General features: G+C 41.3%; 10 protein-coding genes across 17 annotated transcripts; 5 read left to right on the top strand and 5 right to left on the bottom strand.

Moving 5' to 3' along the window:
* The first annotated feature begins 19,773 nt into the window (after positions 1-19,773).
* sphkap (SPHK1 interactor, AKAP domain containing) lies at positions 19,774-40,720 on the top strand. The gene is made up of 11 exons (XM_028420019.1): positions 19,774-19,926; positions 20,946-21,056; positions 30,486-30,545; positions 30,954-31,094; positions 31,979-32,258; positions 33,130-36,460; positions 37,634-37,795; positions 38,600-38,683; positions 39,054-39,097; positions 39,566-39,768; positions 39,843-40,720. The coding sequence occupies exons 1-11, from the start codon at positions 19,774-19,776 to the stop codon at positions 39,996-39,998; spliced, it is 4,725 nt and encodes a 1,574-aa protein (XP_028275820.1). The 3' UTR covers positions 39,999-40,720.
* Positions 40,721-43,881: 3,161 nt separating this feature from the next.
* On the bottom strand, positions 43,882-50,641 carry daw1 (dynein assembly factor with WDR repeat domains 1). Its single transcript, XM_028419261.1, has 13 exons — positions 50,589-50,641; positions 50,317-50,389; positions 49,852-49,996; positions 49,433-49,491; positions 49,227-49,349; positions 49,028-49,127; positions 48,780-48,887; positions 48,166-48,272; positions 47,940-48,042; positions 46,999-47,113; positions 46,790-46,866; positions 44,211-44,373; positions 43,882-44,020 (listed from the first exon to the last, which is right to left on the bottom strand). Exons 1-13 carry the CDS (start codon positions 50,626-50,628, stop codon positions 43,986-43,988), a joined length of 1,248 nt encoding a protein of 415 aa, XP_028275062.1. The 5' UTR covers positions 50,629-50,641; the 3' UTR covers positions 43,882-43,985.
* Positions 50,642-51,016: 375 nt separating this feature from the next.
* slc19a3b (solute carrier family 19 member 3b) lies at positions 51,017-54,073 on the top strand. The gene is made up of 8 exons (XM_028420018.1): positions 51,017-51,275; positions 51,411-51,590; positions 51,688-51,853; positions 52,015-52,330; positions 52,485-52,636; positions 53,364-53,556; positions 53,692-53,833; positions 53,942-54,073. Exons 1-8 carry the CDS (start codon positions 51,126-51,128, stop codon positions 54,071-54,073), a joined length of 1,431 nt encoding a protein of 476 aa, XP_028275819.1. The 5' UTR covers positions 51,017-51,125.
* Positions 54,074-54,293: 220 nt separating this feature from the next.
* Positions 54,294-56,769, top strand: slc19a3a (solute carrier family 19 member 3a). The gene is made up of 7 exons (XM_028420373.1): positions 54,294-54,619; positions 54,781-55,016; positions 55,103-55,628; positions 55,931-56,009; positions 56,098-56,290; positions 56,371-56,512; positions 56,592-56,769. Exons 1-7 carry the CDS (start codon positions 54,473-54,475, stop codon positions 56,739-56,741), a joined length of 1,473 nt encoding a protein of 490 aa, XP_028276174.1. The 5' UTR covers positions 54,294-54,472; the 3' UTR covers positions 56,742-56,769.
* On the bottom strand, positions 56,763-73,517 carry agfg1a (ArfGAP with FG repeats 1a). 5 transcript variants are annotated; one of them, XM_028420366.1, is made up of 15 exons: positions 73,149-73,517; positions 67,910-68,003; positions 66,606-66,721; positions 65,541-65,706; positions 64,988-65,150; positions 64,066-64,179; positions 63,096-63,167; positions 61,379-61,594; positions 60,580-60,760; positions 60,163-60,239; positions 59,874-59,981; positions 59,567-59,611; positions 58,547-58,699; positions 58,262-58,356; positions 56,763-57,745 (listed from the first exon to the last, which is right to left on the bottom strand). In XM_028420366.1, exons 1-15 carry the CDS (start codon positions 73,313-73,315, stop codon positions 57,686-57,688), a joined length of 1,827 nt encoding a protein of 608 aa, XP_028276167.1. In that variant the 5' UTR covers positions 73,316-73,517; the 3' UTR covers positions 56,763-57,685. The 5 variants fall into 5 exon arrangements, with proteins under 5 accessions (XP_028276167.1, XP_028276168.1, XP_028276169.1 ...); XM_028420367.1 differs by having other exon boundaries at positions 59,874-59,978; XM_028420368.1 differs by lacking the exon at positions 59,567-59,611 and having other exon boundaries at positions 59,874-59,978.
* Positions 73,518-74,076: 559 nt separating this feature from the next.
* Positions 74,077-76,316, bottom strand: mrpl44 (mitochondrial ribosomal protein L44). Its single transcript, XM_028420375.1, has 4 exons — positions 76,124-76,316; positions 75,050-75,518; positions 74,746-74,924; positions 74,077-74,585 (listed from the first exon to the last, which is right to left on the bottom strand). Exons 1-4 carry the CDS (start codon positions 76,297-76,299, stop codon positions 74,411-74,413), a joined length of 999 nt encoding a protein of 332 aa, XP_028276176.1. The 5' UTR covers positions 76,300-76,316; the 3' UTR covers positions 74,077-74,410.
* A 137-nt stretch (positions 76,317-76,453) lies between these two features.
* On the top strand, positions 76,454-78,450 carry LOC114445373 (dynein assembly factor 1, axonemal-like). The gene is made up of 2 exons (XM_028420371.1): positions 76,454-77,522; positions 77,606-78,450. The coding sequence occupies exons 1-2, from the start codon at positions 76,568-76,570 to the stop codon at positions 78,448-78,450; spliced, it is 1,800 nt and encodes a 599-aa protein (XP_028276172.1). The 5' UTR covers positions 76,454-76,567.
* A 358-nt stretch (positions 78,451-78,808) lies between these two features.
* Positions 78,809-82,799, bottom strand: mffa (mitochondrial fission factor a). Of its 3 annotated transcripts, XM_028420376.1 has the most exons (8): positions 82,608-82,799; positions 81,752-81,969; positions 81,221-81,390; positions 80,997-81,088; positions 80,429-80,590; positions 79,749-79,805; positions 79,463-79,547; positions 78,809-79,390 (listed from the first exon to the last, which is right to left on the bottom strand). In XM_028420376.1, exons 2-8 carry the CDS (start codon positions 81,963-81,965, stop codon positions 79,259-79,261), a joined length of 912 nt encoding a protein of 303 aa, XP_028276177.1. In that variant the 5' UTR covers positions 81,966-81,969; positions 82,608-82,799; the 3' UTR covers positions 78,809-79,258. The 3 variants fall into 3 exon arrangements, with proteins under 3 accessions (XP_028276177.1, XP_028276178.1, XP_028276179.1); XM_028420377.1 differs by lacking the exon at positions 80,429-80,590; XM_028420378.1 differs by lacking the exons at positions 79,749-79,805; positions 80,429-80,590.
* A 729-nt stretch (positions 82,800-83,528) lies between these two features.
* Positions 83,529-125,638, top strand: egfem1 (EGF-like and EMI domain containing 1). Of its 2 annotated transcripts, XM_028420364.1 has the most exons (38): positions 83,529-83,611; positions 84,469-84,603; positions 84,767-84,876; positions 84,956-85,060; positions 95,401-95,523; positions 98,585-98,707; positions 99,604-99,729; positions 100,037-100,159; positions 100,813-100,935; positions 101,098-101,235; positions 101,336-101,458; positions 101,738-101,860; positions 101,954-102,199; positions 102,335-102,463; positions 104,213-104,341; positions 104,551-104,679; positions 108,596-108,730; positions 109,434-109,568; positions 110,533-110,658; positions 110,953-111,084; positions 111,647-111,775; positions 111,879-112,010; positions 112,261-112,389; positions 115,686-115,814; positions 116,531-116,659; positions 117,787-117,915; positions 118,056-118,184; positions 118,280-118,408; positions 118,523-118,651; positions 119,834-119,965; positions 120,202-120,330; positions 120,462-120,590; positions 121,593-121,721; positions 122,287-122,415; positions 122,597-122,725; positions 123,530-123,658; positions 123,735-123,863; positions 124,209-125,638. In XM_028420364.1, the coding sequence occupies exons 1-38, from the start codon at positions 83,529-83,531 to the stop codon at positions 124,286-124,288; spliced, it is 4,875 nt and encodes a 1,624-aa protein (XP_028276165.1). In that variant the 3' UTR covers positions 124,289-125,638. The 2 variants fall into 2 exon arrangements, with proteins under 2 accessions (XP_028276165.1, XP_028276164.1); XM_028420363.1 differs by lacking the exons at positions 83,529-83,611; positions 84,469-84,603; positions 84,767-84,876; ... (4 more) ...; positions 100,037-100,159; positions 124,209-125,638 and adding an exon at positions 100,707-100,722 and having other exon boundaries at positions 123,735-124,093.
* On the bottom strand, positions 104,634-108,031 carry LOC114445374 (EH domain-containing protein 2-like). The gene is made up of 6 exons (XM_028420372.1): positions 107,627-108,031; positions 107,354-107,530; positions 107,168-107,265; positions 106,371-106,783; positions 106,101-106,265; positions 104,634-106,013 (listed from the first exon to the last, which is right to left on the bottom strand). Exons 1-6 carry the CDS (start codon positions 107,845-107,847, stop codon positions 105,450-105,452), a joined length of 1,638 nt encoding a protein of 545 aa, XP_028276173.1. The 5' UTR covers positions 107,848-108,031; the 3' UTR covers positions 104,634-105,449.
* Positions 125,639-126,043: the final 405 nt, after the last annotated feature.

Below are 126,043 nucleotides of genomic sequence, written 5' to 3'. Positions count from 1 at the left end.
GGCTTCAGTGCTTGTTTGAACAGTAGACAATGACAGTGCATTTAAATTTATGTCAGACATACTCAGCCACCCCCTCCAGCCTCCCCTGCAGAGCCACAGTCTTAAAACAATTCAGCCATCATGTTGCATTTGCTGACTAATTGCACAGTGACCTTCATCTACTTTTTATAGCCTGTTAACATCTTTTAAACAACACAATATTTCACAACTAAAAACATATCCAATATGATGCCACCGGCTATACTGGAGCTGAATCACACGCAGCTTCAAATCTTGACTCAACTATTTGGCACACAATCTTTGTAGCAATCCGCGCAGTCTAGCTCCAAGCCGAACAGAAAGCGCTCAGCTGTGATCCCATATTGCATGACACTCCAGCTCGGTGTTCTGGTATAGCTGTCCAAATTGTTTGGGGAAATGACTAGCAGTATTAAAGACAGTGTGTTCGCTCTGCCTTGCTGGAAACACAAGATAGTCTAAAAATCAAGAGCTCTTTATGCAAGCATGGTGAGCAGGGCTGTAGTTGTTGCTCGGCGCGCAGGTGTGTGGTGCTGTAAGCATGTAATCAGTTCAGGAGGGGGGGGGGGCATCTGAAGTATACTAATCAGAGAGAAGATGGGACTTCTAACAGCAGGTGTAAATCGGCAATGATTTCCTCTTTGTCTATTTTTCCATCTCTCTCCCAGCCTCTCTCTGTTCTCTCTGTGCATGAACGAGCTCACCATTAGGCGAAACAATGTTAATGGGCCTGTGCTCCTTCTTTATAGCTTTTACCTTCTGCATTATATTTCTTTATGTCTTCATCATTCATTCATATTTCACTTCAACTTTCACAAACATCAGGATCTAATAGAAGCACCATATCAAGCAGTATAGGATCAGTCCAACGCTGCTGGACACCCTGTTTTTCTCTGTGGGTACTTTTCTTTCTGCTTTCAGTTTTACAGGCTGCACTTGTGAACAATCTACTGCAAAATGTTTTCTTCTGTAAAGGAAAAAGAAAACATTGATTTTTCCAGCAGAAGGACATAAAGTGACTTTTCAAGCCAATGGTGGGAGGTGAGAAAGGCTCAGTTATGAGTGTTGTGCCAACATCACACCTCTCATTCTGCCACAAGGGTCAAGGAAAATGTTTGGAAACTGGAGCAGCATATTAGATGCTACTGACCATGATTTGTTGCTTGTAGAAAAGCTGCCTTGAGTTGAAAGAGGGTGAGAAGTGTAATGTTGTGTAATACTGTAGCTGTCACCTGTGATCCTGAAAGGCCGGTGGGGCAGCTGTGGCAGGTGTTCTCTTGCCACCTTTTCTCATCTAATAACAAACTGTTTGCTGTTGTTACCGTCCAGATCTTGTCACGTTCTTTCAGCCCAACTGTATTTGCACGCAGACATCTGATTGTTCATGTCTGTTGATGACAGACGCTTTTACAGCACAGACAACCATCCTGCATGATGTTCTGCTGAATTAGCCACACACTGTCAGTTTACTAAGGGGAGCAGACAGAAGGATCCTGTCTGTTTCCTGATGCTAGTGGCTAGTATGTAGAGCAGTGTGTAAAGTGGAACACATTCCTTCTATCCTAAAAACAAACTCTAGCCAGGTGACTCTTTTCTTGCTTTAATGACTGCTAATCAATGCTAATTTTGTATAAAAGAATACACTATTCTTGATGCTTTGTGAGCATCAAGGGCATGCCCACACAGATTTATCTGACAAGAAAGTTTGACTCATCTGGCTAAATCATCTGTTAACCTTAAAGCTCTTAGAGAGTGAATAAATATTACAAACCCCAATAACTTTGCATTATTGCATATTTGTGACCATCATGAAAGTCCATTTATTAGATTAGGCTGTAGAATATTTATTAATAATGGCATCTAAAACAAGCAACCTGCCAGTCTTGTGTGCTGGGTAAATAAGAAATTAATATATGAGTTAGTAAAATGACTAAGAAAAGAGCATATTATCCTGCAGCAGCAACATTGTAATGCAACTCTACAGGCTCTACAGTGCTATGTTTACTGCAGGCAGAGAGCAATCATGAATAGTGATCTACAGTGTCAGATATAGATGGACCCATGCTGCAATAGCATATGAGGGACTGTCTGCTGTCTGCTGAGCTGCAGGCTAAGCTTGGTTTGCCACATGGAGGAAGAGGAATAATGAGAAGCGATAGGCTACTGAAGGTCATTAGAGGCACACAGGGTCCTTTTTCACACAGGCAGCTGCCACCAATGTTTGCTTAAAATGAGGTAAATGGGATGTTTATGGTTTCTATTTTTAGGTCATATATACTTAAATATACTATATATACTTTGTTGAAGTTTATCTTAATTTCATCCCCTGCAGGTTACTCAAAAAGGTTATTTAAAATACTGCTGGCTTTAACATACTACACTCTCATGTACAACTCATACATGAATACATGTATACGCTACATGAATATGAGGCCATGCTGAATAAGTATAAACATGGAGTCCCACACACAGCATCACACAGACCAGAATGCCTCAGCAGATGCTCTGTGGTTGTAGGGATCAGATGGACACTGTTGTATCTGCACTAGAGACAGCATTGTGGTTGTAGGACGCCTCAGTAAATCTGGCTTCAGCCATCTGTCTCAGCACCTCTCTGTACACAGCCTGGATCTGACTCTTATGGAGGCACTTTGATTACACAAGTTTACAGCACCATGAAAAACCAACAAAGTCTGATGACTGTTTAAAAGTGGTCAAACAAGCAGCTGTGTGGATGCTGATGTCTGAGACATGAAGCTGATTGAACAGAATGGTTTGTCTCCTAATAGATATATATACAATAACAACATAAAGTACGGTCATTTTATTTACAGAAAACCTGAGCGGTGAGCTAGATTTTTCAAGGAAAGTCCCATGATGTCCCTAATTCCGTTCAGCATATCAAAAGTGAAAGAATATATTTATTTTGTGTAAATTTGTGTAAATATACACAAAAGTGTAAAGCTATGGTGTATAAAAGGTTTTCAAAATCTGGCGTGACCCGGATTCAAACCAGGAATGCTGCGAAGCAGGAATGCACAAAGCAGAGTACTAACCCCTATACGATCACAGCGAGCTGCCCTGCAAGACAAAGAGAAGGTCCTGCTGTGACAACCAGGTGGAAAAATTACAAGACGCTCCCATTCCAAAATGGTCTTTGTGACATAATTCATCCATACTAAACCATTTAGTAATAAGTCTGTGGATGCTCCCATAAGTCCAGGTTAATAAAAATCAGTCCAGTTGGCTCAACTTTAAACTCTTGGACAAAGATACTAAGTGTCTAAGTAAATGTATGATCTACTCTGTGTGATCAGTGACTCAGAGATTGCAGCTGCTTAGGCCCTGTTCACACTGGAGAAAGTCAATCCAGCTGGAGTGGAATTGAATCTGGACAGGTTTTAAGCTGGATAAGTTCAGACCTATTTTCAAACCTGGCTATGACACACGTGTGTCCGCGCTCAACCCAGCTGAACCCGGTTTCTTTGTTGTCCTCCAAACTGCAAGTGGAACATTGTAAAATTCAGACTGTTCAGGCCACGGTAGGAGAGCAAGCGTGCATGCATCATGCATTTTTTTCTCTATACTGACAGTGCTGTGAAAAACACTTAAGGCAGGAAAGGTGTGAACGTGTGGGACAGCACATTTTATTTTTGATTTTATCGATTAAACCAAACATTGCTGCAACATGTTAATTGCATTTTAATGATGACTGTCATGATTCCCAGTTTGGTTTCCTTTGCATCCTGCCCTGATTCTCCTCACCCTTATGTTGACCTTTGTGTATTTAAGTCTTGTGCTCCCCTTTGTCACTTCGTCGTCTTGTCCTGTGTCTCTAGTGTCTTCAGCATGAACTTTGTCCAGGTTTTGTTCCTTTGACCTTTTCTTAAATACTTTGTTAGTTTCCTTTCATTCCTTGAATGAAATCCATCTGAATTTGGCTCTTTCTTTGAACTCAAACCTAACACCTAATATTTGAAGTTCACCTGTTATTTTCTCATTGCTTTCATTATGAGTTCAGAGTTCAAGGTCCATTAAACTTACAGTGAATGACCAAATGTTATAGTAAAGCCTTTCCTTTTTATGCCTCCCTTACACCTCACCCATTAAACATTATTGTAGTAAAAGTTGATTGAACCACAGTTCAATGTTGTTTATTTATCAATTCTATTTCATTTTGTTTCTATGGTAAAACCCTTTTTTGCCTGACCCCCGAGCAAGCACTGTAGGCGCTGAAAGCTGTAAAACTTGGAATGAACGTTGTAGCTCTCTGCAGCTCTATGTGTCTGTGTGACACACAGGCTTTGATGTGTCACAATACAACACCAACATTCTAATTCTGTTGCTACTAATTCACAAATCAATATTATCTAAACTGACTACTAACTACTAACTGTCTAACTGATCGATATTCAGCCCTGGGCCTGTTTGTGCAAATGTGTAAAAGTTGCTTTAATGAACCAAACATTTCACTGAACACTTGAAATATGACAGCAAAGCTACTTGGTTAGATTTAAGAAATGATCCTGGTTTATGTTATGTTATGTTATGTTATGTTATGTGGTTGCAGACCTCAGTGGGTGGGTCTGGGTAAAACTTACAAACAATAGCACTAACTGTTTCCATAATTACCTGCGTTGGTCTGGCTGACTGTGTGGGGTGTCTCTAACGACTAGCTAATGACTACGAGACTGCCAGAGGGGGACTGGTGACAGCCCTTTGTTCTTACTGTGAGTATGTGCAAACTTCCTGGGAATGGATGGAATCACTGCATTGTATGTGGTAGAAAGATGATGTCTGAGGCCACCACCTCTGTTAAGGGAAGGTTTTTCCAGCTTAACATAGATGGCTTCCTTGACTCCTCTTTCATACCACCTTTCCTCCCTGTCTAAAATGTGAACATTGTTGTCCTCAAAGGAGTGTCCTTTGTCTTTGAGGTGGAGGTGAACAGCTGAGTCTTGTCCTGAAGAGGTGGCTCTCCTGTGCTGAGCCATTCTTCTGTGGAGTGGTTGTTTAGTTTCTCCAATGTACAGATCAGAGCATTCCTCACTGCACTGGACTGCATACATCACATTGCTGTGTTTCTCCCTGGGAGTTTTATGTCATGGTTGTTAAAGATCCTACAGAGTTTCTCTGATACTCCTGACACATATGGAATGGAGATGTCTTTTCTCTGTGAATTATGTCACAAAGACCATTTTGGAATGCCAGCATCTTGTCATCTCTCCTTCTGATGGTTACACTTGAACTTACTCCCTGTCCCACAGGACAGCTTGCCGTGATCGTATGGTGGTTAGTACTCTGCGTTGTGGCTGCAGCAACCCCAGTTCAAATCCGGGTCATGGCAGATTTTGAAAACCTTTCTTAGTGAAAATAGACTTTCGTAAACTGTGTGGCACTGTATGTCTTTAAAGTTACAGTGCTGCACAATTTCCCACGAAAGCCAAAGTAAACAAAACCATTAAAGCTGCTCTTGTTTAAAAAAACTCTAATGTGTACACAGCACACACACAACAGCTAAGTGGCTACAATCTCTGAGACACTGATCACACATAGTAGGTTGTAGATTTACTCAGTGACTTTCTCTGTTACTTTGTCTTGTGCACATTTTGTCTCATGAGCTAAAGTTCTGATTGTTACACCAAGACTCATTCACTGTCCCACAGGGCAGCTCGCTGTGATCGTATAGTACCCTGCGTTGTGGTCGCACCAACCGCGGTTCGAATCCGGGTCACAGCAGATTTTGAAAACCTTTCTTAGGTCAAGTCAATTTCATTTCTTTTTAATTTCTATATAGCACCAGATCATAACAGAAGCCATTTAACATAACCTTTCCTATGGAACAGGTCTACACCTTGTTCTTTTTTTAAACAAACTAAACAGCTCATGTCATGTCATTTTGTCTAACTTCCACGGTTCTTTTAAACCACATTCTACCCATTTAAAATTTTTATGACAATGGTTGATCATAATCCTTGATAGACATCACAAAGTCTAGATCAGTTCTAAATGAACCAGTGTCTTGTTTTATTCTCCTGGATGTTTAACATTTTCACAGTTCTCTCGTTTTAATTATGCAGAGGTTTTTTTTCCCCTTTACTAATGCATGGTGTAAGTCTCTGAAATTTCCTTGGCATTGCTTTTTATCACACAATCCTATGTATTAGTCTGTACACCATGGATAGGTTGGAAAGTTCATCACAGGGCCAAATATGTCAATAAAATATTTAAAAAGATCTACTTTTTGCCCCTCTTAGACTATGTTTTACCTCCCTGCTGTATATTTCTGTGCAATCTATGAAGATTAAGATTAAGATTAAAAAACCTTTATTAGTCCCACAATGGGGAAATTGCATTGCTGGCATACAGACAGCAAGGGATAAGTTAAGAAAAAGATATATACATTATAAAATATACTACCAATAAAAAGATATATACATTATAAAATAGACAGTTTACATATTAACAGTTGTTGCACAGGTGAGTGGAGGTAGAAGTGGTTTATAAAGACTATATATATATATATATATATATATATATATATATATAGATAGAGAGAGAGAGAGAGAGCGAGAGAGAGAGCGAGAGAGAGAGAGAGAGAGAGAGAGAGAGAGAGAGAGACTATATAAGACTAATACACATATGTTTTCCTCCTGAAAGGAAGACAGGAGAAGCATCATTTATTTTTAGCTTTCACTAGGCTGAAAGGTTGAAGCTGGAAATGACTAAGTCAAATTCACTTAGCATCCAATCCCATACTTTTTCCAGGATGTCACACTTACCTGGCTGGCAGGCCACAGAGTGAGGAGATGTAGACACTGTTTTTTGGACCTATTTTAGTCAAGGGATGATCAAATTTAGCTCAGTGTAAAAAATGTATTGTTAAAGAAAAGCTGTGAAATGCTGGTGAATGCTGTGTATCTGTCTCAGAGAGTGTGTGGTTGATATTAGGCTGGATTGGAGAACGCAGAGCATACAGTGACATAGCTAGGGTTCAGAGCGCAGAATGGCAACATATGTCTAATATCTCTAGTAATTTAAAAGCACACTTTGGCTTTATTACTATTTTATAGTTATCAATTGGAATCAATGATATGATGACTGACGTTTGCATCATCCCAGTTAATTTTTGGTGATAGAATGAACTTGAATCTTCTTTAAATCTTTTTATAGGATTTACTGCAACAGATCCCTGAAGTTAAAGTAGATAAATGGAAATTTAGCCATCATGAATTTTACTGAATACTACAGAACAAAATGCTTGTTTTATCCAGGGAATAACATAATGGCTCCTTATCTTTATTTATTTTTTTAATAACCTAAGTGCTTCTGACAAAGTCACAGGGATAGAACCATACAGTGAAGGGGGTCTCGAGCCAATTTGCTAAACTACAACTCAGCCTGGTGCAGCAGTTGACTGAGACAAACTGTTAGCTCACAGCCCGCAGCCTCTCCCACAGGCTTCTCGTTCATGACCTTTCAAATGATTGCTGATTAGGAGCACTCAGCTGCCTCCAGCAGGAGGAGAGCAGAGGACAGGGAGAGGAGGGCCATCCTATCTAAACAACATTGCGTGTGTGTGTGTGTGTATATACTGTTAGTATTTTCATTCCGTGTCTTTCCAAAAGGCTGAGCACACACTCTGCTGATAGAAAAGCATCAGTCGCTCAGTTAAAGTGTTTCTTCAGCAAACATGGACGCTGTCAGGGTTTTCTTTAAGTTAAAAATAAGACTAAAAAATGGATGAGGCTTTGGAAAGAGGGATGAGTTTGGACAGCTGTATGTGTATTATTAGTTTGTGATTTTGTAGTCTCCTAAAGGCTGTTAAACACCTCCATCCAGAGGACATGAGGGGGGACTAATACAGCAAGGTGTTACCAAATACATTTGCGCATTAAACCAACAGCATGGCTCTGTACTGAGTCCAAACTTGCTCGCCTGTGGTCCAGACCAGTGTAGTTCGAACCCATGGAACATGACACAAAGTGTTGAAAATCTGTTAAATTACTCTGACTATTTATGAGTTGAATGAAAATGTGAGGTTGAAAAATTAAATTTCACAAAATCTGTGCCATAGATTAGACAATATATTTGCCCCACTGTGTGTTTGATGCTTTTAGGGACATAAATCTAGCTTAAAGGCAAATTAGGAAGGCCCGAGGTGACCTTTTCATCCCCGTAATTTGTTCTGTCTTTAAGGTATCAGCTGTTAGACACACAAGTCTTAACATTTGTATCTGTTAAGAAATTCTAATGTGAGAATAAAATAGTTGTTGTTATGTCTGAGTAAAAATAATGTTCACATAAAAATGACACAAATGTCTCCAAGGTTTACTCCAATTTCCCTTCCGTGGCAGGTATGAAAAATACTGTGCACCCAAGTGTTTACTGAAACACGAAAGCACATTACCCAGCCAGTATCAGGTGGGAGCAAAAACATAAAACAGGGACAAAAACAAATGGAGCTGGGGTAAGAGACTGTATGTTTGATGAAGCAAGTGAGGAAAGGGACACAGAGACAGAATGAGTCAGCAGCAGTTTTTGCATTCTCCCTCTCTAAGGACAGATGTTTCCATAAGATTAATATTACCTCTCAGAGTTTTTTCTTCTGTTATCCCCACCCTCACCAGGTGATTTCATGCCTCCTGAGCAGCCAGAAAGAAACCTTTTTTTCCTATACCTATGATGTCCAACCTGTCACCGGCTTTAATAGATGACACTGATAAAGAATGTCTGTGGGATTGAAAGTGAGGCGGAGCTAAATTTAGCCGATCACAGAGCAAGCATTGATTGGTCTGTTTACGCACAGCGCGCTCCATTCATACTGTTTCCATTTCTTCATGAATTTTTAAATTGTGGAAGTATTTACCACTAACACTTCATCCAAACAAATCATCAATTCACCCGTAACCAACCATAGTCCCCTTATTGTGTAGTCATTACAGCTAACCTCCATTCACTGTGGTCCTAATTGATCACAGATTTGAAAGGTGGCAATGAATTATAAATCACTTCACTGATGGTGTGGTGTCCTTCCTTCTCCGCAGGTAATTGAGTGGGCTTCAGTAATAAGGTATGAGGCCATGATATTGATCTGCAGGAGGTTAGTTCTTTGCATAAGAATGGTTGATGAAATTTCAGACATGTGACCGAGTGCTCACCTTCTCTGTGTTTACGCATGTGAAGCGTAAATGACAGTAAAATATTCACAGTGTCAAGCGTCGTCCTTTGAGGCTGGACCATGAAATCCTTTAGACATAAATAGATCACCTTGTGTCTGGTAATTATGGTGTAAGTCCAGATCAAGTTCTTACTCTCACCTTCACCTCAACCTTAGTAAACCAACAAATTTTTTGTTCTATGCCATCTGCTGCATCCAGATATGTTCTCTACTTTGTCAACTTTTTTAAATTGTTTGACTTGCCTATGTGAGTTTTGAAATGCTCAGTGGTACCTCTATGGTGACCACCAACAAAACTTGAAAATCCATCCAAGGAAGCTGAACACAGATAAACACATACACCTCAATTCCAGGAAGCCTACGTTTTTGTTGTTAAATTGTCACATTTTTCCATCACACATGCATGAATTGGCTATTTTTCACAAACCACACATCTACACAAACCAAGCTAACAGTAGGATTATTGGGGTTGGGTAGAAGTCTTTTAACCTATATTTAAAGGTAGGGTAGGAGATTTTAAATACTCAGTGAGATCAGCCAGATTTCAAAAGTAATCACACACCCCTTTCTCTCTGAGCTCACCCCAAAGCCACGCCTCCCAAACACATGGACGCACATTACCTGAAGATGAGCATGACATGAAGTCTTGGACTTCGGCCATCATGCACGTACCTCTCTGGTGCCCGCAGAGCAGGAAGACAGTGACAACCAGCCAATACTCCGCGCAGGGTCCACCCGGAGGATTGGCTGATGTTTTTAGCGTTTTATAGTTTCCACAGATGATTAATATTCTTCATTTAATGCCAAACTGCCAAACTAATTGGTTGCTATCGGATTGTAAAGAGAAGTTACAGTACCTTTAAGGCCTCAGTTTTAGCATGTCAGCATCCAAACTACTAATGTATCCTGTTTGTTTAAATATTCTTAATCTTAAAACACTGTGCCAGTGAGTAACACATTATATATGTTATTATAGTCTACAAAGGTCAGTGCATCATTAAGACTGGATCACCATGACATATTGTTAGCTCATTGAAGCCCAGCACTCAACACTAATTATCTCCATCAGTGCCACATTTCCCTCATATGCAGCAGCTGATGTTTTACAGTCCCTAATTAGACAAACTCTGCCTTCTTTTACTGTGCTTATTATTAAACCCTACATGCGCCACAGACGGCATAGCTAACCTTTTAAAGAGGGCCCTTTGTCTGTCAGTAATCCTTGGTGCTGCTGTAGTGCATAGTGCTTTGTAATTATGGCACAGCCTTGACCTTCATTGAGTCTGTTGACGGTAAGAAGCAATAATTGAATTGTGGCGTCAAAGCACCTGGTAGTTCATTTGTTCTCTATGTTAATTGTAAATGTTAATTAAGTTCTCTCTTGATCTTGGCAATGTTTTCCTCCTTTGCCAGTATGCATGCATCAAATAGCTGCTGACGCAAGTGCCTTACAGCAAAGTCAGACCAATAATGACGGAACAGGTTTGGAGTACATCTATAGAACTGCCCAGGTATTATTTCAGCCTTTAGGAAACTGATTGTATTTATAGTTATCATGATTATCTAATTGGACTAACAGATCCAGCTGATTTGTCATAATGTGAAGTAATTGTATGTGTGTTCTTCTTTAGAATTATTTAATTCAGTGAGAGATTAAAGGGTCTGAAAGACTGAGACCGCCACTTCTCTGCCATGTGAGGAAGATTAGGGTGGACAGACGCTAATCAGCTGTCAAGGGGAGACCTCAGTGATGGATGGTGAGAATGAGAGGGTTAGATTCAGAGTAGGAGAAAGAAGGAAGAGTGGAACCATGATGAAGATAGGCAGGGGGAATACAGATTTCCGTATAGGGGATAGGGTGATTATACAAAGTCTTTGAATGGAAGCTCCTTTGGTTTACAATGATTAGTGCAGCCACCAGATAAAAGACCCTGAAGGAGTTTTCTGTGTGGTTCTGCATGTATTGATATTCCTGTCTGCTTTAAATATGATATATATTATATTATAACCCAGCAGGCTTGTCACTGACTTGGCTCAAACAAGTCCACTGGCTGCTCCTTGCCCAAACCTGCAGGCATCCTCCCAGCAGCAGACCAGGACCACAATCTGTCACCAGTAGCCACAACTACAGTAGTACAGTACAGCTCTGTGCAGTTAGCAACTCTCCTGCTAGCCTCCATCTTTCACTAGTCTTCATCAATCCCTCCTGTATTACAACCTTTAGTCCATCTACTAGTCTTGCCGAGATATACTAATGAGTATTTTTTCTGTTTGATTTGATTTTGGAAAAGTGTTAATGTAACACGTTCGCACAGCAAAGCATTTGGCTAAAGTGTTAACAGATATTTGTTATGCTGATGTAAACCGTGAAAAAGTGTCCAGTGTGAGACAGCAGATTTTCAGATGGTCTTTGTGATGTAGTTTTTACCCAAAATGTATAAACATATAAAGAAAAAAAGGAAAATACATATTTGCCAAAACTCTCAGTGAATCTTTATTACTTTGTTCTGAATGTACACAGAAATGAGCAGCAGTGCTGATGGGAATCCAGCAACTCAGCCCATCATTAACCTTTTCATGTGGTTATAACGATCAGGTTTCATAATCATAATTTTCTATTATGATGAGGACACAGGTGGAAAAGAAAGATAGATGGAAAGGTTAAACAAATATAAATCCTGAATAAGTGAAGTGGGTGCAGCCTGTGAATACGCTGATTAACAAGGCCATTAGCTTCATGCTTCCAATAACTGAATGTCAGCTTGTAAATACTGCAAGAGCACTAGGCCTGCATGAACCCAGAACCTTTGAGTCATTGTGAGAAGTGTTGTGACTTGGCCCAGCTAGAATGGGTGTTTCTCAATGTTACCACCCTGATTCAGGCATGAGCCCACATTTCCTGACTTTATTTACCACTTGAAGTACTGATATTGCAAGTAGGGATGTCCAGATCTGATCACGTGATTGGAAATCGGGCCTGATTACATGGTTTCAGACTCGATCGGAATGGGACGTTACCTCCTGATCAGGACTCTGATATATATTTTTTTAGGGCTGTCAAGGTTAGTATGTGATGACTCTCTGGCTTGTAGGCTAGGGGTTTGATTGTTGCTTTGGGAAGTTTGGGTTAAAGTGGATGAAATATTTATAGGCTAATCTGTGGCAATGCATTTTGGGCAGTTTGTTGAAGTATTGTGCATGTGTAAATGGGCAGTTGATGCGGCAGCGATGACAGCGACACTCACAGAGTTTTGATTAAAAATTGTAAATGTTTGACAGCCCTACTATGCCCCGTGACAGCGCAAAGGTGCAGGACATCACAGCCAAGATAGCACAAATGATCACAATGAGTGACCTGCCTTTGTAGAGAACCCTAAAAGTATCGGACCAGGACTCGATATCAGCAGATACTTAAAATCAAATGACTTGGTCTCGGACTCGAGGGCAAAAAAACCTGATCGGGATATCCCTAATTGTAAGTGATGATTCGATTTGATTACAAACACATATCATATTCAGGTACTATAACTCAAAAGGTCTATTATATTTGAACTTCACATTTAGTTTGACTGGAGGATTTAAAGGTACTTATCTTAAAAATGGTGCACTTATTCACATTTTTACATAAATGTGAGTAGGATCATCTCCTTTACTTCCACACCCTTCCTGACTGAGGCAAATTGTGGCTTAACATAAAGCCAGCAGAGGCTTTACTTAATGCCAGCCAGAAGACAGGATTGTCTACTCTAACTTCTGATATAATGGTTTTTATTCTCATCCACAGAACTTTTTTGTGTTTGAATGTAACTTTTGCAAAACTTGAGTCCTATGGAGGATTGCTTTGAGAGATGCAGACATTAATGTGTAAAATACACAGTGCAGGGTCTGTTTATGTTTCTTTTTTTGCATATACAGTAAGGCATGCAGACATCAAGGTGCATCACATGTGAACTACAGCTGATTTTCAGATTGATAAAACTTGACTTATTCATTGCCTGATCTTTCACCAGCAGGCCCCTTCAGTGCAGGGTTTACAGTTCTATAAATATCTTTTCACGTCTGAACTGCTCAGATTCATCATCACATCCTCTCTTCTCACTTCTCTCCTCCTCTCACGTGACCTATTTTCAGTTTTGTAGTCTGTCACTAAATTAAAAATGCCCCCCACTGTGAGGGGTTTTTGACCGTGAGAGAGAGAGAGAGAGCCTGTACTCCAAGTGATTCTCCCTTCACCAGCCCCCTCAGATGTCTCCTCTCTGCTGATGAGAGCAGTCTGCGCTTTGATCTCCACTTTAGTTGTTCTTCCATCTTTTATTTTAAGAAAGTGTGCCCTGGATTAGTTCACCCCCCGAAAAGCCTTTGGATTAAGATGTGTGGAGCGAGGCAGAGGGGATGATGAAAAAAGGAGGAGGTGTAGAGTAAAAGAGAAAGAAGAAGAAAGGGGTTATACAGGAAGAAGAAAGTAAGAGGAAGTGGGGTAAAGAGTAAAAGGCGAAAATAACGGGGAGATTTGACTCCTGTTGGTGTTTACAATTCAACATCTGTGCAGTTTATGTGCAACAGTTTGTTTTTTATTCTGTCACAGCAGTTACTAGTTGTGTATTATCTGTCTGTCAGCTCCTTTTAAAACATAAAAACTTGATGATTCACTGTTGCTATGCGACTGTTAAAAACCAAAATGAACCCCTGCGATCTTTTGCTGGAATGATTCAGTGTTAAAATCTTCAAGCCTGAATGCTAAATGTGTGGATACGTCGCTATGGTAAGGCATCTAGATAAGGATGCATTACACTTGAGTTATTGTTCAGGCGACGGCTAGGATTTCAGAAAGAGCTTTTCCAATGGTGGTAGAGTTGAAAGGACTGAAAATGGAGGCAAAGGTTGTTCTCTTTCTGTAGTATCAAGAGAGTTTCTAAAGGCGCACTGAGGAGGGGGTGCCCTGCATGTTTTGCTGTTGAGTTCAAACATCAACCGTCTTTCTGGCTTTACTCCACCATCAGGGAAGAGGGCTCTATTTTGAAAAGTCACACAAACTGTCAAAAAGAGTCTTGTCTGATTTGTAAAGAGTGCTTCAGGTTATGTTAGACAGCCCAACAACACATACAACACACAACACTCATCTTGAAGCATATGGTTTGTGCTAGGATGTGTGTTTGTGTCAGTCACTCTTTTGGTTAGAGTTATTCTGAAAACACATGCACAAAAAGTCATTGATAATAATAAATACAGATCAGTGCTGCTGCATAATATCCAACACATCCTCCACTGAAAACTTCTGACCTCGTGATGCTGACTTACCCTTATGCTCTTAAATCTGATTCTACATCTATATTTAGATGGTGCAGGTGATGGAAGGGATTGTGGTGGTATTTAGGTCACCATGCACCAAACCAGTTGTTTCTGCTCTGCCAAACACCAAAACACTTTCCAGCTCCACATCCTTCATACTTTGTGCACAGTATGCATGTTATTATTGACGCTACTGGATTATGATCATTAAGGTAATGGATTAATTGACCTGCCAGCTACACTCAGATTACTGTGCCCTTTTGGAAATACAGTGTCTCTCTGTATGTAATTGTACATAGTTTTTTGTTTTCAATACATTATGTATGGCATTTCACATGCTTTCGTGTCATAAATGTTTAATCGCTGGCCAGTAGTACAGTGTACACATTTGTGTAACTTGCAAACACATGAGTTGTTAGCAAGAAACATCCCATCAGTGTTTTTGCTTTTAAAGCTACTTTTCTATTTAAATTTACATGTCAATTATTATTAGAGTATATATATCTACTATTACTATTAAGTTTTAAATCTAATGCCCCTTTGGAGACAGTGATGACCATAGTGACAGTGACAGCATGCATGGTCTCTAGTGGGAAAACTTAAAAGGAATTCATGGAAAGTTTTCAGACTTCACATAAAAAGAACCTTTTGTGATCAGTGGAAATATAGTGGCCTAAAAAACGCAGCGAGGATGCCATACTCAGAGAGTATGTATCAGAAATGGTTACAAAATGTTCCCACAGATCCATTATTCTAAGAGTAAATGTGAGGTAAGCCTACATCAGATTAACAAACTCTCCAAAAGCAATACAGCATTTTCTGTGTCTGACCTCAGTTACTACCAGCCTCTACTAACACATCAACAGTAATCTATTACTGAGCAAAGTATGGTTGTTTATACCATTTAATGGACATTATCAGCTGGTATCACTCACATACATGATAAGAAGATGCCTCCTTTATCTTCCACTGGTGACCACCCACACCATCATTAATTCCTGCTTTGGACATGTTTGGTGTTTTCCATCTTCCAGTGGAGATGCCAGACCACATTTATTCACAGGAGGTCAACCACCTTCTGCCCTTCTAGTTTTTAGGTGAGGGTCTTTCAACTGATAACAGCCATTCAAGGGGACAACTTCAACTGCCTATGGCGAGTACTGTTGTGCAGACTGTGTCAAGGGCAATGGAATTCTGTTCAAATTGTGTAAAAGAGGTTCTCAGACACACATTAGCTAAAGAGCAACAGAAAATCTTGATTCAGCTTTAAGATCTTTCCCTTAGCTAAGAGGCATGAAATTAGCTGGTGTAGCACTGCTGTGCAGAACCAAGGGGGTCATTAACAGTTAGTGAGGATATTTCATCAAGCAAAGCCTACTGTAGTGACACATGTGCTCCTTGTTTGCTACATTGGTACATTATGATTGCCGTCAGAGAAATTGGGTTTCGATATTGTTAGTATAAAAGGAAATGGCATCTAGAGGGAGACAAATCACATGGTGCCTGATAGCAGCATGAAGAAATCTATTTGTGTTTCTTGCATGAGAAACATTCTCTTTGGCAGAAAGAATCCTTTCAGCAGAGCGAAGACTTACACTTCGATAACCATACAAAAGCATCATGTTCCTCTCCCCTTCACACACACATGATAACACACACACAGATATCTGATCAGGACTCCTGCCTTCTCAGGGCTCTCTGTAATATCCACAATTTTCTTTGTTCTCTTCGCCTCATTTTATTCTCCTGACATTATTCTCAGTGGGATATCAGAGAACTGAAGGTCACTGCTTCTTTTACCCCCCTGACTGATTTTTGGTGGCCTCTATAATAGACCAAGGAGCAAAATGTTACCCTAACCATCAGATACAGAGAATATAGATATTACTCTCAAGTGTCTCTTATTGCTGCTACGAAGATGGAGATGATGGCTATCTCAGCTGGCAATTGGATATTGTGTGTGTGTGTGTGTGAGAGAGAGAGAGAGAGAGTGTTTGTGTATTTAGACCAATTTTCAATTATAACAATATATAAAACATGTGGAAGATTGTTTTTAAAACTGACTAACTTTAAACCTAAAAATTCTGATTTCTAAAACTTCAGTCAGCATCACTTTACAATCAGCATATAGTAGAGCCTTGAGCAGCTAAAGAGTCACAATTTCTCTTGATGGAGGCAGAATTGAGGTAGACTGGAACCATGGCTCTTTAACTAAGTTGATGATGGATAAGGTCAAGTACAGAAACAAAGATGTAGCCTGAGTAAATCTAACACTGGCTTTTATTCATTAGTGACAGCTTTTCAAAATAAAAGCTAAGTTGTGGTAGTTGTTGGAGTACTTTTTTTTTTTTATTAGGTTAGCTCCTAGTTGGTTTTATCATATTGCCTTTGCAATGACTGTAACTTTAAACCTAAAAATTCTGATTTCTAACCCTTCAGTCAGGGTCACTTTACAGGACACTCATAGAATATATTTCAAGGAGGATATTTCATTTAGACCACTTGTGATTATCCTTTCTAGAGTCTATGGTCACACTTATTATAGCTGCAGTTACAGGTTGTTCTTTCTTTGTTGAAAAATATGCATGTTCCTGAATGTTTGTCTGTGCGATCATTGAGGAGAAAATGGCAAAAGGCAGGTCAGCTGTAAAATCTCATTGGCCTCCTGTGTGTCTCCAGAGGTACAGTACAGGACGCCTGACTGAACAACAAGAGATAAAATACAAAAAAAAGACATGAAGGTTTCAGTTCTGCAAGAGCAGGATTAGAAGGTATGAAACTGTTTCATAATTATTAGGAAGTCTAGTTGATGAAGATATTAATTTCTTTGTTGCTCTCTATAGGGCTGCTCTATAGCACGTGACTTTTCCAGTTTCCCATATTCAGTCATAATTTGTGGCTCTGTCTTCTTGGTGCTGGTAGCAACAGACGTAGTCTATTTGTACACGTGCGCGTGCGTCACTATGCGCGCGCACTGCTCATGTTCATGTTCTTTCCTGCCTCGTGCGGCTCTTTGCGTTTGCTCCGTGTTGGGCTCCTGCGCTTTCACTCGGCACTTGGCGGACTGACGCGCAGGGCAAGCAGTGGAGTGCTGCTGCTGCCCGCCGCTGCTGCTGCTGCTGTTGATACCGCGGAGCTCGATTCATCACAGTCTTTCTTCAGCCAGGGTGAAAGCAGTCTGGGATTCCTTCAGTGATCGGTCGGGGATGCGCATCTGGACCGAAGAGTGTCCCGGGGACAATTACGCGTCGAGGCGTTCCGCTGTACCTCTCCCTGTCCTCTTGCTCTCACAGTGGAAATAATCACTCTGGTTAAGGACAATTTGACTGCTTTTTGTTTGTTTGTTTGTTTTTTGACAGAATGGCAGGCGCAAAGTGCCTTCTGAAAACGCCGAGGTAAGACACTGTTATTATTCCAGAATTAAAAACAAATGTCGATGAGCACAGGCGCGTATTCCCAAACAAGAGCGTCCAGTTTCTGCGGGATCTGAAATTGTATGTTTGATATTCTGATGACTTTTCAGTTGAAACTTTAATATGTTTCTTACAGTATTCTGTTCTACATGCATCTGCTTTGGTTTGTTGTGCCATTTAGGATATTTGCTTTACTAAAGCACAGGAATAAACTGGAGTCAAATGTGCCAATGCGCCATATCATTTTTTGTTGCATTGATTTTAGTCTGTGCTGAGCGTCAGTTTGTGTTTAGTGTTGGAAAAGCACATTAATCCATGCAGTGGAGCAGTAAAGCCGCTTTCATAGCATAGACTACTGTCAGCGCAGTAAATAAGATGTTAGAGCCTGGGCTGATGACAGAGATGCGTGGCTGTGACAGCAGTCACGTTCCCCCAAAAACAGAAATGATCATTTTCAGACTTTTTTTTAAATTAAGCATTATTCCTCTATATTTGTAGGCAAATGTTAGACAAAATGTAAGTATTACTGATTTTTATTTGACCACTAAAGCAGGGAAATCTGAAGGAGAGCATCGAAAGTTGCCTGTTTACGCATCAGTGAACTGGGTGCTCGCCCCGAAGCCTAGAATCCTTTCAAAGTAAATTACAACAGCGCACTCGTGACGTGAAACGTCTAAAAGGCAGACATTTCAGGGGTTAATTGTGTCCTCACATCAGGTCGATGTCTGCTAGGGATCAGGGGCGCCGGGAGCACCAGTGCTCACCAACCTGTCAATCATCACCGAGTCGTGATGGAAAGGTCGTTATAAGCGCAAAGATTAAAAAGGAGGTCGCGCGTGACGAATTAATTCTGCTGCTCCTCCTCAGTGTTTTGACACGTCACACAGAAAGTATGCTTTTTATTTTTATTATTATTAGGTTTGGTTAAGTTCTCTTTTAACACTGCGCTCATTTTGTTTTATAATTGCCTGCATATTTACTGCAGCAACCTTGCCCCTGTGTGTGTGTGTGTGTGTGTGTGTGTGTGTGTTTTGATGTGTGCCTTGCAGATAGCAGCAGACTATTAAACGCGCATCATATCCACTTATCTCCAGTACATCGTATTTTTTTCCCTTTCCTCCTCACTGTGACCGACCATTAGCAGCAAACTCACTTTTCCTGTGACACAATTATTCAAATCAAGCATGTTTATTAACCACAAACCATGAACAGATACGGTTGTGTGATCCCTGGGTGCTTTAAAAAAAAACAGTATGCTTTTAATTTCCTTTGAAATATGTGGATTATAGGGGAAAAAACAGCTGTTCCATTTAAATATGCATCCCCAGCCTCTTCATTTTCCAAATTGATCCTCATTAATGCCATTGCAGATAAGCTTCGATTTGGCTTATCTCAGTAAAAGCATGCACAGAGGATAATGACGCCTTCCCAGGATTTTTCTTTTTTTTTGAGTTTGCAGTGATGTTTGCAGGCTCGTTCTAGTCTGACAGACTTCCTCATCCCTACAGTATGTTGAATATTTCTGTCTTATACACCCAGTGAAGGTCACATGACATATTTTCGTTACAGCTCTTGAGTCAAAGTCAAATTTCAGGAGGCGTGGTGTGGTTCACTCTTGTGTCCAGCCTGCAGTTGGCTGTGTCTCCATGCACAGGGAAGATAATCCAAAGACGTAAAATCTTGATTGAAAATTGGTTTCCGCTGTATGATTTCTGCTGATTTTCCTCTTTCACAATATGTTATTTGCCTGGTTAATTTGCTGGAAGAGTGCCACCACTCTGCGTTATGAACAAATGTGACAGCCACAATGGGTTGCTCCACTCAGAGCGAGGTCCTTGCTGAGTTTTTAGAAAAGCATGTGTGGAGTGCTTGATGAGAACCTGCTCTGACAAAGTCAACTCTGTGCCCTTTTCGCCTCGCAGTAACTTCCAGTCGTCTGCCATGTTTGAAGGCTCAGAGTCTGTGGAGGTGGAGGGAGGCAGCACAGACAGCACGGTGGCGTCGTCCATCAGCGCCTGCAAGAAGGTAAAGAAAAAAAAAGTTTGCTTTGTAACAGAGGAGTCATCTACCTACCTGTGTGTCCCTCTGTGTTGTTCTTTTCTCTGTCAGTCATATTTGTCCTCCCATCCATTCATCAATTTCCAGCAGTGCAAGAAATTTTCATTTCCTCCTCCTGGGTGCCAGTGACACTCAGGGGTTGTGTAATAAGAGGAACTGCCAGGCCCCCAGGTCAGCCCAGTAGATTTATCATCTCCTAGTGCCAAAGAGACAGGAGTGGAAATAGTGCAGATCAGTGGGCTGAGGTGGAGGCTAGATTGAATTTCCTTTCAAAGTGTATTTGTGTGTGTGTCTGACCATACACCATATATGTGTGCGCATGGTCCTAATTAGCCTACCTCTCATGATCTTAACTGACTTCCACTTGAGTGTCCTGTAGAGATATGAGATATCTTCCTCATAATTGGGCCTTGGGCTCCACTGACCTGTGCCAGCAGCCCTTTGATATGATCGTTCTCAGTGAGCTGAGCCTACGTCACCTTTACCTGGCCACAGGCCTGCGCAGATGGCCCATTCCAGAGGGTGCAAACAACAGGGGCCATCATTTATTACTAAAAATACACAGTGAGAATGTGTCATAGAGAAATGACATCATGATTTTATTTATAACGTGTGTGTATGACTATCAAACCACATTATTCTGATTCACATCAAGTTTAAATGATGGTTATCAGCGATCAATAGTCTATGACACATGACTGATTTGTCCGCCATCCAGAATGCAGGTTTCATCCTAAAGGCTTCATTAAAATATCTATCCAGGGAGGAGACAATAACTGTCGCATGTATAATGCACGGTGTCTGGTTAGGTGACAGATTATTGATCGTGTGCTGCGGACACTTATCTTGAAATAAAGGTCCTGCAGAAAGGTCAATTTATCCCGTCATTCGGAAAAGGGAAACACAGAGACTAGCCGATGAAAGTGAATGGGTGACTCACAAGGTGTGTGCTCTGCATCTGAGCTGAGTTTATCTGTGTGCCGCAGGTGCTGTGCAGTAACAGCGTGCTGGACTCGTCGGAGTACTGGCTGAAGAATGAGAAAGCTCTGTGCAGACTGGGCCTGCTGGATGACGACACAGAGGGCAGCTGCACCATGGTGAGTGAATGCTGCGAATGATGAAAGACACACACACCGGTTTGGCAACAAAGTTGGACCAAGTCAGTTCTAGTGTGGAGTCTTTAAGCTGCAGGAGGCAAGCTTGTAACCTGAAATGACAGAACGGAAACAGTTTGAAATCTAAGGCAGAAATGATGTGATATGACATTTAAAAACTGCACTTGCTTCAATCTGTTTCCGCTGAGAGGCTTTTAGGCATGAAGGTAAAAAATGTCGCTGCTTTCTTGCTGGTATTTAGATGACAGCTTTTGTTCTGATGTTTGCTGTGCAGCGTGTTGACAAAATGACCAAAACAAATATATTTAGTCACTTTGATTACATAAGTGGAACCATGTTCTTTGTCTGATCAGAACTGTGTTAGTGAAGAAGATAAAGTTAGGGTTTGGTATAAATATACCTGATCACCAGTGAGAGTAACCACACAGTGTTCTACAGAGGGGCACTCTGGAGCTCTACTGGAGTGTGTTTAAAGAGCCACCAGCATGGGTGGCACGGGATGTTCTGTTTTTGTTTTGTTGGCTTCTTTTTTTTCTTAGTAGGGGATTTTTGTCGATTAAAATGGTGGAGCACTGTATAGTATGTCATGAGAATAAATGTCTCATTTGGAGTTTTTGGCTCAGGTTATCCTTGTAAAAAGTATGTAAGGCTGAGACAGATAAGTGAGACCAAAAGAAAAGCCTATTGCACTTTTTAACAAATGTTTTGCCATCTGTTTGGTGTTGTGCTTATGTTGAATTTATTGGATTAAGTGACCTGTAGCGAGCATCCTGCTTATATGGTATAGTTGATAGAAGGGATCACCTTACATAATTCATTTTTTCTGTTGTGCTGAAGTGACATTTTCTGTTCTCCCGTCAGCATTGTTGCCAGTTCAGTAATAGGAAAAGCATTTGTTACGGTGGTCTATACCTTCTACTTCTGCATATGGATTATTACTGAATCTTTGCTGCTTGAAATCTGCCAGCTGGCTACCTCTGACTTAATTTAATAAATTAGTCTGAGTTGGTTCTTGATAATCCAAGGCTGTCCTTGGATTAGGAGAACTACACCTTTAATTGACAGCACTAGTCAGGCAACACAATCATTGTATGCACTGTAAGTGTTCTGAGCACAGTATGTGTTTGAATTAGACAGTGTGGACTTCATAAAAGACAAAGCTATTAAGTGTTAGGGACACACATGCTTAATCCTCGCTGTTGTGGCCCAATTCTGATGTGTCTCCTTTGATCAGTCACTCATTTTTTTTTAAATGCATGCTGAGCATAAATTGCATTATCAGAAGCTAAAGGGAACAAGAGGCATCTGATCCTTGTGTGTCTGTGATATTTTACAGAATTAACAGTGGACCCACAATCTGAATAAAATCGCTCAGTACTGTAGTTTTATGATGTCCTCAGTAGGTGGGTCTCATTAAAGAAACTAGCTGAAGTACATGATCTGTTCCCTCTAATAACCTCAGCGGTTTCTCAGTTAGAGTGACATATTCACCCACACTGTGGGGATAGCCTAAGAATAAGACTGGATTTCAGGCCCTCAGGGGAACAAATAATTTTATCTATATATCTATATCTATAGATATATAGATATATATATATACCTTTGGATTCTGAACAGCACTGTCACTGTTCTCAATCTATTGATTGGGTGAATCTAGGTTTAATCAGAAACGAAGAATCAGCCTCACAGTTATGGATTAAGTTCGGTCCTGAGGAAATGCCCTACACTTGGAGATGCTGTAACTTGATATGTGTACAAATCTTAAAAGCTGTTTTCTGTGTGTTGTGATGCCAACATTTGTGTAAAGGGATTGCACTGTTTGTGCAATGTTAATGTTTTTCTCACCATTGACTGTAGCAGTTAGTGAAAAATAAGCAAGTAGTATACATAATATAACATTTGTTACATAGCTGCAGGTCCCTTTTGTTAATTTAACAGGGTGAGGAGTGTTTTTCATGATGGTTCTGATTAGGTGCAATTATTAGCTCACTCAGTTAATGTTTTAATAGGAGGTTGAAAAGCAAACTCTTTAGTCTTATCTAAACGATGCCATTAAATCCTTCTGCAGTTTGTTCGCACCCTAAAATCTTTACTTAAGCACTTGTTTGGCTACTTTTAATTTGGTATTCCCTTTGATACTGACTGGTACACTTTGAATAAATGCCAGTAACATAACAAAAGTGTTTTGACATTTTTTATTCTGTTGAAAAGATACCTTAGATGTTTGGTAATCATTACCAAGGTAACAGGAATAGCAGTAATTTAGCAAAGAGCTGCTTTCTTACACACTCCTGTGACACCTTGTAAGTGTAAGCAGCTGCATACTGATTTGAATGTTCCTGAAACCCCCAGATGCAAGCCTGAGACGAGATATAGCCCACACAACACAAGACCTAAACATCTGTGTCTGACTTTCATCTTTTTAGGGTTTTTTTTCAGAAGCATCCTCCTTTCATCAGGGAAGCTCAGGAGTGTATGTATGGCAAGTTTGGCAGCTGATCTAGGCTTTATGTGAAATGCCCCACTGACCATTAGGCGGAGTTTAGTGAAGGCAAGTGAAGTGCTTGTTGTGACAAGTGCATGCTTGAAACAGACATGAGATATCACTCATGGCATCCTTGTCTGTGAAGAAGAAGTCATTTTTCAAACTCCTAACTGAGTCTGGCATGAGGCAGACATGTAGAGTTTTCATTTTTTATGTGAAATGTAAAAATCCAAGCAGCTTAATCTTCAGTTTTTGTTTAAACTAGACAGTGGTTGTTTGTTTTCTTCTTTCTGTGTGTGTTTTCTATGAATCAGAGGGAACTTTGCAGTGAGTGCCAACAGATGTGGCCCATGCTCCCGCAGCATCACTCCCAGACTTTGACATGACAAATTGCTCTGACTCCCAATTCACCGTTCAGCTTTTCAGCGGGTTACGCAGCCAATCAGTCACCGGGCAGCTCGCAACTGATGACACTCTGAGAGAAATACATTTGTCTTTTCTAGCCTGGGCTGTGCGATGAACACTGATGCAAAGAGGATGAGAGGAATCTACAGAAAGACATGCATGGACATAATGGAAAGATCAGGAGCAGAATGCTTTGTTTGTTAGCGAGTTTATCTAGATTTGATGAACAAAAATAGATCCAACTGAGTCAATTGAGTGCTCAAGTTTTCTAAGAAATATTTTCATGAGACAGGAAAAAAAATGTTTATATATTCAGGAATAGTCCAAAATAGTGAGCAATAAAACTGTGAGCTAAATAAAAGATTAAAGTTTCCGATCTGATGCTTTTCGCTCCATCACCCACCTCTGGCTGCATCATGTTGTCACCTTTGATCATTCACTCATGTTTAAATGCATGAAGTCACAGAGAAGTGTCGTGTTACTGTGATAGTCACACTGAATTTTATCACACCCCTGAGTGGTTTGACAGGGTGAACATTTTTGAAGAGGAAGACAGCATCCTTTTTTATTTATTTATTTGTTTTAAATTTGCGTAATCTCTCGTTACCTCTGTGAACCGGATTTGCATTACCAATGATTTTGCTTGAAATTATATGTGTGTAATTTTAATTTTTATCAAAAAGATGAGAAGAGAGCATGATATTGCTACTATGCCTCATTTTGTGCAGGTACTTGTTACAGAAAATCTGTTTTCTGACCAAATGTAAGAAGAAGTACAAGTAGGCCTGCAGAGCATCTCCTGAAAACTGTCCATTCCTCTCCCCCTATTGAGCTGTCTTCCTGCTTTGAACTGTAGTGCCTGTAGGAGAGTGATCCATTTATCACAGGATTCAAACACTTCACACTCGGGTAGTGTGTTGTGTCCTGACCTGTCCCTTCTTGGCCTAGAGAGAGGGGGAACAGAATAAATATGCCATCAGCCAGGGCAGCAGCGCTGACTTACAGCAGGAGCAGAGCAGGAAGAGAGACAGCCTCCTTCCTTCTTAACCTCACTTAAACAACGTTTCAGTTTTTACCAGCAGGTTATGACAGCAGTCTTGGTATGAATACAGTCTGTGGTATAAGGCTGTGGTCTAAAGGGAGAACTCCTCTGAAAAATAGAGGCCCTCTTCTAATCTCTTTTAGATTACCGGTACCGCTTTCCTAATTGGTTTAACATATAATATAATATATATATAATATATATATAATATAATATGCACCATGTGACATTAAAATCAACAGATACATTTATAGACAGTATATCGTATATACACAGCTAGCAGTGTTGGAATGGCAGCACAGTGAGATTGTGGTCTTTGAGGCCCCTGATGGTCTGGGTATCAGGGTTGTTTCCCAATTTGTCAAAGTTAATATTATAAATATAAGACTTAGCTAGAGACAAATCATTAATTCATTTTATTCTGGCAGAATATAACGTTCCACATGTTTCAGACAAAAAGTTTGGGTTTGCTATGATGAGGCTGCGACACACGTTTCTTTGCTCTGATTTGTTGTAGGTCTAACTGTGTGTGTGTTTCACTGTGTGAGCTGAAGATGAACTGAGAGTTTCACATTTGTGTGGTTTTACTACTGCACACTACATGTATATATACAAATATATATATTAACAGAATCATATCACAACACGTCTGTTGTAGTGCACATTATACAGCAAGCAAAGGAGTGTTTTTTTATATTATGCACTCCCTTCAGAATGTAAAGCATTAAAACACTGTGATGAAAACACATCTCAGCACCTTTTCCAAATCTGTAAATAACACATTAAAATTTATGCATTTCAAAAACACAGAAACTTCCCACATCCTGTTCAGAGCCAGCTGTTCCAGTAGCCGTTTCCACATAGTCCTTGTATAAACGTGTTTCTGTCCGTGTGTACTGAGAAATGTATGATCCTCTGGTGAATGTATACCTTAGCTGACCCACACGCTGGGTGGGGTATGGAAGAACTCCACAGAGATATTACAGCGTATATGTCTTTTAACATTTCCATAACATTTCATATTGCTCATGCAGTGGGAAGAGCAGCATGTACTTCTTAGTGTTCTCTTTAGCCTGCGGCTTCAAGCTGAGCAGCTCTCAGCCAAACAATAATTGTATGAGTCTGTGTGCTTGATTCAACAGTAGACAGCACAGCTGTTGGTGAAGTGCTCACAGTACGTCCTACTTTTTTCCCTTTTCCTTTCAGAAGTAAAGTTCTTAAAGAAAATACCAAATAAATAGGAAGCAGCCCAGTCAGAGTGTAAAGTGCCTGGACGACCTGAATGCGCAGCGTGTATAATTTCATCATTTATGCTGCGAGGACAGCTGATGTTGTGCATTCTATCAGCACGTACGTAAACGCATGAACACAAAATAAGGCTGTGTGTAGTCACCAGTCTGTGCGATTAGCATGCCTGTCTGCTCTCTGCTCCAGCAACAATGTAGCTTGTGGGTTGAATCTCTAAAATGAATATGGCAGAGTCACTGAGCCAAACTTCATTTGAATTAACTTAAACTTAAAATAAATCACAATTAACTCTGCCAGCTGTTGAGATAAGTCAAAACATGTTACAACATAAGGAGCTATGTTTAGTTTCCTGACCTCAGAGTGAGAATGAACTTGTTTTTTAGGGAGCACAGACATGTTATTTTAGGACAGCGGCACAAGACCATAGCAGGTAAAGAGGTAAAAAATGTCAGCAACCTACAGCTCTGTCATCAGTACCGCAAATATAACTTTCCTGTTTTAGATACATTTATGTTATTGCTCTAATTGAAGAAATCAACCTAATAAAAGCAAAGATAAAAAGACTAAATATTCAGTATAACATAAAGAGCAACCATTAAAGAAAAGGAGACAGAAGGACCAAGAGCAGCAGCTGTGTGTGGGAGGATCAGAGTAGTGAGCAGAGAGGGGGGCTGCTAAAAGGAATGAAGCTTTAATGGACGAAAGGAGACTTAATATTCCTTATATTGACCACATCTGTGCATATAATGTCTTACTGGAACCATGGCGATGTATCTGCATAAGCTGTGTGTTAGTAGGAAGAAAGAACTCTGCCTGCCTGACAGGACAGATAGGATTTTATGCATAAATAAGTTGGGACAATTGAACCCTTGTGCAAAGTGAGTGTGTGTGTGTGTGTATGACAGACACACTGTACCTCTAATAATAACACACTGTAGCTGAAGTTGTGGGGACTGTGGATTAAGCCCAACTGAACACAGAAGTGACATATTTTTCTAAAACTGTACTGGAGCCTTAAAATACATTTGAGGTTATTAAATCATTAATACTGATTTTGAAGAGTAACTGGATGACATACATGGGCTGTATCTACGCATACCTACTGCTTTGTGCAGTTTTGTTTTGTCGAAAATTATGTTTCCTAATCCTACCAGGTTCATAAGGTGACAACAAATCAATATGTCAGTGTCACTCAGCTCTATTTGTTGTATAAAAAGCTTAAATTTGTTATTAGGGGATCACACATAAACACACAGGCTATACAGACAGATCTGTGGTCGACTAAGTATTAACTATTTGTTAGTTGCATTTTTTCTTTAATTTAAATAGAAAACAGGCCTTAATAAGCTTAAAATTGACTTTATTACTTTGCAGAAGCATTGATTCAATCAATTTTGCTAATGCTGAAACACGTGTTGTTTCTCTTCTTGCTCTCTGTAGCCTTCAAAGCTTCCAGGTTTTCCTCAGTAGAGTCATTTCGGTTCAGTCTGGTCTCAGCACAGGTGGTCAGAGTCACCCTGAGTTTCACTTCGCCGGTCTGAGCCAGCGCTGAGCACAGCTGTACATTTGCATGGGTTGAGCACCTAGTGAAGCGCAAAAACGCGGAGAGACACTGAGAGATGTGCCGCAGCCAGGGTTTTGGCAGAAGGGGATCTGAGTGTGTATGCACAGGTTACTGTTCTAACAGTCTGTGTTTAAGATGAGTAGTAAAATTTGAAGTTTTATGATCTTGTACCACTGAAGAAAAAAAAAAGTGAGGATCGTTGGTTTGATGGATGTCAGTGTATGTTGTGATGTTGCCAAAAACAGAGAAAACACCATCCCCTTGCTTCCTTTCTTTCTCTGTCAATCAAATAGAGTGGGTTTGAGTCTCTCTTTGCTATCATAGGAGCACTTAGCAGATGAAAATTGACACATTTGCAAAATGCAAATTCAAAATTGTGGTTTTAGTGACCAGTTTACACAAGTTATTGGTAGCCATATTAATGTTATTTAGCTAAACAGAAAAATAGAAAACAAATCATCAGTGATATTGCCAACAGGATTCCTCATAGCCTCCTGACTGGCTATTACTCCATCTGGAGCAATGATCAACTCATTGAGTGTGTCACTACTCCTCCATGGCATTAATTTATCACATCTGACTCCTGCTGTCATCACCCTCGTCCCTCTCTGTATTTGCATTCCTTTGTATCTTGCCCAGCTGATGTTTACGTGGTCACTCCTTCAGAGACAAGCTGGTGCCAGTGTGTGTGTGCAAATCTGATAGAATCAGAGCATGTCCCCAGGCTTGTGTCACCATCAGATGACTAGATGGCTCTTTGCTTCCCCAAATTTAGAACAACTGCCTCTCGGCACTTACCGTCTGATGGGGTTAAATTGCTTCCACCCCTCTCAAGGTCAAATTCGTGTATCACTTACTTCATCTTGCCTTTGTGTTATGAGTGGACGATGCGTTGGCACCTGCAGGCAGGGGAAAGTGGTTGTTGCTGTTGCTGCTGTTGCTGCTGTTGCTTTATCAGCAAAGCACATGCTGCTGAGGTGCTCCTGAGCAAGGGTGCTAAATCTCAGGTTCATATGTTGAGGTAGAGATAAAAATAGAATGTGCCAACTTGACTAAAATGCAATGAAAAAGGTGTAGAACACGCTCTGCAGCGGGACTAAAATATCATTTAAATGCCTTTTTATATCAAAGTAGGGGTCAGCTGGCAGCAATATGCCACTGTCTTTGTTTTCAGTAAATGGGGTAGATTAATCTCAGCCTCTGTGCGGATGTTGTTGGCATTTAACAGCTATTCTCACTAGAAAGGTCCTCATCACACTCAGTAAACTGATCTGAACCTTAGACAAGCAAATGAGCGACCTGTTCGTACTCCTCAGTGAGTAGCAGCCGTACAATGCTCTTGTCTGACTGGAGGATACAGATTGTAGCTTGAAGGAGAGGGAAATCGATTTAAATGTGCTGCATTATCGCTTCAGCTGAAGGACATTTCAGCCAATCTGACTTCTGCAGACAGTATTGTTACTCCCTCCTATTGTCCCTTTCGTGTTAACTTTAGTGTTTTCTTTAACGGAGCAAAAATGGAAGGAAAAATGTGCACAGAAAAGCAGAATGACAGCTTTACTTTAAAATATAATCTCACAGTTACATTGACCTATTTAATGCAGTGTGTTGCTTCTCTACTATGCATATACCTTGATGCTAAATCTGTAGTGGTTTCAATACCATGACATTTATTTGTGGAGTTTGATTTTGTTTAATCCATGTGGATAAATGAAGAAAAAAGGAAAATGCACGCATCTCACAACTGCTGTTTAGAAGCCTGGCGAGGTGAATCAAGCACTCCTCGGGTTCTTGACGGAAAATGACTGTGATGCGTGTCAAGATATGATTACTCGCAACTAAATATATATTTTTTTTGACATCTAGAAAGGAGTGAAGGGAAGACAGCAGCAGGTAGAGCGGATATAGAGATGGTGGAGGTAAAGACAGGCAGCAGGATCCCACCTGTGTGTGATTTCAGAGAGTCTGCCTCACCGACTCACGATGTGACTACGTTTGATTAGTGAAGACAAGCATGCCAGCATTTAGACATATATAGAAATGTATGTGTTCATGACTGCTGAAATGCAAATACCTTGTTTTCCCCAAAGCACTTCACAGAACCGTGCACACACACACAAGACGAGCGCTGCTGCTCAGGTGGGAGCTGTGTATCCACCCCCCACCCCCACTCCCTTCACCTCAAAAGCAGTCGAAGCTGTGCTTTATTCATTTTGGCCACATAGGACTAACTTGGCTATGCCAGCTTACATCAGAGGTTGTGTGTGTCACAGAAACTAGCAGCAGCCATTGGATGGTCCCAAACTCCCTGCACTGACATGAGGACTCCATCACAGACCATTAAACCTGCAGCCACAGGCTTAGCGTGTGAGACACAGGCACTATGGGGAGAAGGAGACGGTGGAAGACAGTGAAAGAAAAGCTTTTCTGGTGTACACCTGCTGCTCGCAGCCCCTGAGAGACAAGAAGGTCGTTATTAGGGTCTCTGCCATTGAGAGACACATGCATACAGTCACTGGGAGGCAAGCTTCTGTTGAGTTTGTAGGATTATTACAAAAACAATGCAGTACCTTTACTATTACAGCACTGTCACTGGTGTCTTTTTACTCTGCTCCTACTTTTTTGTTGTTATAAACTCTCTTGTCTCTTCCCTTTTCTCTCCCACAGATCTGTTTTGTAAATCTGGACCCTCAGAAAACAGACTGCCGTGATGACAAGAGCATCAAGGTGAGCAGATTTCCTCATCCACACTCATTCCCTCGCCCCCTTAACTCCCCCCTGCTTGTTGCTCTTTTCTTTCCTGCCCACTTTTCATCTCCCAGGAACTCCGTTCATTGTATTTCATGTATACACATTGGCTCGGTTGCCATGGATTCAAGATCATTACCCAGAACTAGAGGGCTGATTTGTTTAGCTAATATGCAGATTTTGCAGTCTTTTGCAGCTGGTGGTGACAGTGGTGGGCGATCAATAATCACTCCACATGGTTCAAGACTTTCACAGGAAAGATTTCATAATTATGTGTCTCTGCCTTGGAACCACAGAGGAACACATTATGTTCAGTTTTGAACTCAGAATAGCTTATTTCTTTTAAATCATTTAGCATTGTCTTTGTGCTCGGCGTGTATCTTGCAGAAATTGGCATCAGTGTCTCCAGACCTGCCAAAGCTTGTTGAATTACTGACTGTCCACCAGCCGAAAGAAAATGAGATCCTACTGCTCGGTGGCCTAGAAGCTTCAGACACTTGCCAAACACACCCACACTACCCCCCTCAGGTGAGTCTGCATTGATCTTTAGTATTTTCAGCCTTTGAATTAACTGGCCTGGAGTGTGAGGCAGGGAACGCGAGCTGTTCTATTGTCCGTGGCTTTTGTGCGATTGGAATCAAACCTTTTGTGTTTGGAAGAATCCACATAAAGTGCATTTATTTTATGGAGCGATTCTCCCCAGTTTGCTTCTGTAAAAGCTTCTCCTCATTTTTACCAGGTAAACAGCAGACACCCGACTTTTATGTGTAAAATAAGGCTGGCCTGCCATTCTGTGCTTTAAATAGCTGATGATTCTTTCCTGAAAACTTGGACAATAACAAAGTGGGTGGAAGACTGAATGCCAAACAAACAGAAAGTATAAAAGCTGCTTATATTCTATATAAATATATACGCAGCTTAAGCACATTTTTATTCATGTATGCACACAACCATTCTTTCACTTTCAACTCATCATCACCAGATGTCGGACAGATGTGTGTCAGTGAAACACACCTGCAGGTACAGAACAATGAATGACTTAATGAGAAATATTTGACAGTTTAATATGTGTATACACAGACATAAAATATACAGGCGCACAAATGTCTAATACACTTCTTAGATTTGAACCATTTTTTGAGCCTTACCAAATACATCACTGTATAAAACTCCAGTTCCAATCAATACACAGCCGGAGGAGCCTGTGCTGACAATTAAACTTGCATGAGCAGAGTTAATAGCCTTAAATAAAAGGAAGACAAAGCTGCATGAGTGCTGCATGAGCTTCAAGATGTTTATAATATGATGATGATGATAATAATTTGTGTTTATGAATGCTTGGTGTGTAGCTTTGTGTGATGTATATGCATTTGTGTGTGTGCATAACAGGTATGTGTACTTATTCTATTCAGGGCGGGCTGCAGCAGCAGCAGCAGCAGAGAAGTACAGGTGTGTGCCTGGTTCAGTGTTCAGGAAAGAGGCTCTCTGCATCACCTGGCAACATCATCTATGAGATCAACAAGTTCCTGATTGGTCTGCAGTGGGGAAAAGAGCGACAGTTCCAGCAGGGGCGAGGACCTGGGCAACGAGTTGATGATGACACCAATCGTTCCATCTCATCCATAGAGGAAGACTTCCTGACTGCGTCGGAACACTTTGGAGATGACAGTGAGGATGATGGATTCAGAAATGGTGAGCCATGTAATTCTTTTTTTCCTTTGGGTCTCTCTCTCTCTGCAGAATAAATCAGACTAATGGCCCAATCTTTTCATTAGATCCAAACTGGCTTTGTATGTATTTTGACAATCTGTATTGTTGAATATGTTGACAGCTTTCTCTGCCTGGATGAAAAAAAAATGACAGCTGTGTCACAGAATTGTCTATCGTCATCATGTTTTTTGATACAAATTAAGATTCAGTTACAAGTTTAAAAAATGTAATATTTCTTATCTGGATGTCTTTCAGTGCAGTGCGAATATGTTAACGCAGATGAAGGTGGATTTAATCTGTCCTTCTTGTGACCCAGTGTACAACATGGGATAAAAAAAAAAATAATATTCATCCTACATCTGCTCATGTAAACATGACACTATGCCTTGCAGTCATGTGACACATTTACATTAAACAGCTTGAGTCAGCCTACTGTCCTTTCAACAGAAAATCTGTTCTCAGAAATAGCTCGACACAGTCAGCTCTATATTGTGGTAATGCTCAAGTGCTGGACTTCTATATAAACTGTGTCAATGCAGCTGAATCCCTTTGAATTTTACAGTACAGTGCATTGAAAAATAAAAATAAATAGCACTGAGAGATCTTAAAGAAGATATACCACAAGAGAGAGATGTATATTTATTTCCTCTGTGTTACCCCAGTAATAAATATAAAATGTTTTAGGTGGACATAATTCTCAGAGAGGGAAATTGAATGGTACAAATCCAATCCAGTGTTCCACCCAATGTTCCACTTCAGCTGTGACATTTTGGGAACTGATGGAGCTGCTTTGTAATCAGTGTTGACATTTTTCATTCCCTGTCTTTCCTTGTTTTTCCCTGTCTCTTCACAGAGTCAGAGAGTGGTGACCCGGGAGAGAGCTTGGTAGAGGTTGCACAAAAACACTGTCTCAGACTTGCATGTACCAGGGGACAGCTGGTCCATCACAAGAGCAGAGAGGACGCTGAGGTCAAAAATGAAGGGCATCAACGAGCAAGTCCCCACACTAAGGAATCAGCTGGTCACTACGCCACCAATCTGGCTGAGTCAGTGCTTCAAGATGCCTTCATACGTCTCTCGCAAGATGAAACCTCCTTTATGTCTGAGGCAGCTGTCAGTGTGTCCCTTGCTAGCCGTCCTTCTAACGCCAACAGACCTTCAAAGACCAAAGAGCCTTCGCAACAGCGCACCTGCTCTTTTGAACTCCCTAAAATCGTCATAGTTCAGAGCCCAGACAGTTCTGATGGGGCTGCAGAATGGCCAGAGACACAGGTGTCTCATGTGCCTGACCACAATATTGTTGCCAAAGCCAGAGAAATGCCACAAAATAAGACACAAGCTCACGTTCCCCACCACAGTGGAGGACATACATCCAAACATGTTGAAATGGCTTTGGCCTGCGCTGCCAATGTTATTGGCACCATCACTACTCCGCAACTCACAGAGCAGCTCGCCATGGAATCTGCTTCAGAAGAGGACACAGAGGAGGAGCTGCAAGAAATAGAGGAGAGAGGTGACTACTCTTTTTCCTCAGCTATGTGCGGCATGGCTCAGGTAGCTGGTGCAGTAGCAGCTGTGGAGCTAACAGAGGATTCAGGAGAGGGTGGTGATTCTGATGCAGATTCCACCGAAGGCTACACGGCATCGCAAGGTCTTATGTCTGCAGCAGAGGCTTCTGCAGCCTTCACACTGCACTGCAGTGTGGCAGAGGGAACCAGTGTTGAAGCATTTCGTGCCAACATTGCTGAAGTCCTGCACAGGGAAGCAGCTGAGGTGCTGACTCAACCACAAGGCTACAGGAGTGTAGCCCACCTCCTGGAGACCACACATAACAAGATAGTTGATGGCATTACTTGTCCAAAAAAATGTTGCATGGATGAAAGAGAGGTGGATGACTTAATAAATGAGGTAGCAGATAGCCTATTCAAGCATGCGTTAGAGAAAGCAAAAAAGAAAAAGGAACTGGAGGGTGCTGGAAAAGAGGCACCAAGCCTTCAGGTGTTTCTGCAGGACAGTGTAAACAATTTGCTGTTTGATATTCTCTGCCTGACACAGAAAAAAATCAGCCACATCTCTACATGTGAGCAAGGCACATGTGAAACACAAGATCATGATGTCAATGAGCCTGCTACTGCAAAGAAAAGCAAAGATCCATTAAATCAGTTACAGTGCTCAGCTGGCCACACTGACAACCAAAGCGGCATGCTACACTGCACGGATAAGTTCACCATAGTTCCTGGGCTTAAGGAAAGTGATCTCCCTGCATCCTCCTTTACAGCACACAGCAAAGAACAACAGCTATCATTAGGCAGACAAAGTCAGTACAAGCCACCCAAAGACTTGTCTGACCAGCAACAGACTCTGTCGGGCAATGGTGCCATCAGAGAACCTTTAAGTGAAATTCCAGTTCACAGCACAGAGAGGAGAGGTCGCCTAGTGACAGGCAGTGACAGCAGACAGGCCTCCCTCACACCCCAGTCCTCACTCAACTCCTGCAGTTCTCTGCTTTCTCTGAGGATGGACTCTGAGTCCAGGACGCCTATTACTTGCTACGCCGATGATTTGGCTGCTACAGTGGTCTCTATGGCCACAGAATTAGCAGCCATCTGTCTGGAGAACTCCACTGGAAAACAGCCCTGGTTCTGTGCCCTAAAAGGGGCATCTTCCGAAGGGCCTGAAGCGTATTTGATCCCTGCTTGTCGGTCAGTGCTCAGGAGGAAAGAGGGTCAGAGCTGTAATTCAGGCTCCAGAAAGCATCGGGCACCACGCCTCAGTGAGATTAAGAGGAAAACAGAAGAGCAACCAGAGTTAATGGAGCGGCTGGTCAACCGGGTGGTGGATGAATCTGTAAACCTAGACGAACCACAGGACCCATTTGCCCTCTTTGCCTCTGAAGTCACAGCCAGGATCATGAACTGCCCTGAATTGAATGTGGTGGATACCTCCAAAACAGGCCAGCAGCGCAGCAGGCTGCAGTGTGAGAGGTGGAGCCGCGGAAAGGCAGCTAGCTACGAGAGCATTCCAGAAGAAGACGCAGACCCTTCAGGCACACCAAACACCCTGGGCCCTGGCAGCCGGTTAGGTCAGAATCTGAGTCGTGGTAGTTCAATCTCTAAGCAGTCCAGCTGTGAGAGCATCACAGATGAGTTCTCACGGTTCATGGTAAACCAGATGGAGACTGAAGGCAGAGGGTTTGACCTTCTGCTGGACTACTACGCAGGGAAGAATGCCAGTAGCATCCTGGCTGCGGCTGTTCAACAGGCTGCATCAAAAAAAAATGGTCATCTTAATGTCAGGGCCTCATCCTGCCTGTCTAAACAGTCCAGCACAGAGAGCATCACAGAGGAGTTCTATAGGTTTATGCTTCGGGACATGGATAAGGAAAACAAAGAATATGGCCTCGCCAAGACTAAAGAGTGGAGCAACAGCCTATTTCCTCCTTCACCTAGAACACCTTTCTGTATACGACAGTCCTCTGTCCCAGACCGGCGCTCCTCAGACTCACGGCTGACTGTCAACTCGCCCATCAAAGCCAACTCTTTTGACGGGTTTGCCCGTAACGTGCATGGAGACACTCTGAATATCTATCCCACCAACTCAGTGTCAGCTACAGGACTATGCAAGTCAGACTCCTGCCTCTATCAAAGAGTTAAGACTGACCAGATTACAGATATGTTGATTCATGAGACCTGGTCGAGCTCCATTGAATCCTTGATGAGAAAGAACAAGATCATAGCTGATCCAGAGGACAGTATTGAGCTGGAGGCTGCAGGAGACTACCAGCCTCATGTGCAGCAATTTGCCAATCGCCTGGCAGCTGATATTGTAGATATTGGCAAGTCAGCACTAGGGGGACAGCAAGAGGTAAATCCACCTGGGTCCCATTCACAGCGGCATGTGCCTGTTGGTGAAAGAAGGAGGGGGTTCAAGCAGTCTCATCTTAGTTGTAGCCGCAGTAGGTCCAGCCAGGAGCAAGCTGGCACTGGAGTGGGGTCTGGGTTGAGTGACAGCAGCACACTCTGCATGAGGGGCCCCAGAGATGTGCCACTCATCCACATTGAGGGAGATCAGAGGGATGAAGAGACTCCTTTAAACACTGAAAGGACAGGAGGAGTACTTCAGGAAACATCCCCTGACATGACAGCAGCCAAGCGTACAGAGAAAACTACTGCCAGCATTAGCAGGTATTACATCACTCACAGTTCTTCTGTATGAGAGTCAGACTGAAACATTTTCTAACCTAGCAGCACAGTCTGAAAAGATGGGAAAAACAGAGATCAATCTGTCCCAGAAGACAAATAAAGAAACAGTTATTTTTAAAATAAACATTAAAGTTGTAGGAATCAGCAGTGAACAAAATAAAATCCAGGTTTACAGCGTACTGAAGCTATTCTTAGAGCTTAATCAAAGTGTGGCAGGCACACCGGATCTATTTACTAGGAAGACTAATCTGTTTTATCAGTGTGTGAGGTTTGAAAAACCTTTGGCTCGGCTGTGACTCACACTGACTGGGTGATGTACTGTGTGTGCAGGAAGCTTTTAGTGGCTTCATCTTTTATCCTCCAAGGGGCTGTTGAACTCCTTTTAATCAGTTGCACTCACACTTGGCTAAAACCACTAGACACTCAGAGGTACTTAGATAACACTGATAGAAATAAAACAAAGAATATCGGTGCTGCATTGTCAAACATCATGTCTTATTCTAATCAGACTGACATTTTAGGAGCAAGATTCACATTAAGGCAGTGGAAAGGAGGACGGTAAAGCAAGTTTCATAGATTCTCTGGGGTAGTGAAGAGTGTGTCTCACTATAGAATCCAACGTGTCTTCTGAAAATGCATAATTGGTACAATGCACCCTCACAATTAGCCATGTTAAACAGTGAATGGGAGGAAGGGAGGGGCACGAGACATGCTTCTATTCACTTGACAATACTCCAGTAATCCAGAAACAAGTGGAGTGCATCTGTTTGTCCCTTGTATAGAGTGGAACTCAATCACTCACCTAATCAATGAAACCTGATTTCCCCCTAGAATTGTCAAGGATGGCAACCCTCCATCATTTGATTATGACTTAATTTAATCAGTTTCCTGAAAACCTGTGAAAATCTAGCAGCACCCTTGGGAAATGCAGTTTGCTGAGGCATTAAAGATATTGAAATGAATTAGCTTTCTGCATTTTTTTAATTCCAAAGGCTTGTATTTCCAAGATGTTACTGTTGAGCAGAAATTGTTCTAATGCCGCTTTTATTAAAATGCAATTTAATGGCCAAAGTTAACATTAAATTGTAACACTGCAACACTGTGCACCACCAGTTGATGGTCACTCCCACCATCTTGCGGTTTGCTCTCCCCCAGCAGTGAGAGGGACAGGCCAGCTGTGGCGGTGGCTGCAGTAGTGAAGAGGGACAAGCGTTCTATGAGTGCTAGCAGTGAGGAGAGCATGGGGAGCTGGTCTCATATAACCCCCGAAGATGACCCCCACGAGGAGACCAGTAGTTTTATCCAGCTGAGCGAGGGGTCAGTAACCGTTGCTCCTTGATGCTGCTCCAAACGCTGCTGCTCCCACCCTCACCCCACTCTCATTGGCCCATTGCTGCTGACACTTGTGTTCTCTTGTGCCAATGCCAATTTACTCCCTGCTACTGCAATATCCACAGCAGCTAAAGCAGTGTATGGCAGAGAGCTCGCACCAAAAAGCCATACATGGCTCAATCCTGTTGCAGTGGTAAAGGGCTGTGATATCGCAGAAGGCTAGTTCAGAACATTCACTGCACCATTCTCTGCTTCATCAGTTCTCATTTGTTTATCTAACTAAGTAGGTAACCTAAGATGTCCTAAAATATGACACCTGCCACAATAATGGGCAAAAGTATTTTAGTCTGCATGCATTAATGATGGTGACAGGTTAACTGTGTGGCAACCAAACCAGCGTAAGTAGTTGTCTGCACCACCATAACACTTGCGACCTCTCCACCTACCTGCTTATATAAACTCCACCTCATCCCTACTCCATGTTGTGACACAAGGGCATGGCTGCCTGCCTTGCCTTTTCACCCTACCCACCTAAACTTCCTCCAGAGCTCCTCATCCATATATTCAGGCAGGCACACTGCCAGTAAAAAAAAAAAAAACAGCTCTTCCAGCTTGAGCGTCCAGTTCCTGCTGCAGCTATGCTATTTATATGCTAATCACCAACTAACGAACAACATGACCTGCATCGCTGCGCTTGGTTATTGTCCTCTTCACAACTCAGCGATCATGTTGAATGTCTTTAGACAACATACAAATGACACTATCACTTGTTACGTTATTGGTTTACAGGAACGGGACCAGCAGCACATCCAGCCTAGGCCTGACAGACCTGGATGCTTTTTCTGATGTGCCCACTCAGAGCACAGTAATCAGGTATATTTCACTGTCGCTGCCTGCCGCTGAAATATTTCTCATTAATGTGTCACTCTCATGTCTGTGATGATGTTTTTTAATATAGCAGAAAATGAGCAGATAGCATACTGCTTTTTCTTTCCTCGCCCTGCTGGGTTGGCAGATCTCGTGTCATTCTAGCACAGATAATTATGTTGCATGAAAAAGACACAGACCTGTCCTGTCTGCTACATTCTGTCTCCTCCTTACATAATTATAAAGGTGGATTACTTATCAGAAAAATGCTTTCTTTCTGCAAATTAGATGAAATGTGCTAGTGTGTCAACCAGCTTTAGTGATAGACAGAAGAAAGTGAATAAACCACCACAACAATTGTATTCTTTCTTTGCAGTGAGGAGAAAGGCCACCTGACAGGAACCAAGGAGAATGCCTTTGGTAAGTCCTTGTCGTGGATTCTCATGTCCTTGCTTCTTCATTTGAACATCATACTTCTCACCATGGGCCCCTGAGTGACTTAATCAGGCACACAGTGTGCTGTTCTCTGTGATTAAATCCTTAATTCAATGAACGTGATTCTCTTTTCTGTATGCAGGATGGTGATAAATAATTCAAAAGGGTCCACAGTTCCAAAAGTGTCTCAACATAAAGTTCATCTTTGTTTAATGGCTTACACTACAACTGAGATTATCCCAAAGCGAAACTGAGCCCAGAACATTATTATTGTATGAAGCAGAACATGCTGTGTGACTGCATGCCAAGGCTTTGCACACTGGCTTTTGATCCCACAGCAAGTTTAGAACAGAATTTCTGATCTGTGCAGTGCTGCAGTGTTTTGATGTTGAGGACAGTTAAATATGGGGTGTGATGTGATCCCCACTTCAGTGTGTACCTTGTGTCTTTTAGAGAGCAGCTCAGTGAGGGCGGCAGGAGGCAGCAGCAGCATCAGCAGCAGCAGCAACCTCAGGGAGCTGCTGGTGGTGAACTGCGACCTGGAGCCGGAGTGCGTGGACTCAGAGCTCACAGTGGCCCTGCAGTGGATCGCTGCGTCTGAGCTTGGACTTCCTGCTCTGTACTTCAGGAAGTCCAAAGAGAAAAGGGTTGCAAAGGTGGGCACAGTATGAGCATTTTTTTTAAACCTGCATGTACTGTTACTCTTAGATTTATTGTTGGATTCTCTCAGTTCCAGAGGGTGGTCCACCTGATGTCTCAGAAGGCGTGGCGGATTGCAGACTTGTTTAGCGCTGTGGTACAGTTCTGTACACAGCATGAAAAGGAGGAGGAGGCGGGCCGGTCTCTCCAGTCCAGCCTGTTTGATTGGTTGTTGGAGAATTTTTAGGGTGGAATAGCTCTCTTCAACACATCACACCCACACATTTCTTCACACTGTAACACATCTCTGTTTCCTGTCTCATCACACCAAGTGTCTCCTACTGCAACCTGAAAGCTGTCAGCATACTTGAGGAATCCATATCATTCAACTTGTCCACAAAGGTTGTGTTTTTATTAATTTTTTCTTCTTGCAGCTATGAATGGACCAATCTCCCTTTAAGAACAGCATACTTCTCTTTTCTCTGGTGAGATACATGCAGAGCATACTGCAGGCATATGGGTTGGTTCCTGATAGGAATGAACTAACCCTCAAGTGATTATAGTCAGCAGGTTTTAACTGCTTCAGATTATATATATAAATATATATATTTACAGGTTATCACAACCAGATATTTATTTATTCCAAATGAACAAACATTAGATTCATATCACATCAGTTACATCCAATTAAATTCAACATGTCAACATCATGCACAAACCTTTTGTATTAAGACCCCTTTGTAGAAGAGGCTGTTGGCGTGTAAGCCCAGACAAAGCTCTGTCACATTCTTCTGATAGCCACTGAGAAGTTTGCATTTGCTTCATGTAAGAGAAGCCTCCATGTCTCTGTTGTGTTCGTTGGCCATCATTCCACCTCTGTTGTGACTTTGAAATTCAGTTCTGAGTATGTTTTGTCCATGGTACTTGAGAACTGATTATTTTGGATAGCTGTACTGTATATATTGTAGATTTGGGACTGCTCTCTTTAGCTTTTACTATGTCCGAACGACAGAGTGAGGTTTGTAATGTTGAATTTGTATGTGGATTTGGTCTGTTTATTTCTCTACTTAGTTGTAATCTAGTGTTACATCAGCATTGGAAAAAAAGCACACAATTCAGCTGTAAACTCTGTCACAGTAGAACTGAATGTATTTATCTTTTGACATCAATAAATTTCTGTGATGTGAAATACAGGCAGACTGTTCAGTCGAACGTGTATCCGTGTTAGTATTACGCTGTGACTGTCACAGGCGCAGTGAGTCTTTGGGGCAGATTATCACAGCTTAATAACAGCTTCTGAGTGAATTACTTCAGAAAATACTGCTCAAGTACAGCACAAGTACAGATGTGTACCTACACATCTGTACTTGTGCTGATATTGGGTCATTGACAAATCAAGCTTCTAAAAGGCTATTTTTAAAAAGTATTTTTTTAAATAACGTAATGCATATTTTTGAGTCCAGAATAATGTGTTTAAACAAATCTCATTTATTAAATAACATTTCTATCTGTTTTAACTCATATTTTAACAGTTTTTTTCAACGTCACAAGCAAGAAATGTCAGGTGGCGCAACCAAATATTTATAAATATATATATATATTCCTAATATTTATTTCAAGATAAATCTTTGGCAAGTATCCATTAGGGTGTGTACACTAGGTAACACATTATTATTTGGTAGTTTTGTTTTGTTTATGCAATAATTTAAGATTTTTCCCTTTTGTAGGTCAGGTTTTAACTATCGTTAGCATCCAATTTTGTATTTAAAGACAGAAAAAATATTTAAAAAAATACACAAATTCATATATTCAGTAAAATAAGTACACAGATTACATTTAGAAACCATTTGGTCACTTTAAGCTATTATTTATTAGTTTAAATTGGTTGCACCACCTGACGGTTATTAGTTGTACCACCTGACAACATTAGTAATGACATGAAATATGCTCAAAAAATGCATTTCATTTCAAATATTTACATGTGTTTTAGTAAATAGTCTGTATTTAAATTTTTTTAAGTAAAATAAATCTTTTTTTTCAAGAATGCGAGTAGTAAACATCTCATCAAAACCACTTAATACAACATTACATTTGATACAACCCTATACTAAATGATAATTTAAAAAAGGGCATTTCATGAAGAAAATGCAAGTTTGATTGCTGCAGCTGAAGCATTGCTTTGAAGGCTGATGTGAAGGATTGCTCTGAATTGCTGGAGAATCAGAGCAATTCAGAGCTTTGTATGCCTCTGTGTGTCAGCCTGTCACCATGGTAACAGCAGAGTACTCCAACTTTGAGAGCCTGGTGTGCAGAAACAATTCAGAATTAGAAAATGCTGAATACAAGTTTGATAGAGCAGCATCTAATGAGCGTTTTAAGACTAAAATGGAGTCTGTAGCTTGAAATTTGTAGGAGGAGAAGCATTTGGCAGATGACCCTCGTTGAAGGGCTCTCTCATAGACTCCCACGTTAAAAATGACATCGAAATTGCTTAATATTTAAAAAATTATCTTTTTTTTTGAGAAAAACTTAAAGTTGACCCGGAATGTCCTCTGTGAGATGAACATTTTTATAGTTGAATAGCTGAAATCGGTCAATGTATGCTGAAGATACGCTGCACCAAATAATGTACGGAAGAATAAGAAAGAAAGAAAGAAAGAGGGTGAAGAACACGAGTTTGATTGCCTAGCAGCAATCAAACTAACACTAAAGGGAAGTTTTAACAAAATTAAACCATTTTCAAATATGGAGTAATATTTGTACAGACCTACGGAGCCCCACTGATGACATGGTAAAAAAAAAAAAAATTTGTAGGCCACGAAATATGTATAATGCGCGCACGAAATACTAATTCATGGCCACTTAGTATTTCGTAGGAACTAATTAGTATTTCGTGGCCACGAATTAGTATTTCGTGCGCGCATTATACATATTTCGTGGCCTACAAATTATTTTTTTTTTTACCATGTCATCAGAGGGGCTCCGTACAGACCTTCTCAGGTCTGTGTAATAAAGAATTCCCAGTGTGAATGCATTAGCCATGTGTGCCATGAATTGAGAGGCTCTGGTTCTGATATCACTCTGAGAACTTCAGCTGAGTAGAAAAAAATGACGTCAGCACGGTGGGGCCAAGTGAAAGCATTTTTTCCTCCCAGTTACTTTATGCAGCTCACCTGAATCTCTTCACCAACTACTTGAAGAACTTGCCCTACAAAGCGGCATCTAAAATGTACATATTATTATGTAAAAATGTGTAATATCTTTGATTAAAACTAGTAAACATTTTAAACATGTCACAGATATATTTAGAGCTTTTAATAACATTATATAGTGATATTCCTTGCAGTTGTGCCACCTGACTAACTGGTTGCACCACCTGACTTTTCCAACTTATCTTAAAATAAATAGGCTTATGTTTGGATGCTAGTATTAGCGTCTACCCATGTCATCATATTCATATAGATCAATTTTTATAAATAAAGTGTTTTATGATAAAATTTATTTTTTCTAGTTTTCCATTGGTTGTACCACCTGACATAGAAAGTGTACCAGTCTGTATATGAATTGAAAGTAGTTGTTTTTATCAATATTTAAGAGAGAGCTACAAATCTTTTAGCTTAATCCCAAGGGTCCCTTGGGGTCCTCTGGCTGATACAACATCCTGTTTATGGCTATTGTCTATTCACTTTAAAATAAAAGCCCATTGTTTATGGTTGCACCACCCTGACATTAAGTAAATGTAAATTGCGGGACAAATGTTTTTCAGTTATCTCAACAGCTTTAAAACTGTTGATATGAGAAAAAAATAGATTATACAAAAGACTATAAACATAAAAGTATGCCAGAGCATTTAATTTTGAATGTATTGTTATTAAAAGAGCATTTTTAATAGGTTTTTTAGTCTGAGCATTTGCTCGGACAGGTGCTCCACCTGACATTTTAGGGGTTTGAGAAGCCAAAACAGAAAAGAATATAATTATTTGAATGTACTGAAAAATGTATCAAAATAAATAAGTTTTATAGATAAAAGTGACCAATGTTATGAAAAGATTACATTATTTTGAAAGAAAATAGTGGACTCGGACTCAAAAATATGCATGTCATGTCATTGACCCTATTCTATCAGCAAAGTATTAATGTTCATTTTCAACACAGCTTTAACCTTACACAGATGTGGGGAAACCAGATTTATCATGACAGCAGATTTCTATAGTCCTGGTAATCCAATCATGAGTCAGTACCAAATCCGGCATGTGTTGTCCTTGCTGCCTGCAGGGGAGCACAAACAAACAGGTGGTTGCACAGACGGACACAGCTGCATAGTTCTCATCTAAAATATGCAATTAAGCATTGGTGTCAGCTGGCGAGGAAGAATGTATTCACTGCTCAGGGCTACATTTTAACTGTGTGATTGTCAGGTTAATGTGTGGTTGTTGGATTTGATGCGTGTGGACAGTACCTGTAATGATGGTGTTGCCCTCGTAGTTGAAAATGCAGGAAAAGATCTCATCGGTGTGCCCCTCTAGGACGTGTAGGCAGACTCCAGTCTGAACGTCCCACAGACGGGCTGTCTTGTCTGAGCTGGCAGTTAGGACCCTGCCGCCCTGGGGGCTGAAGCAGACCTACCAGGAGATGCAGAGTCAGAGGTGGGTGTGTGTTACATGAGCGAAGAGAATGCTGAGCTAAGAGCCAGAAGTAGTGTGTATGACAAAAGGAGTGAAAATCAGAACACTTATACCATGTCAGCAATATTACTCTTAAGAAGCCACTCAAGTACTTTATGGGAGAAAAGGCACCATTGGCAGTACTTAGCAAAGACAATAGACTATTATGGGAATAATGGATGAAACGGATCGTGTTGGTGCCTGAGTTTATTGTTCCCTAATGTTTTTTTATTCTAATAGCGAGGTGGAGGAAGACGCTATTAAATGAAAGTGGCTCTAGATGGCCATAAAAGTAAAGTATGTTTTTATTAAAACTCTAAATGGAGGGACTCGGGGCACGAAAACCTAAATGGACTTCAGAAGAAGAAGTTGACAAAGACAGAAGACTGAAGGAAGAAGATGAGAGTGGAGGCTATGACAGGTCAGGGGATAGAAAGATGAAGGAAGAGAGTATAAATAAATACACAATACAAACACTGTGCCCTATTTCTATTTTACATACTATTTTTTATTAGCCTCATTTCCTTAACAGTGGATTCACATACACTGTGAACACTGAGCATTCATATTAATGCTGTTGGTGTGCATCATTGAAAGGACCACTGTGTAGGATTTAAGGAGATTTACTCACACAAATATATTTAGTTTCTATAGCAGCACTGAACAAACATATAGTCTATATATAAGAATCTCCTGCATGTCTGAAGAAGAGGTACTCAGCTTGTTAAAGTCTGAAACCTCACTGTTAGATACCACTAGTCCTTTAATGGTCATTTCTTTACTCACTGCAGAGTTTGTAAGGGCTAAAGAGGGGCAAAACTCACAGTAACTTAAGTCTGGTTTCAGAGCCCACCACAGCACAGAAACAGCACTGGTTAAAGTCCTGCATTCTTTTAATGCACTCCTCCGTGGACCTGTCTCTGTACTTGTTCTACCATTCCTGATAGAACAGATCACAGAGTGCAGGTCTACTTGTAGTTCCTAGGATTCATAAAAGTAGAATGGGAGGACGAGCCTTTAGCTATCAAGCACTGCTACTATGGAACAAGGTGCCAATCTGGGTTGCAGAGGCAGACACCACCACCACCAGATTTGAAAACTTTCTGTTCAGTAAAGCGTATAGTTGGCCTCAAACAAAGTGTGCAGGGCTGATAGTTATGGCTACAGTCACAGGTAGAACAGGGCTGACTACTTTTAGTCTTAGTCTAATCTTTATCATAGCTACGATGCTATACGTCTACACTGCCGGGGGACACAAACATGATCCACTGAGCAGTTTCCGCATCTCCTCAACACCACCACCATCATTAGTCCCCCACCTCCTCTCCTCTTCTTCTGCTCCTCTCCTTTCATCAGGCTGGCCTATGATCTATTATTTTACGTCACTAACTCTGTGTCCAGTCTTTCTCGTAGTTTTGTGTCTCTCTCTCCCTCCCTCTCTCTCTCTGTATCTCCAGCCCTCTGACAAACCCAGTGTCTACTGTCATCATCTGCATTCAGGCCTGCAAAATCAGCCATTCTATTACCAGCCCATTATATTTTTATAAATGATGAAACCGGTAGCAAGGTGAATAAACAAGTGGACAGTGAGACATATTAAAAATAAAAGCATGCTGAGAAGATACAGAAATAGAAGGAGAAATCAGTGAAAAAAACGGTTGCAAAGCATGGAGAGGAGGGGAAGAAGTGTCCTGTTAGGGAGAGATTAGTGTCATAATCCTTTGGAATCATCCTCCATCCAGCCTATTTATTACTGGCTGTCTGATGTGTTTCAGTAAACACATACAGAGAAACCCTCTGAGCCAGAACCTGTGGAAAACACACACTTCGGCAGAGGATTACACCTGCCAAATAGTAAAAAGGCTCCAATCACTCCCATTAGAGAACTAGGTCAACACAAGGTCAGGCAAACACACCGAACTAACGCTCCTCAGGGTTAGCAGTTATTTTTTAAGGATGTGAGATTACATGTGTAACATTTGCTCTCCGAGTTCAGAGACTAATGACAGAAGGGTCAGACCACGGCCACTGATGGTCAGGGATGACACAAATCATCCTGATGCCTGGACTCCTCCTGTCCCTCCACTTCAGCATTGCACTATACTAAATGTTAACAAAGTATTCAGAGGGAACATCCTATTTAAAGCAAGCAGCTCTGTAGCTGAGGCTAATGTGACACAAGCTCACTCACACCTGCTAATTGTCTGATGGATCCACAAAGCTTTGTTAAGCCTTGTGGCTATTTACAATAAGGCTTATTTTATTATTATGGCCCAGTTTATTCACTATCAATTCTGTAAGCACAGAAATGAGCACGCAAGTTATAAAAATAAAAAAAAGACTGTTATAAGGAGGTGGAGGGAGTCTGGTTTACCTTTGATACTTCACCATCATGTCCCTCTAGAGTCACCAGACACTCATGTGTGGTGGCACTGAACACGCGTGCTGTACCTGAGAGACGAATAGGAAATACAATAAATGTTATTTGTATATCAAAGGGTTACAACTGCACAATAAAAAAAATAAAATACAATAAACACTTCATTTTATTTCACAGGTAGGGTTTTAAGGTGTTAGTCTCACCATCTGCAGAGGCTGTAGCAACGTGCTGTCCGCTTAAATCAAAACACACATCCAACACCTCTTCCTTGTGTCCACCCAGGGTGGCCACACACTTCCCACTGACTGTCTCCCATAACTGCAAACACAGTTAACACATAAAAAAATACATAATTAAACAAGGATTCTGACAGGCGCCAAAAATACGAGACACACACACACATACCTCTGTCTCATCAAATGTGCTTACATGTAGCTGCTAGCTGTCTGGTGTGTCTTTATTTTAGCCATCTACCCCAGAGGAATGCAATGAGGTGGATAATTTCTACTTGTGAGCATGACTCATCTTGGCATAATTAAAGAATTAGAATGTGATTTTTTTTCCTTGAAATGAAGGAGACCTCGGAGACGGCGGGGTGGATAGTTGGAAATGAATGAGGGCAAATAGAAATGACAAGACCCATCCATCACAAAGTACGTCTGCAACAGTTCAAAGAGCTAAGTGAGTGAATATTACTACGCAGTCGCAGTGAGACATAAATTCTTTTCCCATCTGTGAGGAGAGATTTTGGCGAATTAAAAAAAATACACATGCCAAGTGAGGGGTTTTAACGCAAATGTAGGTCATATTCAGGCTGAAATGAGTTCACACAGTGCTGATTTGCCAATCAGTGCCAGGTACATCTCTTTTTTTCCCCATAGTAAATGAGTGCGGTTACATTCTTGCACCAGGACCAATGCATTTATATCAACCTTCTATGTTAGATTTAGTGGAACAGAGGGAGTCGGCTACAGAGTACAGAGAGGCCTGTGCAGAAACATCTAGGAGGCCTCCAAGAACACATACTTAGCTGTTCCTTCTCTCAGTCCCTTTTCTCCAATGTGGAAAACACATTTTGTAATCAGCTCTGCCTGCCAGGAGGCCACACTGCAGTGTTCAGTCATTGAGGCTGGTGGCAGCTCACCTTGCAGGTTTTGTCCATGGATCCTGTGACTATGAGGGAGCAATCCCAGTTAAACTGAACGTTGCTTATTTCCTTAATGTGACCGATCAGGGTGTGGATACGCCTGAGGAAAAACAAATGCAGCTGTTAGTCTTTGGTGCACTCTTGTATGCACGGTCTTATTGTATAAATGATGACACAAGCACAATTCAGTGCATACAGTGCAATAACAATGACGCTGTCTGACCTTCCTGTAGCAACATCCCATATAGCGACTGTGTGGTCAAAGGAGCCGGTGACCAGTTGATTGCCTACTGTGTTAAAGTAGACAGAGAGGATCTCTGCAGTGTGGCCCTGCATGGAACAACAAGAGAGAGAATTATCTTTCTCCGTTTATGTATGAAAACATAATGTTAAAAGCCTTCAAATCTACTTTAAACTCTTGCAAGTGAGCTTAACGTTTTGCCTAATTTTGCCCAGTGGCTGTGCGACTGCTACAAGAACAGAGAGAGCAGCAAAGAGTTGTTCCCACTGACATGCAGCCAACCAGTCACACCACAGACCCACGTGCCGTCTGCACATCAAAGAGGACTCACTACTCCCCTAAGAGGGAGCTATCAGTGTCTTATTAAAGACTTACAGCCCCTCCCATCAGATCATCTGTGGGTCTGTGAAGTGGTCTAACTGCTGGCCAGCACCAATTACCAGCATTCAATTTAGTAACAATTACGTTTACCCGTGAATTTATAGCTAATTAAAGCACAATTAATGGATGGGTGTGAGTTGTAATACCAGCAAAAAAAAAGAGTGACAGAAGAAAGAAGCCATGTGATGCAAGTAAGTAAAGAAAAGAGAACTCACAGTGAGAGTGGCCACCTCCTTCCCACTCTCTACATCCCACAGCTTGGCAGTGGCGTCCATGCTGCCTGTGGCCACTAATGTACTGTGGGGGTTGAACGCTAGGCACACCTACACAAAACCAAAATTCTCTTTTTACATGAGGTATATTCTGCAACAACGCCACACAACATATAGCAGAGACAAGTTTATTATCTAAGCACCAGGCCCGGGGGTGGGGGTGGGGGGTTAAAAGACATCCTCACACTTACTATTTCAGCCATGTGTCCGCGAAAAGTATGGAAACATTTTCCAGTCTCAGCGCACCACAGTTTGCAGGTCTTATCAAAAGAGCCAGTGGCAATCTTGTCTCTAATTTAACAAAGTGGAAGTAAAGTTGTATGATTAGACACTTTGAATGTCAAATAGAGAAACTCAGTAAAAAAACTATTAAGTGAAGCAGTACATTACCCGTAGGGGTTGTTGAACGAGACCGCATACACCACATTTTTGTGACCTTCCAACTTGTGCAGCTCCGTGCCTGAGGCTGTGTCCCAAACTCTACACGTCCTGTCATAACTTCCAGTGATAAACCTGCAGAGTGAGACAGAGGACAGAACAATATGAAGAAACATGCTGCTCAAAAGAGTCAAGACCGTTGTGTGCAGCAAACTCACCTTGAACCAGATTTGTCAAAGGCTACATTCGTCAGTGGTAGTATGTGCGCCTTAAGCTCCTGCAGACGAGAGCACAGAAGGAAGCATTGAATATTTCACAGCATATAACATGTGATGTCCTTATACATCATTCATCTGACTGAGAGAGGGTCACCTCCACCACTGTGGAGAGACATCAGTGATCTTGAATCAGACCAAAATCCCACAGTGTTTTAAGGTCCCTAACACATACATGAAGCAGTGTTTGTCATCAGATTTTTGGTATGTTGGCTTTCTCCTAAAACAGCAACCTGACCACTGCTGCTCTCTAGTGCCTTTTTGAAGCACTGACTACTAATTTCACAATTCAAAATGGTCACTTTATTGCATCTCAATGGCAGGTCACAGAGTTGATCTTTAATAAAGGTGTCGTTTCTGACCTTACAGAAGCAGAACCTGTGGTGGTCTTGCTGGCCCAGTTTCTGCTGCAGTCGAAGGATCAGTTGCTTCACCTGTTCAGCCCTGGACTCTGTGATCAGACGCTCTGACTGACGGATTTCTTCCAGCAGCTCATCTGGGTTTGTTCTACATGGAGAGAGAAAAATGTCACTTTCACACTTAGTGATAACAGCACACTCTGGATACTGTGAAGTGAAACTACAACTTTACTACATGCACGCAATCAGGTTCCATTAATGCTGAAATTCCTCCCAGCAGTGGAGGTAGTATTTAGATCCTTAAATCAAAGTTACTAAAACACCCCCCTACAAACAAAACTATATTAGACTGTATTAATATTAGAGATTCATAAATATATAATGCATTTATATTGTAACCATCTGTTCAGCTCTGTACGAGCCCCAACTTAAAGCTATTTTGTATGTTGAACGATACAACTCACGCACTCCGGAGTCAAATGCAACAGGTCGATTGATTTGATCCTCTGCTGTCCTCGTGTCTCATATTCCAGGATTATACCTGATATCAGGGAGAGAACAGAAGAAGAGGAGGAAGAATGAAACCAGAAACGTCTTCGTCACATATGAGGAACTTTCTTGACCGCTGGTTAATCAACATTTGAGCTAACTCAGCTTTGCTAACTCAGTTTTCAGTCACGACAAGCTAAAAACATTCCGCACTGCAGCGTCACATTCTGCTAATAGTCTATTAGCGTTACCTGGTGGATAATATCTAATAAGAAACCTGTTGAGCTTCATGTCCGCACGTAGTACGTCCCATGCACGGAGCGACAAACCGTTGCTAAGTAACCATAGACCTTATGCGGAACCATCGTGGGGCTCACCACGCATGCGCAGTACACATGTAAACGCAGCTCATTGAGAAGGTGCTGCAGTGTTCAGCAGCCTATTTTCATTTTTATCGCCACAAATAACTTCCCTGCAGGTATAATACATTTCTCACCTTTAAATTACCTCTTTTACTTTAATGTAGAGGTTCAGGTACTATTTTATCACATCTTACTCAACCTCCCACTCCCTAAACAGGTCAAAGTCTACTGTGAATAAGGCACGTGCAGATCATAAAGATAATGTGTGTATATTGTAGCTACTGATGAGTACTGGTAACAGTCAAGAAAATGAGAAGCACGGCACAGTCCAGGCAGTCAGACTGTAAATGAAGACAGCAGAGCTCAGGTAGCTCCTCTGGACATTAAACAAAGAGTGGGCGTAGGTGACCTTGCTTATGTAACAGCATGGGCTGCTGGGCCAAACTGAAAACATCTGGATGGATGTATCCCACCACTGTCCTGTCACTCTATGGCTTTTTTGCTAACTGTAGAGTAGCAGAGCCCTTCCTGACACCATACCTGATAGGACCAAACAAGAACATCTCTGGAGAGGTGGTAAGGCCTACATCTTGTCTGTGTATCCACCAGGAGTATGCTTTTTACCAGGGTGACTTGTCTGTGACTGACTGTGATATATATATATATAGATGAGATAGAATCAACCTAATTTGTGTATTTCTCGTCTTACAGGTAACCAACTACCTGTTTCCTATCTGGACGTACTCCTACCTGGCCTTCCTCTTCCCGGTTTTCCTCCTGACCGACTTCCTGAGGTACAAGCCCCTTATTGTTGTTCAGGGGCTCTTCCTTGTCACCAACTATATCCTGCTCTGCTTTGCACCTGGTCTTCCTGCTATGATCTTCCTTCAGGTGAACCTGTCTTTGAACATTAATGGAAAATTCATGTGTTGTCTGCACAAGGTTATTACAAAAGATTTCACCAGACACTTTTTCATTTCATCAACAGGTCAACTACGCTGTAGTGACTTCCACAGAGGTGGCCTACTTCTCCTACATTTATAGTGTGATTCCTGTGGAGAAGTATCAAAGAGCTACTGGTTACCTGCGCAGTGCCATGCTGGCTGGTTACACATTTGGGGCCAGCCTCGGCCAAATGCTCGTGTCCCTTGTAGGTAGGGCTTCAAAGCCTATTGTGATCATGGAATAACAAAATTAAATATTCTGATGCAAGTCATAACATTTGCCTGGATGCAAACCAGAACTGAGTATAGGGAAATGCAGTGAACTGTACAATTTCAGCAAGCTCTGATGTATGATCATTTCTAATCAACAGGGTTGGACTACTTCTACATCAATGCCGTCACTCTGGGGATTGTGAGTGTAGCGTTTTTCGTCTCCTTCTGGTTGCCCATGCCCCAAAGAAGCTTGTTCTTCAAAGGGAAAAGGGCTGCAGCTGTGGGCTCACAGTCCCAGCGGGAGGGGCCACTGGGGGAGAGGAGGCCCGAGGAAGGAGCGATGGATGAGGATGGAGTCGGCTCAGGGAAAGAGAAGACGGAGGAGAAAGGCAGCGCCGGCTGGTGCAGCATGGAAAATGTGACTGCTGCTGGCCGTCTACTTTGGCAAAGCTTTAGGGAGTCCTACTCTTCCAGGCAATTTGTTCTTTTCATCTTTTTTTGCACACGTACTCAGGCTAATTAAACCACGGCATGATTACTCATTGTGGCATGTTCTCCAATATAGTATTTTCATAGTAGTCTTAATTACAGTCATCATCATAATTTTGCCTTAATTATCACCATGTAGGCATTTAATCTACTGGTCCCTGTGGTGGGCTCTGGCCACAGCGGGTTATGTGCAGGTCTTTAACTACATCCAGCTTATGTGGGACCATATAGAACCATCTGCCACATCATCCATATACAATGGAGGGGTGGAGGCTGTGTGCTCCCTTGTAGGTAAGATTCAATTTAGATCTATGGGATTTCAAAAGGAATTGATCACATCTAGCAGTATTTTAAAGGCATGATCATATAAAAAGACAAAAATTTAGACTTTATAATAATATTAAAAGAAAAAAGCCGAAAGCGTTTGAGCTATAATCTCACATAGAGAACAGAAGAAGCGGGAAAATCACTGAATTTTACTGCACTCAGAACTGGAAGTTCAATTAACACAGGGAGCAGCCCAGGCACAATATATAGGGCAAAATAACATTTAACAATGTCATTAAAACCTGCCATGTCTGATGGCTCATAGACCTATAAAAATCAGCAATTAAAGGATAGCAGCCCTGCTGTTCGTGGTCATAAATAGACAGATTAAATGGAAAATGTGTATTGATCTTAAAGAAGGAAAAGCAGCAGCAGCACCTCAGTCGTCCTTTTGGCTCAGGCTCAACCTGGCTCAGCACAAGAAGAGGAAGAGTAATCACTTCAATTAAGGAGATAGAGTTAAAAGGTAATGGATTCTCTGATAATTGCTGATTCCATGAGTGGTTCATCATAATAGGGTGGAGCATCGTGCAAAGGCATGTGTGTGCATTTGTTTTATGACAACGTTGAAGGAAGGAGACGAAGGGGTATAGGGTCAATAAAAGAATCTGGAAATCCTAACAATAACAGTGGGGGCATCGTGCACTGGAATGACAGATTAATTGCTTCGTTTCTCTCCTCTGTGGGCCAGGTGCTGCTGCAGCCTTCTCTGTGGGCTACGTCAAGGTGACCTGGGCCGTGTGGGGGGAGCTGGCATTAGGGCTGTTCTCAGCTGTAGGGACAGGCGCTGTGTTTCTGATGGCTTTCACAAGCAGCATCTGGGCATGCTACGCAGGTTATGTGGTATTCAAATCCTGCTACATGCTCCTCATCACCATCACAACGTAGGTTCACAAAGGCAGTCCTCAGCTGTCTGAGACAGACAAAAAATGTCCCGCCAGGAAAAGAAACTAATTTGATAAAAATTGTGCCGGCTGCTGTTCCACTTGTTCACCATTTCTCTCTGATGATGATTATAGATTTCAGATTGCGGCTAACCTCTCCATGGAGTGCTATGCTTTGACCTTTGGGATCAACACATTTGTAGCTCTCTCACTGCAGACCATCATTACAGCCACAGTGGTGGATGAGACTGCACTGGGACTGGACATTGTGACACAGGTATGTTTGTATGCTGCTTCAATGTCAGGACAGTGCGACACCTGGTGGCGATCATTGCATATTACATGCAAACTTGTCAATCTTTGACAAGTTTCTCTTTCTCTGCAGTTCATTATATATGGCAGCTACTATGGTGTCATCTCACTGCTCTTTCTGATTCGAGGGACCTACACCGCCTGTGTGAGACACCGCTGTTCTGAGGCGTCCAGTGTGGTCGTGATCTCTGCTGAACGTTTCTGATCTGTTCTATTTTGTTTGAATAAAACACATCAACTGCATTGCTGTCTTTAGTTGCTGACTGCAGGTTGTGCGTAATATTTAACTTGTTATCTCTACGATCTAAAGAGGAAGTTAGCCACCACAATAAAATGAAATCATTACTGTTAAGTATTAATAGAGAAGTGATTTGTCTGCTTTGTCACTGTATCTCAGCTTAAGCTTGGCTGTCAGTAGAGTTGGGAAGCAACATTATTTGGTTAAAAGTAATTTATTACACTTGCTGAGTAATTGACTTTCACCAAAGATTGTGCTGCTCTTTGACCAGGTTGTTGATTTACAAACCAGGCTCAGTGCTTTGTCCTTCCATGAGATAGACAAGACCAAAACAGCTGCACGCGAGGATCAGGCACACTGAAGAACATGGAGCTAATGAGGCGGTGGAGGTCAGGCTGGAGGTATCCCACCACCCTGCTCTGCATCTATGGATTCTTCACCACAGTTAAACCGATGGAGCCATTCCTCATCCCATACTTGACAGGACCAGACAAGAATCTGACAACTGAACAGGTAGACAAATGAATTAATGGCTTTAGAATACAATTACAAAAACCTTTACGTGAGCTAAAGAGTAACCATTAGTGGTGCAGTGTTTCAGATTGTCATCTAATGCAGTGTTGATTATACTCATGCAATGGTCTTTGTATATCATGACAGTGTTTCCTTGCCAGGTAAACAATCAGATTTTCCCGGTGTGGACGTACTCCTACCTGTCTGTGCTGGTGCCAGTGTTCCTGCTGACAGACTGGCTGCGTTACAAACCTGTAGTGGTCTTCCAGTGTGTAATGCTCTTCATCACTACAGCACTGCTGCTGTGGACACAAAGTGTACCAGCCATGCAGGCCATGCAGTTCTTCTACGGGGTGGTGACAGCTAGTGAAGTGGCCTATTTCTCCTACATCTACAGGTGCCGTCACATGTGAAAGGTGTTTGGATTTTACATGATTTTCAGACATGGCAAATGTTACATTGTCATTATGCTGTTTATTACAGTGTAGTAGATCTAAAGAGATACAGGAAGGCCACCTCTTACAGCCGCAGCATCCAGCTCCTGGGATACACCGTGGGCTCTGTGCTGGGTCAGATCCTTGTCAGCTTCGACCTTCTGTCCTACAGCAACATCATGTTGTTGACTCTGATTCTCAATTCCATCGCTCTGCCCGTGTCCTTCTTCCTGCCAATGCCTCAGCAGAGCATGTTCTTTCACCGCAGACGTACTGCAGAGATAACAACAGTGGAAGGAACAAATTGGCCAGGAGATAGTAGTGTTGATGTGACTGAATGGGAAAAATCCCAGGAAGAAGTAAGAAATAAAAATGTGGAAAAAGGAGTAAGGGATGAAAAGGGATCTGTGGCTGCAGAACCTGAGGAGTCTGTTGGCACAAAGAGCTGCAGTCAGGTCCTCCTCCAACTGTGGAGGGACTTTCGTGATTGCTACTCCTCCAGAGAGTTGCTTTACTGGTCGGTGTGGTGGGCAATGGCCACCTGTGGCTATAACCAGACTGTCAACTATGTACAGGTCAGTTATAAAACAAAACAAAACAACACAAACAAACTTTGCAGCAGGAAGCGATGACAGCAAAATGGCAATCTTTGGTGCCTTACTGGAGTGTGTTAACACAACACAAACAGAAATTATTAAAATATCATTATGTAATAACTTAATATAGAAGATATCAGAACAACCTTGTATTATATAACTTGACTGTCACATGGTTTATCACTGTGCATTACTCTCAAACATAGATATAAGTGAGTTAAAAGTTACTCTTTATGTGATGGTGGACAGGGGTGTGCTCAGTTCTGCTGTTTATTGCACAGGTACTGTGGGAGCATGTGCAGCCTTCTCAGAACTTCAGCATTTACAATGGAGGTGTGGAGGCTGTGTCCAACCTGCTGAGTAAGCAACAAACATTTCAATGTTCCTGATAAAAAAAAAATCTTAGTGATTACTTATCTGCTAGCTACTGCATTGATGTGTTCAACAGGTGCAGCCACAGCCTATGGTATAGGCTTTACTAAGGTGAGATGGGAGCAGTGGGGGGAGCTGGCTCTGGGTGGCTTCTCTGGATTAGGGGCAGCTGCTCTCTTCATCATGACCTTCATCAGCAACATCTGGGTCTGCTACGTTGGATACATCATTTTCAAGTGTCTGTACATGCTCCTGATAACAATAGCAATGTAAGAATGCCGAGGAGTAGTGGCCTTCTGCCTGAAATTTAGTCTTCAGCATTTACATAAAAATCATGTGCTTCTTCTAGGTATCAGATTGCAGCTGGCCTGTCAATGGAAAGATTCGCTCTGGTCTTTGGGGCAAATAACTTTGGAGCATTGTCCCTACAGACAGTTATCACTTCTGTTGTGGTTGACAGCGGAGGGCTGGGCCTGCCCATCATTCCTCAGGTAAGCTACCTGATTCTAAAATATATCTGATTATTTGTGCTCCTGAATTCTAATATTTAAAATATTTTTATTTCTACAGTTTACCATTTATGCCAGCTACTTCTTAGTTATATCTGTAGTTTTTTCACTTCGGGGACTATTTAGTATTTGGAAAGCACAAAAAGTCAAAAAGGAAGCAACCCCTCCAGACAGAAATGAATCTCTGGGTGTTGAAGAACACAGATTCTGAACACAAGAATGCAGCAATCACTGTGGCAAAGAGCAACATTCATTTGCAAGAACAAAAATCAGCTTCAAATTACTGACTGAATAGAAAAAAACACATGTACAAGATTTGTTTCTCCATACATTCATATGAATGAATGCTTTGATCATTTCTTTTACTTAAAATTCATTTTAATATATATATACTGTATATATTTACATTAACTTAAAATTCTCTAATACCCAATGGAAGTGGTTTTTCAGTTCATCAGCCATTCCCATTACACACATGGATGAGGTTGACTCTCATTCAAAAGTGTTACAACCTGGGTGTCTGTCAGCAGGGCAGGGGATGGCAGAGAGACGAGTCCCCCGCCCGTCCCTGATGCAGCATTAACTCCTCTTTCTCCTTTCCTCTATCCACAACAGAAAATTCATTTTTATCTTTAGTCAGTTAACCTAAAAGGATCCTGCACAAATAAAGTTTGGTTCTTTACAAATACAGTAACTGGCAGTACCCATTAGCTTGTCCAAGCAACAGCTTTGTCTTAACAACACTGTGTGTTAGATATACAAATACTGATATGCACAAAGAGCTAATTTCCTAAAAGAAAAATCATATGTACAGAATTGCAGCATAATGAATGGGATATACTGTACGCAATAACTTATAGTTTTCAGCCAGTTTGATTATACATTGTGGCTCAGTAGAGGCCAGGCCAGTTCACAGGTTAAATAGAGAAGAGGGGATCAACCTCTCCCTCTGCACACACTATCACTTTGTTTTGTAGCCACAGACAGTATCAGCATGACTGTCCCCCGCATATTGTTCCATTTGTGACAAACTGCGATAGAAAATACAAATTCTTACAAACATTGTGTTTTTAAAGCTACGTGTGAAACAAAACAGTGCAATAGGTGCAAGCGCGCCAGTTGTTGACCCTGTAGTGCAGCAGACAAGATGGATCGCTATAAGAATGGATTTGTTGAAGAGCCTCCGGCAGGATACTGTGCAGGAGGACCTGCACCCTGGAATAAAAGGAGGACACACAAAAAAATTGTTATCATTACGTTATTATGCAGAGGAGCCAAAAATAAAGCCGCTTAACTGAACTTAGAAGATGGATGCCACCCTCATACATTTAAGCCAGACACACTGATAAGCACTAGTCTCTGAGGCTGAAAAAAATATTCAAATTGCCTGTTGTTGATGGCTCCAAAATTAAGTAAATGTTAATCTGCCCAACTTTACAGCAGAGCTGAATATGTTTACAACTTTTTTTCCTCAAGATAAATTCTCATTCATTTCTATTATATTACACCAGAGTTATGCACACAGATCGCAAATCCAAGGCAAATCCACCTCCACGTACGACCAATCTCTCAGCCTGTTTGTAGATTACCAATGAATTTACATACAGAAAATACATTGGAACTGGACATTTAAATCAGGGGTAAAGATTAGCAACATGGGCTAACAATACATTTACTGTTTACTCATCTTTACTACAGAAATTCCCTGTCATACAGCCACCACATACTCACCAGAAAAGGGTTGCTAGAGACCATTGGTCCTGCCATTGCCTGTCCAAAAGGAGTCACAACAGGCTTGGCCTGACCAAAGGCTGGAAATGCTCCATCTGAAAGACATATACTGTCAATGTGATGCCATGGAAATTGCTCAACAAATCAAGCAGGACGTCTGTAATCATGCACATATCACATGAAAATATACTAAATAAAAAAGTACAAAAGTGTGCATTTTTAAAAATGTACCCACATGCCCACAGCTTTATGACTCTAAACACACACACACACACACACACACACCATTGGGTTGCTGAGGATATGCAGGAGGTTGAGGAAACGGAGCCTGGCCAGGAAAAGCTTGTTGGAATGTTCCACTAAAGCTGGTGGGGAGGTTGAAGGCTGCAGCGTTCCCAAATCCAGACGGCATACTCATGGAGCCAGTGCCAAATGATGCTGCAACACAACAAAACCTCAAGTCAGTCATCATAACCTGGTTCGGAGTTTATATGCATTTCAAAACTATGACACAAGTCACACACACACACACCTATAGTTAGTTTTACAGAGAGGCTGGCACACATCAAAAAAACTTTTGAAAGAATGCAAAATAAGAGGGTACTGATGTGATGTTAAAGTTTGTTAAAAAGCAATTCAGTGTTGGCAATTTAAATGAATAAGGATAAACAGCTATGGTTACAGAACCAGACGGAGTCAGGCTCAGACATGGGGCTACAATACTCGCAGTGAGTTTTGCACCAGTGTCTGATCTCTGATGTGCACACAGGAGCAACAGCTGGAGTCAAACAGCATAAAGTAAAGCAGGCAGCTGGCAACTGAATGTGCCAAAAAGTGCTACAAATGCAACATCCAACAACCATTAAACAAAGCTTACAACACAGAGGTTTAAAAAAATGACTGTGAACAATTTCCCGATTTGTTACTTTACTCTTAAATCACAGTTAGTCTTGAAGACTCTGTTTCAAATGTCTTGCAGGGTCCACTGAATGAAGCATTTTGTGACAAACATTATGCATAATTTATGTCCACAGTGCAAAGTTAGCTTTAATTAACTCCATGCCTTCAGAGAGAAAAAATCTTCTTTATTTTTTCTCAACCGACAACAGGAAAATGTTAAGAAAAACACAGAGACATGTGGGAGGCAATACATATTTAAACCTGTTTTGGAAAGAATATCTAGCACATACTTCTAGACTTAAATCTTCCAACATTTTCCTGATACATTAATGATGTGAAAGATTAGTCACTGCCACAGCAAAGCACAGGAGAACAAAGGGAAGCAGTGTGCACAAAGGAACCTACCAAAGGTGGGAGGATAACCCTGCCCATGAAGAACCCTCATCAATCCTGTCCAGCATGGCAAGAACAATCAGACACACATATCTCTTTATATCTCTCTTGTGCACACCACTAAATGACAATAGCCGTCGTGCTACCCATTTCTACAGTGTGTGTTAGTGTTAACATTTTCTCTTTTCGCAGAGGTCGGGACTTCCGGAGTAGAAGAAAATCCACAATCAACAAATGCACATCCAACAATGTATATTTTACTATTGATCTGATTTTTCCCCATCAGCTGATTCACACACAAACATGCACAATAACAAACCTGCTGCAGCTGCCATATTTGCCGCTCTGCCATTGCATTGGAATGGGTTGGTGGGTGCTGTTGCTGGGGCAACACCAGCAGCTACAAACGGATTAGTTGAGGGAGCTGCTAAAAAAAGAAAAAGGTACTGAGTCACCAAAGATGAGTAAGCAGTAAGAAACAATAAAACTGCATGGCCTTAATATGGTAAAATCCAAGAGGTTGGTTTATAGAGGGTGGTCTAATTAAAAGCTAACTAAAAAAAACTGCTTTCACTTTGGAGCCACACAATATCTGTAGATTCACTCACCCCCAAAACCCTGAGCCAATCCAGGCATTGGCTGCTGTGCTTGTGCTCTTGACACCCCAGCTTCTGAACCAAAGACACTGTAATGACACAAGTCAACATTTAATTTTGGAAACAAGAAATCCTATGTGAGGGGAATGTGGTAACTTTATGTATGTAGGTCAAGTTGCTTTGAGAAAATTTAGTTTATCTGTGGATTTTGCCGAGCTCTTCAAGTCCATCCAAATTACATGGTGGCATATTTCTATCGTCAGAGTATCAATGAATATGAAAATCATCAATGAAGCATCAATCAAGTGCATAAACTTCTGTTTTAATAACTTATATAAAAACTGCATTTAGTTGTGGATTAGAGCTTTGGCCATTACTGTAGCAGGTGGCTTGCTCTGGTGTCTGTGTCTGGTTTGTGTAGTGTCTCACCCTTGTGAGGTGCTGGTGGTGTTGTAAACACTGGTGGCAGGGGCTGAAGAGCTGAAAACGGTATCCAGCTCGGCTAGAGCAGCATAGCGGTCACCTCCTGCTACTGCTGCTTGCAGCTTCTGCTGCAGACCACCCACTCCTGCTGCTGCCGCTGCAGCTGCAGCTGAACCCACACCACCTCCTGGAATAGGAGCAGATGACAGCAGAGCCTGGTTCAATCTACTCAACTAATAGAGAAGGAAATGTTCTTCAGGTTTAAAGACACAAACAAAAGGTCCGGAAAAAGCTGCCATATTCAACCTATTAGAAATAATGGGGAATAAATGTTTAGTTGTTAGGAATTTTGCATTTTTTTAGCACAGAAATACATTTATATGAAAGCAAAATAAACTAAAACCAGCCCACAACACCTCACAAATGCTCCAGTGCCCGAATTTAGACCATGTGACATTAAAATGCTCCAAGCAAATACAGGTGGCATTCTACTGAGCACAGAGGCACTTCCACCGAGCCCAGTGGCCTGGTGAGGCCAAGGTGCTGATTTTAGGCAGGAAAAGGGTAGGACCATCTCAAACTTCAACCAAGTCTCAGCTAAGCTAAAAATAAAAAAGCTAGAACTTTTATGTTTGCTAGAAAATGTAAATGAATCCTGAATTCAGAGAGATTACAGCTGTCCCTGCTCTGGGAGGAAAAACTCACAGGGGTTTAAATCTGATTAAATTATATGTTTAGTCGTCTTTTTTGTCGGTCTACCTCTATCCCTAAAATCTAGGAAACAGGCTAGGCAGGAGAAGTTTACCTTGCTCTGATTTGGCAGAGCTAAACATGTTATCCAGGTCAGCCAGGACTGCGTATCTATCAGCAGGAACACTAGTACCCTGTACAGTGTCTCTGCCAGCTCCTGTGGAGTTACTCTGGGAGGAGGAACTGAAGGATCCAAAGTCAGCACTACACGATTTGGGGAAGTTGTCAAAATTTGCAAAACTGGCATTTGCTAGTCCCCCTGAGGCGCTACCTGCATGAAAGAGAGAGATTAAAAAATTAAGAGGTTGGTTTTCTGATGGTTGGTTTTAGTGTAACAACAAAAACAGGGCAAAAAGGGAGAGAAGAAACTGCATGGAAGGTGAACTTGGGGGTATGGTTAGGCTGGGTTTAGATACTTTCAATATCTAAAGCAACCCTTGTACTATTCAGCACTGGATATGTGGATTAAGTGAGTTTCAGACATAACCTACCAAAAGGTAGCAACTCTGGTGAGAAAAAACTCAAACCGATCTGCCAACCAGCCTGCAGTCCTTACTGAACCTTCTTTTTCAACTAATCCGGAAACTGTCAAACAAAGCCCAAAAAATGGGGCTCAGTGTATAGTCCAGTCAAAATGAATAGGATATGTATGTTCACACAGCTGTGCTGGCTGAAGTGGAAATATTAGGAGTGCACTGCTGTGTAAAAGGGACTTAGTTGTTATTGAGAAAACAACAACTAAAAATCACTATTACTCTTTAGTTACTGCTTTTTGAATGGCAGAGAAAAACACATCTTGTTCTGCTGGAGACATCAATACACTAATATGTGAGACACATTGAAGATAAAGAATTTCACTTTCAAATAAAAGTTCAGCTCTAGATGATGTTGTGATCAATTCCTATAGTAGAGAACTAAACAGATTTGCATCAATGGACTGTTTACTAAGGTAAAGTAATTAGCTCTAACTGGGACTCAGCACAGTTTTTGTGATCCTGAAGGGAAGAAAGCATTTTTAGCAATGAAACAGAAACAAACACATCACTCAAATCACCACCAGTGCGTCACTGCATTCTGTGTTTATATATCCACTTCCAGGTCAGGAAAAAGGGCAAGCTGAGCAACAGGACAGGTACAAAACTTGCATGCGTCTGTTCAAACACTTTTTAGGAAAGGTTTATAGCTGGTGGGCCACAAATGATAAAAGGTAGTTGCTCAGATAATACTGTAAGTAAATACTGGAGCATCTTACCACTTAAAAAGCATTTTTTATTGAAGGTATAGTACTGCACAGTAGTTTAAAAGCCTCTAAGGAAGTGATGTTTACATGAAATTGAGAGCCCTGAGAATACCAGCTCTGCTATTAGGCCTTGGATCAGCAAATACCATCACTGGTTTCTGGACATTATTTTAATAATTTCTTATTTTGCACAGTAGATTTCTCAGGTTGCACAATGTTTCCTGATTACTGCTGAGGGAAAATTCTACCTTTCTTTTTACTTTATCATTTTTATTGTTAATTCAGAATTTTGAGTTGTTATGATCTCCATAGTTGCCCACTATAATCACAATCACGGTTTATTATTGCTGTCTTCAACCAGTGACAATGTTAATTTTGCATCATAGAGACAAAAGAGAGCAACGTTGCGACACACACACACACAGCAGCATCCTGAGAGGGGAGGAAAGGAGTGACTACACATTAGTGATGGTGGAGAGGGTGAAAGCTGTTATGAGGGCAAGTCCAGAGAGATAGAGAGAGATAGACTTACTGTGTGTACCCTGGAGAGGCAGAGCAGTGGCAAACTCACCCATACTGCGGCTGGATGAGAGCACAGTGAACGCTGGCAGCCAAAAATCAAAGAGGGAGGGAGAAATGGGGCAATGAGCAATGTGAGATGGTGGAGAAACAAAAGAAAAGATGTCAACTGAACAAGAGGTAAAACAAAACAAAAAAAGACAAAGCAAAACAATAGTTGCTGAGGCAAGGGATGAAAAAACATGAGACAGATTGGACAGCTGAAGCTAGAGAGTACAGTCAGTATCTGAGAAAGGGATTATCTTACAAAGCCGGAGGAGAGAGAGTAGGGAGGTTCAGCTATTAGGCAGAACACACACTAAAAAGATAAGTGTGTTGTGTGCCACACAAAGGTAGTTAAGGTACACCTCCAGCAGGGGGCACTGTACACAGCAATTTAAGCAAAGTGTTGAGGTAGAATAGCCATAACACCTAAGATGCCTCCATTATTTTACAATCCCAAGTAATGCAAAATCCTTTAAGGGCATACACAGTGAAGTTACAGGGTTACAGGTAAGAAATCCTGTGTTTAAATGTATGTATCAAAATAACTGCCAAGCTAGTTGTAACAGTCAAAATGAAACTTTAAATGTTGGTCATGGTGGGCGTGTTACCAGTGATGTTTACAGTGAGCCGTTTTCCATACACTCTTTTTTTCCATTTTTGCTTAAGGCACATTTAAACTGTGTTTGCATGTTAATTAAACATTTAATATGCAGTTTCTCTTTAAATTGCTGATAGTTATACTTAAACAACTTTTCCAAAATCAGACCATACAGACCAAGAAATGGCAACTGATAGGTGACATGACATGTCAATGTGCTGTATGTGAATAGTTTGTTAAGCCTATTTTTCAGGGTGCATGTACATAATGATACAAGGCATTTCTATACGTTAGTGATTTGGATGTGTGTGTGTTGTCCAGTAAAAAGAACTTTCTCTACCTGTATTTGAGGGTTGAAATGGGGCTTGGGGTGCAGAAGGCAAACCACCTGTTGACCCAGAAGTGCTCCTGAATGCATCAAAATTAGCAAAGTCTGCATCGGCATTCTGTGCCGCTGGAGGTGGTGTAGAGGTGGGGTTCAGACAGACAGATGAAAAACAAAACAAACACAGTGAGCTGAAAACTATGGATGAATGGATGAGTGTACATACAACATCCAACGACATGGGTGACACCAAAACAAATACAATGGCTTTTGTGATAAATATGAAGGACAATAAATGAATTGTATAACTTAAATACAAGCAGCAAGAAATGCTGTCTGATGATATATGAGCTTGGACTACACACAACATTAGTCGTAGAGGTGCACATCTGTGCTACGTGGAGATGTGTGGATGCCACTTTAGTCACTGCATTAACAGTGTGTCTTGATGGCCCTTTGAGGGGGAAATGAGAGGACATTATCCTCCACTGGAAGCAAACACTAATAGCCCATGTTAAAGACATTAGTAACCATGGAGACTTGTCTGTGTCTGACACTATTGTATAATGCCCATGTTTACAGTCAGGGTGTACATGCTCACTTACATTTAAGAAATTCTGTATGAATTAACTTTAAGGAATATTTCTGATTTATTTTCCATTTGCATGCATTTCAGCTCTCTCTGTGTTATGATAATGACCACAGACACTAAAAGAATCTGACCGAACATCCCCAAATTTACTCCATGTAGTGTACTAATCTATGTAATTTCAGAATTGCTTTATGTCTCTGTAGATCAACTTCCTGTGTATAATCAAGCCAGTGTTAAAACTTTTGAACTTAAAAGCTCAAAATAATGTGATAACATGCATCTACCTTTATTAGACAGCTACACCATTTTTTAGTTAAATTATTTACTGATTTGTTTGTTCCTTACTTGTGTGGCTGTTGAAATGTGCAAAGTTAGCAAAACTGGAGCTGGCGCCTGCATTCATGTGGGGCGGGGCAGCAAAGATGTCTCCACCCAAGTCACTGAGGAGGTCAAACTTCTTGTCATGGAGCTGTTGCTGATGAGTTTGTCCACGGTTCACCACAGGAGACTGATGGAGACAAGCAATTTATATAGAAAACAATTTATTTATTTAAGTGTATGACAGTGTGTCCCTGCTTATTTTTTATACTAGGACTGACAAGAAGTGTCAAGAAGTATATTCACGTCAACAATTAGCAAGGAAAGCCTGATTGCAGTAAAGTGTTGTTAGTTTATGGAGCAAACCTCTACCAGGTGAACTACCAAAAATGTTTAATCCTGTTTCCAATTAGCTCATCTATCTGCTCCAAAAAGACTAAGTTAATCATTTCTAATAGGCTTGAGGGGAGAATATCCTCAGTGTGTGATACAACCAGCTTTATCCTTTGATACAGGACATTTTTAATCACTTTGAAAAAAAGTGTTGTAGTATGTGTTTGTGTGTTTACTATAGTCTCACCTGATTTGGTGGGGTGTTCTTGTTGAGGTGTAGGGCAGGGGCCGAGTCCCCCAGCAAGGTTTTAAGTGGTCTGACCTCTGGTGTGCTGCTGGTGCTGCTGTTTGAGGAGCCAGAAATTGAAGCATGGACAGAGGCCACTACCTTGGCCTGCTCAGGAGGCACGTACCTTAAAAGCAGTTCAAATAATAAGCATTAATTTTAAGATATTGACATCTTGCAGAGAATATTAACAATATTTTTTACACTATCTGTAGCCAAAAATGTTTCAATTTGCCAGACACATTTTTATAACTTCCATGTTTCCTTGTTAAAACACAAGAGAGATATGGAGGAGTGATACCCAGAATGGTTTCTTAACAACCACATACCAATGACTGAGGTGTCGGGCATATAAAGACGTCCCGTTAACTTTACAATTAACTTCAGCTGCCTGAACTACAACAGGTAAATGTTACAAGGAACTCTTATTTGAGTTCAAATATTTTTTATTCTAACAGGCAAGCTGAGATTCTTTGTGACTATTCCTGTGTGTAGATTGGTGAAGGGTGAATGAGAAAGCTGGTCCGCAGAAAAGTGGCATGTTGAGACATGCATTGCTTGTCACTTTCAAATTTAGTCAGACTCCATAAACTGAACACTAGAAGATGAAAATCTTTCATTAAATAAAAATCTTTAAAATGTTTGCTTTTTCAGAACGCGAATAGTATTCCTACTTTTTAACCAACAGTATTATAGTCACTTATTATATATACACGTGTAGTATATTATTATAGTTTTATTACAATCTATTCACAATCAGAGTGACAAAGTTCTACCAGGCGAATGCAGGTACCAAAAAGGTACCTTTACAGAGCAATTCAATCTTGCACATAAAGCTGCTTGACTGTAATGACCCACATTCTGTGCATTCAAAGTACCGGTAAAGTGTTTGGTGGCTTGCTGGAGGCTAACTGCTATGAGCTGCCTATGAGATTTCCAAGCCAGGGAGAGAAAGGCTACATGTGTGCACAGGGCACAATACCAAAGGACTGTTCAGTTTTTTTGCATTATCAGCTTTTCACTTACCATCTCTTCTTCTCATATTTTTCTTGAAGAAACTCCTTGACTTTCTGTGGTTCTCTGAAGTCTGGTACTGAGGAGGTTCTGTCATCAAAAAGACCGAGCCAGATCTGTTTACATGCCTGGAACACACAGAGCAAATTAACTGATTTTTGGTAGAAACGGGGCTTGGGACAGGCCTTCATTATTGGTCATTGTATTGAAAAACATAATCAACAAATGACATAAAATCCTGTGGTTTGGCAACATACCCATGTGCAGAAAGATCATACAGAAAAAGTCCTAATTGCCCTTTCTGAAATAACGGAGGATAGTTGGCCCCATGTTTGGCCAGAGAACCTGAACATAGTTGCTAGGCTATAAAATCAGTCTCACCTTTCTCTAAGCTTGGGTTTCAGAGGGCATTCCTTAGTATTTGCTTAATCTTGTAAAGAGAGATTTACAGGTTTCATGCATGTGTGCCCTCAGTATAAAGTTCCAGATGGAGAAATAGCGCTGTAACAGTCAGCCTGGTTCAAACGTTGGCCTTAGAACACATTCACCACACCTTTGTGATTATTTGTATTTTGAGGCCATAACATTGAAAAATGTGTGCACCTCACTGTGTCCATTTTTTCTGTGCCAAGTGTTCTCTATGGAAGGAGGAAAAAAGCAACTTGAACGTAGTGGTATTTATACAACATCCTTGAAGGGTATATGCATCAGCTCCAACCTTGAGTCCCCTGCAAGTGTGCCTGCTCTACCACTTTGCTACAGCTTTTAATAGGCTGTGCTTCCCAGGTGGCATTGCTCTATTTCATACTCCGATTACCAGAAATGTCTCTAAAATGACAATGCACATTAGCTCCTCTGTGTAGCAGGGGAATAACCACACAACAAAAATAGTTTACTGAAATTGTACAAAGTACAGACAAGTACAGTGGTTAAAGTTAAAGTTTGTTTGAAAAAAACAAAGGTCTAACCCATATATATGACCAAAACAGAACTTAAGGCAGCTGCAGATTTAATAGATCTGCAGCACTGCCTGAGGACTACCCCTTCCACAGCACACATAGTTATTAGTTCCAGTCCTTATTGTTACATTAACATGTTGCAGGTCTTATCAAGAATGTTCTAATTATGTGATCTTTGGTGTCTACCGCTGACTATTAATTATAAGTACACACATAGAGAACTCAGTGATATCTGAAGACCCTTAACTAGATGGAGAGTCTGTAGATCTGTATAACTGCCACAACCACTAGGAAAGTTAATCTCAACCATTATAAATAACTGTATTACCTAACAGGGCAAACAGTCACCATTCTTACCTCATTGCCATGTTTCTGTAGGAATTCGATTTCCTGTTGTGTAAATGTCGTCATAGAGATGGACTTAACTCTGTGGGGTGGGTTGAGTCCTCGCCTGTAAATGGAGAAGAAAGAAAATGGGTCAATTTAATCTGAAGACACTATACTGCACATGAAAATCTCCTTTGGACAGACTCCAGAGCCCACCTCTGAGGATGGGTCTATTTAATCGGCACAAACTAATTGGCTGCGTGTGTGTGTAAACAAGGACAGGAAGACTGTTTTAAAGTTCAATGACAGAAAAATACTGACAGAAAAATAAGGTGGCAGAAGAAAAAAAGGAAGTAGGTGCAACTCTCTCTTAAGTGACGCTGACTTAACGGCAATAGTCAATACTGTAAAAGAATGAGCAATCTCCCTTAATATAGAAACTTCCATTATAGAGTAACATCCATTATCCTTCATTTTCCTGAGAAGGTCACAGCTCATGCAACAATGGCCCAAATTAAACATGCCCGCTAACTGTCATAGTGGAAAGGAGCCATTATTAGGTTTTTACATTAAGCTCTAGGCCTGCTTGCTGAGTATTTTTTTTCCTAGAATCCCTAGTAAATCATAAATGTAATGGTGGCTGCAAGGTCACCACCTGTTTTGTCTGTGAAGGTGACCAAACAGTATTTAGCTTGCAAGCAGACTATTTTAACTGCCACTGCAGAATACTCTGAGTTCTGAGACTCGCTCTCAAATATACCGTAAGCCTTTAGTTGCTCAACATCCTGTCTTTACTGATGAACCAACCAAAGTGAAGTAATTCATACATTAGTCACTTTTTAAATAAAAATATTATACTACAGCTTTTTGCTGAGTAGTCAGTAGAAACAAACAGATGTTATCAGGCATCATGAAAATACTGTTTACATGGCTTAAACAGCTTTCCAATTACTCCTTGTCTACACTGACAATAAAGCAGGATGACAGCTCTTTCATCAGCATGCACAGTGGATTAATTAATAAGCAACATAATCTTTATCACTAAAAGTGAATCTGGTTCCATGATACCCATTGATACCCAATGAATGACCAACCTCTAAAAAAACATGTGTTCAAATTCCAGGATTCAGCCTACTTTTGATCCCTCCAATATTAACTGTTTTAAATCCTCAGACCCCCGTTTCAAAGAGTTTTTGCAAACTAAAAAAAACACTTTTCAAGTTCCTTGTCACTGACTGTATTTTTAGCTCTGAAATATTATACAGCCTAGACGTTATTACATCAGTGGTTGCCAATTTAATTTTAGGTAACAGTTTTAATCTAGGATGCACCGTCTAGGAACTCTTTGGTCCATAAAATGTGTTACTATTATGTAAATAAGACTCAACAAGTCCAGCTGCCTCGCTTCAACCTCTTGAATGAAAATGACCTGGGTGACTCAAAATCTTCATCGACATTATGTACAAAGGTTTGACAATAAATCTGTGATGCTAACATTAGATAAATGTTTATATTTTGTGTGCAGTGACCAGCTGACACAGCTGAGCATTTATTTGTTCATTTTGTAAGGTATCTGTGACAACACCCTCTGGGAAATGACATCCACTGTTCCACATTTACAAACACAATGTTCGACACATAGAGTAGCCAGGTCCTAAAAGCAGTGAAATACTAGACACGGTTGCTAAATTATTCACGGTTACCTCTGACAAACTACTTGTCATCCCCCACTCCTACCATACACATCCAGCATTCAGCTGACTGATCCCATGTTGCAACAGGTATAACACACATACACCTAAGTAGCTACAACACATAAGACACAAATAGTAGAAAGTTGATGGTATGTCCCCATCTGAATGTGCAGATCCATGGAATTACTTATAATTTTTAAGTGTAACAATTAGTCATGGTTTTCCAATTGCAGTGTAGTGGAACTACTGCAATTGAAAACCAAATTCAGCAAAGATGAATCCAATAAGGCTTTACATTACAGCACACGCTAAATAAAATATGTATTTCTTGAATGCTAATTGGTTGGGAATGTCTCCATCTATTCAAGCTTTCATGGGCTTCTGCCATGAGGTAGGAAAGTGATCAGATCCTAGTCTTGTGAAGACAAAACTAGGTCACATACAAAGAAAATTTATTAGCCCTCAAGGTCCAACTAAGATGCCTGCATCTCTGCCCAGTTACCCCATTAATGAGCTCTAACACTGGTTACATCATCTCTGTTTGCATCCCCTTTCATTTTTGGTTGTTTATTTTGTCTGTGACAATACATGAAACATGCATCCCACCTGCCTATCTTATGTCTATCAAAGAATCAGCTTTGAAATGGTTTATTCAGTGGGACTGCAAAAAAACATGCCATGTAATTTGTAGGAGCTACAACAAAACTGCAAAGAAATTTCTGTGTTCTGGAACCTGTTTGGAACAAAACACTGAAAAAATGTTATAGTCCTACAGTCCCACACACCCACTACTGCACTGTCTCTACTTACTTACTTACTTAGTAGGTGTAGTTTTTGAGAAATGTAAAGACATAGCTTTACATCATCATTAATACTCAACAAAAAGAGTCTAAAATTCACTAATTATTAGTTTAATCAAAATCCAGCTATTTTCACACTACTATGGCATACTGAATCAAAAAACAGCATCACATATTGCACGGTAATGACCTAGTTGCTACCGTACATCGGACCAACTCAGCTCATTTGCATAGTGTAACAGCTCTAGGGTGAAAGAAACTGCCAACACTGAGTGTAGAAATGCTATGCAAAAAGCTTTACTGTTGCTTTACTGTGGCCCGTAACTTACACTACTTTTATTTAGACTGTTTTACAGACACTATTTGCAACGATCTGGGGAAACAAAGGTTAGGGGCGACTCAATATTTTTATATCCAGATCATGTGTAAAGGACATTCTGTTTGTTTGACAACTTTCAGCGTCTGGTGTGGTCTAGTCACTGTTATAGGCCTGCTTACTCAGGAACACAAGTGGGGTTACTTCCTGTCATGAGAAACTCTCCAGAAAGAGACATTTGTATGGGGTGTTCCTCCTGGGAAGGCCTCCACCTTCATAAGGAATGTGTTTACATAGCAGATTCCAACTCCGCCCATTAAACAACCACAACTGTGGGGGGAGAAGGTTGTTAGGAAGCAGGTAGCTGTGGCCCTGCCATGACATGTGCAAAAGGTCATTTATAATGCTAACGATGTTTCCTTGGACAAAACAGAGGTACCACTAGTTTGATTAATAAACAGACATAACGGTCCAAACATAACAGTCTCTCATTTTGCAAATATCTCTAGAACTGAAAGCGCAGAGAGACAGTAAATTCTCTTGACACTTCCTGTTGCACATATACATAACATGCTGCTGATGTAGCAGTGTACTGAGGCCACACCACTTCCTGAGCTCACAATCACAGGCTTCCTGTATATATCACACAGGCATAAACCCTTTTAAACACACAGTCTTCTGAAGGGATCATTTTTCTTTTCTCTCCACCTCCACACAACATTCTGATCAAAAGTCTGTGAGAAAGGCACGAGAAGAGAAATGGGGTGAATTGTGATTTCGAGCTATATAAAAAAAACTAAATTAGCTCTCATTACAGACTTCAATACCAAAGGGTGAGCAGATGGGAAATACACAGTCGAGTCCCCACAGACTCACTGGCGAAGTGAAATGGAGGGCAAACTTTGCCCATGAGCAAACGCACAATTAATCCCATGCTTTTCAGTGCTACAGTAAATAACCTTCATGTTTAAAGTCGACAGCTAAAACATTTTGCAGATTAAGGTCACAATAAAACCAGGGTTGTTTCTTAGGCAAAGCCTGACAAAAATGTGTCTGAGAAGACATCTAGTCTACTGTCTAGTAAACCTAAACCACAATCAGTGAGGACTTATTATATTAACAAATGCCATCTCTTTCCCCTGCAACCTCATTAGAATAATCATTGTATGAATAGCAAGGTGATTTCCACAAAGCATTACAAAGCTCTGACGCAGACTGCCGTATGGAATGAGCAGAACAGGATAAATGGATGAGCGGTTTATTGAGTTACCTGCTAATAGCCAATGGCTAATTTACTTTTCTCAAATGTTTTCATTTACACAGACTTGTCATAAGTAAATGTAATTCATACTCATTTACTATGTCGATGAAAAAGTAGGGCAAAGTGGGGAAAAGGGACCAGAATTTCAAATTCTACGATGCAATGCATCAACAACACTGTGAAGATGAGCTGTGTGTGCAGATGAATGCAAAGCAGGCAACAGGCAAACGTTTCTCCCATGCTGTTCAAAATTCTCATTAACAGAGCTCCAGCTTTATGTCTGAACGTGATCAGCATCACATATACATTTCACAGCTGTATTGAGGTGAAATATCTGTTGCTGAATCAGAAGAAATGGAATGCTTCACTAATCCCAAATCCCAAAACTACAGATGCTTGGTTACACAACTGCACAGCAAGGCTTTAAGTCAGGGAAACGCTCTCTAAAGTGAAAGTACACGGCTATACTGTAACTATCAATGCAGTGGATGTGGATTGAACCTATCCTAGGAGGGAAGCGGCAAATTAGAGGTTAATTCCTTTAAATGTCAGCTGTTTGTCAAGTGAAAGTCTAGCTAACAGTGTTGCATGAGGCTGACCTGGGTGACGTTAATATTAAAAATCCAACACGAAAATAGATGGCTAGGTCTAAATACAACTGATGATGACATGAACAGCGGTATTACATTATCAGCCGCCTGAAAATAACATGACTTTCAGACGCCCAAATCTCAATTATGTTTGCAGCCAACGCACTCATTCCAATCAAACTCTCGAAATGGTTATTGAATATAATGGTAATAATAATAATAAGCCTGTATTTGGAGAGGTCAATCAGCTCGCTTACAATGTGGTTTCCAACATTAATAGCAACTGGTAGTAGCAGCTGGCTCCTGACCTAATCTGTAGACATAGCTTCCAAGTGTCAGATAAGTTCACTTGCTAACATAAGCTAAAGTTAGCTAGAATCTAGGCTGGCTACTACGTTGCCTTGCTTTGCGGTACACTGACATCTCAGTGCACCCCGCCCAATACAGCACAGCAAGACAATGTCAAAAGAGCTAAACTCACACTGACTCTAGCGCTTATCTTGTTAAACGTTAGCTAGCGCTAATTTGGCTAACCGGCTATGTAGCCGAAGCGTGCTACAGCGTTATATCGTGTGCGCCATGTCTAAGCTAAGGTCACTAATACTTACAGGATGCCAGAACAGGAGGTACAAACGAATGAGCCCACAGTCATGTTGGCATAGGTTGGGCCGCGCTGGTCGCAGTCAAAGCACTTTCTGTTGGGAGGCAAACTCGTCATTTCTCTCAGCATCTTCAGGTGTTTCTCCTCTTGTTTTCGTTTCGCACTCGCCGCCATGGTAAAGGATATACAGCAGGATTAAATAATACCAGAGGAGCCAGGGAGGTCAGCTACAAGTAAAACAAAGGGCTGTGCTTTTTAACGGTTACCGACCCGTGTGCTAACACACCGAGAGGGGATGGGGAGCTGGCTCTGTTGTCAGGGCGGCCTCACGTCTCCTCCTCGAACAAGGAGTTTCTCAGGCGATTGATCAGGTTTGCTAACGGAACAAGAGGTTAGCTGCCACCTACTTCCGCTTTCGTTTGAATTCCGTTATGCAGTCTACAGCGCTTCTTGTGGTTCATGGCCAAACACTAGTGTCATATATTTGCAACACTCCTAATTATCTGCATCAGATTTCGGTCGACGAAGGTTAGTAAAGCTAATTTCATCCAAATAATATGGCCTTTATCACGGTATATATGTAACACCACAAAGTTGCTCGGATGGACCGACACGCTTATTATTACTGTGATAACCAGCTCTGCATATTACTTCAGTCGCAGCGCTGTTACAAGCGCTTAAGTGCACAATGCGACGACCCACAGAACTGCCTGTATACAGCAAAGAACCGCGGCCGTTAATAGAGGCTGTGAACTATCTTGTACCGAGACGTCTTTGGTTTTACGTCTGACGGCGCAATTAGTCTTTAAGACAACAGCGCCGCTATACGGATTGGCTTTGTCAGTGCAATCTATTGAGAAGCTTCATCCAAATAATGTGAAAGTGTTATTTGATACCATGTTATAATGATTGACATGTTATGTGCACTGATCTTATAAGATTATGCAGACACACATTTTATTAGAGTTGAAAAACATAACAGAATACAAAGTAAACCAAAAGGTATTATTTACAAAGACACAACCACATATCAGAGCTACTTTGTGTCACAAACTTACAGATGTTTAGCTGGTCTCTATTATAACATTAAGATTGCTTCTTACAATATTGTTGTCTTACAATATCAATCAATCAATAAGGCTGATTTTTCACTGTTTGGTGATTTATGTTTTAATATCAAACGTTTACTTTTTGTACACTCTATGGGAAGCCTAGGATCTGCACCCACTTTAAATGAATTTATAGTGCAGCATTATAGCTGTTAGTCCATCAATTTCCACTGACAGACTGAATTAATGGCTGCTGACGCTGCTGTGGAGAAGAGAAGTCAAAGGGTCTGTGGTTCTCAGTGTAGCCATAAAGTTTCCGAAGTGCCACACGTGCAGCTTCTTCTTCAGCTCCAACAAGTGTCTCTCCTGGGCCCTGAGCCAGAAGCTTCTTGTCACTGAATTAACAGAAAGGTGAAAAACACAGAAAATGAGAAAATGGGCCGCTCAAACTCTTTGTGGTATCAAGTCTATAAAGAAATGTCTGTATTTTACTTCAAGATCAAGAGTGCAACTCGAGCTTCATATACTGTACAGCATGCAGAACAGCACACATACCTGTACAAGCCGACAAAGTACAGTGGCAGGACAGTACTGGCTCCAGCAGCCCTGATGAGACGAGGCTCTGGCAAAGTAATGCTCCTCTTAGTAAGCTCCTCCATCAGCAGTCCCATGGGGTTGACCACAGTCCATATATCAAATAGGTCCTTTCCTATCAGCTGAGTCACCAGGAAATCCTAAAAGAAGAAGAAAATGTGGAGGTGGAAAAAAAGAAAATGTAACAAAAGAGGTTAATCGGTTGGAATAACTTCCAACTAACAAAATATTGGCTGCCCATGAAACTGTGCAACAGGCCTCTTACCCTAAGAAACAACCTAGTACACTCTGGTCCACTGCTTTCCTGTAGAGCCCCGATCACTGCCATGAATGTAGAACAGAGCACATTATCCGGAACAGGGAATTCTGCACTCATGGTTAGATCTTCAATGCCGAGATTCTTGGCTACATGAGTTATGATTGCAGTGCTGGAGAGATGCCCTACGATACTCTCCACCCCTTCACCTGGCAGGCTAGGGAAGTTTGCCCTGCACCAGTCAGTCAGGAAGCTATTGGTGAAACTCGCTCCCTTTTCACTCAACTGAATATTATCCTTCAGAACAAGAGCAGTGGCCTCAGAGTTCATTCCTAACTCCTTCCTCCTCTCTTGCTCTGCCTTCAAGTAACAGGGATTGATGAAAGCTGTTTTCAGTAGATCAAGGGAAAAGTTCTCATGAAGCCGGATGCTGAAAGCCTGAACCTCAGCATGGTAATCCCAGTGAGGCTTCTGAGATCTGAAAAGACAAGTATAGCATGTTCTGAGTCAGACTGCCAAGTAAATGCTTATATATTTTTCCTACCGGTGCTGTTTATGGTATAGGATAAACAAACAAACAACAACTAAAGAGGCGATGTCCCGCCCTTTCTGGTGGACATCACTGTCCACTATTCAAATGCTCAGTGTACAGTATATGATGCGTTACACTAACTGAAGGCCTGTACAGGCATGGACAGTGAGGGGAGTTCACCTTTTTGTAGTGTAATGCATCATATACTGTACACTGAGAGTTTGAATGAAATTGAAAATTGTCTCCAAAGCTTGAATGTAGTTCAACTAAGATGAAATTTGTCAATATAGCTTTTCCCACATATAAATAATGACGAAAAGCACACATTAAGTGGGATTTCTATGTAGCCTTTTCTCTATCTAGAGCTAAGACGGAGCTGGGACGACTATGGCTAGCTTAAAACTGAGGAAATAGTGAAAGTGCACATACTTCTTAAACGACTTTGCAAAGAAAATAAGTATAGCGTTTTTACATTGCACACTATATCAACTTCCGCCGCTGCCTGACATTAATATCATAAATGGCCTTGAGATGTTCCCAGCTAGACTCACCGTGGCTTCGGTGGTGGAGGTCCTTCAAGCTTTAACTTCTTTGCCATAAGGTGTTCATAAGCTCTCATCCATCGTTTCTTCTCTCTAACCTGCGTTAGTGAAACATTTCTGCAAACACGCTGGCAATGAATTCCTAACGTTAGCGCAGCACGATTTAGTATGTAACCCGTCGCCATGTTGATCCACTGACAGCGTAGTGTGCAACAGCAAAACGTGTCCGACGGGAAACAACAAACTATATCCGGCCTACCAGGATGCAGCCGTAATGTGATGACCAAGCGTTACCATGGAAATAAACATACACAATAACTTCGGGTGGCTAACTAAGTGGACTGCTCCGTGATATTTATCGTATTTGAGAATTACCTAATTCTTACAACATATAACTGAGAAGCAGCGATTACTTTAGTTTCTTTTGCCTGTTAAATTAATATATTTTTTGCCATGTCTACGGCTAATTTTATAGAAACAGCTGTAGATAAAGTGATAACAGAAGATCAAATGGAAGGCGGAAATGTCCAAAGAAAAAATGCGGATGCCATGTTAAAGGAAGGAGGCCAGGACGATCTGATAAATAACAAAGGATTACAAAGCTCACTTCAGGAGAAAGGGGAAAGATCAGGGCCACGAATGACCAAGAAATTCCTGAAAGAACACTGTAAGCAGAACAAATTATACTCCACACCATGCCTGAATGACACATTATATCTGCATTTCAAGGGTTTCTCAATCATTGAGAACTTGGAGGAATACACAGGACTAAAGTGTCTCTGGCTGGAAAGCAATGGGCTTCAGTGCATCAAGAACCTGGATGCTCAGACAGATCTGCGCTGCTTGTTCCTTCACCAGAACCTTATATACAAGCTGGAAAACATTGAACACCTGAAAAAGCTCTGCACCTTGAATGTCTCCAACAACTACATACACACCATAGAAAACATTTCATGCCTTCCTGAACTGAGCACGCTGCAGATTGCCCACAACAAGCTGGAAACAGTGAGGGATGTAGAGCATTTGAGTCAGTGTCTGTCCATCAGTGTGTTGGACATGTCTCACAACCTGTTACATGACCCAGACATCCTCTCTGTGCTAGAGGCTATGCCAAAACTGCGAGTGCTGAACCTGAAAGGAAATGAGGTGGTGAAAAAAATCCCAAACTACAGAAAAACCATGATTGTACGCCTCAAGAATCTCACCTTCCTTGATGATCGCCCTGTGTTCCCCAAAGACAGGGCATGTGCAGAGGCATGGGCGGTGGGAGGGCTAGAGGGGGAGCGCAAAGAGTGGGAGCAGTGGGAGACCAGAGAGAGAAGGAAGATTCAGGACAGTTTGGATGCACTGGCAATGATTCGAAAAAAAGCCCAGGAGAGACGACTCCTTCGAGAAATAGAGGAGAAAGGTGAGAAACTTTATACTGCCCTAGTGTATGGTAAATAAATGTATGTAATAAATACATCTAAAACATTATTCTTATAATTACAGGGGAAACTGACGCTCAAGAGACGCCTTGCGGGGATAATAATCAGATGTCCTCTTCAAGAGAGAAGATCCAGTCCTTTGTGGAAGACAGCCTGGATGCTCATGAAGAGTTTTTGCAGAGTCATTCAAAACAAGGGCCTGATGACCATCAGTGTGAAGATGAATACTTAGAAGCAGAGCAGGTAGATAAACTGCTGCAAATAGAGCAGGTGAAACATGACCAGGAACAACAACAGACAGAACTGGCATCAAATCATCCGGCACAAGAACAAGAAAGCACTGCAGGAAACGTGTTAGAGTCAGAAAAACCAGAAGGTAACAAATCGCAAAACATGCCCTGTGGAATCCAGCCCCTGAAACATGACTCAGGGAGAAAGCAGCAGCAAGTCTCTGTGATCAGAGCGCCTATTCAGGAGGCAAATTTACCAGTACATGGTCCTGGACCTTTGGTTACAGAGCAGGAAAATGCAGAGCAGCTAGAAACCATTCACCTTTCACCAAGTCACCCACACTATATTGATGACCTGCCTGATTTGGAAGATGTGGATGACATTGATGATATGATTTCTCCACATCTCGTGGTCAAACCAAAAATAGAAGTCATTTCAGGAGGCAGTGATGATGAAGAGTCAGTCATGAGTCAGAGTGACAGAGTCTCCACCTTTAATTCAGATAAAGAGTCTCTATTCCTAATGACGAGTAGCTGCAACAAACCAAGTGGGGCGTCCAACAGTTCGTCTTCATCATCACTGGTGTATGGAGAGGATGTGGATGCCTTTCCACTCGACAGAAAACAAGATACAAACCAAACCTCTCCCCCTCGCTGCCTGATTGAAGAGCTGGAGTGAAGCCTTTAAATCTGAGAACGCTTTTCTTTTTTATATCCAACTTTATGTTGAGACAATAAAGGCATAGTCAGAACACAGTAGTGATTTAAACATCAATGTTTAGCTGTAGTAACATGATTAAAGTGTGTTTGTGTATGATGGTTAAATGTAACAATTTTAATAAAATAAATACATCTCGACCTGATCTAAAACAAGTTTTCTTAAAAACAAAAAAAACAGCTACACTTTGAGTTAACTGTTGGAACATCTTGATTAAATACTTAAGTTATTCCTTATAATTATTTTCTTTTTTATTATCATTTACCAAAACATACAATCAAAAAAAAGAAACTCAAAAAATATACAGGACAGCAAGTCAGAGGTTCTATGAAATTGTATTAGATTTCCCAGTCCAAGTTACATATAACATTCTGCAATAAATATTGCAAACATGTTTTACACTGCAGATCCATTTTTCAAGATTGATAAACTATGTTCCTTATCTTGATGTGAAATCTTTCCAAAGGTCTTAGTGAGTATTTGTATTAAACAAATATTTACAAGTCATACTTAGCAGTAGGCAAAAAGAGTTTAAATAAAAACAAATGGCAAAAACCAAACCGACAGGATGAAACAAGTGTACAAAAATAAAACTATACATGTATTAAATAAAGAAAATATCAGCCCTCTGAGCATCAGGCCATGCACATATACCACGGTCTACTCACACAGGGACTGAGTGCAGCGAGTAGCTAACGTTTGACACAGAATATTGGATAGAGGATAGAACTTTCTTCTGTCATGCTGAAGGCTGAAATACATGTCAGTTTTAACGTCGCAACCACACCCAGGTGTTAACCAGCCAGAAAGCGACGGTGATTGAGTAGAGGATCATCTCTCGCTTTGCTCGCTCTTTGTTCTCCTCCTCCAGATGTTGGAGTCTCCGGTTCAACTTGATGAGCTATCGATAAATAAAAAGACTCTCAGTCATGGGATTCACAATTAGATGGAACATTTATTTTTACTAACTAACCTGACGTCGAAGTGTTGTTGCATCAACCATAGTCATGTCATCAGCCATGCCATCCAGAGAGGCCTCATATGTTGATAATGCAAGTCTGAAAAAGAGAGCAGCTGGTCTTAAAATGAAATAACTCACCCAGTCATGACAGAAAGTAAAATACTACAAGCACATTCAGAAAGACATTACCCAACATAAAAATAGCAACAATATTTTTTAACACCCTGAATGAGAATGCAAGGCAAGAAAGGATGAGGATAAGGAAAGAGAAACAGAATGAAGTGCCAGGTGAGGTTACCTGGAATCATGCAGGGGGTTGGAGCTTGAAGCCGACCCCCCTCGCAGTGATGGTTTGCTAAAGAGGTGGGGAAAGACAAGGTTGGGAGAAGGAAAAAGAGATATAGAAAAACACAGTGTTGCACACACAACTTGGATGTCCCTCGCAGACATAAGCTTTTTTATATCGTCCAATAAATACACAGGGTAGTCTCTAAGTCTCAGTAAACACAATTATTATTATTATTATTCCATAACTGTAGTGTAAGGAGAAAGGCAGTAAAACTGATAAATAATAATAAACTCAACATTATCCTCTTTCTGATACAGCATCACTGCATCTTTCTGATCATACTGTTTCCAAGACTTTTTAATTATGTGACATTTCAGTACTTCAGTAGCTGTAACATGCTGCAACTTGCAGTAATGAGTTACAAATGGTGCAAAGAAAACTTTTTCACTGGTTAATATATGATATATTAATATTGTTATTGGAGGATTAGAGATACAGTTAGAAACCGTTTGCATAAGTTTTGAAATAACAAAGCTGATTCCAGATCATCCCTCATCCCTGTCTTAAACACAAGGCACCGGTAGGCGATATCTGTCTCAGTCTATTTCCTGACTGACCAATATATACTATTATTTATTTATTTTCTTATCTTTTGAGAAAAATAATGACCAGATGATTTGGGCGATCACCTGCGAGGATTCTCATCCAAGGCCTCCAGGACCTGCTGGTAGGCCCGACGTGTAGTGGACTGGATGAAAGATAGAACACCGCTAGCACTGTACAGGTTGTGTTCTTCAGCCACGGTGAGAGGGGGGCATTGGTGAACATTGGCTGGGGGGGTCGGGGTCGCACTGCTCAGTAACCACAGTTAAGACCAGCAAATTCAGAGGGGAAAGGGAAGGGAAAAGACAAAAGATCGAAAATGAGGAGGAAGGAAAGGGAAAGAAGTAAGGAAAAGAAACTGTCCTTAACTGATAAATTAAAGCTGATTTGAACCTTTAATCATTAAAATTGTGAGGTTAATGAATTATTGTTAGTTGCAAAAAGAATGGCATTTTGCATCAACACTGACTGAAAGCCACCAAAGTTCTCGCAGCATAATAGGTTGCAGTGTTCATGACAACAATCGGCCATGTAATGACAATGGGACAAAAGAAAAAAAACTAAAGATGAATGAAGAAATCTATTACATGCATACAGAAGAGAAAAGGAAGCTGCTATAGATGATAATAATGCTATGTCTAACCCAATACTCACGCAGAATCATTGCGCATTAGCTGACTGTTATGACGGACTGCTGCATTCTCACTAGCTGATCGTTCCCGCCGTAAACGTCCCTGGGGTCGTAGCTAGAAGAAATAATCATAACTGATTTATTAATGTTATGGTTTATTGCATGGTTAGGGTTTACAGAAAATATTTAGGTCAGAAGTGAGTATTCTGCAATGCTGTTGGTGATATATTATTGCTGAAGTACTTACCACCTCCTCACTCTCTGGAGCTGCCCGTTGCTCTTCTTCCATGAAGTCCAAGGGACGCTCACTAAGGGTGAGGACTCTAGGTGGAGTTTTAAGTGACAGGGCATCTAAAGGTGTTGACTGGATGAGGTCCAAGTCTCTTGGCCTGGAGAACTGGGAATCATCATCGTCTCCTGCGTAAATGAAGTTGTGGATTGGAATTAAGAAGGGATACTTTTTCTAACCTCACCTAATTGTTCTAACAATGTGGTGTGTGTCGAACATAATAACATTCCCTAGGTAATTGATTTAGAATGTTTCTATGTATGACATACCTGGGTGGAGATTTTTATTTCATTTTCTGTTTTAAACAATTAACATGACACTATGGCTGCCGATAAACTGGCCTCCAGGGGGAATGTACTTGGCCATTCAACAAATGATACATAGCATCTATTAATGGCCGTGACAAATCTAAATAACTGTGAGGTTACAATCAGCCAACAGTCACCAATAACGTTTAGCAAACAAAACTTTGTTTTACAGTATACCAACCTGCAACTATGATTCTCTCTGGGACTTGCATTATGACACTGGGTGGGAACTCCTGTCCCCCAATCATTGGGTCCTCATGGGACTGAGGACCCACTTTGAGCATTTCTGGGATGCGCATCCTTTGGCTGATTCCTTCAGTGTACTCCAGCTCGTACTGGATACGGCTCATCTCCGCCATCTCTGCTGTGGGGGAGGGGAATGCTGCTCCGTTCATTTGGCTGAGAAGAAGAATGATTTGTTCAGCAAAACAGAACTGTTAGCCACAAAAAACTTCTACCACGTAGATATCCGAAACCTTTGTCCTCAAATAGTTTCACTTTTAATCTTGTCGAACTTGCCAAACGCTGGCACACTGTTTCAGCTTAAGCTGCTAAAGCTAGATCACAAAACAAGAACTTTCTATGGAATATCCTGATAGTGCTGGTGCGGCTGATAAGAGATATAGATCTGGGTTGAAAACATGCTCGTGACATCATCATATGACGAAAACAGTGATTTTGCCTGAGTTTACAGTGGAAACATGTCAAAATGAAAAGCTGCCAGTGGTTAGAACCACTAAACACAAAGCTACCACAACAGATATATGTGTCTTTGTTATTTAGATTACGTATAGATATTATTAACGCCAGTACTAACATGATGCTAATATAAACGAAGCAGTCTCTAGTTGTTTAAAGACATAAAAGTCATTAAAACAAAGGTCAATACAGTGGTTATGTTGTGTTAAAACTACTATCCATCAGTGGTTACAGTCGAAATCTGTTGTTAAGTTGTGAATAGACAGGCGGAAAAAAGTGACAGATGACACATTAGCTTAGCGCCATTGTAAGCTAGCGCCTTAGCTCCGGTTTCTTACCGTGTGGTTTTGCTGCCTATGGTCTCTTCAAAAAAACTTGATTATCTAATAATTAACAGTGTGAAACCTCTACAGATATTATAAAAAACGGAACTAAACAAGAGTGTCAGGGACGCTGCGGGCATCAAGCATTTCCGTGTGTTCATATGAGAGAGGAACCTCCTCTCGTTTTCTGTTTTCCTCTATACTCTAAACAGGAAGTAACGAAACACAGGAGGACGTTACGTCACCAGAACCAAGCGCTGAAATTAAAAGCAGAAACGTGAGAAACTGCGGGTTTGAACCTTAAATAAACACATTACATGCTTCAACAGAGTAGTTCAATTTCAACAGAAGTTATTCAGATCATCTGTAAAGTATAAGCCTGCATATTTAATCTTTGCAGTTTAAACATGTTCGTGTTTTGCTAATAATCTTGCTGTTTTTACCTTTTGCTGCTGGGTCAATTAATATCGTCAGTCAGTTCAGTGGCATTTTGTTATTGCATTTCCATTGTTTTATATATTTTTTGTTTATTATATTACATTAAGCTTTAAGAATGGAGGGATGATTTATTATCTTATTATCTTATTATTATTATCTATATTATTTTTATGCATTTAAATAATTGATCGCAAAGCCTATTTTAAGCAGCATGAGCTGGGCTGGCTGTGGTAATAATAATGCATGCACATGTCAGTGTCGCAGGGGGTTTGGTGAGATGGCCCCACGGTGACTGTGGGTGGTGCATTTACTCGGAGCCATTCAGGCTGCTTATATTGACATGAGTCAAATCCTCCTTCGGCTTTAACCAGTGCACGGGAATACATAAATAGTGGCTTCATGTCTCAAAACGGACTTCCATCAAATGTTAGGATGCTCTTCATTTAGCTTAACGCGCCGACTGAGGACTTCTCTCCGTGTTTGTCACTGACTGAAATTATGTTTCCACTCATTTTCATTTTGTGTGTGATATTATTCAGTACTATGCACATTTCGTCATCTGTGGAGCTGCAACCCGGCATGTAAGTATTGCAATTTAGATCGCTGGTAAAAATTTGACGTTATATTGAATTATCAGGTGAATGAGAAAGTTTTACGTCCAATCGATTTAAGTCAGAAACAGCGCGCCATAAGTTATAGGCTGCCTCTTTTAACAGCTTTAACGGCTTAATAGACTAATTTTATATATATGAGAGCTTCTGTTTTTGTTTTTGCATTTGTTACTTTGTGGTTTCTCGCCATGTCACTGTCTTCAGTCTCCACTAGGAGTCTCTCTTTCAGGTCTCTAATGAGTATGTGTGTTTTATTGCAAAGCTGTAACGTGCGTCTGCATAATAACTTTCAGTGGATTGTGATGTTTTACCAGAGGTCTCCGTATTTCAATAGTCTGTGCAGCAGCAGGACTGTGGATGAAGGAATCGTTTTCCTCATAGGAAAGGCAGAATACTTCCTCTCATTAACCTCAGGCTGATCAGTATTAAAGCCAGATGGTTTGTGGAGAAGCACACCTCTGGTTAGTTTACCTGCACTGACAACAGTCAGATGAAAACAGTGTGCTGTACAGGTCAGCTGTGTGGGTTTTATAATGAACATATAGCCTACACATTAGTGCATTCATGCATATGAACATGAACAAGTGACTTTAATCAAGCCCATTGCACCAAACAGGAAGCTTCATAATTGTTTGAAAAATATGTGTATGGACTGTATATGGAAGTCCATTATTGGACTACAACATGCTGTATATGGGCTCTCCTCCAGCCCTTGTAATTATCAATGTTTGTACCACTGGATAGTTTTATGTAAAAGAAAAAAATACTTTAACAGCCTGATCTGTCCATCTATTTCTCACAAACTGGGTCTTGTTTTCCATGCACAGGCCAAATGTTTGTGCTGAGCAGGAGATGTTCATGCTGGGGGGCAGACAGCCTTGCGTGCAGGCTTTTACCCGCATGGTGAAGGTGTGGAAGCAGGGATGCACGGGCCACAGGTGGTGTATGGGCTATGAGAGGAGGTAAGAGCAGTCATTTACTCTCAATGCAACTATCCAGTAATAATACTATTAAACTACATAAGGTGCCTAAATTATTCTTATTTAATCAAACATTTATTTTGATGTGTTGAAAACCACCTGCGTTCATAAAAGCGTAATGTTAACAGTAATCTCTCTTCCTCAGGACAGCATACTACACAACCTACAGGCAGGTATACAGCATGGATTTACACACAGTCTATAAGTGCTGCCCTGGATGGACTCAGAAGGGTGAAGAGATGGGCTGCTTACATAGTGAGTCAGCTTTTTGCTTTTTTTTGCATGATGTATTTTCCACACGTGCCAGACTTCATCACTACTGTTCTATGTGCAGGAGTCTGCAGTCCTAATACTTGCTTCAATGGAGGGAGATGTGCAGAAAATGGGGACCTTACCTGTCAGTGTCCATTGGGATTCAAAGGGACACAATGCCAGTATGGTAGGTTTTCTTCCCAGCTTTGCAAGGGTATTTTTTTTTAACGATTGAAACCTAAGCACATGCAGCTATGTGGCTCACTCTCTTACATCTTCAGAGGACAACATGTTGTTAAAGGTTTATTAGGCACAGTTCAGACCTTTTGCTCCTGCTTTGCTGAAGCAGAATGAGCCAGTAGAGTAGCTGATATTGGATGAGGCTGCTCTGTGGGGACTCTGGTTAGTTAGAGGAGGAGGAAGAAGAAGAAGTGCTCGCTGGGATGAAGGGTTTCCTTTGAAGGTTAGACCCTGGAGTGTTGTGGCTGAACCAGCTGAGACTCCACTCTATAAAAAATATATGGTAATAATAATATATCTTCAGGTTTCATATTGTGACTATTTAAGCTTTTCTTAAAAAAGAAAGTGAATAAAACTTGAGACCATGTCTTAGAAAGATGTGGAAAACAATATCACCTCTGCCTCAATGGGGCTTCTAAACTGAGCAGTATAATTGGGATCTATTAGAATAAATGTCAAACATCCACTGTAAAACCTGTTTAAAGCTGATTGCCCCTTTTGTTTCTGAACATTGCCTTGTTCTGTTCTCTACTGTCCAAACTCCTGCAGGCTCTGTCAATACACAAACAGGGGGGTGGTGTTTGTTAGTGTTCTGGAAGAGCCTTGCAGAGTCAGCGGAGGATATTTGGTTCCTGCCCCCCACATGCTCGCAAATACACACACATACACACACACACAAGAGGCTTTTCCTTTTTATTCCTTGACTTTCCCAGGAGGAAGGGTCTGCCTGAGGCTTTAAACAGTCCTTCCTCTCGCAAAGACATTTCACAGGAAGGTGTTGTTGTTTGTTAGAGGTGGCTCTTGCGTTTGTTTTGACATGGCTTCTTTGGTTTTCACACACTGAAGTGACAGATTGAGAACAGAGATATAAGATCTAATCAGAAATCCCATCAGTTTCACATCCTGTGGTCTGGGCCTTTTCAAGAACTCGCATCGTGCTCCTCTCTTTTTGTAAAGTGCTTTTCCTTGTCTTGTCTCTTGAGACAGATTCATCTGCACTCTTCTGCCAGAGTTATTATACAAGGAGAGAGTTAGCCAGGCTCCTGGGTTCAGCCAGGTTCCTTCACTTGAACCTCAACTTGAGACAGGGACAAATACAAGCATTAGTGTTTCTGTTATATTATGTATATTGAGAAATTTGTATTCTTTGTATAACATTCTTTCAACTGAAATCTGCCTTTCTAATAGACTGTCATAATAAAGGGGTCAAATTGTCAAAAGTATTTGGACACCCAGCTAGTTCCCTGTCCAGCCTATTCATTTCATTGAAAGTTATTATGCAGACGCATGTTGTAGCTCTGCTAAAAAAACAGGCATCCATCAATAGACAGTCGATCAATACTGCACACATTTCCCAGCTGCAGATCTAGCAGAGTGCAAATTTTTCAAGTTTAGACCATTTGTATATCACATCCACTTAACATCTTAGTAATTCAGATAAATAATAATGGCTTGATACATTTTTCTTTGACCTGTGACTCTTTTCTAAGTGAAGATGGATTCATTTCTAGAAAAATTAGCGCGTTCCAAGAGCCCTGGACTAAATCAGTATGATAGAAACAGTATGTGCATATTAGACGTGTATGCAAATTACAGAAAAACCTTGAAACGTGGAAATCTGTTTGTGCCCATGGAGCCACCGGCGAAAGTTTTCATTATTAGATTTGCTCTGTGAGCTTTTACATTCCACACTGACAGACTTATGACTGTCCTGTATGTGATTCATGTATGATGGAGGAAAAGCAGATACAGTAAAGAGCAGGAATGTTGACCCCTGCAGATTTATCTTGGACTAAAAAGTTAAAGGTAAGCATCTTGCTTTTCTTTTTTGGGGTTTGTTTCACAACACTTCATCAGATTTATTATGTGGTGCGTACTATGTGTTCGTATTCTTTCCCATGCACTTTTAATCCTGCTACATGTAATGCATTCATGCATTGTCTGGCAGTTAGCCATGGTATATCAGCCTGTCTTTCAGTTTCTGTTTTACACGCTGCACCTGTATGTGAGCTGCTGTTTCACGGTAGATTTCCTGGAAGGAGTGCGTCCTTGCATTCCTTCGTTCCACAAGTAAGCTGGTGTAGTGTGAGGGCCAGGAGGTTAATCATAGCGTCAAACTGTCAGATAATTTTTAATTAACGTACCTCTGAGGGCTTTTTAATCACTTTTAGGTAATTGTTTCGGTCCTATGTGTGGGGACATTTACTGTCCTAGCTTGGACCTTATATATACTCCATTGAGGATACAGATATGAACAGCTACAGACTCCACAGATATTTTGTTGTTCTTAATGTACTACTATATGTAGAAAACAACAGACCTTTGCACAGCTTACCTCACTTTTGTAATTGTGCAGTCAGATTTTGATACTACTAACTGTAGTTAGTACTATTATTGGTGCGGAGTATACATCTATTCTTAGCAAAATTCAGCTCTGACAGATCTCTCTAGAGGAAGAATTTACACTGACAGCAGTGTAGAATAAGCCTGGGTCTAATGGTTTAAGCTAGAATCCATACTCTGCTCTCTCCCCCTCTTTTTAACACTCATCATCGATCTGCCTCTTTAACTGTTACTCTCTTTGGTGTTCCTGCCAAGTTGTGGCGGTAGAGCCCGCTGTTTGTTGTGGAGGCTGACTGGCCACCTGCTTCCAATCTCTGATATGAGACAGTAGGCACCGTCCATGAAAATGTATGTCAGCCACTGACACCAAGGCCATGGTGTTGACACTGTGAGGTAATAAACAGCCTAAATCATGTGCTCAGACACTGGAGCCTGCTCTTTAATAGTCCTATTTACCACTGCTTGTGAATGCCTCTCTGTCTCACTCTATTAGGCTTTGGATATAGGCTCTGCTTTGGTTAGATTGGTGCACGGGTCTGCACGAGATTAAGAGACCACGGGCATGTAACTGTGTGAGGACAGAAACCATCTGGTCCTCACTAAAAAGCCTGGTTGTTTTCAAAGCACTTTAGTGGTTATGGACAGCGCCTCAGACTGGATCCTGTTGTACTGGAGGATTTAGCTATGGAATGAGACGGCTGACAACATAGGCAGACGTTAGTATAATTTCATACATAAAAGAGAGAAGAACGGGGTGATGGAAACTGTTTTCATTCAAAATGTATTAATTGAGTTCGGAGGAAGAGTGTGGGAAATCTATACATGCACTTTCTTCACCAAAATGTATTGTCAAAGAAATTTAAAGTGTTATTACCAAGCTTTCAACCAGGTGGACTCTGCTGAAAGCTTCACAGTTGTTGCAGTTGCGATGTACATCCCATTTTCCCACATGGGATTATTCTTTCTTCATATGAACGCGGATGTTTAATCCCCAGAACCTTGGGCTGTCTCCCATGGGCTCAGTTCTCCTCCTCACTCACTGAGCTCATGTCTGGGTGGGTTTCCTTTCCAATTAAATGAAACACACCTGTCTGTGTGTATGTCCACAAATGTAAACATCAGAGCATATGTGTGAGTAAAGACGTATTCATTTGTATCCACTCCTTGCAAATGATCTTTATTGAAGAGTAATTGTACAGCAGAGGATACCTGTGAATTCTATTTAAAAGTGTCCATAGAGAGTGGCTCTTGTTAGCATTAAGATGGGGCATAGGGAAAGATGCTGACTCAGCTAGATTTACAACCCTCAGGTCTCTTGTGTTATGTTTGTTTTCTGGCACAGAAAGCGCAGAAGTCCTTTCATAATGCATGCTGTGGGTTATTTGTGTGTCCTATATACTGTGGGGACTTTCTGAATAGAAGGTCTCAGCTGAATTTGAATTTGTTGCAGCCTCTGAATAATTTAAGCCTGCTTTAAACAGGAGATACTGTACATTTGTAACTGTCCTTCATCCTTTTGAAAACAACAGAGACATATTTGTATCTTGGGAAAACTTTGGAAAAATAATCTTTCCTGACTTGATATTAAAAATATCCTTTATAGATCCTCAGCCAGTGTTAAATCCTTTCTCTTCCACTGCTTTCACATATTTTGGCAATAATATGATGCAAACCTGCACATCGCTTTGGACAGAAGGAGAAAAAGAAACGATCAGGATTCATTTTTACTGATCTGAACTGTAACACAAGAGATAGTAAAGGAATGTTTCGTTTCGGAATAGAAAGGAACTATTTTTTTTCTTTCAGTCTTCTGGAAGTAATTAAGCTCTAAGTCAAAATATCAAGATGTGGTTACAATAAAAACATAGCAGAGGAAGAATAAATAAATCTAGTCGTAGATTTAATTTGGTAAAACTGTGGTGTTGGGTCCATTTCTGTGATGAAGAGCAAAGTGTAAAAGAGGAAGACTTAGTAGTTGTTCTCACAGCACCAGTGAACAGTAATGTCTTTTACAGGTTTGGAATGAATCTTCCACATTAAGTTAACTAACACACCATGCACAGAGCTTATCTTCTCAGAGATTTTCCAATGCTGATCCCCAAGTCAATTATGAGAATGTGCCTATTGTACTTTTCTTTTTCCAAACTCTGTAGCTGCAGGAACACATCTAGGACTGTTGTACTTCCAGGCTAAACCACTGGCACTGGAAAAAAGGGGGTTTCATCAACAAAACTACCTGTTTAGCTTTAGGTAAAGATCAGGGTTTTGTCTGAAACAGACAAACAGCATTAAGCATGGCCTCTCCTTGTTTTCATTTTAAATGTCTACCATTAGTGGAAAGTGAGAATCACGTGCCAAAGCCAAGGTCTGAAGATAGCTGGCATGACAGGAGGACACACTGGCTGGCAATGCAACCACTTCATGCTAAGCACAGCTATCAGAGGAAGAAGCTCATTAGAGGTCTAATGGCTGCCATATGGCAGGGAAGTTTTCACACGCTAAACAAGCACACTCTCATCTTTCCAAATGCATTAAGACACCATTGTTTATCAGGTTAATGTTGAATGGTTTGGAGGTAACGATCTATGTGATTAACTCTCAGAGAGTCCGACAGTAGCAGCAGAGTTCATCTTCCTTGAACTTGGTTAAGCAATGACCATGTAGCATTAGTGTGTATACAATTTTGAAAAGGAGGCACTATTTTTGTGATCCTTCAGCCAGAGAAGTGGGCATATTTTCTCAGTTTATGAAAACTGCTTTGAGTGAGTTTGCTAAAGGAAGGTACAATTTTTTTGTCAGAAATCTGGGAAAATATCTGATAGCACAGCTGTTTGGCTAAAAAGCATGGGAGTCAAGTGATGAAGTGATGATTGTTTTTCAGTGTGAGGTTTTTGGAGAAGCGGTATGGTCACTCTCTGGTCTTTAGTTTTATGAATGTTCTGTCTTTATGCTTTTGTTGTTTTGAAGCTGAGCTCATCATGTGAGTCTTTTGGACTTACAAAGTTAGTTACATGAGATTTTATGGGACATGAATGAAATTTCATTAAAGGTCATGTATTGCTTTAACAGGCAGCTATAGGGAAACATTTGTTTAATACTGGAGCAGTTTTTGTCCTGAACTGTGAGGAAGCAAAGTTTTATAACCCTATTGCCATAAAAGAAAAACAAGTGAAGAATCTGTGGCTCACACACATCTGATTCAAATATATGCTCAAGCATTAAGTCTATGTGTGAGCTGCTGGATGGTCCAAAATGTGCAAGGTTGTTGGTTCTTTACTTAGACACTGTTGACGTTTTCCCATATTGATGAGTCATATTAATCCCAACAGCTATTAAAATATGCTTCTCTTTGCATCACCAAACACCAGATGTGTGTTTCCTTGGTCTGCTCTATGCTGAAGGACTTAATGACATTCTACAACAAGTGTTCAGAGCCATGATTGATTGAATCCCCCTCTAAAGCTTGACAAAACTTGAAAACAATCCCACTTTTGTCTCATCTTTACTCACCACTGAGCAGATTGTTGAAGCTCACTTTCCTTTCTGACAGCTTGCTCAAAGCTCCTCAGCTGTCCTTAAATAACCTTTGACCTTCGGTTCACAGGAGCTCATGTTTTTTTCTATACTAGCAGTATAAATAATAATAAGAGCAGATTTTGAGCAGATATTGGCCTAAAAATTAAATATCAGCCAATAGGACGGCAGATAAGTGAGTATATAAAATGCACAAACATGTCTGCAGTATTTAGTGTCAGAAACGTCTGGCATGGTTGCCATATGCTAGCAAAGTTGCTCTGCTTTGGCATTCTTTGAACACTACAAATGTAATTGCTTAATTCAAATTGTTCAAATGACTATAGGAAAGGCTTCATGTTCTTTGCAATTAGGTGGTAAATGATATTTAAATATATATTAGTGTTCGCCACAAAAGGAGCTGAATGATTTTGGCAAATTGGATTTATGTGGTAGCACCTTACTCTTGTATAATAATTTGTTATCCAGTGAAGAATCCACCAATCAACAATACTGAAAACTAAACAGATCCTCAGTCACTCAGGATGATTATTAATACTCTGGGTAACAGGGCCTGTGATAAGATATTATCAGACAAGTTATTATTAGCTTGGTAAGTTCTTCTTATGTTCTTCTTTCACAAAAGAAATGCTGGAACAAAGGAGGCAGGAAATACAATTCATTCCAGCCCCAGACTCAAGTTCCATTTCTTAAGGAAGAATTTGTAAATTAATTCATGTTTGAGAACCACTTGTGACAGCTGAGGTTTGACATCTAAGCTTTCTGTATTCATTGAACACTGTGGAGAGACATAGCATGTGGCAGAGACCTGCTGATTCAGTTATAGATCTTGACTTGTGTCCTCTAATGTTTTTAACATGAGGAGGCTTGCTGATTTATTCAGTGTCTGTGTACTTCAAATAGGTTTTTCTTTTGGGGAGAGGAAGAATGTTGGTCCTTGGAGAAACTGGAAAGGGGAGATACAGTACTGCAGAGGACACTAATGTCAATAACACCTAATGACATATGCAGCAGTCATGACTTGGTGGCCGATGCTTGTCTGCAGAGAACAGAGCATCGGAGCAGCTGTCTGTTCTCTCAGTTATCTGATGGGAAACCATTATAACCCACATTCATAAATCAACAGGAAACTGACACTTTCCACTTGGTTCTGAGCTTTTCAATGAATATGAATACATTTGGAATATGTCCACATCAAGCATGTTTTTATAGTGTAGTAACTAATACAGTGTGTGTCAAAGACAAATGGACACATTGTGCTGTACCTTTCTGTTGAGGTAAGGGCTTTTTGTCATCTGCCCTTTCAGTCTATCAGTGAGAGGAAGATTGATGATTCAGATTTGTAGCAACGAGGCTCAAAGGCCACATGAGGAAGTCACTACTGGTGAATATTAAGGGTCAGTGTCCAGGTGTTCGGTGGTCTTGGGGCCTTGAACAAAAAAAGGAGTGCTCTACATTAAGTCATCCAGGTCTTTTTTATTTAAGAGCTTAAGGCGGGGCAACTTGTTGAAGACGTTATGTATCTAAATTGTACTGGGTGACAACTATGTTTCATTCGTTCCAGTTTATCAATAAATATAGTAAGTGCATCTGTATCAATGAACAGAACGATTATATAAGTTGCTATATTTTTTACATTTTGAAGATAAAAGGTCACCTGTTGACACAGGTTTGTGTAGAATTATATGCATGTGTGCAACTACGTGTAATACAGCACTTTTATGTGTGTGGCCTGTGTATGATACATCTCAACACATTGACAGTTAAACTAAGGCAGAAATGGTTATATGAATGCCAGCATGTGCCAAGATTAACAAAAGTCAAAGAGGATGGTTTCCATGAATGAAATTCAGCATCCTTGTGTGGGTCACGGTTAAGCTCTTTCGTTCCCTGCAAGATATCAAGAGGCTGTTGCAATATGTATAGATTAATAAAGAAATAAAGCACTGGGGGCCCTGAGGAGGGGAAAGGATGCACCATCTGGAACCAGTCTTAATTACCTTTATAGAAATGTTTAAAAATAGCTTAAAGTTCTGGATATTTTACTGCAAAATATAGAGCATATGATAAACAAGGGTTAGAGGTCCGAAGTTTTACGGTTGTTGACCAATGTAGCAACCTTGAATAGAGTTGATCCTGTTTCTACTTCTTTTTTTCTCCTCAGTGCTGTTTGTTTTCAAATTCACTGACTATGAGCTCCAGGCCTGCAGTGTGGATTCTTCTCATTGTCTTCTCAGTCCAAATCTATTAAACAGGTTTCATCAAGTGGTGTACATCTTTGAGCCTCTGGATATTTTATTGATTTTTTTTGTCTGAGGCCAGACAGTAATAAATGATGAGGTTACTTGTAAGAAGCCATCGCGACATAGTAGCCATAACTGACACATTTGACTTTTTTCCATCAGTGTTTCTAAAATGCCTTGAAAGGGACTAAATGGCCTCTCTCTCTCTGGCTGGCATCTTTATGAAGATTGTAAATGACCCTGAGCTAATATGGAGAGCTCATTAAGGGGGCAGGGCCCTGAGGTTAAGAGTCTATGTCACTTTTCTGGGAGTTGATGAAAAGTGCAGAGCAGGGTTGTGCGAGTCCCTCCCCCCAGTGAACGGAAACATGCTGAATGCTGGACTACTGTGGAAGTAAAAGCGTGTAAAGGCCAAGGCAGGTCAATGCAGTCCAGAAGACCAGGACAGGGCAGCATGCTGAATCACTGCAGTGAGGAGTGTTCCCCTGTGTGACTGTACATGTAAAGCACCCCTCTCAGTCAGACTGATCACCAATGGTATCTAATAATATGGTGCAGAATCAGAAGAAGTTTGCGTGCTGAAAAAAATGTTTTGATGCCTAAAACTAACAGCAGTAGCAAATCCTGCACGTGAGATTTTAGCAACCATAGCAGGCTCCCATCAGTTGGGTATCTGTCCTTAAAGCTGCTGTGGATTACTTTTTCTATTGATCTCCAGCAGACTCAAACAGCAGACCACAGCTTTAGAATCTGTACTATCTGCACATCCTATGAACTCTTTCAATGAACAAAAACAACATGCCTGTCTGTCTTATGATGACCCAGATAACCCTGCATGACCTTAGAAACCAAGTGTGGGTGTGGCCTGAAAAACGAAACGTGGCGACCCATCCTTAGTTTCTGAGGTCCTGCAGAATTCTACTCATTTTGTTTCTAAAATTCATTTTAATTCAGTATCTGTGAGTGCATTTCTCTCAGCTACTGCTGCTTTCTTCACCTGGTATAACATACTGTATGCAGTCATCCTACTCTCCACAGGGATCAGGGAAACACACATGGTTGTAATAATACAGCACCGCTCTTCCAAACTGCAGTGCTTTGCATCCCATCAAATGCAGTGATCTGAATAGGCTATTGATAATGCATCTCACATGCTCAGCTGGAGACAATTTGGCCCAAATGGATGGCTGTGGTTTCGTGCCATTATCAGGCAGTAGCTGAACCATTTTTTTTTGTCATCTAGTTCATTGCTGTGCATGCGTATTGAGAAAGATGAATTACCAGAGATTTGAAAAATACCTTACTGTGTGTGTGTTTTGTACTTAAAATTAAGTTGTTGTTGCTCACTGGGTGTCTTCCTCCTCCTGGACCATCAGGGGAGTGTTGGCAACACCTATTTCTACTTATTTAGCATGTTCAAATCTAAAACAGATTTCTTGTATGTTCTGTAGATAAACCTCTGCATAAATTCTTAAACACCAGGGGGTTCTGGCAATATAGCACGTGTTATGCCCACAAAGCATGAACATGATTAAAAAAACCTTAATTAAAAGTTAGATAATGATCTGATGCACTTCCATGTTTATTAAAGTGCAGCCATAGGCGGTGTGGATGAAATCTATTAAGTATCCGTAATTTCCACAGTTATATAGGAAGACAAGGACTGTAAACTATCTGCCAAACATCTTGTTTCCCTAATGTTTTCTCCATCTTTCTTTCCAAAGTTGTGCCTCTGAAATTTCCTGTCATTGAAAAAATAAACAAGATATTGCTCAGCATGCAGTTGGAGGCTACATGTTATCTTTTAAACAGATGGGGACAAAACACTGAATAACTTTTCCTTTCTACCCTAGCCAGAGAATGTCTGCTTGAGTGTATTTCTTTGTCAGTAACTGATGTTTCTGTACCGGTCATACAACACTATCATTTGTTAAAGGTTTGGCTGTGATGTGAACTAATTCTACAGTGGCTATAGCAGCAGTTTAACCAGTTAATACATTTTAAGGCCAGAAAATATTAAGGCAGTGGTGAGGGAAAATAAACTCTTTCTGCTGAAAAGCAAAAGAAATACAGAGAAAATGTAACTGAAAGTTTTTTTTCTGTCAGACAATTGATTAAGCTGCAGTGAAAGTTATATTACTAAACCTTTTATATCCTCTTCTTTCAGACGTTAACGAATGTGAAGTGGATGAAGGTGGCTGTGAGGGATACTGTTGCAACACCATTGGCAGCTACTACTGCAAGTGTCCTGAAGGAAGTAGACTGGAGCCAGATGGCAAAGCTTGTCAGGGTAAGAGGACATCTGGATGTAGCTGGTGTGCACAAACACAGACAGGTTTTACCAGGAGTTCTGGCTAGCTGAGACTTACTGCACTGTTTCATGAGTGGACTGATTTTTCTCTGTGTTTATTAAAACACAAATGAATGTCAATTCAGAAAATCATTAAGGGAGAATAAACTTTGAATTAATTATTCATTTTTATATACATTTCTGCACAGAAGAAGCCCTAGATGATGCCCTGTAGACTTAATGTTAGCCTTTATTTGATTTTAAATGTTGAATGTAAAAAACAAGCTCAGATTCATCATCTTCTTCATTCTTCATCATTGCATTTGATATTCTCTGGTGTTAACCTGCTGGAGAGCTACTTCTGTGTCTAGACATCAGGCTATAAAGAGCTGCAGCACCCACACAGGCAGCCCTGCTTTCTAATAACCTTCTCACACTGCATGCTTTGTCAGCGTGTTTGTCTCATCTCACAGAAACATGCTGAGTTAGTGTTAGGCCCATTTGTTGCTAACAGGCACAGGTGTGAACAAGTGCCCCTGACCTTTAGCCCTACAGACAGGATATTGTCACTCTGTAATATGAACGGAAGCAGCTTCAGCGGCTGTGAAGTTCTTCTTTTATGGGTTTTTGTGTGAATTGTATGTGTGGTCGTATTTATTGGAAAAAGAGCGGGCAGTTCTTGAGGCACCTATGCTGCTGTTCTAAAAAAAAAAACACATACATACACACGTCATGCCTCAGATTTTCTCTGGTTTTCAGTAAATGCAGTTTCTGTGACATTCAGACCACCTGTTGGTTTGTTTCTTTTGTGCCATTTCAGTCATGTTCGCTCTGCTACTTTATACGTTAGCTCAGCAGCTCGGCTCAGAGCCAGATGGTGTCACACAGTACCATTCAGACCGCGTGCCCCCTGACCTCCGACACCACTCCTGGCCTTGCTCCTGCACACACCACCTCACCCGTCGGTAAAAGGCTGCCTTTGTGTGTCTCCCATTGAAACCCTTTCACATGAGAAGACCAATAAGTATATTAACCTTGACAAACCTCCCTCTGGGTTCTATTGTTTTGTGTATTTGGCTTCTTCTACAATAGCTGCCTGTGTATAGAGCACAAAGGAGTCCTGCTTCAGGCAGTTGTTGTGGAAATATTTGCTTCAACAGTATGCAGATGTTTAAATAAATTAGCCTAACAAATATGGATTTATTTAATCTTATCACACTACTCTTGTGTGTGGGGGTTAATAAAAAGGCTTCCACTTTGACACCCCTCCTCTGTTTAGCTTCTATTTTTGGACACAAAATAATTAAAATAGTCTTGAGACTGCTTTGGAGAAGGCTGTTCCCACGGGTCTGTCAAAGATGTGAGAGTGCAGAGGGAGAATGTACACACAAATGAACACACGCAAGCTATTAAAAAATGATTTGTAATTCCATTTAGGAAGTGCTCTGACCTCTCAGGAACCTAAATGATGGTAGTGCTGAGCTGCTCAAATAAACTGAACCACATGCAAGAAAAAAAAAAGAAAAACAAGAAATTGCAACATTGTTTTGCCCTCCTTGCACACATCTACTGTCATAGTGTGAGTGAAAATGTCAGAGATGACAAGCAAGAGGAGGAGATGTAATGTGTTGTCCAGATGTGTCGTAAAGTCTGACTGTCTCTGAATGTTGAAGTGTTCAGGTACAAGTATGTTGTCTTCGCAGCTCGTTTCTGTCTCTGAGGAGCAGTCTGACACACGTTGACCTTCCACTAAGGATTCAAAAAAAAATTTAAAAAATGATTGCAGGTGCACAACTGCACAAATAATAAGCCATTCATCATTCATCATACATATAGTGTGTTTCATTCCTATAGAGCAGGTAGAGCACAGGGTCAGAGTGGTATTATGCTGCAGAAGCAAGTGGCGATTTAGTGCTTTTAGGGAAGTGCTGAGCTTGTTAAAATAAACTGAACCATATGTTTGAATACACATGCAGTTCCACCATTTGACTGATGATACAGAAGGTTTGAAATCAGTAACTTGGTAATGGATTTTCTGTTTTTGGTAATTAAAAATAGCAGTCAGCCTCAAAGTGATTTTCATCTAAGGAGGTTCTAATAGGACAATAGGTGCCAACACTGAAGGTGTTGCTAGGCTGCTGAATCCAAATGTGGCAGAGAGAGTCTGGAAGATGAACACTGGCAGTTGGTCATGCAGCTCAGATAAGAGCCAGTGATGACAATCTCAATTGTCACAGCTGGGTATGTCGTCGGCTTGTTGCATCTAAAAGCTCCTTCAGTTTAGTGAGAAGTGGATTTGGTACAGACAGATCCAGACAGTTTGTAACCATAGCTTGGACTCCACCGGAGATAAACAACAAAAACACTAAACTCTCAGAATCTCCGGCTTCCAAGAAACCTGAAGGTCTGCAGGCAAGGTGATGGCCTCTGGGTTTGATGATCCAAAGGAGGTGCTTCTGATAGACTACCTGAAAAATGGCGCTGCTACACATTCTATAGCTGCAGAGGGAGCTCTTTTAACAGCAGTGGTTAGATGATGTAATTTCTGTGATGTACCAGTAAAAAGTACTGCTCCTCCTCCCTTTGTTATATTTGTAGTACAATAGTATATAGTTTTCTGTTTCTATTCAACAAAAGTCAGAAAGCATGGAAACCTCATACATGGTAATATAAGACTTCTGCATTGTCTCTAACTGTTGAAATGGGATGTGGTGATACTGGCATCATTACAACTCTTTCTTTTGTAATAAAATGCATTTTTCATCTTCATTTATTTGGCTAACAGCAAATGAAACATTTAATGAGACCACCTCAAAGCTGGTAGTAAGATTTTATAAAGGATGTAATAAATGCCTTGTTTCAGAAAATGCTCAATTTAAGCTTCTATTTACCGAAGCATTACTCTCCCACAACTGACCAGACTTATCAATGTCTCTAAAACAGAGCAGCTGTTTATAAAGGCTTCTATTTGTTTCATATCTGGTTTAGATATGTGACAATATTTTATTCTAATTTTTTTTTTATGAATATCGGTTTATGTATAATATATGTGTGTGTCCAGATGTAAACGAGTGTGAGGTGCTTAATGGAGGATGCCAGCAAACATGTGTCAACACACCGGGCTCTTATCACTGTGAGTGCAGCGAAGGGTTCCGCATGCACACTGATGGTCGGACCTGCATTGGTAAGTACCAACACTCGTGGACTTGTGTGTGATGTGATTTGCAATATTTTAATGTATATATCTGTGGATGCTCTCATTCATCCAGGTCATAGTCATTTCACAGAGTTTAAATCAAGGCAACTGGACTCAAGGATTGTTTTTTCAAGACATTTCGCCACTCCCCAGAGTGGCTTCTTCAGTTCTGCCACTCGAGGGAGTGGAGAAATGTCTTAAAAAAACAATCCTTTAAACTCTTGGAAATTTTAATGTATACAATAAAGCTTAAATAATAGAAGTGTTGACTGAGTTATCCAGGTGTAAAGTAGTTTTCCCTATTTAGCACCATAAAACCAGTAGGTAACGAGACAATTTGTTACTTGCTGAAAGTCTGTATTCCCATCTTTCTTATGCTCCTGTATATGTATATATCATAATTGCCAAGTGCAGCTTTGTGTTAAAGGATAGGTATGGAGGCAGAAGGATGACTAATTGTGTCTGTTGAAGTCATCAGTGTTTAAAGCCAGCCGTTCTTTAAGTTTTAAGGCTTGCCTGTGTCATCATGTCTGTGTTTAGAGCACTCAGAAGGCATACGGCTAATATTCATATTTGGCACGTCATTAAGTCGTAGGATAGGATGGAAAGATCATCAGAAAGTAACCATGGGTACCCCGGGTAGACCCAGATTGAATATCATTTTCCAGTTTCCAGCCCTTACCCAAGTGTTTTTTCCACAATTATATGGCTGCAGAGTCTGGGGTGTGAAGGCCATTTTTGACTGCCAAGAAATTCAGTTATAATGTTCTTTTTATATAGCAGGTGAAAGTTTCACAACCATTAAATCTGTAAATGTACACCTGAGCTGATGGGAATTATCGTCATTCATCATGAGTGGTGTTGTGTCTGTTTTTGCTTTTCAGCTGTGAATTCTTGCTCAGTTCTGAACGGTGGATGTGAGCACAAGTGTGTGGATATGGGCAACAATCACTACAAATGTGAGTGTCGGAACAACTACCAGCTGAAGAGAGATGGAAGACACTGTGAATGTAAGTCAATGTGCTAATCAATATTCTCTTTATGCAAGAATATGTCTGGAATTATGTCACCACAGCATCTTTTGGTGCTTCTATCTGCACAGGTCTTGTGCAACTTCTTAATGTAGAGCATTGTAAATAAGAAAGGAATCTATGAAGCAGCAATGGGAACAGTCACAGATCAGGAATTCAGATCAGTCTTCCTGGATTTTAAAATGCATTTATTAGTTTTACGAGGGATCATAACCTTATTTCCAGTGTGGAAAATGAAGAAGAGAATTTATGTATATTCTGTGTGTCTCTCATCTGTGTGTGTTAGTGAGGGACCCCTGTCAGGACAGGAATGGAGGCTGCGCCCAGCTGTGTGTTCCAGAGAATGGGCGAGTCCACTGCAGCTGCCGACCTGGTTTTACACTGACTGGAGATAGCAAGAACTGTGACGGTGAGAAATCTCGCTCTCTCTCTCTCTCTCTCTCTCTCTCTGTATCACACACGTACACAATTTAATTCTAAAAAGCTACAACAGTTTTCCATTGAGCAACCTGGCCACATTGTTCTTGCTCTGAAAATGATCTGATAATGAGGAGGCATTAAAACCACTGCTTTACATATAACTCTGTAATACTGTTAGAAACTGTTCTCACAAGCTGTCTTCAATTTCTTCTGCTCCATTTATAATCTGCTCAATCTACTAATCTGGATTGGCTTTTATAACTCTCTTTACGTATAGTATTGTACGCATAGTATCTGTCTTTATAAACACTTGTATGTGACCCTAACACTGTGTGCACACCTAAACCCAGACCAGGGCCCAGACTTGGTAAAACTACGGTACTTTTTTGTCCTGTGTGTTTGTTTCAAAAAACAAGTTTCCATTGCAGCATATTCTGTTTTTAGGAGTCACCTCTTTGGCCAAGTGGGTCAGGAAGCCAGCAAATAAAAAACTTTGGACCTTGACTCAGTCAGTGTGACACTGAGTTTTGCAACATTACAAAGCAGATAAATGTCTGACTTGCATCAGGACTTGTGCATTTTTCCTGTTTATTTATGTCTTCATTTGCCAAATCTGTGTGTTTTATTATTCGTCTCCTACAGACATTGATGAGTGCAGCTCCGGCCACGCCAGGTGTTCCCATGGCTGTGTCAACATGTTGGGCTCATTTAGCTGTGTGTGTCATCCAGGATTTGAACTCGGTGCCGATGGCAAACAGTGCTACCGTAAGTAGATAGAAGAAAAGTAACACTACTGAGAGCTTTTATGAAAAGAAAGTAAAAATCACTCACATCATGTCAAAGCATTGCTGTCTAGAGGCATTGATTGTCCATATTTATCATTTCTGTTCTGGATGTGTACTTTAGTTGTGGTTTTCTTACATCCAGGCATTGAAATGGAGATCGTGAACAGCTGTGAGAAGAATAATGGTGGTTGCTCTCATCACTGTGAGCATACCACCAACGGCCCGCTCTGCTCCTGCAACCATGGTTACCAGCTGGATCAAGACATCAAGACCTGCATAGGTAAGAACTTATTTCTATGTTCTATAAGCGGTAGTTGTTTCTTTTGGTTTCTTTGTTCCTTTGTTCAAACTGACTCTGTAACACTTTGTTTCATGCTCAGATAAGAATGAGTGTGTCGGCGAGGAGTCCTGCTGCAGCCACTCCTGCAGAAATTACCCAGGCGGCTACGAGTGCAGCTGCAGAGCTGGCCACAGACTGAACCCAGACGGCTGTGGCTGTGATGGTAAGAGTGCAGGATTGTTGGAAGATTACCTAGTCTGTGGTGTGCTTTTTTCTCATTTGGTGCAGATGTGTAGTTCATAATTTCCCAAAGAACATTAACTAACTGATTGAAGTTATTCTCATAACTGAAAACAGAAAACAGAACTTGTTGATTACAAAGAAGCAGATTTAGTGCAATTCAGTGCAACTGCTTGATGAGTGGAAGTCCTGTGTCTTTCCTTTTATGAATTCATTCTTGACCACAATGGGAAATATTATGTAATTGCTTCTATTGCCTTAGATATTGATGAGTGCCTGGCAGAGACTTCAGGCTGCGAACACTACTGCGTTAACACCCTGGGAACATATGAGTGTTTCTGTCGACTGGGCTTTCGCTTGGATCAGGACCAGCACTCTTGCATATGTGAGTAATACCTACATTTTTCACCATGCACGGAAGCAAGGCTAATTGGAATTTCAAAGTATCTACACTGACCCTTGCACTGGCTGTGTTTAGCTCTCTATGGCAGAGACCTGGAAGAGGAAGAGGAAGAAGAAGAAGAGGAGGAAGGGCAGCTTGAGGTTGGTAGTTTACCAGACCTGCTATTCCGCAATGCTCCTCAGCTCCTGCAGTACACAGCAGCCTTGCACTCCCGTTATGGCAGTGACAACGACGATGATGGAAGCCACGGTGGCGACAGTGAAAAAGAGCTGGAGATCCAGAGAGAGCGCAGGGGGGAGCTTCGACTGGACAGCCAAATAGGTGCAGTAAAACGTGTGAATGATTACACCAAGGTGTATGTGTGGTCAAATAAATATTATTTTATTGTTTTTATATTAAATCTTCAGAACATGAAGTTATGAAAACATATTCTCAGTTTACCATTTCACTTTTCAGTATGTCTTGATGGCTCCTTTGGGGATGACTGCAGTGTGAGCTGTGAAGACTGCGTGAATGGAGTGTGCAGTGAAACCAGAGAGCGATGTGACTGCTCACCTGGCTGGACGGGCATGATCTGCAACCAGAGTGAGGACATTAATTTTACTAATGGTTACATCCGTGTTCACATATTTTCTTTGCAACTCTTCGTCTTCTTTCAGTGATTTGAACTGTTTCCAGGACACATGCACACAACCTGGTATTTCTCACAAGAGCCATCCTCTTCCAGGTCTATTTGAAATACCTATAAGCAATGTGGTCTAGGAGAGAGATGACATAGCTCCCTGTGTGCATCGATCCAGGGCCATGTATCAAAACCTGTCTGCTCCTCTGTGTGGGAGGCTGGCTTGTTTATAGGCTCCAGAACATAAGAAGAGCAGGGGGAATCAATCTGTCTGCTACTGGACTGAGGCCAGGGCCCACGGCAAGAGCACAGCCTGAGGCCAAGGATGTCCACTGCTGGGTTAGAAAGCGAGGCCCAGTCTTTTCTGTCCAGCCACATGATTAATGGCTGTCTTTGGTCTGAACCAGAATCAGGCTGGTAATCACAGGAGGAAGGCCATAGAGAAAGCAATCTGTCACTTTTTAGAAACACTCTCCTGAGGTGGTAGAGTTCAAATGCACACCATGAAGGTGATGGTTCTAGTAAGGTGGAGAAGATGAGCAAAGATACCATGTATGATGGTTACCTTGAGAGAAATTGTTATTGTTGTTATTGGTCAAAAGATGGACCTTCTCTGCCATTTAGTATTGATTTTACTACTTTGGTACCTGACTTAATAGGCATCACTTTATGATAGATCCGTTGCCAGAAAGAAATATGATGAATTTAGTTAATCACATTATGTACAAAGAAACGGAGGAAGCGAAGGGGAAAAGAAGGAGCCAGAATCAGTGGTGCAGCCCAGCTTAGACAACAGTGCCAGTGTTTCATTTCTTGGCTGGTGCTACATATTGTTAAGAATATTCAAGTAAGACAGAAAACAGGGTGTAGGACAAAAAATGTTTAGCGATTTTTTTTTCACAAGGAGATGTAAACCACAGTAACAGACTGAAACAGGCAAACCCAAAGTCACAACCAAGATTCAAACAGGCAACAGAGAGAGAGAGAAACAGATGAACTGACAAAGACAGGGAGAGCACATGGACTACATACACAAAGTGATGATAACAAGACACAGGTGGAGACAATTAGGGTGCAGCAGACAGTCACAAGGGAGGGCAGGAAGTAAAGTCAATTCACAACACATAAAGGGAAGTGATCCACAAAATAAAACAGCAAACATAACAAGGAAATGCTATAAATTAACCTAAAGTCCCTTTTATAAAATTAACTTTTTGATCAAAAAGTATCTTTAAAAATACACCGTATTCTTCAAGAGTATTCTTCAACAGTTTGAAGATTTGGTATATACCAAATCTTCAAACTGTTGCTTCAATATGCTGTAACTGCATTAACAATCTTCTGCATATTGACCAGCATTTACAAGCTGTTTAAATCTGACTTTAGAGTCACATAAGGCTGCTGTGAACAATGTGTGACATGAAATTTCAGCAGACATTGTAACACTTTAGCACATCTTAAAAAAACCAGCTGGTTCATGTCAAAATTGCTAACAAGGCCAGTGAGATTAGAAAAGTCAGGCAATAGTACACGCCACAGGGAAACTGCTTACAGACTTAACACAACAGAAACACATTTTTTAGCATCCTTGCTCATATATGGAAATGTGTTTCAGTATTGATGACATTTCCCACAGTTTGATCTACTGACTATTAGTGCATCCATTAACAGTAAGTACTTCACTGCTTCTCTCTCTCCCTCTCTCTCTCCAGCTTGCCCTCAGGGGAGCTATGGGCAGGCCTGTAACAGTTTGTGTCGCTGTCAGAATGGAGGCTCGTGTGACCCTGTGACTGGGAAGTGTTTGTGCCCCCTTGGTGTACAAGGCCTGCTTTGCGAGGATGGTTTGTACACACACATTCCTGCACAACACACTCACACGTACACATAAATCCACCAGGCGCAGGCTGCTTGTGACCCTTAGGCATGAATTGATGGCATCTTTTGCCATAGTTTTACTAGGTGATACCCGGTTGTCTCGTTACTGTTTTTAGGGAATCAGGGATCTTGTTCTAAAATACAACCAGTTCTCTGACCTTGTTTTTGCTTACAGGTTGTCCTAGAGGATACTTTGGGAGGCACTGTAGAAGAAAATGCAACTGTCCTAACAATGGACCCTGTCATCGTTTGTATGGAGCCTGCCTGTGCTCTCCAGGATTATATGGTCGTTTTTGCCACCTGGGTGAGTAATAATAACATATTAATAATGACGATACTTTTACAAATACACAACTTGATTACAAATTTAATCTCATATATGCATGGCAGTTATGAAATATATATTTCGCTGAGAGAATATACACAGAGTAACTGGTCATGATTACTGTTCCATTTGTTATTGTCTGGATAACTGCCTGTATACAGATAATAATGTGAACATAGAAATATGATGTCAACACACTCTCAGGCTCAGACATAAACACTCCGCACCAATTAGTTTTTTAAACATGAATCCATCATTGCCCTCCCTATTAATCAAATTATGTTTTGCACTCACTAATGTCTGGCCAAACAATTACTAATACTACAATACAATTCTAATCTTCATTTCCTGTAACATAATAAAAAATACTGATAACTCAGCCTGCACTGAGGGCTGAATCCTACACGTGTTCACAATGAAAATTCCCAGTGTGTCTCTTCACCTGCAGTACTTCTATAGGTGTAGACAATGGCAAGATGTCCTTGGCAGTTTTCCTCATGGCACTTTTCCATATTTAACTTCTATCTATCTAGCTTCCCTGATTACAAAAAGAAGGTCACAAACCTGATGCTGAATATCAGGTCTTTAGAATTGACCAATCAGAGCAGACTGGCCCTTCCAGGAAGAGGAAGAGGGCCAATCTTTTTTTACACTGTTTTTACACCATCTACTTGCTGGTTTATGTGGAATTGATTAGATTAGTTAGATCAAGTCTGTACAAGTAATGTGTCCTTCATTTCCTTTTGATGTTATGCTGACACATCACTTGTCGAACTCAGCCGTTTTGATGGTGGCATCAGATGAGAAGGCAGCTCTCTAGGGAGCCAGTAGCCCTCCAGCTTCCCCTCAATAAGGTGCACAGCCAAAGCAAACTCCTCATTGTCCAGCATGCCGTCCCCGTCAATATCGGACAGACGCCAGATATGAGCCAGCACAGAATTGGGCAGGAGAGTGGTCGTCATCCACTGTTTGACTTTGGTGCCGCTGAGTTTGCCCTCAGTGGGACTGAGGTTGTAGAAAATCTCATCATATTTGGGTTTGTATTTCTCCACTACCCACTCTTCAAAATCTGCTTCGCTGCTCTCATCGTCTTTGGGGAGTTCCTTGAACGGATCCCTCCTGTAATGCTCTGGTCTGAATGTTCCCAAGAATTCACCATCCAGCACTCCAGGAAGGGATTTCTTCCTAAGCTCTTCTTGTTGGAATAAGGGAACCAGCTTGGCTATGTCGGTGGTGAGGAGTTTATCCAAAGAAGCCATCAGACTCGATTTTAGTGTTTTGAACTTTGAGAAGTCTTGGCTCAAAAGTTTCTCCTGTTTACGATCACAAATGAAGCTCACATAAGAATTTATCATTTGTATGAATTATATTTAGACAGCAAATGAAAACCTTTGTTGTACCTGCATCTTAGTGCAGTCAGGGAAGTCTCCAGCTGGGACTCGATGCTGTTGCTGGATCTTGGTGAAAATAACAGGAAGATCGTAGATCAAGTTGTGCTTCTTGTTTTCTTTGCAAAAAATAGTTGGCATCTCCTGCTTCAGATAGCTGACAATGTGTGCATGAGCCTGGGAAGAGAACAAAGCTCAAATGAGAAAGAAAAATCACCAAAACAGCAGCTGGGTTTGTGAATATACTATAAATACTATACTATAATCTATGGGACCTCTCACCCTCACTAAGCGGGCCCTCTTTACCAGGTCGTTCAGCTTGCGTACCACTGCATTGCGTGGCAGATTTCTTATGTCAGCTAAAAGATCCTCCTCCTCCAGGTCTATCAGCTCATAGTGGTTGCACATCTGCCTTGGCTCTGACCAGAAAGACCCAATATAAACCCGGAGGATCTCAGGGGTTCGAAACACTTTCCCCAGTGACCACATGAGGGCGCCGTACACTCTCATGAGTTGTTGAGAGTCCACCCTGTCAGCTTTGTTGAGAACCACACGCAACTTGTCCTCATAGCCGCACAGAGCCCCAAAGGCTCGTGTGAGCTCATCAGAGAACTCCAGCTTATGTGCATCAAACAGCAGGATGATCCGGTCCACACGCTCTGCGAACCAGCGCAGCACTGCTGGGAAGTCATAGCCTGGGGATAAGGAACAAAAACACAGGGTTTTCATTAACAGTGGATGTAATGGGGCAAGCCTCACAGCCTCAAGACACAGAGGAACACATCCTATTGGCCCCTTACTAGTCTCTAGCCATTTCAGTTACACCCATAGAAAAAAATGTGCCCATAAAACAAAGCAAAGCTTGCTCCCTCCCAACTACTGCCATATTACTGTCATCTGCTCTGCTTCTGGCTTCAAGTGTTTGAATTATGGTGGGCTGAAAGATTTTTCTCTGACTCTCCTCCCATAGGAATTAAAAATATCCTGACAGCATCAATGCAGTCCAACATCAACAGTGAATAACTGAATATATGAAAGCAAAGACCTATTAATTTCAAGTTAGAGACATTCTCTCTCACCTCGGCTCAGTTTTCTTTTAGCTGAAGTTAAGATACCCGGAGTGTCGATTATGCTGATGCTCTGAAGGACCTGATTTGGCATCTGAACACATTGAAACCTGCAAAGAAAAGAAAATGGACAAATACAGAAAGAATCCCTTCCTTTCTGTCTGTTGCCTGTTTATTTCCTCTATTTTCCTGTTTCACCTGTTTAGAAATGAATTTCCAAAAGGGTCAAGGTTGCGAAAGGGCTTTTTTGGATCCACTGTGAGGGCGTTCCCAGGGATTATTGCTTCCCTCTCTCCATACATGACGGCAGTGAAGCAGTCAGTGGTTGGCTCTGGTCCGACTCTGCTACCAGGAAAATCTTGCTCTATGAGATACCTGAAGACACACAACGTACAAGCCATCGCTGTAATTATTCCAACACAGAGCTTCATGCATGCACACACAGGAGAGCTGCCTCTTTAGTAGTCTTACCTGATAAAAGTAGTCTTTCCTGTGGAGTACTGTCCCATTACAAGCACCATTGGTTTATTGTCAAAGTCCGCGTCCTCATAGCTTGGCGAATGGAAGTGATGGAAAGAATAATGTTTCTCTATTGGCAGCAGCCTCTTATAGTAAAGATTCTTCAGCTCCTCTGTCACCATGTTGACATCCCCCAGTGTTTTCGGGGTGCTCCTAAGCCTGCGCAGCGACATAGCGAGAAAAGGTTTGCTGTTAATTTTCTCTGTGTGGTAAGCTGTTCACTCTTCTAAGACTCTTCTAAGAATGATGGAGGAATGTGCACAAGGAATATTATCAGTTTCTCGCAGCTGTCTGCTCCATCCTGCAGCGGGGACTTTGAGAGGGTGGAGAGGGTGTAACCAGAGCCTGCAGCTGCACCTAACATAAAGCCAGCATCAAGAGGGACAGGGTGGAGTACAGTTTTTGTTGTAGAGTTGGGACGATCTCAGCAAGATTCATCCAAAGGGATTGCTTGAACTCCAAATGGGGATGTGGAAATGTTTTACATAACACTACGCATGAATTGAATGCTTGTGTATTTGTGATTGTGGATTATAGGAAATAGGTTTGCAAGACTGATGCACAGTAATTTGTTTAAATATCAATAAATCAAGTGAAACTAGAGGAGGAGGTCACATGACTTAAACTAGCAGAAGTCTGACGTTGTGATAACATGGTGGTTGGGTGTGTTTGTTTGGCTCGTCACAAAGGTTTCAATTCAGTTTCAAACCGTTTTTTCAATTAACTACGACCACCTATACTTGAAACCAAGACAGTTTGTTTTTGTTGCTTAACCTGAAAAAAAGGCGAGTTGTTTTAGTTCTGTCGACTGTATTGCTGGCTATTCATAGTGTATATTCCTTGTACATTATCAAACAAACAAAAGAATTCTTGGTCATAGATTAAACATCTTTATTTCTAACCTCCACCTCCACCCCTCAGCTTGTCCCAGGTGGACCCACGGCGCAGGCTGTTCCAAGGAATGCAACTGTGTGCAAGAACATTCCACTGACTGTGACCCTAAAACAGGGAGCTGTTCCTGCAAGGCTGCATACCATGGGCCACGCTGTGAGAAAGGTACAGACACGTCACAAAACCCCTTTACTCAATGAAAGGAAGGATAAAGGGGTTAAGATCTGTGTCTAGCTTTAATTTTCAGGTGAACTGCCTGACCTGCACTTCCTAGCTAGAAGGGGATTTGCAGTTTCAGACTTTGTAAAGGTCCACGTTTCCTGTTGCATTAATACAACAGTAATGGCAGCCACTGGGGATATATACTTGGAGTCATGCTGTCTTTCTGCCATGTGGTTTGGAGTTTATACCAGAGAAGAAAGTTAAAGGGACAGTTCCTCCTGAAATATATAATAATGTTTTTACTGTGTCTGCATGGCTGTTTGTCTGTCTAAATCATTTTGATGTGAGTTTTGAAAGTGTGTGTTGACACTTCTGCCTTCGCTTAAATATGTAACCTGATGGCATCTGGCCTGAGATCCAAAATAATACAGATGAAAAATCCAACAGCAGTGCCTCTCATGACACAGTTTCATAAGATCTGCTAACATTGGGCCAAGTTAATGTAGAAACTGTCTTCAACCAAACAACACCCAGCAACAGAACCTCTTCACAACAACACTGATATCTCCAAAACAACTCACATCACAGCAGTCCAGAAAAATGTATGATTAGTGTGCCCCTGTTCTCATCCTTTGTTAAGAATGACTAAAGTTTGGCAACAGCATCACTGTGTTTCCTTGTTCTCTATTTGTGCATCTCCATGTAGAATGTGATTCAGGCTTCTTCGGCGCAGGCTGTGACCAGCCATGTGACTGTCCAGGTGGAGGGTCATGTGACCCCAGGACTGGAGACTGCAGCCAGCGATGTCCTGCAGGCCTCCATGGAGATAAATGTCAGCAGGGTGAGACAAAAAAAACAATGTAAAAGACACACAAAAGAATTTATAACATAACTGCACAAGTATCCTTCAAACACCTGGCACACTTCCATAACATCATTTGCTGCTTTTCAAACCCACTGTTGATATATGCTGCCTGAATCCACAGTGCGTCTGTGTGGTCATGACTTTGACTGTAAAAGTGTGTGGGCCTCAACATGTGTGGTTATTGTTTGCATACTTCATGCTTGTGCAAATGTGCGCCCTTTCTGATAAGCTACATCACACTGACACAATAGTTATGAATGAGTTTCTGAATTTTTCCGCAGTCTTTGTCACAATCATTTTTTTTTTCATTTCCGTAACTCTTATAAATCTTTCTTTATAACTTCGGCTTCTATTCATTTCCCTGCTACTTTTGATGGATTGAGTGGATTTAGTAGGCTGAAATACAGAAGGCTTTCCTTTTGAATTCACCTGGTCAGTGCAGGTGTTTTTGCTTTCATAAAGTGCACAACTAAAAATGTAAATTCCTCCACAGCGGGGTATTCTCTGGCTGTTTACTCTGCTGGTTGGTGAAAAGTTCAGTCCTCTGTGCTGGGCTCTTAAAAGTGATACTGAATATTGTTCAGGAACCTCTGGTAAAAACAGGACTTTGTGTCTCTGTGGAGTGGACTATTATAACAGAGCAGAGTTACAGTATGTCAGCACTAATGCACAGTCCAGGCCTAGGAATGCTAGGTTTGGTTGCTTGTTTGTCAAAGCCAAAAGAAAAAAGAAAAAAGTCTGGATTGAACTTAGTTTAAGTCGGAGGCCAGGTCATGACAGGGGCGATTTACTTTAGTTATGGCTGCAGAAGCTATTGGCAGAGGCTGAATAAATAAACATAAAGTGATTGAGCCTTGCTAAATTTTCACTTGTACCATTTTTTTCCAGTTGTGCAGTCCTGTTCTGAGTGTTGTGTTGTCTCTATTTTGTGTGTTGCTAGCCTGCCAAGCTGGAAGCTTTGGAGAGAACTGTTATCTGACCTGTGACTGCGGCGGAGCTCCGTGTGATCCCATAACTGGCCAGTGCATCTGTCCAGCGGGGAGGATGGGACGCTCATGCCAAGAAGGTATTTATTTTGTTACACTGTCCTTTAACAATAGTTTAAGCCTGAGACAATGCCACAAAGAGTCCCGGTTTGAACTCACTGACACTACAAGCCTGCTGTATCTTCAGTCTGAGCTCTTTGTGATTTTTGACATTTGCAAACCCAGTGAGAAATTTCACCCCTTTCAGAGATCCAGTTAATACATTTCTTCACCCAGATAATACAAGCATAAGTGGCTTGAGAGGGTTTACAGTGAAATAACTGACATAAGTAGCTTACTGCTCAGTAGTCTGAACGATGCTTGCTGCTTTCCAGACTGTCCTGATGGATTCTGGGGTTTAAAGTGCCAGTCTTCATGTCCTAACTGTGAGAACGGAGCTTCCTGCAACAAGGAGACCGGTCTGTGTGACTGCAAGCCAGGTTTCACAGGGATCCTCTGCCAACATGGTGAGTTGTTATCAATTGTCATAGATGTGTCACTTTAAAATGGCAATTTGTAGAAAATGTGTACCGGTAGTTGTTTTCATCCTGTAGTCTGAAGCAGGAGGCACAGGAGGAGCTCCGTGGCTAAACAAACAATTGACCAGCTGTCAGTCAACAGGCAGCCTTCATGTTGGACTGAGGCAGGACTAGACTCTACATTGACACACCATCCCATCTTGTGGTACAAAGGGGTATTACAATGTGGTTTAATACCACCATATTGTAATACCACTATGTAATAAGATTAAGATTAAGATTAAATTTATTAATCCCTGTGGGGAAATTAAATTGTAGTAGCAGCATTTTAAAAGAATATATACAATAAATACAAGCAAAAACTCTTATATACACATACATGCACATGACAGGAACAAAGAAAGAATGGAACTGAGAAGTTTGAAATGCTTCAGATGCTTTTAGCTTCATAAAAAAATGAACAGAATGACAACAAGTGGTGGATTTGAGATCTTCCAAACTGCTTTGATTGTTGGCTTGTGTACTTATAAATGATGCCTCTTGTGTACAGAGTGTCCCACAGGGTATTTTGGAGCAGGTTGTCTAATACGCTGTACTTGCCACCCTGATGCCAGCTGTGACCCACAAAATGGACAGTGCATCTGTCCTCCTGGAAAAACAGGCCATGACTGTGCAGCATGTAAGAAATAGTTTGGTACATGGATGACAAAAAAAATGATATCATGATATCTGCATCATCACAAATCACGTAAAACCTCTCTGTACTTTTTTACCTTTCAAAGCATGTGAACCTGGTTTTTGGGGCGAAGGGTGTGTTACTAGATGCGACTGCCAGGACAGCTCTCTGGGCTGTGACTCAGTTGATGGTCAGTGTGTGTGTGAGGCTGGCTACACTGGAGACCACTGTGAAAAGAGTAAGTTCACACATTTGGTGCAGTGTTGTCATTTTAAATAAAATATTTTTGTAAATGCTGCCACCCTGAGGTGGCAGTTCTAACATCTTCTAATTCACAATAGTAAAGGTATTTAATCGTATATCTTTTAATGCACTGTATACGGAGTTATAAAGATTTACATTTTAAGGTATTGCTGTAAATATATGATGCTAAATACACTTCTGCCTTTCTTTTATGTGATATCTTCAAACCTTTTTCCCATTCACAGAGTGTATGAATGGTAGTTATGGTCAGGCCTGTGCTAAGCAGTGCCAGTGTCAGAATGGAGCCCTTTGTGACCATGTGAGCGGAGCCTGCACATGTTCTCCTGGATATGCTGGCACATACTGTGAAAAAGGTAAGCCATCAAGACAATTACATCACTCATAATATCTTTTGTATCTGAAGGTAGCCAGTGATTGATGCCACTTTGCTATTAAGTAATAGGTTCTGGCTCCAAACCAGTTTACATGTCAAATTTTATTAGGATAGAAACATCTGCGTTGTGTTTATCATCTAGTCAATTGACACAAAATGTTTAACTCTTTCTCTATTTCTCTTTTAACTGAACCTATTAACAGAAAAAATACTTTTGACAACAAATGACTGCTGTTGGCTTTCCAAACGCTAATATGAAGTTGTCACATCACAAAATATAAAATATTTTAGGCTCAGGTTAAACTATCACATTACTCGACTCATTACAAGTGATACTGTCACTCTTTATACACTAGAGGGCGCTGCAGGACATCCTACTGACGGTAGTCTTCTCAGTGAATCATAGTGCGGATTCAATGAATCATCAGATTGTACATATAATGTCAGGACTGAAACCATTTTAAAACCACACAAATCCAAAGATGTAATTTGTATTCGTCATTCTGGGATAGATGGACCTTATTTCATGCTGCTGAGAGGGTTTGGAAGAACCATGGCACACCAAACCCTTCATGTAACTAATATTCATCTCATTATTGTGATATTTGTCCTGCACTGCAACAGTCCAAGAGTTTTAACCATGTAATAGATTTGTTCTTGATTATAGTCTCTTGACTGGAAGTGGCCTGGTGTTATTACAAAGTGTAAGATTTACTGTGAGTGTACTACCAGACCCAGAAATTCATACCACCTCGGTAGTACACGGGCCATCGTAAATCACTGCCATGTCACACTAGAACAGAGCTTCACATTGCTAGTCATAACAGTCTAATGACCTCAGATGGAGTCGTCACTCTGATTGGACATTGCTGTGGAAATGGGGCTATCGGTCGGGCCAGATTTTATTTTCTGAAGGACCCGTTCCCCTTAAACAGAGGTGTCCAGTTTCTCAGTCTTCTCCTGGGCCTCTTCCTTCAGGAGAAGTCAGGAAGAGGCCTGCACAGTGAGAAGGTCCAGATCTCTTAACCTCATCTGTTTCAAAGAATTAAAATAGGAAGAAGTGTCTCCACATGACTGCTACATGGGGAACATTCTTATAGTTTATATCTTGTAATTCTCAGAAATACCCTGGAAAGCTTGTTGCTATGGCACAATCATTGTTTCATTGAGCATTCTTGTGGTGCTGAGGTTGGTGCTAAACATTTCAGCCATCAGAGGAAAGAGGCCTTTGTGCTAAGATGCATGGGTCCAGCACACCACTTCTTCAATTAACGTGGATCGTGCTGCGTTTCTGGTCTGCAGCTTTGATGTTTGCATCAAAATAGTTCATTTGGGCTGCAGTTAAAAGGAGTCTGCTCGGACCAGCATTGGACATCCGCGTTATTGTCGAGAAAACTGGGTTGTTCTGTTATTGTTGACCTGTTTCAGTGTATAGACCCTGAATGGCACCAGGAAGTTCTATTCTGCATTCTCTCTATCCGCTCTATTTCTGTGGTCTGCTCCTTCCCGGCTGTGTGGTCCCTGGACCTGCTTTATGGGCTGACAGCAGTGGCTCTTACACAACCAGGGATCTGGAAATAATCCTCCTGTCTTAAAGAGCTCATTTAGTCTAGAGATGGAGTCTTTCAACGATGGCACTCTGTGTGTGTGTGTGTGGTGGATCGAGGCCCCTGTGGATACCTATAAACAAAGACTCGGAGGGAAGAGTCTACATTTACAAACACTAGCAGACACTGTGCTAATATCACATGACAGATTGCTGCTCTGTGGTTAATATGGAAACCAGTCGCCCTCTGCTGGTATATACAAACAGAAATTCTGCAACACATATGGTACTCTGTAAACTTTCCAGATTGCACTACCAGGTACAAAGATTTAAAAGGAGCATCGCTCGTCTGAGACGTGTTGATTCCCTTTCCCTTCTCCTGCAGGACAAGCAGGGCCAGCTTGTTGCTATGGTGTCTGTAAATGCTATCATCATAATAATAAACAACAGACAATAAACTAGTGATTTAGCTACAGTATTACCGCAGAGTTAATGTACAGCTGGATTAAAATGACAGCATCCTCAGTGGGCTAACTTTAATAACATCGCAGCCTAACCACTACAGAGGCAGGCAAAGACGTCATGCTGTCAGCGTGGGAACACAGCTATGACCGTGCCAGAAACTGCTGAGCAGGAAAGATACTTTTCCCAATTTGAGGCCTTAAGGGCAGAAAAAAAGGAGGAGGAGTGGACAGCATCATCAATTGGAGCTGCAGAAGGAGGGTATGATGCATTAACTGTAGGGGAACACCCTGAGCACCGTGGCATTTAGAATTCATAAAACCACCAAGTTACACATTTTCCTGTTTCCCAATTAGTGGTTCCTTCTCACAAGGCTTTCCTTATAGATAAAGTAAGAATTACAAGAAGTCAGGGACCAAACCTTCAGATTTTCTGGCTGTAACAGAAAACAGAGGAGAGGCCTTGCAGAGAGACATTTCTGCAGCAGCTGTCAGTCAGTCAAACTTTGGCGAGCAGTGTTCCTGTAAATAAAAGACCAGAATGGCAGAACTTTTTGTTTTGTGAACTATTGTGCTGTGATCTGTGCAGTGACAAATTGAGCGATCAGAAATAGGCTGTGAATAAACAGTCATTCTTTCCTGCTCTGGTGAAGTCATGCTTACAGACAATATTTACATCCCAGTAGTAGAAAGGCTCATTCATCCCACAGCCTCTGGCTAGGTTCTTCTGAAAGGGAGGCATGATGTTTACCAAACTCTGAGTGTCACTTGACTATACACACACTTAAACATTCTTTCTCTCCTTGAGAATGGGAAACAGACTGTTACACTGGCATCTCCTCGCATCAGCAGCAGGGCTGTGTGTATGTGTGTGGGTACAGGCTTTGTTTTGGTGTGTGTTGGTGAGGCCTGTGGACTCAGCAGGTGCTCTATTTACCGGCTCTTTGTGCCCCCTCTTCCCCCTTTAGGGAACAGCCTCCGAACTGCCTCAAACTTTGATGTGGCTCAGATCCGCCACACATGTGGGACATGAGCTCACTTAACGAACGCAGACACGCTGCAACAGCCGCAGTGTGGTACTGCAATTTGATATTGGTATTTTCAGTAGGTGGCAGGATAGAGAGGGAAAGTAGGAGAAGGAGGAGAGAGTGAGAGGTAGGGAAGGAAAGAGAAAGAACAAAAAAAAAAAATTGGCATCCCAACCTTTTCCTCTCCTCTTTTGTGAAGCTGCCAGTTCTAACCAGTCGGATGTTTTATCTCGGCCCGCAGTGTGCCCGGACGGCTTTTACGGTCTTGACTGTGGCCAGATGTGCGAGTGCAGGAACGGTGCCCGCTGCCACCACATCACAGGAGCCTGCCTATGCACCGCCGGCTGGGCAGGACCACACTGCATTCTGGGTAATGGAAGCCACATCATTAAAACAGGGTGTGAGGGAGGCCCTTACTGCAGCCCATCACGACATCCTCCCCTTAAACACAACTACGATGTGTTTGTGAACAATTATCTCTATAATGAGACATTGCCAATGACTTTTTTAGAGATGGGTAAAGGGTGGAGAAAGGAGGGAGGACAAGACTGCCCTCTGGCATACATGGTTTAATTGAGGTCTATTCTGGATAAGTGCACCCACATGTATAAAGCGATCAACATTAGGAAAGAGAGAACATAACTTGGAAGAGTCTTTTAGTAGCTAACCAATCAGTGTTCTCATGCTAAAGTTTCTTGAGGATTTCATGCCGTTGTTTTAATGAAGCCAGTGAAATGCCCACTAAAGTTCTTAGTCTGTCATTCTGCAGTCTTATTCAAGACTTTCCTCTTGCCACAGCCATTTTGTGGTTCCAAGTACCAGAGCCAGAGTCAGCAGAAACCCACTAGCATGACTTAATGGCGCATCTCTGTCATTAGCGCATTTTCCTCTTTCTTAGATTCAAAATGTCAACTCGGACTTTGATCATTAATGAGAAGTTTACAACGTGCGTATGTCTCAACATATCATTAAGCACTCCAGTTCTCATACATGCTCGTGCAATGTATGTGTCTGCTTTTAAACCCTGATTTGTATTTTGTGTGTAACGTTCATGTTATCATGCATTTGTGTGGTGTGTGTGGGCAGAGTGTCCAGAGGGTCGTTTTGGAGAGCAGTGCAGTCAGACCTGTGAGTGTCAGAATGGAGGCAGGTGTAACCACGTCACTGGAAGATGCAGCTGCTTGGCCGGGTGGACCGGACTCAGGTGCCAAACGCGTAAGTCGATTATTACAAATTTATCCATATCCAATTTCATCCAATGACTAATATCAAGATATTTATAATAACTAATCCTGATATGCATATTGAAAAATATAATATTTGTCTGTAAAAAATCAGCTATGGAATTTTCTTGCTAAAATCATTTAAATTAATTTTTTTCCTCAATTATGTACACATTGACAGAAAAACACAGAATTGTGTGTGAAATATTTTTTCAGATTGATTAAAAAAGAAAAACTGAAATATCACATGGTACGTATTCAGACTCTTTGCTCAGTATTTAGTAGAAGCACCTTTTTAATCTAATACAGCCATGAGTCTTTTTGGGAAAGGTGTAACACGTTTTTTGGATGGTAAACGTTGGTGGACAGCCATTTTTAGGCCATCTTCAGGTGTTTTTTTTTAGCAAACTCCATGCAGGCTTTCGTGTGTCTTGCGCTGAGGAAAGGGCTTTCATCGGGCCACTCTGCCCTAAAGCCCAGACTGGTGGAGGGCTGCAGTGATAGTTGACTTTCTACAACTTTCTCGCATCTCCCGACTGCATCTCTGGAGCTCAGCCACAGTGATCATTGGGCTCTCCTTCAAGGCTTTTTGCTCCCGAGCTCAGTTTTGCTAGATGTACTGGTCGTCCCAAACATCTTCCATTTAAGAATTATAGAGCTGTGAGTCTCTTACCTTAGCCAGATCTGTGCCTCGCCACAATTCTGCTCTTCAGGCAGTTCCTTTGACCTCATGATCCTCATTGGTTCTAACATGCACTGTGAGCTGTGAGGTCTTATATAGACAGGTGTGTGGCTTTTCTAATCAAGTACAACAAGTATAATCGGACACAGCTGGGTGTCATATGAGTGTCACAGCAAAGGGTCTGAATACTTAGGACCATGTGATAGTTCAGTTTTGTTTTTAGTACATTTGCAAAAATGTCAACAATTCTGTGTTTTTCTGTTAATATGGGGTGCTATGTACTCTAAAAGTAGCAAAATTTGCAGATCGTAGTCCGAGACAATTATTTCTAACTTATACATCTAATCCTACATAATCAATAATGTTTTTGTACATGTATATTATGAACCTTATAAATCTGTAGTGTCACTAATTTTTTTGTGTTCTAATTTGTTCAGCCTGTCCTGCAGGACAGTATGGGGAACACTGTTCTGGCCAATGTCTGTGTCAAAATGGAGGCTCTTGTAATAGCGTGAGTGGCCAATGCTCCTGCCCAGCAGGGTGGACTGGAGCTGCTTGTGAGTTAGGTGAGTCCTGCCATACTAATGTGGATGAAGAACACATGTAACCTTCTGTCACTTCTTTTACTCGATCAAGGGTTTTTTGCTGTGCTGTGAAAAACTCTGCAATCATCAACTTACAATAGCTTCCCTTTCTGCTGCCCTAGAGTGTGAAGAAGGACGTTATGGAGATAACTGTGCACAGGCCTGCAGCTGTATGAATGGAGGAAGATGTGACAGAGTGACGGGAAGATGTGTGTGTCCACCTGGATGGATAGGAGAGCACTGTCAATCAGGTGACTTGCTAAAGTTTGCGGAGTGTTCCTTTACTGGCTGCTGAAACACCACCATCATGTGTTCTCTAATGTATGCCTGTGTGCTGCCACTGAAGCCTGTTCTGAGGGATTCTTCGGGGAGGGCTGCAAGCAGAGGTGTGACTGCGTCCACAGCCAGAGTTGCCACCATGTGACCGGCCGCTGTGAGTGCGTGCCAGGCTGGAGAGGAGCCAGGTGTGACAAAAGTGAGTGTGCACAGGACCAAAGAAATCGCAACTGAATGAAACCGGCAATAAAGAACATGAGAGTAAAGTGATGTGTGTGCCTGCATGTCTGTGTGTGTGTGTATTGATTGTCAGCCTGCCTCCCGGGGTCCTTTGGTGCTTCCTGTGTCCAGCGGTGTCAGTGCCAGGCTGGAGTGTCCTGTCACCATGAGACAGGGAGTTGCGGCTGCCCGCCTGGACTCACAGGGCCTGGCTGTGAGAAAAGTAAGAATAAAAAGAACATCTATGTGAGAAAAATACATCTAATTTAATGAGAAGGTGAAATGCAGCTGGTTTGAATGGAATTGTTCACAAACCGGCTGTTTTTAAAGCCCTGGCACATGGATGCATTTAAAACCATTTGGCTGACATTTGTGTCGTGTTGATAGAAACACTGCCACCTCAAAATGCACCACTCTCATCATGGGATTGACGTGATCACCAAGAATCCTTCTCTTAATACTGATTAAAATTCCCTTTCTCCCTCATCCTCCTGGGAAAGATTACTGTTTATTTGATTCTACCCCACCCCTACACTACACCCTCACTATCACAGGACTTTATGTTTCATTATTTAGACCCTGTATACAAACAGCTTCACTACTTAGCCCTTCATCGCACTTTCCACCCCTCCTCTCACGGCTTCAGCTCCCTTCCTCTCCTCATACACTCCCCAGACATCTGATAAATGTTACACACCGGTTGCCAAGTAAAACAGAAGGCATTGTTTTTGTCTCCTCGGTGGCGGATAAGGGCTTTTGGAAGGCAGACATGCATAATGACAGCGCCGTAATTGCCTCTTTAGTCTGGAGTCCTTTCTTATCTGTCCCCCACGCTGCCTGCTGCTGCCTGACTGAGTAGCTGAGTGCTGCAGTCTCACCCAAAAACATGTTCGGTTCACAGATTCATCTTGTTCACTATGACTGATTGTCTGGGGACTTCATTCATTACTGCGATGAGTGTATATGTATATGCAGAGAGGGTGTGTGAAAGAATGTCCCTCTGTGTCCGCCTGGGTTTGGGTACCAGGGAAAGTTGTTGGGAGTTTTAGCGGTCGATACTGAATGTCGCAGTACATTCACAGAATAATCTGAGGAAGGAAAGGGAAACGGCATGTGTCTTTGTTCCCACAAGCCACTGAATGTGTGCATGTTTACACTCTTATCTGCCATCTCAATTTAACTGAAACTATGCATAGCTGTTTGTAGCTGGTATCATTTAACACTTTGTTGCAGCTTCATTTTGGTATAGAAAGATATAGACATTTTACATGCAGCAACTATGGCAATATATATATATAATATAATATATACAGTATATTATACAAATATATTAAATAGGTTATCCTCTACCTGTCCATGAGCAGGAAGCTAACATCTGTATCTGTTCCTTGTTGCATCGTCTTAGCCTGCCCTGCTGGCATGTTTGGACAAAACTGCAGCAAACTGTGCCAATGCTCTGGAGACCAGGAGCAGTGCCATCCTGTGACGGGGAAATGCAGCTGCTTACCTGGTTACTACGGGGCGCGCTGTGAGCTACGTAAGGATTTTGTTAGTTTTATGATTTTATTATGGTCTAATGTGAACATGTCTTTGTAGACATGGAGTTATATAAAAAGAAATGTGACAGGAGGGTTAATGTTTGGCCTGTTTTGTAGACTCCCACAGAACACAAAGGTCTGCTTTATTCCACAAATAATGTGACTTAACTAAAAACAGGATCAAACACTTTTACAGCAGTTACCTCCCTTCCTTTTTGTCACGGTTTGTCTCTAGGATGCCGAGCAGGGACATTTGGGCCAAACTGCAAATCCAGGTGCAGCTGCATCAACGGTGGCCGCTGTGACTTCAGGACTGGGATTTGCTACTGTCCTCCTGGCTTCATTGGAGCTGACTGCAGCTCAAGTGAGTCTTTTTTTGTCCTATTTTTACCACACATTTACAGCTACACAGCATGGATGTAATGTTCACAAACAGCAAATTGGAACCCACAGTGCTTGTGATATGAAGATGTGTCTAAACATTCTTCTCTGCAGGTTGTCCAAGTGGATATTATGGGAAGGACTGTGCTAAGCTGTGCTCCTGTGGAGAGGGAGGGCAGTGCCACGCAGCAAATGGGAGGTGTATCTGTGGCCCTGGTAGGATGGGACAGTCCTGCCAACAAGGTATGGCTAAGTTGGTGTCTTTAAGATATTCATTGAGATAATATTACCAATACATGCATTTTAGCTCTGTGTTAAACTTGCTCAAGGTTTTTACTCTCCACTATGAGTGTAACTGCTTCCTTGGGGGTCAGGTTTAGGGTTTCTGTAAAGCACTTGGAGACCATTTTGATTGCAAAAGACACTATACAAATAAAATATGTACTGACATATCTATAATTAAGTGACAGCTCTAAGGAAAAGAAACGACTCTCTATCAAATTAAAAGAGGCAATTCATTGTTGGGCTTTGAGCGAAGCCGCACCACAGATATCAAACATGCTTTTTATTTCGCCTTTTATCTTTTACCATTCTCTCGAGTCACCACTGAGGCTGACATGCATCATTGGGAGCCACTGGCTCTAATGAGTTCTTCAGAAATGGGAGACTTGACTAGAAAGTAAGAAACAACCACTAAAATGAGGGTGTAGTTTTCAACATTTTCACTGTATATTTAGGTAACAAATTCTCCATTTCCTCAGTATGAGGCCTCTGATGATCACAGGATTTTTATTCCCGGGAAACTCAGGCAGAGTTTTTCTAATCTCTCCCTTTATCAGCTGCTGGATTGCAAAGGGGGGATTTCCAGCACTGCTCGTACTAAACGTTCTCTTCTTTGGCCTCCTGCATGGTCTTTGACATACCACCTCTTAACGTCCTTTTGTTGAATGTTTACAGAAACCTATAAGTAGCTCATTCTCTGTGTTCCGTGTCGCTGGATTTGGCAAGGAAGCAAATAAATAAACAAGGAAATCAAAGACAGCTTGCTTATTGTTTTCTCAATCTAAATTACCCAGAGAAACATGATTATTCTTTTATATCAGCGCCAAATTAGACTACTTTGCCATCTCTTTAATGAACTGTTGCTTAAATAAACATGAATGTGGTTAGTGTATGTGTGCTGCACTCTTTGGTGTGAGTGAGTCATTCCTGTCTTATTATGACGTTTCCTGAATGTTCCTCCAGCATGTCCTAGGGGGCGCTATGGCCTGCAGTGCAGGAACACATGCAGCTGTCAGAACGGGGGCTTATGTGATCCTGTTGATGGGTCCTGCAGGTGTGGACTGGGCTGGATGGGACCTCGCTGTGACACAGGTACATGTAACTGCAGATACAGCAGAAAATCATTAAGTTGTCATTGTCTAGTCTAAAAGCAAAATCAATCAATAAATGTTGTGTTAATGCAAGTTGGTCACATAAAAAAACAACATAAGCCTTCGTGCAAGCATCCACTATCTCAATGTGAAGTGTAAGGACATATGCTAATGATTTCTGATGTGAGTGAGAGAGCCTGATGACCAGAAACTCATTGGGACTGAGGAGAAGAGAAGAAGATTTGATATAGCATGTCAAAGGACAGCCCTGCAATGGACTGGTGGTCCAGCTGGACCCTGCCTATTGCCCATTGATAGCTGGGATAGGCTGCATCTCCCAGTGATCCTGTACAGGACAAGAACTCTTTATATAATTGACTCATAATTGACTCCTCCTACCTCAGACTATGAACTCATCAATCATCATCTATGACCACATTTTCACATTTCTGTTGAATTAAGCTGCCTATAATTATGTTTTATGCTTCAGATTGTTAATAAATATGAATGCCATGTTAAATGAGTATTCATGACCATTGTATCTTTATGTGTGTGTCTTTGTGTAGCCTGTTCACAGGGAAAATATGGGTTTGACTGTGCAGAGGACTGTCCCTGCCTCAACAATGGAACCTGTGACCGTTTTACTGGCAGCTGCAGCTGTACTGCTGGATATTATGGCCACTCCTGTCAACACAGTATGTAAACCCTCACTTATAACACAAAAAGAAACTTGGTGATAAGGTCTCGCTGACACTTTGAAATGGATATGGTCTGTTCTGCACTCCCCTAGTCAAATAGGTGATATTGAAGGAACCTTTAAACAACATGAATACAAGCAAAGTTTAACCTAAACTCTCTTTCTTGTGTTCCAATCAGAGTGCCCTGCTGGGTTTTTTGGGGTAAATTGTGCCCATACCTGTGACTGCAAGGTGGGACAAGGTTGTGACCACATTACAGGACAATGTGTGTGTCCACCTGGTTACTATGGCCCACAGTGCCTAAGACGTAAGTACAATTTATGTGACTGTAACTGTTCATAAAGAAATTTCTAGGCTTTTGGAATAGTTGCATTCAGAAGACAGAAACACTGTCACACAGTCAGTGCTCATTAAAAAACATCCACCTGGACACCCAGCTGAGATTGAACATGTGCAGATATGAGCATGAGTGAATAAGAGGCTTTCAAAGAAAGAAAAGTGTGTGTTCTGGCAGACAGGCTTTTAGGTAGGTGGGCAGGCAGGCAGCCTGGTTATTTGATGAGAGACAGGTGTTTCCCGACTGCTTAATGCATTCTTGTTACATCCTTGTGCCCTCCTGCCTGCTCAGGGGGCCCTCAGCCACAGTGTGAGCGCCTAAACGGCCACTTCAGCACCAGCAGGAGACATGACTGCTGAGCAGGGAAGAGCAGCTGTAAGGCAGACACATGCTTCACACACAGATGTGTCTGCATCTCTGTGTCAGTGTGTGCATTTTCCTATTATTAAATGCACTTGGGAATCACTTGAGGGAATCATTCCGAAGGTCTGGATAGATAAAAAAAATATAAAGGGGTTTAGTGCAGCATTATGTTAGTCGTGCCTTCCTCTTACACATCTATACAGGGAAGAAGGACATAGATGTGCTTCACAGATGACTGGAGAATATGAGACCAGGAACATGAACAATAGTATTTTATAATATTAATATATAAATTAACAAAAAAAAATAAAAAATCCAGTTAGAAGTAAAGAGTAAAATAAATGCAAAAATAAATATAGAAAGGTAAAATGAATTGATGAATACAATGGTTTGTGTGTTTTCTTTCTTCAGGATGTGAAGCTGGCAGCTTTGGGTTAAGCTGTGCAAAGCCCTGTGACTGTGCTGGTGAAGCCCCATGTGACCCATCAACGGGACGGTGTCTTTGTCCACCAGGAAGGACGGGACAGAGATGTGAAAAAAGTAGATATCAACTGTAAAGACATTAACAACAGCCTGTGTTCCATGCAGAAACTCCACTCTGTGCTCTCCTTCTCAGACTGCGGTGCAGACCGCTTCGGCCCTGACTGCTCCCTGCTGTGTCAGTGTTCCCACAGGGCTCGCTGCGACGGGGTGAGCGGGCGATGCTCGTGTCCACTCACCTGGTTCGGCCCAACTTGTAGTGAAGGTAAAGTAAAGCTGCCGACGCCACACACACATTCACTCACACTCACACAGGGCTGTAAAGCTGAACCAGCTTTAGTGAAATACTATGTCATGAAGTGTGAGAGGCTGAGCCCCATCGCTCTGTGTGTCACCTTGTCTCTCTCAATAGCTGCTCCTGTCTCCTGACAGTTATTTTAATCTGCACCCAGCATGAGGCCAGGCTCTAGGCTGTCTTCGTTTTACCTCCTCAAAGCCAAGCGCACGGGAGACTACGTAGCAGTTACCTCTCCTCCAAAAAAAACCCTGAACATTTGCTTTTGATTTTCAAATAGTGCTGATGTCTTCTTGCCCTCCCCTTTCTTTTCAGCACTGCTACACCAAACCCCAGGAGCACTGAACTCGCCTGTATCCCAAAGAAAAAGAAGAGCAGGCAGCAAAACCACATAACCCAAGCAGAGGCGTAAACTCCTGACTGACAGGAGACACAGGACTTGGCTCTGTGAAGCTTTACTCGGATCATCTTGGTGAAGGTGCTGTTGGTATTAATACGTTCTGTGAAACTGGTACTCAGCTGTCAGAAACTGGCAGTCCATCACCGAGCCTGAGGCTCCAGACAATCCAGCAGTGGACCTGGCATATGAGAGGCCTTCAAAGGACCGTAAACTCAAACCTACCCCTGTCTGTCTGAAGATTTAAAGTCCAGGGTTACGCAGGCTTCTGCACACAAATACCTGCATCGCATTTGTTACAATTCCTGATTGACAGTGGATCATTTTCCTCCAGTTTGACATTTATTGAGCTGTTAAGAGCTCAGTTTCCTAAGTGCATTTGAACAAGACATGTGACCCTTTGCAACCACTGCCAACATTTGTGTTTTTTTTCTGTGTGACTATAAAAAAAAATCCAAGCTAGGCTTAAAAGAATGCCAAATATATTTTTAAATGTCTGAATCAGATTTAGAAATATATGGGTGACTTGATCTACAAAATAAAACACCACAGGAGCAGTACCAAAATGTGCAACACTGAAACGGACTCTTCACATCACATCTTTTTTTTGCGTGTTTGTTCTTCTTTTAATCATTTCCTGATGCATTTTTCTTGTGATGTTTACAACACAAAAACATGCACTCCTGGTGCACGGTCTGTCTTTTAGAAACAAAAAGACTTTCACCCTTCTGTCGTGGTGTATCTTCCTCCACTGCCTTCCAGCACCTTAGTAAGTAATTAATTAGCCAACACAAATCACCTGCAACAATTAGACTCTTTCTCACTTCTTCCCTAAACCACTCCCACCAACCAAGCCACTGACAAAGTACAGCTTCTTAACTTAATTTGTTGCCCTTACTGCCCTACAATATTTCTATTAATCTTCATTACAAACACGTAACTTGCATTTGGTGCACTTGTTTTCACATCTGTATTCACATGTGGAAAGTCTAAGGCAGGGAGAGTAGCATCCACAAAGGTACAGGACAGCTGATGTGGGCTGACTTACAGGAATGTTAGTTACATGTTTCTATCTAAAGAAGAAGACTGTTACATGTTCAAGATTACTACTGCCATCACTTAACATACAGTAAACGTGCATTTTAATTGAATGAGAGTATTGTATTTGCGTCCTATCTCAGGTCAGTGCCACTTGTCACACATTGTGCTCATGTTCTGACATATCAGCGGTGCTACATTGTATAAAATGGATAAATTCCACTCATCAGTCACTCCATTTTTTATTTATCTTGTACTTCTGTTGTTTCTTTTTTAGACAAAAAAGTGTCAAATAAATAATGGATCCATATTTATGTTATACATTGTTATATTGATTTTCTGAGTGCGTGTGTGTGTGTGTGGGGGGGGGGGGCAGGTATGTAAAAAAAAAAAAAGGCAGAGAGGTTCCATCTGTCATAAAGAACTATGTATGAGTGGAAATATCAGTGCACATACAGTATTCATGCAGGGCTTTGTCATCAGCCAGGGCAGGGTCAAGCATCAAGGCCTCCCTGATAGTAGTGTAAAGATGGGGGGAGGAGGAAGGGTGTCGGCACCTGAGCGGGGCACTGTGGTGTTGTAAGGTGTGTGTATGTCTGTGTATGTGGGGGGTGTCCCACTCTCCCTGAGGCATTTCTCAAGTGCAGTGGAGCATTTTGTCTCCTATTGGCCGAAGGCGGCTGCGGTCTGGCAGAGGCAGGCAGGTGCCTGGACC

Source organism: Parambassis ranga, chromosome 13, assembly GCF_900634625.1.
Source record: "Parambassis ranga chromosome 13, fParRan2.1, whole genome shotgun sequence".
Taxonomy (NCBI): domain Eukaryota; kingdom Metazoa; phylum Chordata; class Actinopteri; family Ambassidae; genus Parambassis; species Parambassis ranga.
Note: the sequence above shows the minus strand (reverse complement) of the source record. Positions and strands in the feature narration are given on the sequence as shown.

Excerpts from the sequence above, each read along its gene's own strand:
- daw1 (XM_028419261.1), bottom strand. The coding sequence starts at position 50,628 with ATGAAGCTCAACAGGTTTCTTATTAGATATTATCCACCAG. Across the intron at positions 50,390-50,588 it reads TATTAGATATTATCCACCAG|GTATAATCCTGGAATATGAG; the intron begins GTAACGCTAATA and ends CCCTGATATCAG. Across the intron at positions 46,867-46,998 it reads TGCTACAGCCTCTGCAGATG|GTACAGCACGCGTGTTCAGT; the intron begins GTGAGACTAACA and ends TTCGTCTCTCAG.
- egfem1 (XM_028420364.1), top strand. The coding sequence starts at position 83,529 with ATGTTTCCACTCATTTTCATTTTGTGTGTGATATTATTCAGTACTATG. Across the intron at positions 100,160-100,812 it reads AGATAGCAAGAACTGTGACG|ACATTGATGAGTGCAGCTCC; the intron begins GTGAGAAATCTC and ends CGTCTCCTACAG. Across the intron at positions 118,652-119,833 it reads AGGGCCTGGCTGTGAGAAAA|CCTGCCCTGCTGGCATGTTT; the intron begins GTAAGAATAAAA and ends GCATCGTCTTAG.
- mrpl44 (XM_028420375.1), bottom strand. The coding sequence starts at position 76,299 with ATGGCGACGGGTTACATACTAAATCGTGCTGCGCTAACGTTAGGAATT. Across the intron at positions 75,519-76,123 it reads CCTCCACCACCGAAGCCACG|ATCTCAGAAGCCTCACTGGG; the intron begins GTGAGTCTAGCT and ends TTGTCTTTTCAG. Across the intron at positions 74,586-74,745 it reads TACTTTGTCGGCTTGTACAG|TGACAAGAAGCTTCTGGCTC; the intron begins GTATGTGTGCTG and ends CTGTTAATTCAG.
- mffa (XM_028420376.1), bottom strand. The coding sequence starts at position 81,965 with ATGAACGGAGCAGCATTCCCCTCCCCCACAGCAGAGATGGCGGAGATG. Across the intron at positions 80,591-80,996 it reads CTAATGCGCAATGATTCTGC|TGCGACCCCGACCCCCCCAG; the intron begins GTGAGTATTGGG and ends GTTACTGAGCAG. Across the intron at positions 79,548-79,748 it reads AACCCCCTGCATGATTCCAG|ACTTGCATTATCAACATATG; the intron begins GTAACCTCACCT and ends TCTCTTTTTCAG.
- slc19a3a (XM_028420373.1), top strand. The coding sequence starts at position 54,473 with ATGGAGCTAATGAGGCGGTGGAGGTCAGGCTGGAGGTATCCCACCACC. Across the intron at positions 55,629-55,930 it reads AGACTGTCAACTATGTACAG|GTACTGTGGGAGCATGTGCA; the intron begins GTCAGTTATAAA and ends TTTATTGCACAG. Across the intron at positions 56,291-56,370 it reads CTCCTGATAACAATAGCAAT|GTATCAGATTGCAGCTGGCC; the intron begins GTAAGAATGCCG and ends TGCTTCTTCTAG.
- LOC114445373 (XM_028420371.1), top strand. The coding sequence starts at position 76,568 with ATGTCTACGGCTAATTTTATAGAAACAGCTGTAGATAAAGTGATAACA. Across the intron at positions 77,523-77,605 it reads TCGAGAAATAGAGGAGAAAG|GGGAAACTGACGCTCAAGAG; the intron begins GTGAGAAACTTT and ends TTATAATTACAG.
- sphkap (XM_028420019.1), top strand. The coding sequence starts at position 19,774 with ATGAGAACCTGCTCTGACAAAGTCAACTCTGTGCCCTTTTCGCCTCGC. Across the intron at positions 32,259-33,129 it reads GGATGATGGATTCAGAAATG|AGTCAGAGAGTGGTGACCCG; the intron begins GTGAGCCATGTA and ends GTCTCTTCACAG. Across the intron at positions 37,796-38,599 it reads TTTATCCAGCTGAGCGAGGG|GAACGGGACCAGCAGCACAT; the intron begins GTCAGTAACCGT and ends ATTGGTTTACAG.
- agfg1a (XM_028420366.1), bottom strand. The coding sequence starts at position 73,315 with ATGGCGGCGAGTGCGAAACGAAAACAAGAGGAGAAACACCTGAAGATG. Across the intron at positions 65,151-65,540 it reads AGAACACCCCACCAAATCAG|TCTCCTGTGGTGAACCGTGG; the intron begins GTGAGACTATAG and ends TGTCTCCATCAG. Across the intron at positions 64,180-64,987 it reads ACATTTCAACAGCCACACAA|CGGCACAGAATGCCGATGCA; the intron begins GTAAGGAACAAA and ends CACCACCTCCAG.
- slc19a3b (XM_028420018.1), top strand. The coding sequence starts at position 51,126 with ATGGGCTGCTGGGCCAAACTGAAAACATCTGGATGGATGTATCCCACC. Across the intron at positions 53,557-53,691 it reads CTCCTCATCACCATCACAAC|ATTTCAGATTGCGGCTAACC; the intron begins GTAGGTTCACAA and ends TGATGATTATAG. Across the intron at positions 53,834-53,941 it reads GACTGGACATTGTGACACAG|TTCATTATATATGGCAGCTA; the intron begins GTATGTTTGTAT and ends CTTTCTCTGCAG.
- LOC114445374 (XM_028420372.1), bottom strand. The coding sequence starts at position 107,847 with ATGTCGCTGCGCAGGCTTAGGAGCACCCCGAAAACACTGGGGGATGTC. Across the intron at positions 107,531-107,626 it reads GGAAAGACTACTTTTATCAG|GTATCTCATAGAGCAAGATT; the intron begins GTAAGACTACTA and ends GTGTGTCTTCAG. Across the intron at positions 106,014-106,100 it reads CTGACTGCACTAAGATGCAG|GAGAAACTTTTGAGCCAAGA; the intron begins GTACAACAAAGG and ends GATCGTAAACAG.